This window comes from Schistocerca nitens, chromosome 7, assembly GCF_023898315.1.
Source record: "Schistocerca nitens isolate TAMUIC-IGC-003100 chromosome 7, iqSchNite1.1, whole genome shotgun sequence".
NCBI lineage: Eukaryota > Metazoa > Arthropoda > Insecta > Orthoptera > Acrididae > Schistocerca > Schistocerca nitens.
The window spans coordinates 400,213,396-400,357,574 of NC_064620.1; the positions used below are offsets into that span (position 1 = coordinate 400,213,396).

Here is a 144,179-nt window from a genome sequence, read left to right on the forward strand (position 1 = left end):
TCTGCTGTGGTTTCGGGGGTATTTCAACCGAGTGTGGCTGTTCTGAGATGGAATAGTTAATGTTTGAAAGTGTCTATTATTAAAGAACATAAAGCTCGCGATGCACAAACTGATATGTATTTTCTACTAACACACAAATTCTGGGGCAGTTGTTACCTTCGCCTTACACCTCTAATTACAGTTATATCATTTATTGGTTGCCGATTTTAAGTACTTTGTTACACACAATGATGATGGTTAACATTCACAACAATCCTCACTGCAATCCATAGTTGTTGCTGGCCGACGCGATTGATGCGAAACACGTAATTCGGCAGTTGTCACTTTCTGTTTCATATCACTCGTGAATCGGTATCGATGAGGGTCCACCCCACGATGATCAGGGGGACGCGCTCATTTGTTATACTCCAGTTAATTTACCGTTTACTACTCAGTCGACTACCATTCTTGCCTGTCTCTCCAGTACTACTGCACGCTCGACACTAGTCTCACTGCCTCTTGCAGTGGTCGACAATTGGCTCCTGTGTGCTATCGACCTGGGTGTCGGGTACTAGCATCTATGTTCGTGGGATTACGGATCCCTTACATACCCGGCCTGAAAACCTTTGTAGCCACAGGCGAAAAAGAATAATAGAAAAAAAAATCACATAGTATATAAATGAAAATAAGAAACATAAGTTCTGGTTCACATTCTGAAAGTTACATCATATCACAAATAATACCCTCTTGACTCCGGTAACAAACTGCTCCTAGAGAAACATCACACATCGTCAATCTATCTCAATTGTCATAGGATGGTAAACATTTTTACAAAGTTTGTCTTACATTCAATTACTAAAAATCTTCCCTTTCAAAGGTTTGTATGGGCCGTTAACTACATATTTGTTATCAGTTAATCTTTTATAACTTGCTACAGCAAAGACAGGAAAACAAACTAGTTGAATTCCAGCTACCCGTTCGGTATGTCGGCCTTTCAGCGGGGTTCCTGCCATTCATACTAGTAGCATACTAACTTATAACTCACTTGGTCAAGAAACACTGAAGTTACACAAGAAATTAACAATTTATTCATTTAACATAAGCGAAATTCAAAACGAGAAAAAAAATATAGCATTTATACCTTGACTTATGCACTTATTTTACAATTCCTTATGATTGATTCAATAATCTTAAATGCTCCATTATTCCACTAAATATGTCTTATATAACAATTTGCACCATTATAACTAATGTGGTCACCCAATGAAAAAGTTTTAATTACTAATCATTCCATTTTGCGAAACACTTATACTGCCATATGTGAATTATTATCACTAATGTTGAGATGAGAGTTATATTTCCTGTTATATTGAGATTAATCCAGATCTGCTATATGGATACTTATTATTCATTACACAGTGGCAGAATTATGCTTCTGAAGCTCGACTTAAATACAACCATAATTGACTCTGATAGCTAATTGGATACAAGAATTACTCATTACTCATGAGTTACACTTTGTTTTATCAGCATACTTTAGATCAATATGTATACCTACAAATAACTACAAACATGTGTTGCTTGTGTGCTAAGTGACATACTTCAATACTTCAAACATTTCATACTCAATACACTCCATTACACATAACTCTCTCAACTTAGCAGCAACTTCAACTGCAAATGTATGTTCATCATCAACCTACATCAACTCTCCATATTCGCTGCAATAACTACATAAAAATACTACTCCAGGCTCCTTGGACTCTCTGTATATCATGTTTCACATGATTTATTCGAACAAGTATCTCATCATGTATTAGTTTCTTTATATGCCTTCCTATTTGCAAGCTGATACATTACTTCAATTCTCTTACAATTGCTTGACCTTTTCATGCCTCGTAAAACAACTCTATAAGCTTACACAAACTCTTGTCTGACCAATTAGTTGCCCACTACATTTTATAAACATTGGCTTTCTGATCTGGTTCTCATTTTATTACTTCTGGCTCTATTAATTTTGTGATGTACTGACACTAAACTGATTTTTAACTTATTAATTCTTTGACATCTCACACTTTACATCAACAGTAACTGCTTGTCCTTAGTATAAGTCAACTATAAATCTGCTACATGGTTCCTGACTGCATTATTTGGACTACCACTACCTATTGCAACTACTACATACTAACTACCTTAACCTAAGAATTGAGAAAGATGGTAGAGGAGTGAAACTTGAAACAAGGAATAAAATCTCACCCAGCTGGGAGTGTACAATTTGCCACTTGGTATACCAGCAAAAAAGTTGCTGGCTCCCTACACCTTGTTTAGTTTACGAGGTCTCTTATTTCTTCAATTCGTACCTTATGACCCCTTCGTCTATCTTCTCCCCTCTCATAGCTCCTGTCATCATCATATCATATGGCTGGCGTAAAACTGTCTACCATTGCCACGGTTCCAATGTCCATTACCCCCACCTCTATCTCTGTAATTTGGTGGGCCATTAAACTAACTTTGGTGGTAATTATTTCCACCTTGGTTCTGATCAGACATCGGGTTGTTTTCCTGTGCACGAGTAGTTTCTAATTGCTCCAGTACTTCCATTAAAGTATCTTTATCTTTAATCAGGCTTCCAGATAAGTTTTCTTGCATCCTATGACTAAACCTCCTTTTAATTGCTGATATCATTATGTCGTCATTCAATGGCTGCTCTACTATTACATTCAGGTCCCACAGATGCTCAGTAAATTCTCTCAAGGTACCTCTCCATACATTAAGGGACTTGTGATGCAGTAAAACTTCAAGCGTTGCACACTGGTGACTTTTGGACCAGTATTTCTTTAAAAACTACTCCTCAAATTGACTGTAGCTGGAAACTTCTTCTTTCTTCCTAACTCTCCAGGTAAGATCTTCACCTTCCATTCTGTCTATTTTATCTGTATCTCGTACGTATGCTGAGAAAACTCCTCGTAACCACTTAGTAAATATCATTGGATGCAATGCCCCCTTGGGTTTATATTTTTGCCCCATGTGGGTCTGGGCATACCTATTATCAGAATTTACTAATGTAACGAACTTACCCTCCCCTACCATAAAGGTGGCACTATTTATCTTCCTATCAATCTCTTCAGTTTTAGTTTCAAGCTGTTGGACTCCCTCCTGCAGCTGTTTGATCTCATTTGTGACTATATGTTTGTGGGGCGGCGGGTGGAACAATAGAATAAATGTTTTGTATTTATGCTGTATGCTGTTCTCAACACTGGCTCTCTAACTACATTATTGGCAGCCAGAAAGTGATTAGCAAAACACGAAGCCTGTAATTAGAATTCCTAGTGCCCACTTCATCTGAGAAATACATTTATAGCTACAGCTTATAGCTCTGTGGAATTAGGAGATTGTCTGGGATTCATAATCAAAAACCATTCTCTCTAAAATGTTCACTATATTCTGAAAGTCCCAGACCAAAAAGAATCCACACAATCCAACCACCAGAGCAGAGCGCTGATGCCACTGTAACTGTTCAAATTAAATGTTTAAGTGAATGCTCGCCATAATTTGATGATAACGTTCATCAAACGCCACGCTAATAATGGTAGAATGTCTGTCCTGCGGCGGCACGTGAAAATACGACATACACAAACTAAAGATAGTTCATTAACGTCATCCCAAAATTAACACTTCACTCGAAAACGATTTCATGGTTACACGTATCCCGAGTAACATATTACTGCCTCTGAGGCTGTTTATATCAACGATACCGACGCGACGCGACTCCCGGCACAGGTGGTGCGCTAATCAGCGTCTGGAGAGAACTGGGGCCTTCCTCTTCTCACACAGCGTCCTTACATATAAATCCGCAGTGCGGGAACGCCTGATCAAATCTGCTCTCCCGACTAGCCGCTGGGCTAGTAACGCACCACTTTAAGTTATCGAATAAATCATTGCTTCCTTTGCTGATGGCCGATGAAGCTCTCAATTTAAATGTGCAATCAACACACAGGTAAGTAATCATAATAAACGTCTGACGTGGCTAAGTCAAATATATTGGGCGAGAGAATTAATTTAATTACACTACACGCAGTAGACGAGCTCTGAACTTGCTCTTTGGAGATAAGCTACAGCTATAATTTTATAGTTATTCTGTTGAACCTTCTCACATTTTTATGATTATAGCGGATCTCCCTTCTACTTAAATTTGAACATCCTAGCTTTATTTATTTGCCTACTTAATCTATCTTGCTTCCTTAATTTCTAAGACAAAAACCAGAAAAACTTGAGTTTCAACTAAAATTTTAATTTGTGAGATCCAGAATACTGTTTCTACAAAATTATTATGCAAAATGAATCTAAATATAATTTTTTTAAGTTTCTTGCTCTTTTCTGTTGCGCCAATGATTTTTACAGAAAAACATCCAAATTTCGAAAATGGTTGAAGTTATTGAACTGATATCCGACACATATTGATTTTCTATTACTCCCGACATGCTAGAAACGTTTCAGGTTATTTACTTCATTTTAAAGTATTGCGCAATATTTATGACGTCAGAGCTAGTTACAGCGGACTTGGCTGGCACACAATGGAAAGACTGATGTGAATTTTATAAGGCGTGAGTAGGCTGCTTCCCCACATCACCCTCTACTTAATTTTTTTGAATGTAAATGAAGAAAAATTAATTAAAAAAGGGGAAGCAAGAGTACAGCTTAACTCCCTGTGAAAAATTAAAATTGAAATGTAAACATATAGGAATATTAAAAGAAAACTTATTACCTACTTCAGTTATTTAAATTGCTGGCATGTTCACTGCCTCTTAAGCAACATTATCGCTCAAAATTTAAGCAAAATCAATGAAACACTTTGCCATACATATTGCCTTAGACAAACACATTAAAGTATGTAAAATTATGAAAATCTTAAATCCATTAAATTGTCTGTAAATATTTATACATACCCATATTCAAAGAAAATAACAGTTATTCATGATACATAAACAGATAATTATATCTTAGCAGTATTTTCTAAACCTGAAAGAAAATTTCACAAATCATGACAATTTCATTTTTACACACGTGGTTTTAGCCGCTTTGGCTGGCGTTCTACACTTCCATTCACAAGGGTAGAGGAGGGGAAGTTGCTATGATTGGCGTCCTTCATGTTCACTCTAAATTACATGGGGAAAGGGGAGGTGTCACTGAGTTGTGTCCAAGTCACTCCACGCTTTCACACAGCTACCAGGCTGCCATTATCTGGTTTGTCCTGTAGAACAACAAAAAGAGTGCCTCAGACTGTGTTCACTTAATATCTAAGGGTAGGTGACAATGAAATGGGGATATATACATTTTATCTTTCAGTATGTTACTGGTACAAAGTTAACAGAACTTCTTCAATTTTACTCTCGCAGTTACTTAACTGTCATAAAATCGGTAAACAAATGGCTCGAAACGCCGTTAGTCACGTACTGGAGAAAATTTATACTCAACACATACAATCATAAATCCTATTTAAACTCAATTTATTATTTCTGGGCCGGAACACTGAACCAATGCTCGGTACATTCCTGACAATTCTGTATTTTATTTATTTAACTGACTCATCTTCGATTACCTTATTCTTAGAGATAGTATGAGTATATTTGATTAGCAGTTGTCTTCTCAGCCTCTTTGTACATGTGAGTAACTTGTGGTAATAGTACAGTTCTGAGTGTTCAAAACACACTACGTTTAGTTGACTACTAAGTCCACTTATTGGTCCTCTGCTGCTGTGTCAGTTCCACATCTGCAATTATGTACTTCATCGAAGTGTATTTATGCTGAGCTATAAATAATGTTTCATGTCTGCCATTATGTTACTCAATTATGTTGCTAGTGTATATACTTATTTAACACTCACTCTATTAACGTTTAATGCATAGGATAGCACATTTATTTCATATCTATAGTGTATTGCAGCTGATCAGTTTGCTCACGCTGCAATCCATTTCCACTTGATTGAATGCTGAAACCACAGGTAGTCTCTCTCGACCTACCACTAAAGTGCATTAAGTAATTATGGCCGAGCGTAATGCTTAATTCCTTAAACGTATAGGACACCATAAGCTGCTCTGTCTAATCTAACATAAGGGTACCTATGGTCGCATTCACGCCTCCAACTCATAACCTCAATACATGTAGGTGTGTCCTGTCACACACTACACCAAATAACGGCCAGCTCCAACCTTATAAATATTTCAAGGACGTGTCCTTCACGTCTCAACCACAAACACTGTTCAATTCTATTACACTGCCATTCCTTGCTACACAAGGTGAGTTCATTGTTACAACTTATCTGCATATTTTTCATAACACTAAGCAATCTCTTTTACTATTAATTAGTTAGCTCTACAGCATACAATAGGTTCCACTGCCACTTCAGATCCTGCTTGTACACGAATTTGTATATCTTTATAAATTACTGTTGGTGGACCATTTCCAAAAAAACAACAACTTTGTACTTATAATATTACCAGGGTTCTATACATACTTGTTACTCAAATACCTTTGTATCTTAATTACATCATACTTTTCTGTTGTTTATGTCACTGTTAGGTTTGTCACATTAGGTATTTTATTCACTAATCGGTGGATAGAATTGTTACAGAACTCATGGCTTGATAGCCATGACGGAAAATTTTTGTATTGCAAAGAAGGAGTCGAAACTTTGGTGGATAGGAAAGATGAAGATAGAGTGAGGCCTGAAATGGGAAAGAAGATCTCACCCAGCTGGGACTGTACATCTGCCACACTGTGCAGAGGTTACAGAACAGCCTCCTCCCTACAGAATTCATTCACTACCTATGAACTTCTTTAGGTCGATCACGTTCCTGAGACCGAATAGCTTTTTACTCTTAGGGTACTCTAGCCTATATGCATTGGCATGGGCCGAAGTGGCCGTGCGGTTAAAGGCGCTGCAGCCTGGAACCGCAAGACCGCTACGGTCGCAGGTTCGAATCCTGCCTCGGGCATGGATGTTTGTGATGTCCTTAGGTAAGTTAGGTTTAACTAGTTCTAAGTTCTAAGGGACTAATGACCTCAGCAGTTGAGTCCCATAGTGCTCAGAGCCATTTGAACCATTTGCATTGGCATGTGGTTTTCCTATGATCCTGAAAGGTCCTTGGTATACGAACATGAATTTCTTTGTTTCTGCATTTATTTTCTTTGATTTTTTCCTTGGTTTTGACAAGGACTAACTGACCTATTTCAAAACTGGTGGGTACTGCTTTTGCGACATGACGCTTCTTTCTTTCTAATGTTCTTTTCCTTATATTTGCCCTAGCCCTTAACTCCTTTTTGTCTGTGGATATTTGCGTTAGAATAGGGAATTCTACCATATCTGCAATCACATTGTGTGGTTCTTGGCCAAACATCAATTCGCAAGGCGCAAAACCAGTTGCATCATGCCTTAAGTTGTTAATTACATTCTCAAAATACTTCATGTGCTCTGCCCAACTTGAGTGTTACCGAGCACAATAAGTCCTGCAAAGCCTATCCAATTCTCTCATAATACGTTCACTCATATTTCCTTGGGGGAAATACGCAGATATTTTCAGATGTTTCACTCCGGCCTTATCCAGACATTCTTTAAATCTATTAGAAGTAAATTGAGGCCCATTGTCTGACAGAAAATTCTTCGGAACGCGAAGAAATCTTTTTCCAACTTTTCTACCAACGTTTTTGCATTTGCTCTTTTAATTGGGTATAGATTAACATATTTACTAAATCCATCCACGACAGCAAAAACATGGGTGCACCCACCTCTCGAAGCAGGAAGAGGCCCAAACAAATCAGAAGCCAGTAATTCTAGGGTTTCAGTTGGCTCTACTGAATGCATATCCCCTTGTATTCTGGTGTTAGCAGCACGGACTTTCTGGCACACTACACTAGATGCTAGACGCTTGGCAACACGGCGGTACATGTTGTCAAACACAACCTCCTCTTTTAATTTGGCAATGCACTTCATTGCACCGTAGTGCCCATACCTCAGGTGTACATAGTCGATGAGTAAGTCTACATGTTGTGAGGGAAAGCACAGCTTCCACTCTGGAACTCCCACATTTTTCCTTCTAAACAGAATACCTTTATGCAGACAATAGTATTGCGAAACCTTAGGATAGTTCGCATTTCCTAAACAGCTCTTCACTAATTTCAGCTGGTCATCTGCATTCTGCTCACGTCTGAAGTTCTTAATCACCCTCTTTAATGCGCTTTCTTCCTTTACTTCGTGCAACGCAAACATTCGTACTTCACTTAAGTCAGTTGCAATAATTCCCGCGTCATCACATAGCTCCACACTTATACATAACCCATCAGCTACCAGATTGTCTTTCTCTTGAATATATCTAACCTCAAGGTCAAACTGCTGGAGATACAATGACCATCTTACCAAACGAGCATTCCTCAACTTACACGTCTTTAAAAAGGTCAACGCCTTATGGTCACTCTAAGCAATTATCTTGTGACCTAATAGATACTGCTCAAATTTCTGTACCCCAAATACACTCCTGGAAATTGAAATAAGAGCACCATGAATTCATGGTCCCAGGAAGGGGAAACTTTATTGACACATTCCTGGGGTCAGATACATCACATGATCACACTGACAGAACCACAGGCACATAGACACAGGCAACAGAGCATGCACAATGTCGGCACTAGTACAGTGTATATCCACCTTTCGCAGCAATGCAGGCTGCTATTCTCCCATGGAGACGATCGTAGAGATGCTGGATGTAGTCCTGTGGAACGGCTTGCCATGCCATTTCCACCTGGCGCCTCAGTTGGACCAGCGTTCGTGCTGGACGTGCAGACCGCGTTAGACGACGCTTCATCCAGTCCCAAACATGCTCAATGGGGGACAGATCCGGAGATCTTGCTGGCCAGGGTAGTTGACTTACACCTTCTAGAGCACGTTGGGTGGCACGGGATACATGCGGACGTGCATTGTCCTGTTGGAACAGCAAGTTCCCTTGCCGGTCTAGGAATGGTAGAACGATGGGTTCGATGACGGTTTGGATGTACCGTGCACTATTCAGTGTCCCCTCGACGATTACCAGTGGTGTACGGCCAGTGTAGGAGATCGCTCCCCACACCATGATGCCGGGTGTTGCCCTGTGTGCCTCGGTCGTATGCAGTCCTGATTGTGGCGCTCACCTGCACGGCGCCAAACACGCATACGACCATCATTGGCACCAAGGCAGAAGCGACTCTCATCGCTGAAGACGACACGTCTCCATTTGTCCCTCCATTCACGCCTGTCGCGACACCACTGGAGGCGGGCTGCACGATGTTGGGGCGTGAGCGGAAGACGGCCTAACGGTGTGCGGGACCGTAGCCCAGCTTCATGGAGACGGTTGCGAATGGTCCTCGCCGATACCCCAGGAGCAACAGTGTCCCTAATTTGCTGGGAAGTGGCGGTGCGGTCCCCTACGGCACTGCGTAGGATCCTACGGTCTTGGCGTGCATCCGTGCGTCGCTGCGGTCCGGTCCCAGGTCGACGGGCACGTGCACCTTCCGCCGACCACTGGCGACAACATCGATGTACTGTGGAGACCTCACGCCCCACGTGTTGAGCAATTCGGCGGTACGTCCACCCGGCCTCCCGCATGCCCACTATACGCCCTCGCTCAAAGTCCGTCAACTGCACATACGGTTCACGTCCACGCTGTCGCGGCATGCTACCAGTGTTAAAGACTGCGATGGAGCTCCGTATGCCACGGCAAACTGGCTGACACTGACGGCGGCGGTGCACAAATGCTGCGCAGCTAGCGCCATTCGACGGCCAACACCGCGGTTCCTGGTGTGTCCGCTGTGCCGTGCGTGTGATCATTGCTTGTACAGCCCTCTCGCAGTGTCCGGAGCAAGTATGGTGGGTCTGACACACCGGTGTCAATGTGTTCTTTTTTCCATTTCCAGGAGTGTACAATTTCCAATGCTTCCAGTTCTGAGATGCCATAATTTCTCTCTGCTGCCTGTGAAGATTGACTTGCGAAAGCTATAGTCTTGTGCACATCTTGTTCGTTCTCTATTTGTACTTGGAGTATCTCCTCAGCTATACCATAGCCACTCGCATCAACAGACATACAGAATGGTTTTTCAAAGTCGGGATGATGTAAAATAGGACTATTAATTAAAGATTGTTTAAGCACTTCGAACGCCTGTTGGCATTCTGCTGTCCAAACCCAAGTGGTATTCTTTTTCAGCAGGAGGTGAAGACAGGGTGCATTAAAAGCTTGATCACTAACAAAACGGCTATAGAAGCCGAAAAGACCGAACATCGATCTCAACTACTTCTTGTTTCTGGGAGCCTCAAATTTTTCAATGTCTGCTAGCTTGCCTGGGTCAGGCAGAATACCTTTTCCACTTATCATATATCCCAAGAAACATATTTCATCTTTAACACACTCTGTCTTTTCAATCTTTAGTTTCATGCCACCTCTCTCAATAGCCTCTAACACTTGCTCTAATAAAACTATGTGTTCTTCCCAGGTAGGAGTTGCTACTAACAGATCATCTACGTAGACTTATTTTATTACTTAAGGCTGGTCCTAAAACATGGCACATCACACGTACGAAGGTACAAACAAAGTCCGAAAGGTACCACACAGTATTGGTAACAAAGTCCTTCGAACAAGAAAGCTGTGTACTTCCTTGAACTTTCCGCCAGTGGCAAATTCCAATATCCACACGTGATGTCCATAGAGGTTAAGAATTTTACTCCCCGGAAATTTTGCAATAACTCGTCTATGTTCTGCGGTCTATCACTTTCCCTAACCACTAATTCATTCAAACATCGAGCGTCCAGGACCAATCTGACACTCCTTTCTCTTTTTCGTACAACAAGAGGATTATTGTACTCACTGACCGCTTTTTCAATCACATTCCACTCTAGCATTCTCTGTATCTCCTTTCGAACTGCTTCCTTCCTAGTTACATGTATTTGGTAAGGCTTCCTGAAAAACACTTGGCCAGGTTTCACCTTTAATTGACATTGAAAACCTTTGACCACACCAGGTCGATTTGAAAATACCTTATGATGCCTTTTTAAAACCTGTCTTAGTTCTTCCTTCTGATTAGCTGTAATTTTATCGATTTCCTGCAATTTAGCTTCTATTTTGTCCAAAATAATTGCTTCTTCTTCTTCTTCTTCTGTGTTTAGCTTACTTTTACTAAGATTAACACCTTCATCCCAATATCTCCTATTTTTCCGAACTCGTATGGGCAGCTCCCAAGTTTCATCTTTAGTTACTACATGTTTATCAATAAAAGGTACCGTAATTACTCCGGTTATCGGCAAGACCAATTTTAACCGGCTTCTTTCAAAGTCAACAACACTCTGATATTTCGAAAAGAAATCTATGCCAATTAAAACCCCAATACTGAGATTGTTTACAATTAAGCATGGATGATCAATTAAATTACCATTAATATCAAAGGGCAGTAAAGTTTCTTGCTTTACCGATTTTGACACCTTGCCAGTAGCACCCATTATTCTTAGTCCTGATACCCTCATTACTGTAAGCTTGTCTTTACCAGGTAATGCATCAAAGAAGGACTGAGGTATCGCACTCACCTCACTTCCACTGTCTAAGAGACAAAGTACATTGATATCCAACATATTCACTATTATTATAGGGTGGCTTATTCTAGGTTGTACAGGTGGTTCCTCAGACTCATCCAATACTTCCTTTTGGATTTGTCTCCAACTAAAGTGATCGACATTGTCTTCATTACACTTAGGTCAAAGTGTGTAGGGGTTTCCTGAACTACATTTTCAGCTGCCTTTTCCAGTCGGTCTATTAATTTCAAATCGAAACACCGCATGACTTCATTACATTTGCTGGCCGCGGTGGCCATTCGGTTCTAGGCGCTGCAGTCCGGAACCGCGGGACTGCTACAGTCGCAGGTTCGAATCCTGCCTCGGGCATGGATGTGTGTGATGTCCTTAGGTTAGTTAGGTTAAAGTAGTTCTAAGTTCTAGGGGACTGATGACCTAAGACGTTAAGTCCCATAGTGCTCAGAGCCATTTGAACAATTTTTTTCATTACATTTAGTTTGCTGAACATGACCCAAATTACTGTAGTCTGAGCGATTCTTCGCCTCCAGACCAAGCATAACACTAGTTACAGCTAAACCACTTTCACTATTATCGTCGTGTTCCTTCTCCAGTGACAACTGGTCACAGCTACTGGGTTCATCGACCCCCAACAGGCTATCCTCTACATTCTCACTTACCTCCTGTCCTAAATCTATTAGTACAGTATCAACATCCTGCACAGGCACTTTAGATAAGAGCACATCATCCTCATCTACATATAAGCATGAATTTCTTCTGCTTCTTCACCTGACAATTCAATATTTTGTAGCTCTTCTCTACCGTTGCACTGCTGCGCCTTCTCTTTCTCTTCCCACTTAGAAAGCGTCTCTAACACGGTATCTATCAAATACTGTGAGTGATCTAATATTTCTGTTGTATCCTTAGATGCTACCGACACTTCATCCACATGTTCGGTTTGAGTATTCTGATCTGTCTTACCAATTATTGTAATTACTGGCTTAGGAAAAGTAACCGCCTGGTGAGCGCCAGTATCCTCATAGACGGGAACTAGTTTTCCAGCCTCTGCCTACTACTGTTACCTTTATTTGCATTATAGTTAACTGGCACAGCATTGCTTTCAACACTGTTGTTTACTTGCACATTTTTGTTAGGAACAAAATTACTATCATTTGGATACCATTGTTGGTTCTGGTAATTATTTCTCCAATTCCTACCTTTCTTAGGATGGCGAACACCTACTGTTCTGATGTTTATATTGCCATTCTGCTCGTTCTTAAAATTACTACTAGTGTTATTAGCATTTCTGTTATTACGTGCTTGCTCCTCATTGGCAGTCACATGCTCTACACGTTCCAAATATTCATTAAAACGATCCAGATTGTCTCTAGGGTCAGATATAATTCTAGTTTCCCAATACCATGGCAGTTTGGCTTCAAGACCTAGTATTATCATTTCAGGTTTTAGCTTTTCGGCCAAATGTGACAAACGTGAGATCCATGACTTGGCAAACTCTTTAATAGATTTTTTGCCTGCATTGAAGCGTTTTCCACTCCAAAATTCTCCCAACACTTCATTTTGCTTATTGCTAGACCAATACTCATTAATGAAAGCTGTTTTTAATTCCACTAATGTTTTACACTTCAACATAACATCAGCTGATCAACGCATGGCGTCACCCGCTAGATGGCTTCTAATAAACGAGATTTTCTCTCGTTCAGACCAAGTTGGTGGAATCACATCTTCAAAATCGTTCCAGAATTCTAGCAGGTGGATATTTTTATCTGGATCGAACCGCAAGAACTCCCGACACCCGATAAAAGCGGCGTTTGCAGCTACAACTTGTTGCATACTACCATTACCAGAAGTTAGTGAAGCTTCTTTACTGTCAATGTTAACAATGTTAGCACTAATATTTCCTACTCTCATTTCAACATTATCTACTCTTTGCACAATATGAGTAGTATCAGTTTTGATTGCGTCTACTTCTGCTTGACATATGTTTACTTTTATATTAACATCTTTAAACCTATCTGAGCACAGTTCAGATTCCGCCTCGATCTTTTCTGTTAACTCGTGCTCCAGCTTTGCATTTTCCATTTGGAAGTATTTGCGAATCTCATCAACTTTGGATTTTACTGTTTTATACATTTCAGATAACTGTTGAGCAACCTTTTTCTTAATATCCTTATGGTTGTAATCAATTTTATAATTTAAACTGTCCAGATCCTCTTTCAACTTATTGCAGCCAGTCTTGAAGGAAGTTTCTAATTCAGCTTTATTGGATTCTAATTTATTGTCCATTGCCTCAAACAGTTTATTAAAATTGGTTTGGCTGGCCACAATCCTGTTATTTACCTCAATTATATCAGATTTTAACTCAGCTGTCATTTTAGCATTACTGGCTGACATTTTTGCGTTACTGGCAGCTATTGCTTGTAATATTAAATTTAAATCAATAGCCCCAGTATCTTTGGGTTGCGCACTAGCTGGCTTTTTATCACACTCAGGTGACGAAAAACTAGCTCCAACACTAGAATCATCAAAACTAAATGAAACTTCTAATTGATCAGTCATATCTAACTTCTTTTTAAACTGTACCATCTCTGGTGACTGTTTAATTTTTAATTCATCAGAGAAACTATCACCCAATAACTTAACACTTTCTGATTTCTGCTTTACTACAGGGGTCTCTACTATTGAATCGTTGCCCTTTTTCACACTACTGTCAGGAGACACTAGTTCGGATTTCACTTTAACATTACTATTTTCATGCATATTTACACTTGAACCGTTGTCTGGATTTACAGTTCCTTCAACAGACATAGGTCCTGATTTAGGTTTAACTTCTGTTTCTTTTTGCGGTTCCATCGCCGACAGTCTTTTAGTGCAGGTTAGCAAAAGTTTTAACAGCTTTTCACTTAACTTAGTTCCTTCTGCACGACGTATGGCGTTGCCGGCGCAGCGTACCAGGATTACTGATGTGACGCGGCACATTGAACTACAGACGGCACCTCGACAACTGCTGTGTTGTGGGCGTAGCCCGCAAAAGCAGACGTGACTCCGATCGCTCCGACAGATATCTGTGGTGCGGAGAGACTGACTTCTCGCGATGCCAGCAGTGCAGCTAGACTCAGCGCCAGCTCCATCAATCCAGATGCATTGTTAATCCAATTGCGTCGTCCACATGCACACGTAACACACTCTATCACTGTTCCATTGCTCAGCTGCGTCTCGTATTACACTTCCGAATCCGAATATTTAAAAATCACTTTCACTTTTATTCAGTTTGTTTTCCGGCCAATTAGCAACATATGTGGGGCGGCGGGTGGAATAGTAGAATAAATGTTTTGTATTTATGCTGTTTGCCGTTCTCAACACTGGCTCTCTAACTACAATATTGGCAACTAGAAAGTGATTAGCAAAACGTGAAGCCTGTAATTAGAATTCCTAGTGCCCACTTCATCTGAGAAATACATTTATAGCTACAGCTTATAGCTCTGTGGAATTAGGAGATTGTCTGGGATTCATAATCAAAAACCATTCTCTCTAAAATGTTCACTGTATTCTGAAAGTCCCAGACCAAAAAGAATCCACACAATCCAACCACCAGAGCAGTTCAGAGTCTAATGCGCTGATGCCACTGTAACTGTTCAAATTAATTGTTTAAGTGAATGCTCGCCATAATTTGATGATAATGTTCATCAAACGCCACGCTAATAATGATAGAATGTCTGTCCTGCGGCGGCACGTGAAAATACAACATACGCAAACTAAAGATAGTTCATTAACGTCATCCCAGAATTAGCACTTCACTCGAAAACGATTTCATGGTTACGCATATTCCGAGTAACTTATTACTGCCTCTGAGGCTGTTTATATCAACGATACCGACGTGACGCGACTCCCGGCACAGGTGGTGCGCTAATCAGCGTCTGAAGAGAACTGGGGCCTTACTGTTCTCACACAGCATTCTTACATATAAAGCCACGGTGCGGGAACCCCTGATGAAATCTGCTCTCCTGACTAGCCGCTGGGCTAGTAATGCACCACTTTAAGTTATTGAATAAATCATTGCTTCCTTTGCTGATGGCCGATGAAGCTCTCAATTTAAATGTGCAATCAGCACAAAGGTAAGTAATCATAATAAAAGTCTGACATGGCTAAGTCAAATATTTTGGGCGAGAGAATTAATTTAATTACACTACACGCAGTAGACAAGCTCTGAACTTGCTCTTTGGAGATACGCTATAGCTGTAGTTTTATAGTTATTCTGTTGAACCTTCTCACATTTTTATGATTATAGTGGATCTCCCTTCTACTTAAATTTAAACATCCTAGCTTTATTTATTTGCCTACTTAATCTATCTTGCTTCCTTAATTTCTAAGACAAAAACCAGAAAATCGTGAATTTCAAATAAAATTTTAATTTGTGATATCCAGAATACTGTTTCTACAAAATTATTATGCAAAATGAATCTAAATATAATTTTTTAAGTTTCTTGCTCTTTTCTGTTGCGCCAATGATTTTTACAGAAAAACATCCAAATTTCGAAAATGGTTGAAGTTATTGAACTGATATCCAACACATATTGATTTTCTATTACTCCCGACATGCTAGAAACGTTTCAGGTTATTTACTTCATTTTAAAGTATTGCGCAATATTTATGATGTCAGAGCTAGTTACAGCGGACTAGGCTGGCACACAATGGAAAGACTGATGTGAATTTTATAAGGCATGAGTAGGCTGCTTCCCTACATGTTCCACAGCCACCTCCAGTTTCACTTGGCTATTTCCCAATTTACCAATATTAGCTTGACACTGCTGTTTTATTTTTACCACGTCTTCAATCCGTTGGTTTTGGTGTGTTTAAATTTGCAATCTTCCTACCAATTCAGTTTTGACACCCTCAACCTCTTCCTCAGCTTTTCCAATTATCTCTGCCTTCATATCGTTTATTTCTTCTTGGAGTTGATCTACCTTCACCTGCAGCTTGTCATCTCTCTCCTTAAGAGCTATTCTCATCTTTTCCTGGAATTCCTGCAGTCCGTTCCTTAAGGTTTCTTGGGACATCTCTGCTATAGTTTCCTTTCTTGATTTCTTCATTTCCTTTATTTCTTCGTTTTCTTTCCTCATCTCTTCATTTCCTTTCTTCAGTTCATCATTTCCTTTGGATATCTCTTCTAAATGCTTGTTGATTCCTTGGAGCATCTGTGATTCTCCATCCTCTAGACTCAGTTCCTTTCTAATTGGTTTTACAGGTGTCTCAGGGTAAGTGGTTGAATGACCCAATGGGCTATCCATTGACATTCCACTACCACCGATTCCTGACTCATCCTTTTCCTCCTTCCCTATCTCCATTTTTCTAACTACCTCCTTCACAACCATTTCTTTCAATTCAGGATCCATTTTCAACTATGCACTGACAAGAAAAATAAAATAATCTACTAGTAACCCAAACACTCACTAATTAGCTAAAAAATAAACAATACTTCACTGTATTAGGTTAATCCATGTTGACAAAAGAGACCTGTCCATTGAACACCATAAATTACAGAAGCCTACTCAGATCAAACATCAATGACTGCATTTAAAACAAACATACACACAACTTAAAAGACATATAAACATGTAATTTACAATAAATAATGCAAATGAGACACTATTCTGTGCTGTACAGTATCAAAACACACGCATATTAGCATACCATGCTTCAGAGGAAATTCGCAAAGAAATGTTAAAAAGTTTTGTTTTTATATTTTCTGCAATTGACAAACTTAATTTGAAGCTCCTTCTGCGCTCTGAAGATAGTGCAATACTAATTAGTCTCGCGCCAGCAAATCGTCCTCACTCACCCCTCGACGCTCGTCAAAGTCGCGATGTTTCGACGTTTGAAGTCGCGTTACTGGTCGTGTTGGCGTTAGCTCCTCCGGCGCGACGGCTGTCAGGCAAAGCGTCTTTGTAGTTGGTGTGGTGCCGTGTGCACTGCTTACGTTCGCGACGAATCGCGCTGACGTAGTCTTGTAGTTCGGTGGTTGGCAACGGGATGGAGCTGCTATCACGTATTTCGCTGATCGGCGGGTATGTGGCGCAGACGTCGTATACTTCGGGGGTTCGCCACTAGATGCCGAGCTCCGCGTCGTCGTTGATTCTACTTCAGCCACTTGGCTCCGCTCTACTCACCGGTCAGTGTGGTACACCTCCACTATGCAAATCCTTGTTATCGCGGCGTGTGGAACTGCTTCACTGCTTCAACTGCTTTGGCTAGCCGCTCACAGTCTGGGTGGCGTCATCCAACAATTACGCCACAGTCAACACTCGCAAACGAGGAACAGTTTATGGGTCCACATCAAATTAAGAGATTTACACCGTGCAAAAGATAATTTCTGATACAAAGTCACTTGAGAACATGCTCCTGATACTTTCGTTACGGAAGTTTGGCTGGTTCACTCGAGATTATGTGCATACGCGCCTTTTCTTTAAATATGAATTTTACAGTAATTCACGTAGGATTTCGCGTCCATACTTCAATACATTGTTTATTAACACTGCTTTTGTCACTTAAACTCGTAAAAACAAATTGTTTACTGTATCTCAGTCACTTTTGTACTGTATTGTCTAAAAATGTGCTTCATTCCCGCGATTTTTAATTTCACCATAAATGTATGTTACAGTTTCTAGTTTGAATACTATAATTTTAATCACGTAACGACTATACCGGATTACTCTTGCACTAAAATCGTCCGATAATTGCAATGTCTTTCCACTGAAACCAAAAATGGTGCTTAGTAAACCATTGTTCGGATCCGAAGATTGCACTGTCCTAGGCACGGGAGCCAAGATGAAACACCCACGTTATGGTCCTTTATTGGGTTTTGTGTGATTTACCGAAGCCACCAAACAGTTAATTATTATATTTATATGACTGTGTGCTTAATGGATGAAAGGCCATTGGTTTTTCTGCTGTGGTTTCGGGGGAATTTCAACCGAGTGTGGCTGTTCTGAGACGTAATAGTTAATGATTGAAAGTTTGTCTATTGTTAAAGACCATAAAGTTTGCGATGTACAAACTGATATGTATTTTCTACTAACACACAAATTCTGAGGCAGTTGCTACCTTCGCCTTACATCTCTAATTACGGTTATATCTTTTATTGGTTGCCGATTTTAAGTACTTTGTCACACACAACGATGATGGTTAACATTCACAACAATCCTCACTGCAATCCATAGTAGTTGTTGGCCGACGCGGTTGATGCGAAACACGTAATTCGGCAGTTGTCACTTTGGTTTCATATCACTCGTGAATCGGTATCGATGAGGGTCCACACCACGATGATCAGGGGGACGCGCTCATTTGTCATACTCCAGTGAATTTACCGTTTACTACTCACTCGACCACCATTCTTGCCCGTCTCTCCAGTAATACTGCACACTCGACACTAGTCTCACTGCCTCTTGCAGTGCTCGACAATCGACTCCTGTCTGCTATCGACGTGGGTGTCGGATACTAGCATCTATGTTCGCGCGATCTCGGATCCCTTATATGCTGGGTGCGTGCTTGATACCAGTGCAAACGCATTGTTCTGCATAAACGACTAGTATGCAAGCTGTTTCCTCAATTGTCTCCTCCCGAAGTGTTCGGTGTTTAAGATATTCTCCTTAAACACAAGCAGGTGACAATACCTAAGATACGAGGTTTACGACCAATGTGTATAGAAACCTTTTTTCTTTATCTGATGCCTATTGTATCCTCAGCAAATGTTAGAACCATTTTTGTGGACACTGATAGTTTGCCTACGTTCGTCCGAATGTTTATTAAATATGTGAAACTGAAGTAAACTGATCAACCGAACTTTGTGATTTTTGTTAACAAGGTTTCCCCTTTATTTATTAGACATGTATACATATTTATGTATTATACATATCAAAAACATACATCACCTATGTGCGTCTGAGTTCATATTCGACCAATGTTTATAAAGTAAATCGGTCAAGTACTTTTCCAGAAATTTGATAACAATGTTACACAACGACTTGTATTAATATGACAGTATCAGCTGACCAACCAGGCATTACCCTGTTATTCATTTTGCCAATTTTCTATTAGAAACGAAAACAAAAGGTGACTATGTAGTGTAACATTTAAAAAATTTCATTTCCATGTATTCATGAAAACACCTTTCAAATTATGAAAGAATCGTGCAAAGAAATATGCGTCACGTGCAAATGTACAAGTGTAGTATCCCGGAAAGTATCTGAACGCTGGGCGCATTTGCTTCGCGTGTTTGTAACGAGATTTTATAAAAGTCTTCATGGAAACGCATCTTCATAGATCTGTAGACGGCTACTGTTTTCGCCCACAACCGTTTGCACTTCGTAGTTGGAAGCTGTCAAAAAAGCTACCAGACAACTTCGTTCGTGATGCGGCACTTTTCTCTCGCATCTCAGTCTTTATATTTCTTGAGCTATGTGTCCTACAATGATATATTTCTGTAGATACATTCAGCGGCATATGTGGAAATTGTCTGCCAAATGTGTTACGAATAGAGTTAATGGGAAAGAAGTAATAAATTTCAACACCAAGCATGATGCGGCAGTTTTTCAAGCACCTCAGTGTGTATGACATATTTCCTGAACTGTGGTAGGTTGCTGGTTCCTATCCCACAGCGAAAGTTGCATCACGTTAAGAGATATGTGTACTGTGTTTGGTTGGAATCCGTGGAGTGGTTTAGGAGGAGATGTCGGACATACGCACACGCACATGTACACACGTACATACACACACGGACATACATCCATTTTTATAATATGCATGGATAGATAATAAGCTTGTACGTCCCAGAGGGGATTACACGGCCAATTAAAATTTAGAATCTATGTTAGGATTACTCGTATTTCCTTCATTTAATTAGAAAGATTTCTACTGAGACATTTTGGAAATCTTAATAGTCGTGTTGTGCGCCAGGTCAAATGGTTACTCGAGAACATGGTGTGCAGTACTTCTGTTATCCTTTTCTTATTTCGTCATGTAAAGGAAGCCATATTTGTTACTCCATTCGAAGACGTAATCTCCGTATACAGTTATTTCCGAAGTGGGTAACCCTGCATTTATCTGTAATTAGACAGGTCTATCACGCCTGCCACGTAAGCAGTATGTCATCAGTCTCATTAGGGAGTTCCAGATTACACCTTACTTCTGTTTTCTTGGAACAGATTAATTGATCCTTTCGCGTCAGCAAGATGCGTGGGAAGCATCCCGGAACACCGACTCTCTCACGAGCGTATATATATGGAAGCTAGAGAAGAGGAGAATCTTTCAGTGTGAACATAGCGTCAGAATAGCGTGTGCTCAAATAGCGTTCACTTAGGATCACTAGCACATCTCTCGCTTCTTTTTTGTAAACGGCGATTATCTGTACCGTACTTCGCAGTGAGCATTCAGCTATTAATATGAAGTGTAATAGGTGATTGGAAAATATTTCGTATCTGATGATCAAGATAGTTGAGGAGTATGTAACACCTAATCGTTCGCTTCACAGATCGCAGGAGCCATCACACCATTCAGAGTTCGTATTCACTATTCTCACGAGTTGCTGGACGTGTGCTTCTGTTTTTCAGTCCCACATTTATTTTCAATGAATATACTTGTACTGTTTTTGTACTCCAGTTATATCGTGTTTCCACGCTTTTTCGCTTGGTCTAAGAGACGGTTTCCAGTGAAAAACACAAGTGATATTTCCACTGATCTCGTGTTTTATAATACCTGTACTTGAATGCAAGATTAATAAGTGCGTCTAGAAACAACCTAGGCAGTTCTTTCACATTTCGAGGTAAACAGGTTGCAACTATGTTTACAAATGTAAACATTGTTTGATGAACGATTCGAAGGAGACCTAATTTTCTCAGAAAGCTTCCATCAAGCTGATGTATGGTTATTCATAAAATATAAAATTTGGTTAGAGATCTTGTGAATTTACTCTTACAGTTGAAACCACGAAAAGGAATCCTTGACCCTGTAGGAGACCCTCATTGCACTTTCTCAGTTATCAGTAAGCAATTTATTAGAGGATTCCCCAATCTGTGCACAAGTGTAGTGTTATATACCTGCTCTGCTGGCTACTATTTCAATTCCGTGACAACTATAAAAACTTCGACCTTTTGTGACTGATATAGCTTCCTATGTAGAGGTAATGCCACCGATGAATGTAGAGTGGAAAATCTGCTTCAGCGTGTCGGTAAGCAGGAGCTGTCTTCTGGAGGCGATATGTAAGAAGCTTGAAATAGTGTGGCAGAAAATATTAGACGGTGCAGTCAACAGCAAGCTATCGTTGTTGGAGTAACTTTTGGTACAAGGCTGTACCTACCAGTCGCAGGTAAATTCTGTAGTGTGATTGAGCAGAAACAAGAAGACAGACTTTCTGCAATTGAATTTATGGCAGAGTGATTTTAATGCCACCATATAATGCAACCACAGTTTCTCATTAAAGTTATCCCGGGGAGCTTTAAAAGAACGACTAATTTAAAACTAACAAGTTATTCCAATATTTTAGGTGAGGCATTGAATTGCCAATTTCAATGAAATTTATGAAATATTTGTGATCAGTATGAAACGACAAAATTGTCACTGCGTATGAGAAAGAAGCAACGAGTGAGAGAGGCTCTGTAAAGACGTAAAATAACACCTATCGAGATACAAAAGGTAGTTTAACTAGAGATTAGGAACTAGATAACTAGCTACGTACTCAGTGACCACGCCAAGCTCCTAAGATTATCAGCACTGAGCCTTTGTTGGTAAAACTAGAAGGTAGAATACAATGTTCAAGCTCTCCTTTATTTTATATTGCATGTTAGACATCCTTATATAAAACTTCGTGGCCGTGATTCAGTTACTTGTGAGTAAATGAATATCGCATTTCATTCGTGTCTAATATCACCTGGTTATCAAATGTGCAGTTAACGACTACTGCTACTTTTGTGTATGTAAATTCTTAGTTTCATATCTGTGTAAAGTATGTCTCGGTAAATCAGGCAGATGACGTCTGCAGCTCTGTAGCATCGCATGACAAAGATTTACGAGAGGTTGCTAGTTCCGACGTCTTTAATTCAGTTTGTTGTTCTTGACTGGTGGAACATTAGGTTAGAAGGTAACTGAAGGTTAACCGCATTGATACCACTGTCAGCAAACTGCAGCAAGTCATACTACAGAAGGGTATGGTGGAGTGAGTAGATCTCGACGCAGCCGAGAAGCCGTCTGCACGGGACTTGCACCTGTGTCTGTGTGCTCTGCACGAGACTGGAGTAGCAGGTGCTGAATATGACGTCACAGCAGGTGCAATGGGCGGGATGGCCGGTGCTTGTGGTGCTGGCGGCGCTGTTCTGGCCGCTGTGGCGGTGGTGGTGGGGGCGGCAGCGGCTGCGGCAGCTGGCGGCGCGCATCCCGGGGCCCGAACCATGGCCTCTGGTGGGCAACGCGCCGCTCTTCTGCAGGAATCCCCAGCGCGCCTTCCAGACGGTGCTGGCGCTCATAGAGCAATACGGACCCACCGTCCGTGTCTGGATCGGCTCCAAACTCTACATCGTCGTCACTGACCCTCAGGTAAGCGTAGTCGCTGGAACTATGGGCCACACCGAAAGATCTTAATGCTCGATAGGGCCAAATTCCTTTTCTCGACGACAAATGTGTCTTATTCTGTCAATATTTCACCCGGATATCAGAAGTATGTGGTAGTCAACAACTCTTGTCCGAGAAAGGTGGGCCGGCCAGGGTGGCCGAGCGGTTCTAGGCGCTACAGTCAGGAACCGCGAGACCGCTACGATCGCAGGTTCGTATCCTGCCTCGGGCATTAATGTGTGTGATGTCCTTAGGTTAGTTAGGTTTAAGTAGTTCTAAGTGTAGGGGACTGATGACCTCAGATGTCAAGTCCCATAGTACTCAGAACCATTTGAACCATTTTGAACGGAACTGATTTACGCTGAAATAAAACAGTCCCAGTTTTGGTCACCAGCTGGAAATCTGTCGCTGTTAATTCAATGAAGTACGTACATAAATGTTTCCATTTGTAATGGATTAAGAATGGGACATGGGTAAAAAGATCAAACAAGTGAGAAAGGCCTATCTTGATTTTATTGTTGACCGCCATTTACACAGATTATTCAGTACGAGCACCAGAGACGTCGACGAGATGCAGCATCCTTAATAGGATGTGATGAACAATATTTTTTTTTCAATTGATGGTGGAAAGATATAGCAACCAGTGATAAATATATTGAACAGAGAGTCTAGGCTGCAAAATACGCTTCATTATTTTATATTTTTCCAATAACGTATTCCGCCTTGTTTAAGGTATCTGCAGATTGGCTGGCACAAAAGATACGTTCATACAACCGTTGTCAATATTTTAAGCACATTGCGTGGTGTCCTGAGGGAAAATAATGTTGAGTACTCGGGAAACCACGTTCAAAATGCATAAAACAGACAAGTGCAACTGCCTACTAAGGTCTTTTGTGCATTTTAAAACGTGACTTCCAATGCACTCAACACTATTTTGTATCAGGACATCACGTAATTTGCTTAAAACATTGATGACGGTTATTTCCTGCTAAGACATTTGTATGGGTGCCAGCCTATATCTTCAGCACCCGTTATGCCAGTATATATGAAGATACCTTTGTAAGAGGTCTATGACTAAGGGATTTATTGCTAGCGCACTCGAGCGGATGTAACTTCGATGGATTGCTCACGAGCTGCCTGCGATATTTAAGCTACAATAGAATCGCAGACCAAAGAGCAGTGTTGACTGCAGTAAGAATTGTGTAGTAGTAGTAGTAGCTCACAGTCGGGCGGTTGGGTCAGGCTGCTCGTAGAGACCAGTTGTCGAGTTGTATAGCTCACAAAGAGCACTTGTGTCCTGGAATACGGAGAATGCAGTCCAGTAGTGGTGTTTTGTAGCTGAGAGTAGCGGTAGAGTTATGGAATTACCAAGGCCATTCGTGGAGCACGATGGTGGTGCCTGAGCGATGTAGTATAAGGTAAAAGCAAAATATTATTGTTCTTTATTGCCCCGCGCATACGTAAATTACCACAACTGATTTTTGTACTATTGTTATATCAAAGTCCCAAGTAAATGTTTTCAAAAATCTTTCAATAATCATCTTTCTCATAGAGATAAAAAAAATTGTAAGAGGTCCGTGACTAAGAAATTTCTTGCTAGCGCACTCTAGCAGATGTAACTTCGATGAATCAGACCGCGTAGCGCTGTACACGGATCCATTTTATTACAAAAAGCCAGGTGCGAAAACATGTTTTTCAGGGGTCATATATAGTACTCTGTTGATCAGACATGTCAGGTGTTTTTGGCAGCCCTTGGCCTAGCGAGTATTTGTTTACCAATACAGGGTCAAAATTTAAACATTATACACCTCCTTAAAGGCAGACAAAAATAAAGTAAATCTGTTTCTTCTTTTGCACTAGGTGTAATTTATGATGGATCCTATGCGGTTTATAGAAGCATCACTTATTCGTGGGTTGTTCCTGATAAAACCGGAAAACCATGATTTTTACTACGAAAATTACCAACTGCGAGGAAGGCCACTTTACAATTTGTATTCGTAGCGTAAAGACAAAACTTTTATTATGTTCTCATAAGATTACATTCTTCGGGAACTTCGAAAATTTTTTTTGATATCATTATCGCATGCGGAGAGCCAGAGGTTCAAAGTTACTGTACATACGCACCTAAAATGTGCAATGACGTAAAGAACACATGGAAAGGGTTTAGAGCCATTGCAGATGTTCCGAGGTCAAAAGTTTTTAGGTGCATTTTTCACCAACAAAACTTTATGACGAACCTTTTCATTACAATGGGCACTTTATTCCTATACATATATGCCCAAAGTGGTACTGCAGTCACAAAAATGAGCTGTAAAAGATCTCAACAAGACTGAAAATAACTTACAATGATTGTTAAAATTATGTAAAATGAAAAGTCTTTACATTCAGTAAAATGTTTGTTATAACAGTTTTACTCTTTTAAGGTAAGTCAAAATCCGGTATTTTTCAACGAATTGCTATCGCGGGGCAAAGTATCCAGAAAAAATGTAAAGTGAACGATTTCATGTTAATCTGATGTATTTCACACACTTATTTGTTGTTTATGTGTGTCGAAATATATAAATATGTCGAAGTATATAACTGAATTGTCAAAACTTAACTAACCTATAGAATTTGCTACAAGCGAGCAGCACACCTTGTGTAGCAGCGGAAAGAGGTAACCAGCGGAAAGATATTCTTGTTGGATCACGAAAAAAAAAATGCTCTTCTTTAACAGTGGGGGAACCAAAGACCTCAATCCTCATTCCGCTTTCCTCAGTAAAAATTAAGGGATGCGAACATATCTACGGTTTTTGTTGAAAAAGAGTAACAGTGACGGAGGAAGAGAGAGGACGCAGTGCTAGTGGGATAGAAGGGAGGACCTAGTGATGGGAAGGAGAGAGTAGTAGTGTAGGAGAAAGAGAAATGGATAAAGGGAATTGCAGTGGGCGCCAAAGGTAGAGCAGACAGTGAAACTAAAAAGTACATGAGTAGAGGCCATATAGGCCTATAGGCCTGGAGGGGTCTGGCCTTCCCAGACAGGCGAACTTTAACTCGACGGTATAAGGGAGGGCACATTTTTGACCTAAATTTTAAACTCGTGTTTATAGAGGCCAAAATAAGCTGAACCTTCCAGCATTTTTGAGCTACCGAGGGACGATGGAGACAGTGACAGTGGGAAAGAATGACAAAAGGGAAGCGCGGCTGCTACGGTCACAGGTTCGAATCCTGCCTCGGGCATGGATGTGTGTGATGTCCTTAGGTTAGTTAGGTTTAAGTAGTTCTAAGTTCTAGGGGACTGATGACCAGAGATGTTAAGTCCCATAGTGCTCAGAGCCATTTGAACCATTTTTGAACAAAAGAGAAAGTATAAGAGAGATTGGAGACCGTGGATGTGCGATGTTCTATAAATGAATGGCAGAAAACGGAAACAGTGTGAGACATGTACAGACGAAAAGAGCCAGTGAGGTGCTGAGTATGAATGCGTAACTACAATCAGAGACTGGGTAAAACGATGTAGAATACTGTCCGTCAACAGAGTGCGAATATATTCGCATGGCAAGATATTTTTGGTGAGGAAAGCGACATGAGGATTGAGGTAGCTGGTTACCCATTTACCTGTCAGGGCCTTTCAAATGGAAAAATATTCACCTCTCCTGTGCTCCGACAGGAGCATTTTTCCGCTTGTCGCCAGCGACTGACTTCGGCAGGATGTGGCTGACATGAAGAAACTTGTTGACTCCTTGCCGATATGAGATCGTTGTCATCGCTAGAGTCGGTATTACTCAGTACTAGATCAGTGTCTCCCGGCAGTGACTGACATTTTCCTCTCGTGTTTACGTTATGTATCGGGTACTTATAATTAAAATAGTCGCCCACGAAGGTCCAGTATGAGCTGTAATTATCGCGTGACAGCGAAACTTCGTAGACATGCTAATGCGTTAATGTGGGACCGATAAGTTCCAATTGTGTCCATCGGTGAAATTCTGGTGCTGTGCAATGTTTTTGTGACGTTATGACATCCGCGCTGTCATTTAAGCCGTTAAGTGAGTGAACAGCGTGGCCATTGAGAAGAGACACCGATGCGCTGTTCGTGAAACAGTTTTATGTGAACGACTGCAATGACAGTGTTACATTGAGGGAGTATCGGCGTCTGAAAGCCCTGAGCGGAGGCCCGTCTTCATTAAAAGGGTTAAATGGTTTAAATACGATAGTAATAACTTTCCAAAACACGCGTGAGGTTGGTGTGGCAGGGCAATATTCTATGGAGGCACATTTTGCAGTAAATTCTGAACCGATCAGTTCCAATTGTGTCCATCGCTGCAATTATGGCGCTATACACTGTTTTTATGACGTTAGGGCATCCTCACGGTCATTTGACAAGACATAACGTGAGTGAACATGAGAACTGCCGAATTTGGGGTACTGTTAATCTGAACATTGTGCACGAAAAGTAATAACATTCATCGTTTATGAATGCTTAATTCATAAGCATCTTTATTCTCGATCCGTTCTTTTTTGAAGAAAATACTCCCAGAGGGCCTGGCATGTGCATAGTGACGTCTAAGCGTTACTGCGATCTCCTTGTACAGCTCGTGAATCCTGCTTTGGAAGAGTTCACTTGTGTGGAACCAATTTCTTTGTGGAAGTTGGGGCAGCACCTCATGTTGCTCTTCGGGTGAAAGATCTGCTTACGGCAATCTTTCATGAACGTGTTATTTCCAGAGTTTTTCGGACGCATAGCCTACAAGACTTATCTGAATCCATGTGACTCTCGGCTCTGGAGATACCTAAAAGAATGCTTTTACCAGTAACACGTTCGGCCTATACCTGCTCTGAAGTAAAGTATACAGGAACATGTTGCTCAGATTCCATCGGAACTGCTGCGGGCAACTATTGATCATTTTTGAATAGATAAACCGGCTTGGCCCCAAAATAGCCTTTATTATTTTATGTTTTGGCAGTAATGCATTTTGCCTTGTTTAAGGTGTAAGAGGTCCATGATTAAGGAATTTATTCGTGGCGCACTCGAGCAGATGTAACTTCGATGGATTACTCACGCGCTGCCGGCGATAATTAAGCTACAATAGGATCGCAGGCAGCGCGTGTGCAGTTCATCGAAGTTACATCTTCTCGAGTGCGCTAGCAAGAAATTTCTTAGTCACGGACCTCTTACAATTTTTTTTATCTCTACGAGAAAGATTATTGAAAGATTTTTGAAAACATTTACTTGGGACTTGGATATAACAATAGTACACAAATCAGATGTGGTAATTTACGTATGCGCGGGGCAATAAAGAACAATGATATTTTGCTTTTACCTTATACTACATCGCTCAGGCACCACCATCGTGCTCCACGAATGGCCTTGGTAATTCCATAACTCTACTGCTACTCTCAAGCTACAAAACACCACTACTGGACTGCACTCTCCGTATTCCAGGACACAAGTGCTCTTTTTGAGCTATACAACTCGACAACTGGTCTCTGACCCAACCGCCCGACTGTGAGCTACTACTACTACTACTACTACTACTACACAATTCTTACTGCAGTCAACACTGCTCTTTGGTCTGCGATTCTATTGTAGCTTAAATATCGCAGGCAGCTCGTGAGCAATCCATCGAAGTTACATCCGCTCGAGTGCGCTAGCAATAAATCCCTTAGTCATAGACCTCTTACAAAGGTATCTTCATATATACTGGCATAACGGGTGTTGAACATACAGGCTGGCACCCATACAAATGTCTTAGCAGGAAAAAACCGTCATCAATGTTTTAAGCAAATTACGTGATGTCCTGATACAAAATAGTGTTGAGTGCATTGGAAGTCACGTTTTAAAATGCACAAAAGACCTTAGTAGGCAGTTGCACTTGTGTGTTTTATGCATTTTGAACGTGGTTTCCCGAGTGCTCAACATTATTTTCCCTCAAGACACCACGCAATGTGCTTAAAATATTGACAACGGTGTTTGCCAGTTAAGAGATTTGTATGAACGTATCTTTTGTGCCAGCCAATCTGCAGATACCTTAAACAAGGCGGAATACGTTATTGGAAAAATATAAAATAATGAAGCGTATTTTGCAGCCTAGACTCTCTGTTCAATATATTTATCACTGGTTGCTATATCTTTCCACCATCAATTGAAAAAAAAATATTGTTCGTCACATCCTATTAAGGATGCTGCATCTCGTCGACGTCTCCGGTGCTCGTACTGAATAAGCTGTGTAAATGGCGGTCAACAATATTTTATGGATATTGACATATATTTCACTCACTGTTCGAATTAGTCCCATATAATTTCAAATATCGGGTGGTTTAGATGGCCATCCAAAGTGCTATTGAGTGCATGAGTATTCGTCATTTCAGCATTTATCATCTACTAGCCAATTTTCGTTTGTTTTACTGACTAAACACATGTACCTTGTAGCATATCTGTATTTACCCGATCAAATATTCTCTCGATAGCTGCACCTCCATCGAATCTGGCTGAGAAATGAGAGGTTGAAAATAGGCTAGTGTCAATAATAGTCTACACCAGATTTGCAGTTCAAACACTTTTTAGCATTTCAAACACTTATTTTTCCCTTAGATGTTGAATGAACCATTATTTATCGCCAGTTCGAGTCTAATTTACTTAAATTATGCACAGACAAACCGACAGCCACATACTACACTCGACTGATGACCTATAATGTGCTTCTTCATGTGCAGTGACCTTACACTGAAGTATCTGTACACAAAAGTTTAATTGTGGTGGATAAATATTTAACGCAGCCACATAATTGTACTCTTGTGACACTGTGTTTCAGATCCAAATTTCAAATAGGTACAAACACTACGCCCTCACCTAATTAATACTGCTCACAGCCTAATCTGGCTCACAGCAAGTATGATAGAAGTTTGACACAGTTCATAATAATAATTACACACTCTCTGTCCAAATAATCATTCAGTACAGTCCCTGGATTATCAAACAAACTCCCACAAACAAAATTTCGATAAAAGTCCGGTACACTTTGACTTGAAATTTGTGCTACATTGTCTGCTGTACATTTCCTCGTTTTGGAGGACATAGGTCTTTCTCCTCTCAAACTCACCACAGTCTGACCTAAAATGGCTCCCGACAAGCTACTTTTATATGTTTACGACAGTTAAAATTAAAGTTAGCTGTTGTTGCTTACTACACTACTGGCCATTAAAATTGCTACACCACGAAGATGACGTGCTACAGACGCGAAATTTAACCGACAAGAAGAAGATTCTGTGACATGCAAATGATTAGCTTTTCAGAGCATTTACACAAGGTTGGCACCGGTGGAAATACCTACAACGTGTGGCCGGCCGCGGTGGTCTCGCGGTTCTAGGCGCGCAGTCCGGAACCGTGCGACTGCTACGGTCGCAGGTTCGAATCCTGCCTCGGGCATGGCTGTGTGTGATGTCCTTAGGTTGGTTAGGTTTAAGTAGTTCTAAGTTCTAGGGGACTGATGACCACAGCAGTTGAGTCCCATAGTGCTCAGAGCCATTTGAACCATTTTTTGAACCTACAACGTGCTGACATGAGGAAAGTTCCCAACCGATCTCTCATACACTAACAGTAGTTGACCGGCGGTGCCTGGTAAAACGTTGTGATGCCTCGTGAAAGGAGGAGAATTGCATACCATCACGCTTCCGACTTTGATGAAAGTCGGATTGTAGCCTGTCGCGATTACGGTTTATCTTATCGCGACATTGCTGCTCGCTATTGTTGAGATCGAATGACTGTTAGCAGAATATGGAATCGGTGGGTTCAGGAGGGTAATACGGAACGCCGTGCTGAATCCCAACGGCCTCGTATCACTAGCAGTCGAGATGACAGGCACCTTATCCGCATGGCTGTAACGGATCGTGCAGCCACATCTCGATCCCGGAGTCAACAGGTGGGGACGTTTGCAAGACAACAACCATCTGCACCAACAGTTCGACGACGTTTGCAGCAGCATGGACTATCAGCTCTGAGACCATGGTTGCGGTTACCCTTGACGATGCATCACAGTCAGGGGCGCCTGCAATAGTGTACTCAACGACGAACCTGGGTGCACAAATGGCAAAACGTCATTTTTTGGGATGAATCCAGGTTCTGTTTACAGCATCATGATGGTCGAATCCGTGTTTGGAGACATCGCGGTGAACGCGATGAATCAATAAGCCACAAATGAAACTTTTCTGTTTCTTGACGATGTTTCACTATACGTGTCTAAATGTTTCTTACAAATTTAAACTAAATCGGAAAGGTAGACTTTGGGACTTTGATTATAATGTTTCTTCTTTACAGGATATGAATTAAAATACATGGCGAATAACTTAAAACTTGCACCGCAAATATTGCGCCAAATTAGAACGTCAGTGACGTTTTTGCTGACTTCTAGTGTGAGTCGCTTACGAGATATCGTTTTTAAAAGTTCCCACATCGACATTTGTAAAATACGCGTGGTAGCGTACACTGAACAACAAAATACGTGTGTAAACTAGTTTTGTGGATACTCATTAGTAAAGACACTACTGACCATCACAAGGTGTGTTAGAAATGAGCACCGGCAACGGCAATACACGCTTTCAGTGTGGTATGCAACAACTGCCGCACATGTGCTGGCTTTTCAACGGAGATGTCCGAGTAGGATGCAGTAATATGTCGTTGCATATCGTCGGGTGTAGTTGGTATGTGCCTGTAGACAGCGTCCCCCGCTTTCCCCGTAGAAAAGAGTCTATGCGCGTCAAATACGGAGAATGGGAGTATACTGCCTTAATGCCCATGTACAGATGTTAACACGATTCTCATAATAATTTCGATGCAGCTCTTGCTGGGGAGAGATGTGATATGAATAGAATCTAAGTCGAAGGAGAACCTGTAAGTGACTTGCGTGACCCATGCTACTTCCTCGTGGGATCAAGTGGAAGCTATCGTGCGGATCAGCTGCCACAGCAGCAATAACATTAATTTCCCCCACTTGTGTCCTCACTTATTTCCTTCTGTTACGTTGTCTAGGTGTCACAAAACTATTATCACGTACCTGATTGAATGGGTTGATAAATAATTGTCGAGACGGTTGACGTCTATTGGGGTATCTTGTCGCATACACCTAACAACTACTACATTCTTCCTACACCCTACAGCTCGAGCATGTAGGCATTTTCTGCATTGCTAAAACCCAAGGCCCATTCACGACGTACTGCTTGGACTATTACACACTAACTCGCTAGCAAGTCGCGATGCACTGAAGGCACACACAAGCACACTGGTAGGAAACATAACGTCGTACCTACCTACTACCCTGGTTGAATGGCACAAATAAGTGATGGAGTGGAAACTTTTCAAAATACGGTATCTCACAAACGACTCGCACTAATGCCACAACAAACACCACTGCCATTCTAATTTACTCTGTTAAGCTGTTAATGTCAATAAGTATTGTTGCATTTGGTATAGGGTGTGTTTGCACAAAAGTACACCTAACTATTATTACAGTCTGTTTATCGGCTAACAATAAGAGCCCCTGACCAACCCATTCTTTGAAAACTCCACATCTGTAGCACATTTCCGCAAATATTTGAGGTGCAATCCTTAGCTGATTCACTCTGTATACATATATTACAGAACTGGGTCCCAATACCCTCCATATTAGAAATCAACGTTGCGTCAAAATTTCAAAGCAATCTGTGAAGAACTTTCGGAGATTTGAGATTTTGAAGAAACGAACATTACGTTTGTACTAATATAGAAATTGTGAATGTTGCTACTAGCAAATATCCGAAATTTTTTACCAAATGTTTTGAAATCTATACGCAACATTGCATTTAAACAAACGTGTGTCTTTGTATACTTTTGTGTTAGCAGAAGAGCCAACACCGTGTTACGAGTGGAGGCCGAAATGCACGCGTTTTAGCTCACGCAGGCTGGCGTGAAGATGGAAGAACTATACTGACGTGAGGTCTGGAACATGACAAGGAATTAGAAATCAGAAAGAGGATGTAATTAGTTTGATACTTAACTTTAATCCATTAATGATGAACGTCGCTCTTGACGGTACATGATTCACAATGTTATCTGTTTCAGCATCCATTCTAATTACTGAAATATGGCGCCTTGCTAGGTCGTAGCAAATGACGTAGCTGAAGGCTATGCTAAACTGTCGTCTTTGCAAATGAGAGCGTATGTAGACAGTGAACCATCGCTAGCAAAGTCGGCTGTACCACTGGGGCGAGTGCTAGGGACTCTCTCTCGACTAGACCAGCCGTGTGGCGGCGCTCGGTTTGCAATCACTGATAGTGGCGACACACGGGTCCGACGTATACTAACGGACAGCGGCCGGTTTAAAGGCTACCACCTAGCAAGTGTGGTGTCTGGCGGTGACACCACATATACCTTTTCTGTAAGATATTTAATATGTAATTTTTAATAAATTTAATTATCATATACCTTAGAACGATGCAATTGTGGAATACAGTTTCAGAAACATCTTGCCACATCCAATATGTATTTTCAGTAAGATTCTTGTGTTGATGAAAACATTCTTTTGTTGCCATTTCGTATCTGACCGTTCAATTCCTTGAACAATTTTTGAAATTTTATTTCTGGTGGATGATAATTGTTTCATGATTATTTTTGCCATACAATCATACTTCCCGCATGAAACACTATTAATCCGGTACTTGTTTGGCATGGAATTCTAAAGCTAATGATGTGTGCGGTGTTCTGTATCTCATCTAATTTTCTACATATTTCGACTAATTTAACACTGAAGTTAGTTATTTAATCAATTGTAAGTTATTACTAGGGATTAACATCCTTTTTTGTTATTAACATGTAGTGACAACAACGAAATTAAATACTGTTTGTTAGTATTAGTCAACCAGTTAGAAATATTATGTAACAGGTTCTAATTTCTCAGCCAAAGTAATATATTCACTGACAGAGAATAGCTTCTTACAATTACTCTCTTACTGGAGCCAATGCTTATACTTCCTTCCTGGCTGTTCAAATATCTTGGTCATAAAAACGAGGACAGGCCATGAATAATGTGAATATTTGGAGAGATGTAGTAGACAGTAAATCTGTAGCCCAGTTCCATCAGATGCCCGAAGATCTTTCAGTTTCAAACTACTTGCCCTGTAGATTCATGCTAAATACAGAAGCCCACTGCCATCATTTCATGCTTCGTTACAGCTTTAGTACGTTGTTTTGTGAATACTTTTTTCTCTGAGTCTCCAGGCGATTATTCGTAAAAAACACTTTAGACAAAAATATTTGGATATATAACGAGGTTGAAACGTTCTAATGGTGTAACATTTTTTGTTATCATCAACGAGGCCTGGAAGACGAGTAATAATATTGTGCAGCCTTTTTCCCAAGATAATAACTACCTTTGACCTTATCTTCATCGTTTTCTTCTGCTTCCTGCTCTGATGATGTGTTGTGACCACTGTTAATAACAGCATCCTCCTCATCTCCACCATCGGAATCTGCTGCCCCCTCATCATGTTCAACCAACGCTTGTACTATGTCCCCTTCTGGCCTATAACAGTCCATGTATAACAATATTTACTGTTAGTTGTGTGATCAAACACCATATCACATGCAAAAAAAGCACAAAAATGCAATGAAATAGCTACCTTGATTCTCTCTTCTTATGGGACTACAATGGTGTGTTGGGGTTTCACATACCCCATCATTCTCGAACTTGTTTCAACAGCATCTCACGAAACCTTGTTCTCAACTAACGTTACAAAAATTCTCTTGTACCGCTGTATTGACATTCCGTAGCAGCTATATCGAACTACAAAGCATTATGATATGGAGTCTGGTAACTTCAAATGGCTCTGAGCACTATGGGACTCAACTTAGAACTACTTAAACCTGGCTGACCTAAGGACATCACACACATCCATGCCCGAGGCAGGATTCGAACCTGCGACCGTAGCGGTCGTGCGGTTCCAGACTGTAGCGCCTTTAACCGCTCGTCCACTCCAGCCGGCTGTCTGGTAACTAACTACAGAAAATCATCAGAAGGGGTGTACCATATCACTATACACCACTGCCGGGCTAATATCTTTCGTTTTTGTTCTAAAATTTATGGATAAACGAAAATATCCAAAAGTGGATGGCAACTTTGTGTTTCGCTACAGGACATCGCGTGCGTGCTGGGGAATTCTTCAGTGATTTCCCGTGACAGCTACATCAACAGACTAGCCAGCACTTTAATGGGCCAGTCCCTGATCACAGCCAGCGGAGAACTGTGGAAGGCGCACCGCAAGATCGTCGCACCAGCCTTCAGCTCCAACGTCCTGCAGGTATGCTCCAACCATCACATGCATCCGTTCGTTTAACTTTACCAACTGAACGAATTTTTTCTAGAGACATTTTGTTTCCTCGAACCTCGTATATCTGAATACAGTTATAGAGTTGGTACGGGTGGCTGGTGGAAGTGATGAAGACAGCTCTCCTCACTCGCGGAGTACAAGCAGAGCTCACAATTTGCAGACTACTATCCTGAGTAAAGCGGGGCCTTTGGTTTGGAGCCGAATAGAGGGGTCTCAACCAACGGCTCCATCGATTTTGCAACGGTCTTGACTGCAGATTTCTGAAACTGCGTTATGGGATGGACACTTGTAGGACTACACTTGATACGTTGTTGGTGCTCTACACACATGTAGCAGAGTACCTGTAGAGCGCACGTGGTGTTTTTATAACAATAAACTGTCGGACTATTCATAACAAAGCTCTCGAAGTTATTGCCCTCCGGGGCAGTTGTCACGCTCAAATTAATTTCGGAACCGAGTTGTGGTTGAAACCCGAAGGAGAAAGGTTCAAATAGTTAATGAAGCACGGAGTGAATATCGAAAAGATACATCAGACCCGGCGGGAGGGAGAACGTTCATTGCAAAGCAAAACAATTCTGACTATCGAAGTTGAAATTGAGTCAGACTGTGAAGTTATATGGACGTTTGTAACATTCTACGCGAAGATAATTGTCGGATGTTTTTACCAGCCACCAGATTCCGCCTTGAGAGTTTCAGAATCATCAAAGGAAACTATACGCTCAGCAGCACGAAAATACCGATATCATGCTATAATAATTTGAGGCGACTTTAACCTACCGAGCATAGACTGAAAAGTCTATGGACTCAGTGCTGGTGGTACGGACCGGTAGTGTTGTGCTTAAGTAGTTTTAATATGTTTTTCGAAAACTGTCTTGAGCAGCTAGATCCAAAGTCCACACTCAGTGAAAATATTTTACACTCTGGTTCAAAACAGAGCTCGCGAATGACTATAGGCAAAAGTTAGTAGAAATTCTTGTGCCTGTAAAAAGATCGATTCGTGAAGCATACACTTGCAAGGATTTGTTCAAAACGCTTTTCCAGAGATGCCGCAGAATGTTCCCCCTCAAACACGTTAGAGCCTGTACAAATGCACGTGATGGGGCTCCAGCAAATTTCAGTCACGTTCTTTGAGGTGCACGGGTAATATGTGAAATCATATATAGATTGTTACGACAGGGCCAGTTACACACTCAGCACGTTACCTTGGCATTGCGTGGATTACTAAGATTATTATCTATGACACTACCGACAATATTCGATCTGTACAGCAGACAGTCTTAATGGACTGATGCACCATCAATGTTCCACAGAAGCCCTCGAAACAATTCGACACCATTCTGGGGAGTTCGAGAACGTGTAAACCGATTAAATTCATAGGTTTGTAGATCTAAGAGGAGGAAGATCTGAATGTTGATTGTGCTTTTCTGATCCAAAAATTGTAAGACATTCATTAATAATTGGAAAACGATGGAAGATAAGACTTTTTTATTCGTTGTGTCCAACCAAGGAATGAGATTGAATTCCCAGTAACTACTCATTCGTTCACGGTGTTCCTTTCTACAATTGTTGCTTCATCGTGAACTATATGTCGAGAAAGCGTAGACTTCTTCGTAAACGCCTTTTAGCAAGATAAGATATCGTCACTTCCCAGAGGACCTCATGACTTTTCGTTACGACTCCTCGAAATGACGTTCGGTTTAAACTTTCGCATTCCAGTGTGGTGTTTGGTTCTTTGTATTTTTTCAAGAGTACACAGTTTCTTGGCTGTGACAACGTATCAGTTTCCTTATAGCCCATTTTTGATATTGTGACATCTAGTAAGAGAGATTTACTGCCCTCCTCCCAACCTCACAGCACTCTTAGTTAAAAATAGTAAAAGTTCACAATACTAGGAGAGTATTTAAAATCTTTACTTAAATTCTATTGCACGGAAATGGCACACTTTGCCACCACTAGCCGACAAGTACCTGCTCTGGGGGAAAAGCAGTCAAGTTATAGAGCACTAGAGGAATGATACTCGAAACCGACTGCTGTATTGCAATACGACGTCATTTATTCGAAACATTCTACCAGTTTCGATGCCAAAAAGCGTCATCTTCAGCCCCCAAGTGTAATCTGTCATCAGCTTACGAATCACACTGACAAAGACCAACGGAGTCTTGAAATGGAACAGTACACCTTATTAAGCCAGTTACGCCAGCATGTGCAGTTGAGTGCATCAGGCTGAAATCATCTGGATTTCGTATCTTTGCAGCAGTAACAAGTCCACCAACAGTCAGACGACAATTCAGTTACCATTATTCAAGTACTTCACGTCCGGCTGCTGTCCCACAATCGTCGATGAATTACCAGAGAAGCTGTATAGCTATACAGTGTCCACACAGACAGCACTTGCCGGGATATCATGGAGTAAAGGCCTTTTGCTGGACAACTATAGAGGCAAGACTTGCTGTCGCACAGAAAACGTGTCTGCATCCGAGTACCTACCCCCATGAACCATGGACCTTGCCGTTGGTGGGAAGGCTTGCGTGCCTCAGCGATACAGATGGCCGTACCGTAGGTGCAACCACAACGGAGGGGTATCTGTTGAGAGGCCAGACAAACATGTGGTTCCTGAAGAGGGGCAGCAGCCTTTTCAGTAGTTGCAGGGGCAACAGTCTGGATGATTGACTGATCTGGCCTTGCAACACTAACCAAAACGGCCTTGCTGTGCTGGTACTGCGAGCGGCTGAAAGCAAGGGGAAACTACAGCCGTAATTTTTCCCGAGGGCATGCAGCTTTACTGTATGGTTAAATGATGATGGCGTACTATTGGGTAAAATATTCCGGAGGTAAAATAGTCCCCCATTCGGATCTCAGGGCGGAGACTACTCAAGAGGACGTCGTTATCAGAAGAAAGAAAACTGGCGTTCTACGGATCGGAGCGTGGAATGTCAGATCCCTTAATCTGGCAGACAGGTTAGAAAATTTAAAAAGGGAAATCTATAGGTTGAAGTTAGATATAGTGGGAATTAGTGAAGCTCGGTGGCAGGAGGAACAAGACTTTTGGTCAGGTGAATACAGGGTTATAAATACAAAATCAAATAGGGGTAATGCAGAAGTAGGTTTAATAATGAATAAAAAAATAGGAGTGCGGGTAAGCTACTACCAACAGCATAGTGAACGCATTATTGTGGCCAAGAAAGACACGAAGCCCATGCCTACTACAGTAGTACAAGGTTATATGCCAACTAGCTCTGCAGTTGATGAAGAAATTGGAATGTATGATAAGATAAAAGAAATTATTCAGGTAGTTAAGGGAGACGAAAACTTAATAGTCATGGGTGACTGCAATTCGAGAGTAGGAAAAGGGAGAGAAGGAAACATAGTGGGTGAATATGGATTGGGGGAGAGAAATGAAAGAGGAAGCCGTCTGGTAGAATTTTGCACAGAGCATAACTTAATCATAGCTAACACTTGGTTCAACAATCATAAAAGAAATTTTGTATACATGGAAGAATCCTTCACATACTAGAAGGTATCAGATTATGCAATGGTAAGACAGAGATTTAGGAACCAGGTTTTAAATTGTAAGACATTTCCAAGGGCAGATGTGGACTCTGACCACAATCTATTGGTTATGAACTGTAGATTAAAACTGAAGAAACTGCAAAAACGTGCTAATTTAAGGAGATGGGACCTTGATAAACTGACTAAACCAGAGGTTGTAAAGAGTTTCAGGGAGAGCATAAGGGAACAATTGACAGGAATGGGGGAAAGAAATACAGTAGAAGAAGAATGGGTAGCTCTGAGGGATGAAGTAGTGAAGGCAGCAGACGATCAAGTAAGTAAAAAGACGAGGGCTGGTAGAAATCCGTGGGTAACAGAAGAAATATTGAATTTAATTGATGAAAGGGGAAAATACAAAAACGCAGTAAATGAAGCAGGCAAAAAGGAATACAAACGTCTGAAAAATGAGATCGACAGGAAGTGCAAAATGACTAAGCAGGGATGGCTAGAGGACAAATGTAAGGATGTACAGGCTTATCTCACTAGGGGTAAGATAGATACTGCCTTCAGGTAAATTGAAGAGACCTTTGGAGAGAAGACAACCACTTTTATGAATATCAAGAGCTCAGATGGAAACCCAGTTCTAAGCAAAGAAGGGAAGGCAGAAAGGTGGAAGGAGTATATAGAGGATTTATACAAGGGCGATGTACTTGAGGACAATATTATGGAAATGGAAGAGGATGTAGATGAAGACGAAATGGGAGATAATATACTGCGTGAAGAGTTTGACAGAGCACTGAAAGACCTAAGTCGAAATAAGGCCCCGGGAGTAGACAACATTCCATTAGATCTACTGACGGCCTTGGGAGAGCCAGTCCTGACAAAACTCTACCATCCTGTGAGGAAGATGTATGAGACAGGTAAAATGCCCTCAGACTTCAAGAAGAATATAATAGTTCCAATCCCAAAGAAAGCAGGTGTTGACAGATGTGAAAATTACCGAACTATCAGTTTATTAAGTAACAGCTGCAAAATACTAACGCGAATTCTTTACAGACGATGGAAAAACTGGTAGAGGCGGACCTCGGGGAGGATCAGTTTGGATTCCGTAAAAATGTTGAAACACGTGAGCCAATACTAACCTTACGACTTATCTTAGAAGAAAGATTAAGAAAAGGCAAACCTACGTTTCTAGCATTTTTAGACTTAGAGAAAGCTTTTGACAATGTTAACTGGAATACTCTCTTTCAAATTCTGAAGGTGGCAGGGGTAAAATACAGGGAGCGAAAGGCTATTTACAATTTGTACAGAAACCAGATGGCAGTTATAAGAGTCGAGGGACATGAAAGGGAAGCAGTGGTTGGGAAGGGAGTGAGACAGGGTTGTAGCCTATCCGCAATGTTATTCAATCTGTATATTGAGCAAGCAGTAAAGGAAACAAAAGAAAAATACGGAGTAGGTATTAAAATCCATGGAGAAGAAATAAAAACTTTGAGGTTCGCCGATGACATTGTAATTCTGTCATAGACAGCAAAGGACTTGGAAGAGCAGTTGAACGGAATGGACAGTGTCTTGAAAGGAGGATATAAGATGAACATCAACAAAAGCAAAACGAGGATAATGGAACGTAGTCGAATTAAGTCGGGTGAGGCTGAGGGAATTAGATTAGGAAATGAGACACTTAAAGTAGTAAAGGTGTTTTGTTATTTGGGGAGTAAAATAACTGATGATGGTCGAAGTAGAGAGGATATAAAATGTAGATTGGCAATGGCAAGGAAAGCGTTTCTGAAGAAGAGAAATTTTTTAACATCGAGTATAGATATAAGTGTCAGGAAGTCCTTTCTAAAAGTATTTGTATGGAGTGTAGCCATGTATGGAAGTGAAACATGGACGATAAATAGATTGGACAAGAAGAGAATAGAAGCTTTCGAAATGTGGTGCTACAGAAGAATGCTGAAGATTAGATGGGTAGATCACATAACTAATGAGGAGGTATTGAATAGAATTGGGGAGAAGAGTTTGTGGCACAACTTGACAAGAAGAAGGGACCGGTTGGTAGGACATGTGCTGAGGCATCAAGGGATCACAATTTTAGTACTGGAGGGCAGCGTGGAGGGTAAAAATCGTAGAGGGTGACCAAGAGATGAATACACTAAGCAGATTCAGAAGTATGTAGGTTGCAGTAGGTACTGGGAGATGAAGAAGCTTGCACAGGATAGAGTAGCACGGAGAGCTGCATCAAACCAGTCTCAGGACTGAAGACAACAACAACAACAACATCCGAGTACAGAGAACAGAAAGAGAGCTGACCTCTGAGTAGCCAGTTTCTACAGACCTGTCGTCTGTATGAGGTGAGTCTGGTAAGAGGTGCCATCATTGCGATCGGCACTTTCGTAGGTACGCGGTATTTTGTTCAGTCCACTGAGGAGCCAGCTATATCGTTTTAATACTTCGCAGCCAGCTAGTTGGCTTTTAGTATGCTCTTTGGCAATCTCACTAGTCTTCGAGCCTGTTTTTGCGTTTTGTTCCTGTAATTTACAAATACTTACAGTCACTGTCCGTATTCGTGTTTTATCTGCATAATTTAGCATTTACCGTGTCCACTCACCTGTGCGAAGGCTATCGTTCACCATTAAAAACATCTTGTCCAAGATTTGAATGTTCATTTATTCATATAAGTGGGTAAATTAGTGTGATTCACTTTATGCAGGATCGGCCAGTAATTTGGCTCGTGGGCCATGCCCCGACACGAGTGCCAAAGCGCTCAACATCGCTTCTCATTTCCCCAAACGGCACGCCACGCAGCCTGAGAGCGATACTGCTTGGCTTTATGCTTCACAATTTGTAACTACAAAGATGACAAACGAAACAAATTTTCAGTATTATTTAACTAGTTTTGGAGCGCTCTAACCACAATATAATTGTTATCTGGTACAAACTATTAGTATATGGGCAGATGCAGACAATTTCACAGAGTTCCTAGCTCAAATTGCCACGTAATCGTATCTTCGTTAGTTTCACAATTGAAAAAGGTGCTTCACATGCATAAAATAAACTAAACTCCGCCCAAACAGGCCATGAAAGCCCAACGGTGCCGACCGACCGCCGTGTCGTCCTCACCCCATTGGCGTCACTCGATGCGGATATGGAAAGGGGTGTGGTCAGTATGCTACTCTCCCGGCCGTAGAAAGTATGCAACAACTGTCGCTAATGCGAATTGAGTATTGTAATCCGGATCTTTTGTCATTCCCACTCATTTAAAAAAAATTGCGACAATAGGTCGCTAGACTACCTCTTTTTGTGCAATCATTCACTAGAACTGTGAATGCCTTTCACTCCACGAAGGTTAAACAGCTCTCACAGCTCGATTCTGCCGAACTCAGAGAGTTGTGCCGACCGAAAAATGGCGCACTGCAGTGCTCTGTGGTACGTCACACTTTCCTGTGCACTTCCGAGAGGGACGGAGCAAAGCCGTGTCACGGGCCCGGCCATGGACCCCACGCGGCCTGCGCATGCTGCAGGTGTGAAGTTTGGCGTGCCCTGCTTTACGACCGTTGTAATGACCACTTGTTTCCGATATAGATTAGATGATCCTTCCTCCCATAAATTAGTCCATGTACATGATGTGGTACCCACACTGACATGTTTGACTGGAACCCTGTTAAATTCCATTCAGTAAGACATTTCTGTTGCGCGCAGTTATTATTTCCAACAATTAACTTGCATGATCATATGACGTGCTTTCTTTATCTGTAGCTCGCCAGAGCTCAGTTTTAATCATAACAGATCATGTTACTTTATTACAGTGCAATCAGTTTCGGTGACTCAACACACTATCCTCAGGCTTTCTTTCTGTCGGTGTTGTCGCCTCTTGTTCTTACCCGGGCGTAGTTGGTGACGCCTTCAGAGACACATCTTTAGGTGAAGTTGATGGCTGATGCTAAATTCATTAGCTCTATCTTGTTAGTAATATATCCTAAAGACTGTCCCATTATCCGGGAAGGTATATCAAGTATTTGTTGGGACATGGAAAAAAACTTGATGTTTATTACTAAGTAATGCGACAGTCGTGCAGATTTATAAGTAACAAGATCAAGTTAATGAAGATAGCATCAGCCATCAACTACAACAAAAGATGTCGCTATGAAGGCGTCACTGCCAACTATGCCCGAGTGAGAATAAGAGTTGACAACTCCGTCCGACAGAGAGGCTGAAGATGGTTTGTTGAGTCACAGAAACTGGTTTCCATACGATAAAATCACATCAAAACAACGGCTGCAAGAATTTCATTTTATTACTTAAGTGAACAGCCGAAGTGCCGCAGACCATCGGTCAAAAGGATCGACATACGAAAACTTTCAGAATGAGATTTTTACTCTGCAGCGGGATGTCCGCTGATATGAAACTTCCTGGCCGATTAACGCTGTCTGCCGGACCGAGACTCGAACTCGGGACTTTTGCCTTTCGCGGGCAAGTGCTCTGCCAACTGAGCTAAACGGTTCAAATGGCTCTGAGCACTATGGGACGTAACATCTGAGGTTATCAGTCCCCTAGAACTTAGAACTACTTAAACCTAACTAGCGTAAGGACATCACACACATTCATGCCCGAGGCAGGATTCGAACCTGCGACCGTAGCGGTTGCGCGGTTCCAAACTGAAGCGCCTAGAACCGCTCAGCCACACCGGCCGGCAACTGAGCTACCCAAGCACGACTCACGCCCCGCCCCCACAGCTTTAATTCAGCCAGTACCTCGTCTCCTACCTTCCAAACTTTACAGAAGCTCTCCCGCGAACCTTGCAGAACTAGAACTCCTGAAAAATGGATATTGCGGAGACATGGCTTAGCCACAGCCTTGGGGATGTTTCCAGAACGAGATTTTCACTCTGCAGCGGGGTGTGCGCTTTCTTGCAGGAATGCTAGTTATGCAAGGTTCGCAGGAGAGCTTCTGTAAAGTTTGGAAGGTAGGAGACGAGGTACTGGCTGAATTAAAGCTGTGGGGGCGGGGCGTGAGTCGTGCTTGGGTAGCTCAGTTGGTAGAGCACTTGCCCGCGAAAGGCAAAGGTCCCGAGTTCGAGTCTCGGTCCGGCACACAATTTTAATCTGCCAGGAAGTTATACGAAAACTTGATCATCATCGGCTTCATCATAACAGAATAACCGGCACCTCAACCTAAGCCGAAAAAGGATTAAAGAAATCAATTAAAACTGTAGAGCTTGTAGTAGAGAAAATGGACCTTACTGTGCCTTTAATGGCCCTGTAACGTACCAGTGATCAATGGACGTGCGGAAGGTGAGTGGAATGGTAAGACGCGCTTGTGCAGGACATGGTGCCCGAGCTGTCGCGTCAGGCTGAGCAGCTGTCGGCGACGCTGGCCGACCTGGCGGACGGCTCGACGCTGGACGTGTTCCCGTACGTGGCGGTGGCCGTGCTGGAGGCGGTGTGCCGCACCACGATGGGGGCGGCGCCGGCGCCGGCGGGCGAGCGCCGCTACGTGCAGCTGCTGGCGCGCAGCGTCGCCATCGTCGAGGAGAAGTTCTGCAAGCCCTGGCTGTGGGCCTGCGGCTGGCTCTACCGCCGGACCGCGCTCTACCGCGACGAGGCGCGCACACTCGCCGAGCTCAACGCCTTCTCGCAGGAGGTCATCGCCCAGCGCGCCTGCCGCCGGCAGGAGGCTGCGGGCGGGGACAGTCGAGACAAGCAGGTGCCTAGCACAACGTGACCCCTGTTAACATTGGTAATTACACCTAGCCGACAAAAGTCATGGGATACCTCCTAACATCGTGTCGTTCCTCCATACGCCCGGCACATCACAGCAAAGCCGTCAATAATTGCCGGTGCAAGATTCTGTGAATGAACTGATCTCTCGACTACGTCCCAAAAATGCTCTAAGGGTGATCACATCATTCACTCGAATTGTCCAAACAGTTGTTAAAACCAATCTTGAACAATTGTGCCCTGGTAACATTTTCGGGAACATGAAATCCGTGAAAGGCTGTTACTTGCCTCCAAGTAGCCGAACATATCCATTTCCAGTCAGTCATCGGTTGAATGATATCTTGCGAACCATGGATGAAGGGTATCAGACGGATGTCATATTTCTTGACTTCCGGAAAGCGTTTGACTCGGTGCCCCACTGCAGACTCCTAACTAAGGTACGAGCATATGGAATTGGTTCCGAAAGATGTGAGTGGCTCGAAGACTTCTTAAGTAATAGAACCCAGTACGTTGTCCTCGATGGTGAGTGTTCATCGGAGGTGAGCGTATCATCTGGAGTGCCCCAGGGAAGTGTTGTAGGTCCGCTGTTGTTTTCTATCTACATAAATGATCTTTTGGAGAGGGTGGATAGCAATTTGAGGCTGCCTGCTGATGATGCTGTCGTGTACGGGAAGGTGTCGTCGTTGAGTGACTGTAGGAGGATTCAAGATGACTTGGTGTAAAGAATGGCAGCTAACTCTAAATATAGATAAATGTAAATTAATGCAGATGAATAGGAAAAAGAATCCCGTAATGTTTGAATACTCCATTAGTAGTGTAGCGCTTGACACAGTCACGTCGATTAAATATTTGGGCGTAACATTGCAGAGCGATATGAAGTGGGACATGCATGTAATGGCAGTTGTGGGAAAGGCGGATAGTCGCCTTCGTTTCATTGGTAGAATTTTGGGAAGATGTGGTTCATCTGTAAAGGAGACCGCTTATAAAACACTAGTACGACATATTCTTGAGTACTGCTCGAGCGTTTGGGATCTCTATCAGGTCGGATTGATGGAGGACATAGAAGCAATTCAGAGGCGGGCTGCTAGATTTGTTACTGGTAGGTTTGATCATCACGCGAGTGTTTCGGAAATGCTTCAGGAATTCGGCTGGGAGTCTCTGGAGGAAAGGAGGCGTTCTTTTCGTGAATCGCTACTGAGGAAATTTAGAGAACCAGCATTTGAGGCTGACTGCAGTACAATTTTACTGCCGCCAACTTATATTTCGCGGAAAGACCACACAGATAAGATAAGAGAGATTAGGGCTCGTACAGGGGCATATAGGCAGTCATTTTTCCCTCGTTCTGTTTGGGAGTGGAACAGGGAGAGAAGATGCTAGTTGTGGTACGAGGTACCCTCCGCCACGCATCGTATGGTGTATTGCGGAATATGTATGTAGATGTAGATGTAGAATAATTGCGAAATTGTTGCCGGTCAGGATTCTGTGCATGAATTGATCTCCCGATTACGTCCCATAAATGCTCGATGGGTGATCACATCATTCACCCGAATTGTCCAAACAGTTGTTCAAACCAGTCGCGAACAATTGTGCCCTGGTAACATGTTCGGGAACATGAAATCCATTAAAGGCTGCTACTTGTCTACAAGTAGCCGAACATATCGATTTCCAGTCAGTGATCGGTTCAATTGGACCAGAAGATCCAGTCTATTTCTTCTAAATAAATCCCACACAAATATGGAGACACCACCAGATTGCACAATGGGGTCTGCGCCACACTCGAACTCCACCATCACCTTCTACCTACTGAAGTTGAGCCTCATCTGACCAGGCTTTGGATTTTCAGACATATACACTCCTGGAAATTGAAATAAGAACACCGTGAATTCATTGTCCCAGGAAGGGGAAACTTTATTGACACATTCCTGGGGTCAGATGCATCACATGATCACACTGACAGAACCACAGGCACATAGACACAGGCAACAGAGCATGCACAATGTCGGCACTAGTACAGTGTATATCCACCTTTCGCAGCAATGCAGGCTGCTATTCTCCCATGGAGACGATCGTAGAGATGCTGGATGTAGTCCTGTGGAACGGCTTGCCATGCCATTTACACGTGGCGCCTCAGTTGGACCAGCGTTCGTGCTGGACGTGCAGACCGCGTTAGACGACGCTTCATCCAGTCCCAAACATGCTCAATGGGGGACAGATCTGGAGATCTTGCTGGCCAGGGTAGTTGACTTACACCTTCTAGAGCACGTTGGGTGGCACGGGATACATGCGGACGTGCATTGTCCTGTTGGAATAGCAAGTTCCCTTACCGGTCTAGGAATGGTAGAACGATGGGTTCGATGACGGTTTGGATGTACCGTGCACTATTCAGTGTCCCCTCGACGATCACCAGTGGTGTACGGCCAGTGTAGGAGATCGCTCCCCACACCATGATGCCGGGTGTTGGCCCTGTGTGCCTCGGTCGTATGCAGTCCTGATTGTGGCGCTCACATACACGGCGCCAAACACGCATACGACCATCATTGGCACCAAGGCAGAAGCGACTCTCATCGCTGAAGACGACACGTCTCCATTCGTCCCTCCATTCACGCCTGTCGCGACACCACTGGAGGCGGGCTGCACGATGTTGGGGCGTGAGCGGAAGACGGCCTAACGGTGTGCGGGACCGTAGCCCAGCTTCATGGAGACGGTTGCGAATAGTCCTCGCCGATACCCCAGGAGCAACAGTGTCCCTAATTTGCTGGGAAGTGGTGGTGCGGTCCCCTACGGCACTGCGTAGGATCCTACGGTCTTGGCGTGCATCCGTGCGTCGCTGCGGTCCGGTCCCAGGTCGACGGGCACGTGCACATTCCGCCGACCACTGGCGACAACATCGATGTACTGTGGAGACCTCACGCCCCACGTGTTGAGCAATTCGGCGGTACGTCCACCCGGCCTCCCGCATGCCCACTATACGCCCTCGCTCAAAGTCCGTCAACTGCACATACGGTTCACGTCCACGCTGTCGCGGCACGCTACCAGTGTTAAAGACTGCGATGGAGCTCCGTATGCCACGGCAAACTGGCTGACACTGACGGCGGCGGTGCACAAATGCTGCGCAGCTAGCGCCATTCGACGGCCAACACCGCGGTTCCTGGTGTGTCCGCTGTGCCGTGCGTGTGATCATTGCTTGTACAGCCCTCTCGCAGTGTCCGGTGCAAGTATGGTGGGTCTGACACACCGGTGTCAAGGTGTTCTTTTTTCCATTTCCAGGAGTGTATGATCGAACCGATATGGTAAAGAGTCTAGCGTTTATTAAAGGCACTCACCTTGGTCGTCGGTTGCCATAGTCCTTTAACGCCAAATTTCAACGTCCTAATCCAATCGGCTTCGTTCGACATACGATCCCATTCAATTCTGCGGTTATTGCATGCTGAAGTGCTTGCCTGTTCGCTGAGACAACTCTACGCAAACGCTGCTGCTCTTGGTCGTTAAGTGTAGGCTGACGGCCACTTCGTTGTCCGTGATGAGAGGTAATGCCTGAAACTTGGGATTCTTGGCACACTCTTGACACTTTAGATCTCGGAATTCTGAATCCCCTAACAATTTCTGAAATGCAACGTCCCAAGTTCTCGCTCCAACTACCATTCCGCATTCGAAGTCTGTTAGTTCCTGCCGTGCGGCCAAAACCATGTTAGAAAGCTTTTCACACAAAACAAATCATCACAATCAAATGACAACTCCACCAATGCGCCGCCCTGTTACACCCTGTGTATGTGATATTACCGCTATCTGTATATGTGCTTGTCCCTATCCCATGACTTTTGCCACATCGCCGGCCGATGTGGCCGAGCGGTTCTAGGCGCTTCAGTCTGGAACCGCGCGACCGTTACGGTCGCAGGTTCGAATCCTGCCTCGGGCATGGATGTGTGTGATGTCCTTAGGTTACTTAGGTTTAAGTAGTTCTATGTTCTGGGGGACTGATCACCTCAGATGTTAAGTCCCATAGTGCTCAGAGCCATTTGAACCTTTTTTTTTGCCACATCAAAGCATATGCATGTATTTGATACAGCCTACTCCATAACGTCAGTAACAGCAATGGCAGCAGCCGATATTGATACACTGCTGCATAAATGCCTCCACACAACTCCGCGGACTGAGAACATCCAACGTATCGGTAATGCATACCATCTAATTGCCTTTCACCTACCAGTCATTACGTCGTCGTGTTGGTCTTCTCCTGTCTGCATAATTTTCGACAATATTGATACAGGGATAACATTTACTATTTTAATAAAAAGATAATAGTCGGCAGGTGCTGGCTTAAGTGGTCACTGCAACAAATATCTACTAATACCACTATTGCTGGCCCCTGTTTTGATCACAAGCGTGCTAGATTATTCCTACACGTCTCTTAAAGGCATGAAGATGGAATAATCAAATGCTGAAACTGGTTGCCCAATAAAATAAGGTTGAAAATTGACATGCTCTATCGAGTCCCGCAACCATCGCCTAAAAGATGGACATACAGAGACTGGAGACTGCTTGAGGTGGACAGAGGAGAATATGGATAGGATGAGGGGAGGAGGAAATGAGGAGAGGGGGGGAGGAGCGGGAGAGGTCTGAGGCAGGTGGAAGATATAGGTAGGTAGTGGGAAGGTGGAAAATCAAGAGGGGGAGATGGAGATCGAAAGACAGGGAGGGAGGAGAATATGGTCAGAGAGAAGGAGGTGGAAGGTATGGTCAGAATGAGGCAGTGGACGGAAAGGATAAAGAGAGGGGAGGAGGAGATGAGTAGAAAGAGAAAGTGAGGAGGAGGAGATAGACGGAGGTGAGAGGGTGAGGTGGACAGAGAGATAGAGGAAGAAATTGACACGGAGAGGAAGGAGGAGGTGTGCTCAATACATATATCAAATGCATAAATGGGAAAAACTACAGGGAAAAGGAACAGTTCTAGCACTGGTCTGCCCTTACTGTAACCGAAACTGTGTGGATAAACTTATGACTTATAGTATATTTTCCAGAGTTAGCCTGAAGGGTAGCCCACGTAGATCGGTGTGCGGCCCGACCGGCAGCAGAAGACATTCCTGGCAGTTAAAGGCCGCAGTTCACAGCCTAATCCTACCAGCTGCCAACAATAAATCCGACGCGGTTCGTGAGTTCACTAGCAACATCGGCAAACAACAGGAATATGAATCAGAGAAGACAGAAAGCATAAGACCTCCCTCTAAAAAACGTAGTAGAACGTAGATCGAAAATAAAGAAGTACATAGAATTACCCCAATAACAACTCTCACAGCTTCGTCGGCAGACCCGTATTAATGACCATACTGATAATGTCGCACAGCATAGTTATCTGGCGTACGTTTACAAAGGCAGTACTAAGTGAAATACTAATTAGGGTGACTGAACTATTCGATTTTATTTCAAGTAACTTACGACATTGTCAAAACTGTTGGAGGTTGTGGCTGTTACAGCTCTTAAATCCCACGCATGACCCCTATTTCTGAATTTTTCTGATCAATGTTTTTCATATTAGGAAATTATTTCTGTGATTGACAGTTTCAATTATGCTAAATCTATGTACAATTAATTCATTAATTTATTAAGATATTTTATTTTTCCGAAATGGTGAAGTAGGGTAAATGTATCAATTTGAGGTAAGGGACCATAATCCGGAAACGACCGAGTCGAAGGCTATCAGCGAAAATCAACTCAAGTTCCGTTTTGGCCTCACACGGCGCTCAAACTAATGGCCCCTACTTTTGAAACCTGGTCATGACGTACATAATTCCCACTGAATACTACCCAATTTATTTCCCCTGTTGATGGACTGCTAACAGCGCACTTCACTTTATGTTAGAGAGACTGAAAATCCTAAGCCATTGGTACAGTAATGCACAAGCTTCACAAGCTGCTAACTTCACAATAGTTGTTCAAAATTGCGTCCTCCAGGCTCAATACCGGCATGGCATCGCCGCACAGAGTTCTGTCGTATCCATTCTAATATTCCCGGTGTCCTCTGCACAATGTCACAGGCAGCGAGATTTCTTGTCAGGTGATCCTCTTTAGTGTCGGTAGGCGTCTCGTACGTAAGACAGTTCACGTGGCACCACAAGAAGAAATCATTTGTGGCGAGATCAGGTGAACGTGCTGGGCACGAAACAGTACCTCCTCCGCCTATCTATTTTTCAGGGAACGTCTGATCCAGGTGTTCAAGACCCATCACTGCAAAGTGAGATGAGGCTTCATATTATTAGACACATATCCTTTGACGAATAATGTAAGGCATATGATCCAGGAAAGTGGATAGTATATCTCTAATACAAACTGTGTACCCTTGTGAATTTTAGCGGAGAGACGAAGAAGCGGGCCTAGTAATCAATCATTTATTAAGCCTGCCCTTATTTTGTGACCGGTAATCTGTGCTTATGCCTCTTCACAACTGTATCGTAGGTACTCTCATCGGTCGAACATGACAGTGGTGCCTATCTACCACTGCCGCAGGTGAAACAGGCTTTATCCATGAAAAGTACTTTCGCAAGAAAGTGAGGATCGATTGTAAGGCGGTGCCGGAACCATTGACTAAACGCGACACCGGGTGCGAAGTCAGCAAAACTCAAAGCAAGCAGTTTCTTTGATTGGTAGGGATATAGCTGCATTTCCCGTAATTCTCGCTACATAGCACTCTGTGGAATAATCCATTTCAGGTGCAGCTGATCGAGTGCTGATTTCAAGCGCCTTATCCACTGAACCAAGCACTGCACCTTTGTGTGGAGTCCGTGTAGCTCGTCGTCCTCCTCGGTCGTTGTACTGTATTAACAACTGCACTTAATCGCTGGAACAGTCTTGGAAATATGGTGTGAGCAGGATGTATTATACGCGGATATTTTGTCCTGTACAACCATTCCGGTTTCGTGCTGCTAGATTTACTTGCCCATATACGAAAATCACGTCTGCCAAGTTCCGCCGCTAGATACAGCTGCATTTGGTTACAGCTGATCAACGTTAGCAGGCCTACTTCAACTTGTAGACATGTACGCCAGTCTCGCACATTACAGATATTGCACACCACGATTGCTCCTGTCAGTTCACAGTACGCCATCTGCAGTAGATTAGCTGAGTTATTATCCCAACCTGTACACCAATGTGTTAATAGGGATTGCCTACCCTACAGTCTTAACAACAACAGTACTGGTACATTTATTGCATTGTCAGATGAGCTATCAGGAAGATTTTCGCTATAACTTTCGATTCACTCGTTTCGAGACCAGTGTTCCTCACCTCAGACTGATACATATACAATTTTCAATCATCCCTGAAAGTCCTAATTTAATCACGCAATCACTCTGTATATTTTGTTTATTGTTATTAAACTCGTACGTAAACGTGGTACGGTAAAAGTGGGGATGCTGATGTGTGTAAGCGCACGCGCGCGTGTGTGTATGTGTGTGAGTGACAGAGAGAGAGAGAGAGAGAGAGAGAAAGAGAGAGAGACAGAGAGAGAGAGATAGAGAGGGGGGGTGGTGAGAAGAGCAGCGGAAGGGAGACGTAACAATCTACTGTGATTTAAAGAGGAGCGAAACTCTGTTTCGAATGGTTTTGAATTGAAGTCCACATGTCACTGTCGTAACTGAACGCTTACAGTGATTGGAAGTTCTAGTTTTCAGGTACATCGCAAGATTATATTTGAGAAAGTTTTTAGGATTATCAAAACGGCTGCGTGTCCACTTCCATACTTTTCTTGTTGTTTCTCTTTCCAACAGCTGTTGTCTTCATCTGCTCTAAAGACAAAAACTCATCAACTGGTTCCTTAATTACATCGGTAAATTTTACAAATTCTTGATGTGTTCATTGCACATAATTTTTTAAGTACTGCAATTGATTTTCAAACTAACTTTCAAATCTTCTTTCATCAATTTCTCCATTTGATGGTGAAACATTGTTAGATGCACATAGAGATTTCCAGACGAGGAAATAATGTATTGAAATACTACGGTGTATGAACTAATTGTGTTTTGATTACTTCTCGATACAATATTAATATTGTCGTGGTTAAGTGTAAATTACAATGTGCTCTAATTCCAAAATTGTCATCTGCGAGAACGTTAATATTTTGAAAATCTAACAGGACGCAAAGCTATTAATTGACACTCCGAATTCAGAGGTAAAGAGACCTTGACAATTTATTACTTGGTGGATACGACACTACACAACACTGTGAACCTAGAGTGTTGGAACCATACTGACGATCTAAGTACGAAGAGGGACATTTATGCACAATTCTCGCAGCATCTAAATCTTCAACCAGTTCTAGGGCCACTGAATATCTTGATAGGTCGTTACGAATGTTCGTATTCAGCGATTACATTTTATATTGTCTCCAATTATCAGAGGATCTTGCCCACCCGGTTGGTCGTGCGGTCTAACGCACGGCTTTCCGGGCGGGAAGGAGCGCCTGGTCCCCGGCACGAATACGCCCGGCGGATTTGTGTCGAGGTCCGGTGAACCGGTTTTCCATCTGCTCGGCAAATGCGGGCTGGTTCCCCTTATTCCGCCTCAGTTACACTATGTCGGCGATTGCTGCGCAAACAAGTTCTCCACGCACGCGTACACCACCATTACTCTACCACGCAAACATAGGAGTTACACTCGTCTGGTGTGAGACGTTCCCTGGGGGGCCCACCGGGGGCCGAACCGCACAATAACCCTGTGTTCGATGTGGGGCGACGGAGGGGTGAAGTGGACTGCGGTAGTTGTCGTGGGGTTGTGGACCACTGCGGCTGCGGCGGGGACGGAGCCTCTCCGTCGTTTCTAGATCCCCAGTTAACATACATACATATATACATCAGAGAATCTTAGTCCATTTACGTGTAGTTGTTGGAGTAGAAATATTCCCTACAAGCCAGTAGTTACAAAATCACCTTCCAGAGCTCCAGTGAAGGGAAGAACCAGTTGTCGAGTGTACTTAGAACAACTAGAATGAAAAACTGAATGGACAGGAAAGTAAATCAACAGCAGTAAAAGCAGTGAAGTGCTTTATGTAAACAAATCGTGTTTTCAAAACCAAACCCCCAATACGTCAGAAAACATGTCACCGACCCAACCATACGGTAAGTATGGACTCAGTGTCAATGATAGCCACTTCTACCCACTTTCGAGATCAAATCAGCCCAGGTTCTTAGACAGCCACCTTGGAAATTATGGTGAGTTAGTGGCGGTTGTGTGGAGTGAGAATTGTGCAGAGCCCGCATCTCGTGGTCGTGCGGTAGCGTTCTCGCTTCCCACGCCCGGGTTCCCGGGTTCGATTCCCGGCGGGGTCAGGGATTTTCTCTGCCTCGTGATGGCTGGGTGTTGTGTGCTGTCCTTAGGTTAGTTAGGTTTAAGTAGTTCTAAGTTCTAGGGGACTTATGACCACAGCAGTTGAGTCCCATAGTGCTCAGAGCCATTTGAACCAATTGTGCAGAGATGGCATGTGTTGATATTTCTGCAGAGCCCAAGACACTTCAGGTAGTTTTTTGCTTTCATATTCCTTCGCCAAGTCACAATCAATCGTCACCTTTCCAATCTATCCACCACCTCTGGCTAAGCTACAGATCACTATGTCAGCACAATAAGGTTCTCTGCCTTCGTATTCGTTCAGATGGTGGCTTATACCAACAAGAGCCCAGACTCCGCAAAAATGGCTATCGGAAGAAGTGTGTTCCACATCCCACTTACGGTATTTCGAAGGATTTCTTCCTCCGTGTTTGACGAGTGGCTGCTGAGGACAGTTAATGTCTTACCTCCACCTCTGATTTATTATGCCCTTCTCAGATTGTATTGTATTGTATTGTATGTTAACCGGGGACCTAGAAACGATGGAGAGGTTCCGCCCTCGCCGAAGCCGCAGTGGGCTACAACCCCACGACGACTACCGCAGTCCACGTCACCCCTCTGCCGCCCCACACCGAACCCAGGGTTATTGTGCGGTTCGGCCCCCAGTGGCCCCCCAGGGAACGTCTCACACCAGACGAGTGTAACCCCTATGTTTGCGTGGTAGAGTAATGGTGGTGTACGCTTACGTGGAGAACTTGTTTGCGCAGCAATCGCCGACATAGTGTCACTGAGGCGGAATAAAGGGAACCAGCCCGCATTCGCCGAGGCATAAGGAAAACCGCCTAAAAACCATCCACAGACTGGCCAGTTCACCGGACCTCGACACAAATCCGCCGGTCGGATTCGTGCCTGGGAACAGGCGCTCCTCCCCGCCCGGGTCCCTTCTCAGATACTTTTGTCCTAAAACAGAACCGCACCAATGAGGTGTTGACCGTTGGCAGGTGGTGCTGGACTACCTGCTGGCGGCCACGGAGTCTGGCGGCCGCCTCAGCGAGACTGAGCTGCAGGACGAGGTGAACACGCTGCTGTCGGCGGGCTACGAGACCACGGCCACCACCATCTGCTTCGCGCTGCTGCTGCTCGGGATGTACCCGCGCGTGCAGGACAACTTGGTCGCAGAGCTGGACGCCGTCTTCGGAGACGACCCGCAGCGAACCCCCACAGCGGCTGACCTGCGGCGCCTGCATTATCTCGACGCTGTCATTAAAGTGAGCTACTTGCACCGCTACCTAACTGTACCCACTGTAACTGTCTCCACTGTGGCATTTGCATAAAGCAAATCTCCCCATCTTCTCTTCTATTTAATGTTTGCTGTTTAGTAGCTCACACAATTTTGTAGTTTCTGTGAGCAGCGGGCAGTGTCGTACGCACGAACACTTTTCGAATTTTCGCCACTATCCAGTCCTATAATAGAAGTGAGATATATTTTCTTATTCCATTTTGGCATCATAGAAATCACTTTATGTGCGGTGCAGTGTAATACTGAAATCACAAAAATTACTCCAGGAAAGGTAATGTCTTTCCTAATGTGAAAATGTGTTTCAATATACAACATGGCCATATATATTGATACTTGTCGATGCTGTATCTAATAGTTTTGTGTTACTTTCTTATTCTACTGCATACCACTAATTAGCAAGTGAAGTCAAATTTATAAGAAGTAGTTTCAAAAATCTGTTACAAATCAATCAAATTTTTTTAAATAGAAGCTAGTGGCTACTAACACAAAATACTGTTCTCAAGACAGGGAAAATTGTTAAGATATTAGAGCATCTCATTTCATTTCCCTTTAATACGTGATCAGTGGAAGACCTTCTTCTGTTTCAAGGCACAAAATGATGTATGACGGATGAAGTAAGTTTTAACCGTCCACACGTTACGTGACTAGCTTTAAAAGTATGTAGAATTTTTCTCTGTCAGACTCTCTAACTAAAGAAATAGCAACATCCTCCAAATAGCTATAATATATTATGAAGTTTTTGTGGTCTTCAGTACAGAGACTGGTTTGGTGCAGCTCTTAATTGTACTTTATTCTGTGCGATCCTATTCATCTCAGAATAACTGTTGTAACCTACATCTTACTGAATCTGCTTACTGTAAACGTCTCTTGACCTCCCTCTACGAATTTTACCCCCTATAATTCCCTAATACTTATCTGGTTATCCCTTGGTGTCTCGGAATGTGTCCCATCAACCTATCCCTTCTCTTAGTCAAGATGTGCCATAAATCTCTTGTTTTATCAGTTCTATTCAAAATTTCCTCATTAATTACGTGATCGACTCACCTTATATTCAGAATTCCTGTGTAGCACCACATTTCGGTAACCTCTGTTTTCCGTTATTTTTTATAAAAAGTGTTTATCGTCCATGCCTCACTTTCATACATGGCTACACTCCAGGCAATTACCTTCGGAAAATATTTCCTAATATTTAAATCTATTTTCGATATTAACAAATTATTTTGTTTCAGAAATACTTTTCTTGCCATTGTCAGTCTACATTTTATATCTTCTCTACTTCCACTATCATCAGTTATTTTGCTTCCCAAATAGCAAAACTCATTTACTACTGTAAGTATCTGGTTCTCTAATCTGACTCTCTTACCATCACCTGTTTCAATTCGACTGCATTCCATTATCCTTGTTTGCTTTTGTTGATGCTAATCTTATGTCTTCCTTTCAAGACACTGCAAATAACTGTCAGCTGCTCTTCCAAGTCCACTGCTGTCTCTGACAGAGTTAGCAATGTCAGCGGCAAACCTCAAAGTTTTTATTTCCTCTCCCTGTACTTTAATTCTTACTTCAAATTTTTCTTTAGTTTCCTTTACTGTTTGTTCTGTGTACATATTGAATAACATCGGGAGAGGCTACAATCCTGTCTCAATCCCTTCTCATCCGTGCTTTCCTTTCACGTCCCTCGACTCTTATAACTGCCGTCTGGTTTCTGTACACATTGTAAATAGCCTTTCGCTCCTTGTATTTTACTCCTGCTACTTTTAGAATTTCAAAGACAGTATTTTAGTCAACACTAAAAAGCTTTCTCTAAGTCTACGAATCCTGTAAAACTCTGTTTGGCCGGCCGGGGTGGACGAGCGATTCTAGGCGCTACAGTCTGGAACCGCGCGACCGCTATGGTCGCAGGTTCGAATCCTGCCTCGAGCATGGATGTGTGTGATGTCCTTAGGTTAGTTAGTTTTAAGTAGTTCTAATTTCTAGAGAACTGATGACCTCAAAAGTCCCTTAGTGCGCAGAGCCATTTTTGAAAAGTTTGTTTGCCTTTCCACAAGCCATCTTCTAAGATCAGTCGTAGGGTCAATAATGCATCGCGTGTTCCAAAATTTCTCTGGAATCCAAACTGATCTTTCTCGAGGTCAGCTTCTACCAGTTTTTCTATTCTTCTGTAAAGAATTAGAGTTTTTACTTTGCAGCCATGACTTATTAAACTGACAGTTCGGTAAGTTTCACACCTGTCAGAAACTACTGTCTTTGGAATTGGAATTACAACATCCTTCTGGAAATCTGAGGGTATTTCGCCTGTCTCGTAAATGTTGCACAGCAGGTGTAAGAGTTTTGTCAAGCGTGGCTCATCGAAGGCTATTACTAGTTCTGGCGGAATATCTTCTACTACCTGGGGCCTTGTTTTGACTTAGATCTTTCTGAGCTTTATTAGATTCTTCTCGCATTGTCTTATCTGCCATCTCATCTTGATCTACGTTTACTTTCCTTTCTATAAGATTGCTTTCAAGCTCATCTCCCTTGTAAAAACCCTCTACATACTCCCACCTTTCGGCTTTCCGTTCTTTGATTAGCAGTGGTTTACCATATGAGCTCTTGATATTCATAAAGCTGGTTCTCTTTTCCCCAAAGGCCTCTATAATTTTCCTCTAAGCTATGTCTGTCTTTCTCCTAGAGAAATATGCTTCTAAATCCTTACATTTTTCCTCTAGGCATTCCTGTTTAGCAATTTTGTACATCTGCTGATCCCATTTTTTAAACTTTTATATTCACTTTCGCATGCTTCATTTGCTGAATGTTTTAAAATGTTATCCTTGCACTAATAAAATTCAGTATCTCTTGTATTATCCATAGATTTCTATGAGGTTTTGTATTTTTACCTATTTGATCTTCTGCTGCTTTCACTACGTCACCTCTTCAACCTGCGTATTCGTCTTCTGCTCTACTCCTCTCCTCTGTCATAATCAACCGTTGTCTTACGCTCCCACTGAAACTCTCAGGAGACTCTGGTTCTTTCATTTTATCCACGCCTCATCTCTTTAATTTCCTTGCTTTTTCCAGTTTCTTACGTTTTAATCTATCGTTCGTAACCATTAAATTGTGCTCAGAATCAATATCCGCTCCTGGAAATGTCTTACAATTTAAAATCCGTTTCCTAAATCTCTGTCTAACCATTATATAATCTATCTGAAACCTTATTATCATAAAACAAGTCTTAGCGATAACTAGATTATGCTTTGTGAAAAATTCTACCAGGCGGCTTCCTCTTTTATTCCTTTCCCCCAGTCCATATTCACCTACTATTTTTCCATCTCTTCCTTTTCCTACAATCGAATTCCAGTCCCCCATCACATTTAGAGTTTCGTGTCCTTTAACTATCTTTTTTTTCTCATCATACGTTTCCTCAATCTCTTCATAATCTGCGGTGCTAGCTGACATGTAAACTTGTACTACTATGACAGGCATAGCTTCGTGTCTGTTTTGGATACAATAATGCGTTCACTATACTGTTCATAGTAGCTTACTCGCATCCCACTCCTGCATTACCCCTATTTGACTTTTTATTTACAACCCTGTAGTTAGCTGACCAAAAGTCCCGTTCTTCACTTATCCCCACTATACCTAAATTCAACCTATCCATTTCCCTTTTTAGTTTTCTATCCTTCCTGTCCGATTAAGGCATCCATCATCCCACGCTGTGATCTATAGAACGCCAGTTTTGTTTCTTCTGATGACGACATCCTCCTGAGTAGTCCTCTTCCAGAGATACCAATGGGGAACTATTTTACCTACGGAATATTTTACTCAAGAAGATGCCATCATCATTTAACCATACAGTAGAGCTGCAAGTCGTCGGAAAAATTGCGGCTGTAGTTTCCACTTACTTTTAGCCTATAGGAGCACCATGGCACAAGGCCAGGTCAGTCAACCATCTAAATTTTTGCCCCTGCAACTACTGAAAACGCTGCTGTCCGTTTTCAGGAACCACACGTTTGTCTAGCCTTTCGACAGATACCCCTGTTGTGGTTTCACGTACGGTACGGCTACCTGTATCACTAAGGCACGAAAGCCACCTTACCGACCACGGTTCAGGGGAGGAGGGGGGGAAATATACTACACAGTACTTAAATGTGTAGAAGTTATATTACTTTCAGGCGCTACAAAAAACCCAACCACATGTCTTGCAACAACAAAAACAGTAGAAAATGGCGAAATCTGCTTATGACAGTTTGTAATGTACATTCCTTCGCGTGATTAAAAAATCAGTCGCGGGATTGAAACACCAATCAAGGAACTGCTATCGCTGTGTGTTCCTACCTACACTATCCTCTGGGTACAGCACTCTCCCCTGGTTTATTTTCAGTTTTGGTTCATTTTCTATGTTGTTATTTCAGCAATCATGTCCTCTTTGTATAGCGTAATGGTTTTATTCCATGAAACAGCTGACAGTTTATTACTTTGTTTTACCTTGTTTGTCGCCAGGGGCGGCAACGGCGGGGTTATTGGTACGATTCGTACATGATACTGCAAGGATTCTAATACGGATACCTTCCAGCTGTATCACGTCTAACAACCTATCACTCCCAACAGTGGCTCTGTCTAATTTTGGTTATCTAGCTGGATGCTAGACATTGTGTTAATGTCTACATTGTGAAGATGGAAGATTGTAAGGAAATCGTTTCTCATAAATCCCACTATCACACACGTCTCGTACTTGCGGACTCTTAAATGTCTTATTATAATGGTTTTGATATTTATACTATGATCATTTTTTGCAGTTACATTTGGCACATGACATTGTGAAAAATAGTAGAAACTACGATACAGTATAAAATTGTTACACACACAGGGAATTTAGTTATCTTAAGTGGACCCTATTGTATGTGCAAACTTAATGATAAATTTATTCCGAATCATGTCGCGTACCTAATTACTCTAGAACATCTTTACTCCTACTGCTTCCATTATATCTGCTGCTCTCAACAGCTATTTCCTTCCCTGCTGCTACTCTTACAGTCCGTCCTCTCTGCTCTCCAAGCTGCCTCTTTTACAATTGATACTGTCTTAATCGACACTCTCACAGAGGCTACCCTCACAATGGATGCTTTAATAACAAGTATTTTCTGTACTGTTGTTCTCATGACGGGTACACTGTCAACCACTACTCTCAGGACTCCCACGGTCAAATTGGATCATAATTTGTCAATGACTTTTCTCAAAACCGACATTTTCACAAGCACTACTCTCAGAACTACTATTTTTAGCTGTCAGCAATCACATCCACAACCGTCTCTGTCGCAACTCACAGTTGCTACCCTCTCAACGACAACTCTCAAAACTTGTTACAAACACATCTGCTTTACGAACATATACTACGTTATCGTCTGCATTATTGTTGATAGAAAATTTTATTTGTGTGACCGTGATTGATGAAGCATTTCTTTAAACAGAAATTCCTTGGTTTCGGGGTCGTAATTTTGTTCACGAGTGCTCCTGGTTCCCTCTGCTGACACCCCCGAAACAAATCATACAGTTGCTCAGAGGATCAAAGAAAACTTCATTATAATCTCAAATAGGAACCCAACTCATACTGTTACATTCGGTGGTGATGTCAATGAACATTCGATCTGTTGACGAAAATACAGTTTCAAAGCCTGTTTTACATATAAATCTTCGTCGAAAATTGTACTGCACGCTTTCTCGGAAGACTGTTTTTAGCAATTAGTTCAGGAGCCCACTCGTAATGTAAATGATTACGAAAGCATACTTGACCTCTTTGTAGCAAACAATGTTAAACAGATAGGGAGCGTCATTATTGATACAGGAATTAATGACTAAAACTTTGTTGTAAAGAGACTGTATACCGTGACATCCAAATCAACCAAAAATAAGAGCAAAATATGACTATTTAGAAATTCACTTCACGACTTCCTAAGAGACATTTTCCTATCCGTCCTAACTATGTAAGCATGGACAAGATATGGGTTCAGTTGAAAGAAATAACGTCGACAGCAGTTGAGAGACATCTATATCAAATAAATAAATAAGAGACGGATCTGAACCCCAGACGTACAAAGAACAGATCAGAACAGTGTTACAGAAGCGACCAGAAAAGCATACCCATTCTAAAAGAACGCAAAATCCAGAAGGTGACCGGAGTTTTACAGATGTTAGAAATTCAGCGCGTAATTAAATGCAAGGTGCTCTTAATAGTTTCGAACCCGAAAATCTGTCTCGCAAAGTAGCAGAAAATAAAAAAAAGAAAATTTAGTCGCATGTAAATACCTCCACGGCATGATAGCCATGTTAATGTTACCGATGACAGTGCTACTAAAGAACAGTTACTAAATGCAAACTTCCGAAATTCGTTCACCAAAAAAGACGAAGTTGTTGTTGTTGTTGTGGTCTTCAGTCCTGAGACTGGTTTGATGCAGCTCTCCATGCTAATCTATCCTGTGCAAGCTTCTTCATCTCCCAGTACTTACTGCTACCTACATCCTTTTCAATCTACTTACTGTATTCATCTCTTGGTCTCCCTCTACGATTTTTACCCTCCACGCTGCCCTCCAATGCTAAATTTGTGATCCCTTGATGCCTCAAAGCATGTCCTACCAACCGGTCCCTTCTTCTAGTCAAGTTGTGCCACAAATTTCTTTTCTCCGCAATTCTATTGAATACCTCCTCATTAGTTATGTGATCTACCCATCTAATCTTCAGCATTCTTCTGTAGCACCACATTCCGAAGCTTCTATTCTCTTCTTGCCCAAACTATTTATCGTCCATGTTTCACTTCCATACATGGCTACACTCCATACAAGTACTTTCAGAAACGACTTCCTGACACTTACATCTATACTCGATGTTAACAAATTTCTCTTCTTCAGAAACGCTTTCCTTGCCCCTGCCAGTCTACATTTTATATCCTCTCTACTTCGACCATCATCAGTTATTTTACTCCCCAAATAGCAAAACTCCTTTACTACTTTAAGTGTCTCATTTCCTAATATAATTCCCTCAGCATCACCCGATTTAATTCGACTACATTCCATTATCCTCGTTTTGCTTTTGTTGATGTTCATCTTATATCCTCCCTTCAAAACACTGTCCATTCCGTTCAACTGCTCTTTCAAGTCCTTTGCTGTCTCTGACAGAATTACAATGTCATCGGCGAACCTCAAAGTTTTTATTTCTTCTCCGTGAATTTTAATACCTACTCCGAATTTTTCTTTTGTTTCATTTACTGCTTGCTCAATATACAGATTGAATAACATTGGGGACAGGCTACAACCCTGTCTCACTCCCTTTCCAACCATTCCTTCCCTTTCATGTCCCTCGACTCTTATAACTGCCATCTGGTTTTTGTACAAATTGTAAATGGCCTTTCGCTCCCTGTATTTTACCCCTGCCACCTTCAGAATTTGAAAGAGAGTATTCCAGTTAACATTGTCAAAAGCTTTCTCTAAGTCTACTAATGCTAGAAACGTAGGTATGCCTTTTCTTAATCTTTCTTCTAAGATAAGTCGTAAGGTTAGTATTGCTTCACGTGTTCCAACGTTTCTACGGAATCCAAACTGATCCTCCCCGAGGTCCGCCTCTACCAATTTTTCCATTCGTCTGTAAAGAATTCGTGTTAGTATTTTGCAGCTGTTACTTATTAAACTGATAGTTCGGTAATTTTCACATCTGTCAACACCTGCTTTCTTTGGGATTGGAATTATTATACTCTTCTTGAAGTCTGAGGGCATTTTACCTGTCTCATACATCTTCCTCACAGGATGGTAGAGTTTTGTCAGGACTGGCTCTCCCAAGGCCGTCAGTAGATCTAATGGAATGTTGTCTACTCCCGGGGCCTTGTTTCGACTCAGGTCTTTCAGTGCTCTGTCAAACTCTTCACGCAATATCTTATCTCCCATTTCGTCTTCATCTACATCCTCTTCCATTTCCATAATACTGTCCTCAAGTACATCGCCCTTGTATAAACCCCCTATATACTCCTTCCACCTTTCTGCCTTCCCTTCTTTGCTTAGAACTGGGTTTCCATCTGAGCTCTTGATATTCATATAAGTGGTTGTCTTCTCTCCAAAGGTCTCTTTAATTTTCCTGTAGGCAGTATCTATCTTACCCCTAGTGAGATAAGCCGGTACATCCTTACATTTGTCCTCTAGCCATCCCTGCTTAGCCATTTTGCACTTCCTGTCGATCTCATTTTTCAGACGTTTGTATTCCTTTTTGTCTGCTTCATTTACTGCATTTTTATATTTTCTCCTTTCATCAATTAAATTCAATATTTCTTCTGTTACCCAAGGATTTCTATTAGCCGTCGTCTTTTTACTTACTTGATCGTCTGCTGCCTTCACTGCTTCATCCCTCAGAGCCACCCATTCTTCTTCTACTGTATTTCTTTCCCCCATTCCCGTCAATTGTTCCCTTATGCTCTCCCTGAAACTCTTTACAACCTCTGGTTTAGTCAGTTTATCCAGGTCCCATCTCCTTAAATTAGCACCTTTTTGTAGTTTCTTCAGTTTTAATCTACAGTTCATAACCAATGGATTGTGGTCAGAGTCCACATCTGCCCCTGGAAATGTCTTACAATTTAAAACCTGGTTCCTAAATCTCTGTCTTACCATTATGTAATCTATCTGATACCTTTTAGTATCTGAAGGATTCTTCCATGCATACAACCTTCTTTTATGATTCTTGAACCAAGTGTTAGCTATGATTAAGTTATGCTCTGTGCAAAATACTACCAGACGGCTTCCTCTTTCATTTCTTCCCCCCAATCCATATTCAGCTAGTAAGTTTCCTTCTCTCCCTTTTCCTACTGACGAATTCCAGTCACCCATGACTATTAAATTTTCGTCTCCCTTCACTACCTGAATAATTTCTTTTATCTCATCATACAGTTCATCAATTTCTTCATCATCTGCAGAGTTAGTTGGCATATAAACTTGTACTGCTGTAGTTGGCGTGGGCTTTGTGTCTATCTTGGCCACAATAATGAGTTCACTATGCTGTTTGTAGTAGCTTACCCGCACGCCTATTTTTTTTATTCATTATTAAACCTACTCCTGCATTACCCCTATTTGATTTTGTATTTATAACCCTGTATTCACCTGACCAAAAGTCTTGTTCCTCCTGCCACCGAACTTCACTATTTCCCACTATATCTAACTTTAACCTATCTATTTCCCTTTTTAAATTTTCATTTAATCATACAGTAAAGCTGCATGCCCTCGGGAAAAATTACGGCTGTAGTTTCCCCTTGCTTTCAGTCGTTCACAGTACCAGCACAGCAAGGCCGTTTTGGTTAGTGTTGCAAGGCCAGATCAGTCAATCATCCAGACCGTTGCCCCTGCAACTACTGAAAAGGCTGCTGCCCCTCTTCAGGAACCATACGTTTGTCTGGCCTCTCAACAGATAGCTCTCCGTTGTGGTTGCACCTACGGTACCTCCATCTGTATCGCTGAGGCATTCAAGCCTCCCCACCAGCGGCAAGGTCCATGGTTCATGGGGGGGAAAGACTGCAGCAAACACGAGTAACTTAAAATTACACATCCTTGGTGTAGTGAACCAGTTCAAATCATGCACTAAAGATAAATTTTCTGGTCCAAACTGCACACCAGTTACGTTCGTTTCAGAGTATGCACCACACTTAGCAATCATATACAACTGCTAGCTCGACGAAAGATCCTTACCGATGCCTAAAGATTAGGAAGTTGCACTGGTTACATCAGTTCTCAAAAATGGAAACAGGAGTAATCCGCTGAATAACAGACACATATAACTGATATCGATTTGCAGTAGGGTTCTGAAACATACACTGTGTCCGAACATGATCTGATCTGAGACCTACTATACTATGCACATCGGATGCAAAGTGCGAAGGAGAAGCAGAGTTCTTGTTTTTCGAAATAAATACATCAAATCAGAAACTGCTAATTGGAGTAATCTATAAACCTCCAAACGTCGGTGCTATGTCCTCCTTTCAGTGTGCCCTGTCCTCGCTCGTGACACTGTATGAACACATAATCATTATGGGCGACACAAACATCGACTTACAGTTAAAATCTCCCTCTGCAGAAAAACTAAGGAGACTGTTCCACTCCAATGATATGAGTTTAACACCGCTGGACCCAACTCATCACACGCCACACAGCCATACACTCATAGATATAATGGCAACAAAGCGACCAGATAAAATAATTCGCGCCAATCAGACATCCGCTCCAGGACTCTCTGCTCATGACGTGATATTCTTAAATTACTCAGTGCATACTACCAAAGAAAAATCTCACCTGGTAACCTACAGAAACCTAAAAAATGTTAACCATGACGCTCTTCAAAAGGATTGCTCAGACATCCCTTGGTATGATATAAGCAATGAACCGACTTTAGACGGAAAAATTCGGGAATTATGTCGCAAAATCATTGCACTGTATGATAAACATGCTCCTCAACGCACTGTCAAGGTAAAGAGAGCTCCCGCTCCGTGGCTCACCACTGCATTACGCCAGTTAATGAATAAACGTGATGCTGCACATAGGGCCTTCAAGCGTAACCCAACTCCCGAGGCGTACGAAGCTTATAGGAAACTCCGAAATAGAACCAAGCAGAGCGTGAGGAATGCCAAAATCAGACATGCCCGCTCTGTCGTATGCGGCATATCAAAACCTGCTGCACTGTGGAAAAAGCTGCGCAGTTTGGGTATAGGGAAGCGAAGATCTGACGCTGTTTATCAAGCGTCTGCAGAAGAATTAAACGATTTCTTCTCAACAGCTGTAAACTGCCACGCAGCGACAAATTACCAGCCCCAAGATATCAATCTCTCGAGAGACAAGTTTTTCCTAAAACATGTCACTACCGGCACAGTACACAAGGCAATTATGAGAATCTCTTCCGAGGCAGTAGGAAATGATGGAGTGAGCATTGGCATGATCCAGAACGTCGTAGACACTATTACTCCAGTTATCACAGACATCTTCAACCTGTCTCTTGTCAGTAGTACATATCCTACTGAGTGGAAGCAAAGTTTAGTTCAACCTATACCCAAGACTGACAACCCTAAGTCGCCAGGTGACTACAGGCCGATCAGCATACTACCTGCAATATCTAAAGCCCTAGAATACATCGTCCATGAACAGCTGACGGATTACCTCAAAACTCATAACATCCATGACAAATATCAGTCAGGCTTTCGAAAGCACCATAGTACAGCAACTGCACTAATCAAAGTAACTGATGACATTAAACATGCTATGGACAGACGTGAAGCTACCATCCTAACACTGCTTGACTTTAGCAAGGCTTTTGATACAGTTGACTTTGATATATTACTAATTAAAATGAAGCAGCTGAATTTCTCAAACAGCGCAATACACTGGTTCGACAGCTACCTCAAAAACAGAAGTCAACAAGTCATTTGTGGGTCGGAAAAGTCATCATGGAAAAACGTGCGCTCTGGAGTTCCCCAAGGCTCCGTCCTTGGTCCATTACTCTTCTCACTGTACATTAATGATATTTCTTCAGTGATTCACTCCTGCAACTACCATCTATATGCCGACGACATCCAACTGTACATAAGTGCAAGCCCCAAGAACATTGCTGACGCAGTAGCGAGTATGAACGCGGATCTTTGCTCTGTTTCTCGATGGGCACAGAATCTAGGTCTGAAACTGAACCCCAAGAAATCCCAGGTCATACTTATATCTCATCCAAAGTTAATCAGTCGGCACTTTCACGAAACAGTCCCTCAAATACACCTCAATGGTACCCAACTACCATACCAAAAAACAGTAAAAGACCTTGGAATAATCTTGGATGAACACCTAAACTGGGAAGAACAAACAGTTACAGCTTGCCGGAAATCGCTCTCCTCCCTACATGCAATTCAGAAATTTAGAAAAATATTTCCAACCCATGTTAAACAAAAATTAGTCCAAACACTAGTCTTGCCTAATCTTTACTACTGTGATGTAGTTCAACACGGCACAAATAGTGAAAATTCGAGACGCCTCGAGCTAGTGATGAACGCTTGCGTTAGATACGTATGCAATATACGGTTGTATGATCATATCAGTCCTTCATACTCCCAGCTAGGTTGGATACGCCCACATAAGGCACGCGATCTCCACACGATGTGCTTACTTCATCGATTTCTTAGCCACTGGTGCCCCCAATACTTATCTTCTCACATTAAACACCTATCATCATTCCACAACCGCAATACCAGATCGGATACGTCTAGCATCTTGGCTGTACCTTTACATAACACAAAATCTTTCTCCATGTCATTCTCCATCTCAGCCATACGACTATGGAACGCGCTCCCCTGTGATCTGCGTCTTATCCGGAACCACTCAACATTCAAGAGTGAACTCAAGACTTACATATTAGGGACGGTTTAGCCACCATTGTTGGGCCCCTCTCATCTCTTTCTTTCTCCTCTCCATCATAGCTTCGAATTTTACCATTCTATTTCTCTTCCTCTAACCTATCTACCTCTTCTATATCTCTTTCACCCCATTCTATCGTCTTATGTCTCTGCTTGATGAGAATAACTCACAAGCTGCAAGAATATAACGAGAAAATTCCCAACTAGCAATAGGACTGACATTCATAACAGAAAAATATGTTTACTTTCATATACATAGTCATTATTATTATTATTATTACTATTATTATTATTCTTGATTGTTATAATTAATTTTTGATTGTTATAATTATCATTGTACTACGTTTATAATCTCTATTTTTTTTTCTTAACATTAATACTGTATAACATGTAATATGTCCTTAATGCTCTGTAGAAACTGAAATTTGTTGAATCTGAGTATGCCTGGTTAGGTGTAAGAGAGGGCCTGAAGGCCCTAATCTTGCCAGGTAAAATAAATGCATAAATAAATAAAAATAAATGATGAGCTACCTGGAAGAAAACGATCTATTGACACAGTCAGCATGGATTCATAAAATAAAATTCTTGTGCCACATAATAGCTCTGTATTTCTTGCTCTGTATTCTCATGAAGTAATGAATTCGCATTTGCGAATAATGAACTACCATCAGCTGTATAATGGAAAGACGACACGGAAAATTTGTGACAGGGGCGGATTACCCACTTACCACGAGCGATTCTGTATATCTAGGTTCCCAGAATCTTTTTGACGCCGTTTCTCACAAGCGATTCCCAATCACATTGGACGCCCGTGGAGTGCTGTCTCAGTTGTGGGACTGGATTAGTGATTTCCTGTCAGAAAGATCACAGTCCATAGCAACTGGCGGAGGGTGATCGTGAAAAACAGAAGTGATATCCTCAAGGAAGTGTTATACCCCCTGTGCTGTTCGTAATCTATATGAACAATATGGGCGATATTTATTGTCTAGTAAAGTCGTCAGAAGATCACAACCAGTTGCAAAATGATTTAAACACAATATATGTACGGCGCGAAAATTCGAACGATCACATAGTTGATATACATGAAATGAAACCGCATTTGCGAATAATGAACTGCCATCACCTGTATAATGGAATGACGACAATGCAAATTTGTGGCAGGTGTGGTTTACCCACTTATCACGAGCGATCACCTTAACATTCTTAAAATTAGGCTATCCGTTCACGACTCAAAACCAGACCAAACTTCAATATTTCATCACCCATGTGTCTATACAACATGCACTCATACATCCACTATGTGTATTCCTGTACAGGGAAGACATTTTAATTGAAAGTTGCTTTCCTGGTCTCGGCGGATAAGTACGATATTGCGGTACCTGTGTTCTCCAGAAGTACGATGCAGTGTTCCTACTGACATGCATGCATATCTGAAGGAAAATTGTATCGCACTTATGAACAGCACAGGCACAGTAAGACATTTAATGTTGTGGAGAATGCAAACCAAAGACTACTTTTAATTGGGAGAACACTTAGAACATGCAATAAATCTATGAACAGCCTACACTATGCTCTGTCAGTGGTAGAGCATTGCTGTGCGGTATGGAATCCTTACCAGATAGGACTGACCGAGGACATCGAAAATGTTCAGAGAAGGGCAGCTCGTTTTGTATTATCGCGAACTAGAGAAGATAGTGTCACGGATATGCTACGCGAGTTGTAACGGCAATCAGACATTTTCCGTTACGGCGAAATCTTTGCACAGTATTTGAATCACCTACTTTGTCCTCTGAATGCGAAAATATTTTATTGGTGCCCACCCACATAGGGTGAAATAATGATCTTAGTAAAGGAAGATAAATCAGAGCATACACGGAAAGTTTAAATTGTTCGTTTTTTCAGCGTTCAGCTCAGAATGGAACGGTGGAGAAACAGTATAAAGGTGGTTCAGTGAACCCTCTATCAGTCACTAGGCCGCGCGGGATTAGCCGAGCGGTTTGGGTCGCTGCAGTCATGGACTGTGCGGCTGGTCCCGGCGGAGGTTCGAGTCCTCCCTCGGACATGGGTGTGTGTGTTTGTCCTTAGGACAATTTAGGTTAAGTAGTGTGTGAGCTTAGGGACTGATGATCTTAGCAGTGAAGTCCCACAAGATTTAAAAAAAAAATCTGTCACTTGAAAGTGGATTTCTGAGTAGTGATGTAGATCTACGTAGATGCACATTTACGTAATCGGCAAAGCTGTGATGGCGGAACCTGACCTCATCACTAACGATGAGAAAGGGGACTGGTTTTCGAACAACATTCCTACTCACACAGCCGTCTCAGAGCGCTAGTTTTTGACCCTTTCTCCGCGTAAAACCATGTTTGGGCTGTGACCCATCTCTGCAGATGAGTATAACAACTTCTCCAACAGTGAATTCACCGAACTAACAAATGTCATCTTGTATAACAAAGAGTACTTGGGACCTGATCTGTATGTTTTATAAAAAGGACACAGCTAACATTCCAGATTAAAAGAAAAGAATACGTTTCTCGTAATGGCACCTGTATTACATTGGAAACACCATCACAGTGAGACTGCAATTCAGTGAGCTGCAATGCTCTGACAATATTTACTTTTAGTCGAAAGAGTGGCTCATCAGAAAGTTGTGAGAGGAATTGATGGAATGAGAAAGACGGCCTTCACGTAAAGACAGAGAGCGGCTGCATTCGTGTACAGCTGTCAATGCAAACAGATAAGCAACAGCGTGAAATAATAGTAGAAATCAATGTGGGACGTACGGCGAACGTATCTGTTGGGACAGTACGGCTAAATTTGGCGTTAACTGGTTATGGCATAAGACGACCTACCCGAATGCTTTTGCTAACAGTACATCACCTTTAAACCCTCTCCTGCCCTCGTGAACGTATCGCATGGACCCTTGAAAACGGTGGTCTAGTAAGACGAGTCCCGATTTAGGTTGGTAAGAACTTATGGCAGGATTAGAGTGTGGCACAGACCCCTCGAAGCCATGGACCCAAGTTCTCAAAAAGGCATTTGTGCCATCTGTTGTGGTTCCACAATAGCGTGGGCTGTGTTCACTTGGAATGGACTGGGTCTTCTGCTCCAACTAAACCAATGATTGACTGGAAATGTTTATGTTCCGCTGCCTAAAGACTATTTGGTGCCATTCGTGAACACTGTGTTTCAAAACATGTGGTCGGGCCACAGTTGTTTGCGATTGGTTTCAACAGTATTCTGGACAATTAGAGCGAATGATCTGGTCATCCAGATTGCCTGCCATGAATCCCATCGAACATTTGTGGGACATAATCGAGAGGTCAATTCGTGCACAACCCTTTCATAAATACAGACAGCTATTGAGGCAGCATTGCACAGTATTTCTGCAGGGGACTTTCAGCGACATGTTGGGTCCAGACAACTTCGATTTGCTGCCCTACGCCTGGCTAACTAAGGTGGTCCGACAGGATATTGGGAGGTAACGCATGACTTTCGTCACCTTAGGGTATAAGACGGAGATTACCCAGTATTCATGTGGGGTTGAGAAACGTAGAGCATTACTAAATGAGAAAAGGAAAAACTATTATAGGTAGGGGTGTAAATGTGGAAAACCAGTTTGTTTTTGCTGTATAAAAGAAATGTTTACTTCTCTTTCAGCTTCAGTACTTAGACAAAGCTAATTCATAATGTTTTAGCAATGAATTTAATATTATGAAACACAAAAACTAAATATGTTAAAAATTGAAAAACATTTTCTGCTTGCACAACAACTCATTAATTTTTCAAGAAGTGCGGGTAATGTGGAAACGCCTTAAATTTGTGGGAAACTGAATACTTCAAATGAAAACTATTACAAATTTTAGGAACCATTTTATTTTATATTAAATTTAAATTGCACAAAAATATTTTTAAACGCAACTACAATAGAAAAATGCTTCATAAGTGAAGTTCACTTGCAAAAATCGCATATGTAAATATCTCCTTCATTTCAGGAACACAAAGAGTGACTCCACTCCTCACACACTACACACTTAATCCACAATTCTCCCAGAACGTCTTTGGAAACTGCACCTCCACAAGAAATACAAATGGCATCTTCCTCAGTAGGTTTTTCTTCCCCAACTGGGAGATCCAAATCTGACTTGCCTGAAGAGACAGTTCGTGCATTTGGCTCTTCATCTGAATCCTCAGGTAACTTAAGGAGTGTTTACTGTACTCAGCTTCCAAAATACCAAAAAACTTGTCTACAGCTTCTTTGTTGAACCCATACTCAGCTTCCAAAATACCAAAAAACTTGTCTACAGCTTCTTTGTTGAACCCATTTGCTCTCGAGAATGAGGTCCCCATTGGTTTGTTGATTGTGAGTTTATTTCTGTGTCGTCTAAGAAAAAGGTCAAACAAAGCTCTACCTGCAGCATTTGAAGTAAAAGGATGATTAATATTATTTCTTTCCGCTAGCTGATATGCCATTGTCTTGACATCTAATCTGGTAACCTTTGTCTTGACATCTAATCTGTTAAGGCCATAGAAACGATTATCCATTTCAATGAGATACTGTACCAACTGTTTCTCAATAGCATCAGGTAGTACAGGCTTACGTCCAAGTCTCAAAGAAACACATTCTTCAGGTGACATATCATTATGACATATCATTATGCACAAACCTTTGAAGTGTCGTCTGAGGTACACTGAAAGTTTTTACTGCTCTTCTTAACCCCATATACTTTTCCCTTAAGGCTATTATAGCATTAATCATGTTTCCAGCATCCCACGTCTTCACAATAGCTCTTGGTTTCCGATCAGGTAGCTTTCGTGGCATCTAGAAACAGACGCAAAACGTATTTGATGTAATGTATTTGATGTTGGTACTGTGGAAATGTTTCCACAATGCCATCGTATGTATGCTTCCACATTACCTACACAACGGCCATTTTAAATTTCAGTACATTACATTAAGCAACTATCCATTTCAGGTTGACAAACGACTGCTAAAGCCTTCTATGCACCTCCCTTTATAAGCTATCAGACGTAAAGAAAAGATAACTACAAAGTATGTAGATAAATGTAACACCAAAACATACCTAGAAAAAGGTTTAGATAATGCACGAACGTAAACTGCATCATTGTCACGGCGTCTGTTGCTCAACTGACTGCTAACCCTCTACCGTGACGAAAAGGAACTATTGCAACAATTTCTGGTTGCCCCGCTACAGAGCAGCACTCTGCAGGCCAGATACCAGACGTTTACACATTACCCACACGCTTCCACATTTACACCCCGAGCTCTAATATTTGAAACAAGAGTAATGGAGAAGATATGGGTACCCATCTTAGATAAAAGAGAATGAAGATGGAGATAGAACGAGGAAATCTAGCTTCTAATGCAACAACCAACAATACTTCAGAAGCCGAAGACCAAAAGAATAAAGTGTGTGTGCCATAGAGCCCGTGTGGTAGAAGAAAGGCAGACGAAGAAAGCACTTGCCGGGAAACCAAACACCAGACTCCCCACGGGACAACCAAGGCAGCGCAAGGTGAATGACTAGACGTACGTGCTGGCAGCCCCGGTGACTGAAGACACCTGCAGGAGTGGAGCAAAATACTGAAAGGAATGGAGGCATTTATGTAGTCTGCGGGACCTGTGGTCTATTAAAGCGCTTGTTGGAAGGCGTGCTGAAAAGTAATGCCTCCGAATTTTTTAGTGAAAAATCTTCAAGCTCTTTAAGTGAAAGAAACGTTATTAACACTCTGCATTTTTATTCCTCACGTCCACATATTTTCAGCCTCTGCCACTAACGGGCTCCTAATAGTAGCATGTAACATGGCGGTGTGTAATGTAAATAATTCACTGGGTGAGGAACAGAGTACTCTAATGTTTCGAAATCCAAGAGTTCGTCCACACATGTAGCACTCTCTCCTTCATCACGACGGTGCCACTACTGCTGTGACATCTGCAACAATCCGACGCCTCGGGTTCACTGTCATCGATCATCCACCGATACAGCCCCAACGTGCCCCATCCGATTTTGGTTCAAACGGTTCAAATGGCTCTGAGCGCTATGGGACTTAACTTCTGAGATAATCAGTCCCCTAGAACTTAGAACTACTTAAACCTAACTAACGTAAGGACATCACACACATCCCTGTCCGAGGCAGGATTCGAACCTGAGACCGCAGCAATCCCGCGGTTCCGGACAGCAGTGCCTAAAACCGCACGACCACCGCGGCCGGCCATCCGATTTTCATCAGTTTCCAAAACTTAAAGAACATCTTCGAGAAATTCACTTTGATAGTGAAGAACTGTTGCAAGCAGAAGTGAGGTTGTGGCTCCGTGAACAAAGTTTAACATTCTACAGTAAAGGTATCAACAAAGTGGGATCCCGTTGGGAGAAATGTGTTGATCGCCAGTGTAATTATGCTGAGAAATAAATGTGTAGACAAGAAAAATAAATATGTAGAATAGTAATAAAGTTCGTTTTATTTAAAAAGCTTTAAAAGTTTTCACATAAAAAATTGGAGACAATGCTTTTTAGCATGCGTTTTTAATTATCTGCTACAAACCGAGACAGTGTGGGGATATAATTTGGTTGGTAAAAAGAAAAGATTTGCTGTCTTATTGAAGAGGAACTATTAAAATACTAGTTCGTAAGAATTTAAATCTTAGTGCTTGAGTCCGACCTAATTTCGTAACCGAGTGTTCCGGTAGTGTTTAAGGGGAGGTTTACTATCTTTTGGTTTCAAAAATCGGTTTAAATTGCATTTTTCGATCCATAAAATTGTTTAGAATCCACCCCCGAAACGGATTTTTCCGAATACGGAACGGAAATGTTTGTTATTCGTGGTTGAACAAAAAAATGCACCTGCCTGGTTCAAATGGCTCTGAGCACTATGGGACTTAATTTCTGAGATAATCAGTCCCCTAGAACTTAGAACTACTTAAAGCTAACTAACCTAAGGACGTCACACACATCCATGCCCGAAGCAGGATTCGAACCTGCGACAGTAGCAGTCGCGCGATTCCAGGCTGGAACGCCTAGAACCGCTCGGCCACACAGGCCGGCGACACCTGCCTGAAACAGGCCTTTTATACGCACCAGTTTTTTTTTGTTTCGGAGGACCAGTTATTGTACCGGTGCTTGGGAGGAAACACACAAAATTCAAATTAGAGTTTGTACGCGTGTGTTTAAAGTTAGCCCCAAAGAACTTCCATTATGGTGCGAAGACTGTGTAGACTGCGACTTTCCTGGCAGTGAGCAGCTTCGACGAAGGGTATTCAGCCATTCCGAAGTCCATGATAACGATGGACGTCATCCTGGGACTATTCGACGCTGTTTGCCAAGCATTCGGTCGACCACCGGAATCAAGCGGCCGAAAACCGCTTGTCACCGGCCGTACAAGCGGCTCTGGAGCAGCGCAGGATGGCCCAGATCGAGCAGAACGGCCTCTATGAGGAAGAGGAAAAACTAGTTTACGGACCCCGAATAGCAGATTGAAATTACATTGCATAATATTATATTTACATGTAGTCAAAACTTCAAAAGCGTTTTTGTCGAGATGACTTTTTTTTTTGGCGCGGTATGGTAACTTCAAATCTAATGAACCGATTGGCATGATTCTTTGTTTCAGACAAAGGTAACTAAATTGTCTAGGAGTTGTATCACTTCTATTCCGATCCATCAACTAGAAATATTTTTACTTGGCCGATGAAGTCGAAGAGTCGATGAAAAAAAAACCTATTTTCTTCAAATGGCCGTCAATTTGTTTCCTATGGTCCAAATAACTTAATCCAGGTATAACTCCTACACAATATTATATACTTCGCTAACGTCAACTCAATTTTGATTTCAGACGAGTCGCTTGACCTGTGACATACCGCGAGTGAAAGTCTACATCGAAATTTTGTTTCGTTCCGACGGCACTTCCGCCTTTGTTTTCCGACATTTCCGGTCGAAATAATTTCAGTTTGTACAGGAAATATCAGTAAACATTTTGACCAAATTTGATATAGATACCTATAACGCATCCTGTGAAAAAAATTCTCAAAGAACATGCTTTTTTCGCGACAAAGATAGTAAAGTTCCCCTTAAGCCTCTTTCACTGATCCAGTCGGAGAGGATGCGAAGTGCCTCTCCTTGGATTTGTGGTTTCCACTCACTGTTTCCCGATGCAAAATTGGTCACTCCGGTGCTGGCACATCCGCGTGACCTCCGCCCTCTGCGCGGCAGGAGACGCTGCGGCTGTTCCCGCCGGCGCCGATCATCCACCGCGAGGTGGAGACGTCGGAGCTGAAGATCGGCGGCTGCACGCTGCCGGTGGGCGCCTCGGTGCTGGTGCTGAGCTACTCGGCGCACCGCCACCCCGACCACTTCGACAGCCCGCAGCACTTCTGCCCGGAGCGCTTCTCGGAGCCGCGCGCGCGGCCGCGCCACCCGTACGCGTACGTGCCGTTCGGCGCGGGCCCGCGCATCTGCGTGGGGCGCGCCTACGGCCTGCTGCTGGCCAAGGCGGCCGTGGCGGCCGTGCTGCGCCGCCTGCGCGTCGAGTCGCGCCTCAGCTGGCAGGACCTGCGCGGCCTCGCCCACGGCATCGTGCTCAAGCTCGAGGCCGGCTTCCCCGTCGAGCTGTTCCCGCGCTACCCCGCCTACTACCGCCCGGAGGCGCCGGCGCCGCCCGTCTGCGGCCTCCTCCACAGGCGTCTCTCCGCGGCTCACATCTCGGCCACGATACCTCAAGGTATGGAGGTGCAGAGTCTCGACCAGTCAACTCCCGATACCCTAATCAGGAGAGCTATCTTGTCTAAACCAGCTTCAGACGTCTGATTGCCTTACAAATGAGTGATTTGCTGCGGGAAAGACGGCAATTCGTAGTAGATGATGGAAAATCACCTTGCAGAACAGAAGTGATAGCCGACATTCCCCAAGTAAGTGATATAGGCCTTCTGCTGTTCCTAACCTACAGGGAGATTCAAAAGTAACCGTACAAGCTTCGTGGGTGTAATGTATGCATCGAAATAAGCCTGAACTGTTAAAGAAATTTTTTTTCTGAAATTGCATTATTTCCGAGTTACGACGCGTGTTATCAGTTGTGCTAAGCATTACAAAATGGGTCTTGAGAACATCCTGGAAAGATCCAACCATACACTATGTGATCAAAAGTATCTACCACCACCGGCCGCGGTGGCCATGCGGTTCTAGCCGCGGGACTGCTACGGACGCAGGGTCGAATCCTGTCTCAGGCATGGATGTGTTTGATGTGCTTAGGTTAGTTAGGTTTAAGTAGTTCTAAGTTCTAGGGGACTGATGACCTCAGCAGTTAAGTCCCATAGTGCTCAGAGCCATTTGAACCATTTTTTTATCCAACACCCCCAAAAATATACGTTTTTTATATTAGGTGTATTGTGCTGGCACCTACTGCCAGGTACTCCATATCAGCGACCTGACTAGTCATTAGACATTGTGAAAGAAGAAACTCACGGACTTCGAACGCGATCAGATGACTGGGTGTCACTTGTGTCATACTATGTGTCGTGGCGTGGCAAGACAGCCAAGCCACTCGGAGGTAGCCGAAAGGCACGCGTTAAGCTCACGCAGATTGGCGTGAGGTCTGGAACAAGGTAAAGTAATTATCCTAAAAAGAAAAGAACGTAGTTCTTGGAATACTTAACTTTAATCCAGAACTGGAGAACATCGCTCTTGTTAGACATTATTACACTGAATATAAACTGGTAATGGCGCCTTGCTGGGTCGTAGCAAATGACGTAGCTGAAGGCTAAGCTAACTATCGTCTCGGCAAATGAGAGCGTATTGGTCAGTGTAGCTTCGCTAGCAAAGTCGGCTGTACAACTGGGGCGAGTGCTAGTAAGTCTCTCTAGACCTGGCGTGCGGTGGCGCTCGGTCTGCAATCACTGACAGTGGCTACACGCGGGTCCGGCGTATACTAATGGACCGCGGCCGATTTAAAAGCTACCACCTAGCAAGTGTGGTGTCTGGCGGTGACACCACATTCCTCCCCCGCAAATCGGCGTACGGTTGTGTTATAAGGCTTCCGCCCGCCGTGGGGAGGACCCCATGTTGACGTATGCGATGAGGTGGGGAGCCTAACAACAGGCGAGGCTGTGCCACCCGCACCCGGCCATTCGATCCGAGGGGAGCTAGGAAACGCCTGAAAACCTAGTCCAGGGTGCCCGCCAACATGCGGTGTATGCGCCCGTAAAGAGACAGGAGGGGCCGAAGATTCGTCCTCCATCGGGGCGGGGCAGCCGACGGGCGAAGACGACATCTGGTCTGGAGCGGGCACGAGGTCTATGTCGGAGGACAGCTGGTCACGGGAAGCGATCAGCGGCGCGTGACCCAGGGAGGCGCTTGGCGGCTGCAGCGAAGCGTCCACTGCGGGCGTCGCCGGCGGGAGAACAGGCGGCGGCGGCGGCGCGTCGCCATGGGGCAAAATGGAAGGCAGCGTCGGTAACACCTGGGGATGAGGCGAGCCAGTAGATGGGTCCCCAGGGCGCTGACCGGACGGCACCGTCGCTGAAAGCAGACGGGGAGCGGCAGAACCCGTGCGACGACAGAGGCGCAGCTGATTGAGATGCCGAAGCACATCACCAGAGGCCCCCAAAACCAGATACCTAGCGCGGCCGAGGCAGCGAAGAATGCGCCCTGCGAGCCAACGCCGTGAACCGCGATAGTTGCGATAATATACAACGTCTCCTGGAGCAAAAGCAGGTGGCTGCCGCTGCACAGGAACCTGATGCGGCGGATGTAGCAAAGACATCAAGGTTCGATGAGGACGACCGTGGAGCAACTCAGCCGGCGAGCGACCATCTCGGGGCTGAGAGCGATACGAGGACAAAATGAGCAATAACGCGTCCTCCTGAGAATGCGACGATTTCAACTTCAACATCTGTGACTTGAAAGTCCGGACCAATCGTTCAGCGGCACCGTTTCACTGCGGCGAAAACTGCGCGGATATCAGATGTTGAATACCATTGGCCTTGCAGAATGACTGAAATTCTGCGGACATGAATTGTGGGCCATTGTCGGAAACAATAGTCTGTGGAAGACCTTCAATGCAAAAGATAGAAGATAACCCTTGGATGGTGGCAGATGACGTCGTGGAAGACATCCAGACAACAAAAGGAAAATTACTGAAAGAATCGACGACAACCAACCATCGAGCATTCCGGAATGGACCAGCAAAATCGATGTGTAAGCGTTGCCAAGGGGAAGTGGCTTTCGGCCATGCAAAGAATTTCCGCGGTGGTGCGGATTGTTTTTCGGCACACGCCATGCAAGAAGAGCACATATTCGTAATCGCAGCATCGATTCCGAACCAAGTACAGTGCTGACGAGCAAGTTGTTTCGTGCGCACTAGACCTCAATGTCCTTGGTGGAGAAGCTGTAAGACAGAGGTCGGTAACGAACGAGAGACCACGACCCGGGACTGATCATTATCAGAACGCAACAGCAAAACACCACGTCGAACAAAAAGTCTCTCCTTGTGAGCAAAAAATCGGCGAACCAACGGATCCTCGACCTGTGACTTTGACAAGGGCCATTGACTAGCAACAAAACGCAAAACGGTAGCAAGGACAGGGGCAGCAGCTGCGTCCGTAGCCACATGACGAAAATCAATCGGAAACGATTCGACCACGTCATCGGTTTCCGCATCAATGAACATGCAAGCAAGTTCGGAAGAATTGAACGCTCTATCCTCAGCAACAGGCAAACGGGATAACGCATCGGCGTTTCCGTGCTTAGCAGTGGACCGATACAAGATATCGTAGCGGTACTGCGAGAGGAAAATAGACCAGCGAATGAATTTCTGCGCTGTACGTGGAGGTACAGGCTTGTTCGGGTGAAAAAGCGATGTCAAAGGTTTGTGGTCTGTGATGACGGTAAAGTGACGACCATACAAGAAATCATGAAACTTAGTAACACCAAATACGAGAGCCAAAGCTTCCTTCTCCATCTGTGAATAATTTCTTTGCGCAGACGAGAGCAATTTGGACGCAAAGGCAATAGGGCGATCATGCGATCCATCTTTGTGCGCAAGCACAGCACGGATCCCGAAATCCGACGCATCTACCATCAACAAAAGGGGTTTCTGGGGATCGAATGGCGTAAGGCAAGTGGGGGAAAGCAACGCCGATTTCAACTGGCGAAAGGCGCGTTCGCATTCCGTCGTCCAGACGAACGGAACACCTTTACGGCGTAAGCGATGAAGCGGAGCTGAAATGGAAGAGGCCTGGCGCACATATTTGTAGTAATTTATTTTTCCCAGCACACTCTGTAGCTGCTTCAAATTCTGCGGCGAAGGCAAGTCCTGTATGGCACGAAGGTGCTCTGGACTCCGATGTATGCCTTGGGCATTTATTACATGTCCCAGATAGGGTAAGTCACGAGCAAAAAACACGTATTTGTCCTTCTGCAAGCGAAGACCATTTTGTCGCAAGACTTGAAATAATGTTCTGAGATTGGCTAAATGTTCTTCTTCCGTCTTTCCGGAGATCACAATATCGTCCAGATAGTTTGCTGCAGTAGGGACCGACGCACAAACAGTTTGCAGATATTGCTGAAACAATGCAGGGGCGGATGCACACCCGAATGGCAGTCTTTTGAAGCGGTACAAACCAAGATGCGTGTTAACCACCAAGACGCGCTGGATTCGTCGTCCACTGGTATTTGCAAGTACGGATCTGCTAGGTCCAACTCGAAAAATATGTACCCGGGCACAGTTTGTCAAAAAGATCTTCCGGGAGGGGTAAAGGAAAAGTTGCAATCACTAGTTGTGGATTCACTGTAGCCTTGAAGTCCACACAAAGTCTCAATTTTCCGGAAGGTTTTGGCAAAATTACTAAGGGTGATGCCCAGAGAGAAGCCTGCACACGTTCAATCACACCTTGCGGTTCCAAATCGTGTAATGTTGTTGCGACCTCATCACACAATGCGTGGGGAACATTGCGCGCTCTGAAAAATTTCGGTTGCGCATTTACTTTCAGTTCCAAATGTGCTTTATAGTTCTTAGCGCAACCTAGGCCCGGTGCAAAAATGTCTGCAAATTCTTCACATAGACGAGAAACACTGGCTGAAGGCACAGTCGGGTTCACTGAGAGGACCTGATTAACTACAGACAAGTTAAACAACTGAAGTAAATCTAAACCAAACAAGTTTACTGCAGAAGAAGAACGAAGGACGTAAAAAGACAAGTTTTGTTTGTCCCTTGTATGTTGCAAGAAGGCTGCACTGTCCTAACACAGGGATATTCTGACCGGAATAACTATTTAACGTAACATTTGTGGCACGCAACGGAGGTGTGCCCAGTTGTTTGTACGAGTCTTTATTGATCAATGAAACTGCAGCTCCGGTATCGAGCTGGAATGGTATGACCTTGCCATGAATGTCCAAATCAACAAAAAGTTTATTGTCCTGCTGACGACAAGAGCGACTGTCTCGTGCAACGTGAACTGACACTGGTACAGAATCACTTGCGACTTGACGGGATTTCCGTCGATGTCGATGCACACTTTTTGTGGGACGAACACAGTCACTGTTAGAGAGAGTGGCACTGGGCGGAGTGGAATGAACTGCATGAATGTCCATGGGCGAAGGTTCACAAACCTGAGTGTTCTTGGTTCGATTCCGATTCCGGCGTGAAGCAAAGGGCCTGGAATGGATGTGAGTGTCCAATCTGAGCTTTTTCTGGCAAACACTCTGAACACGTCCTTTTTTATTACAGAAAAAGCAAATAGCTTGGCGGGACAGGCAGTTTTCACGCGAATGTCTAGTAGCACACCGCGGGCATGATTTGAGCACTGCATTTGCGCGCTTGTGCGGCACATGTAGCGGAGAGTTTGGCGGCAGCTGCGCGGATGGGCGCGAGGGCTGTTTACTGTTCCGTGCAGCGCGCCCGGCGGGCCGTTTAACGTGACACACGGCTGGCAAAGTTTCAAATGATTCCTGAGAAAAGTCAAGTGTGTCTTGCCTATCCAATATGTCCATCACTTGTTGAAGGTAGGGATTGACTAGTTTCAAAATCTGTTCCCGTATACGAACATCAGAAACGTTCTGTGCAATCGCATCACGTACCATTGTATCTGAATAAGGGAGTCCACATTCACACTCAGAAGCACAATCCCTAGTAAGGCCTTGCAGTGTGGCAACCCTCTACCGATTAGTTTGACCTGCCGTACGTTTTGTACGAAAGAAAGTATACCTCTTTGCAACTACATTGACTGATTCTTTGAAATATGCATCTAATACAGACAAAATTTCGTTGTAGGACAGAGTTGCTACGTCGCGTCGGGGAAATAATTTCAGTATCACTCGGTACGTGTGCACCCCGACGGATGCTAACAAAAAAGGCTGCCGCTCATTACCTTGAATTCTGTAGGCGGCGAGATGGAATCCAAATTGGCGTGACCACTCTGTCCAGCTTTCCAGTGCCGCATCAAAAGGACGAAAAGGTGGTGCAACAGCATGTTGTGGCTGCGAGAGCGGTGGAGCGGCGGCGGCCGCATCGGTTTGCATTGCACGTTGACCCTGGACGAGCTGTCCAAGGGCATCCAATAAGGCCAGCGTCTGCTGATTCTGCAAGCGATAAAATTCGGACAGTACATCTGGAGATTGTGGCGAAGCCGTGACACAATGAAATCAGTCTATCAACAAACACAAAATCCTCGGCGCCAACTGTAGTGGCGTGGCAAGACAGCCAAGCCACTCGGAGGTAGCCGAAAGGCACGTGTTAAGCTCACGCAGATTGGCGTGAGGTCTGGAACAAGGTAAAGTAATTATCCTAAAAAGAAAAGAACGTAGTTCTTGGAATACTTAACTTTAATCCACAATTGGAGAACATCGCTCTTGTTAGACATTATTACACTGAATATAAACTGGTAATGGCGCCTTGCTAGGTCGTAGCAAATGACGTAGCTGAAGGCTAAGCTGACTATCGTCTCGGCAAATGAGAGCGTATTGGTCAGTGTAGCTTCGCTAGCAAAGTCGGCTGTACAACTGGGGCGAGTGCTAGTAAGTCTCTCTAGACCTGGCGTGTGGTGGCGCTCGGTCTGCAATCACTGACAGTGGTGACACGCGGGTCCGGCGTATACTAATGGACCGCGGCCGATTTAAAAGCTACCACCTAGCAAGTGTAGTGTCTTGCGGTGACACCACACTATGTACGCGAGATTTCCACACTCCTAAATCTTCCGAGGTCCACTGTATCCGATGTGATAGTGAAATGGAAACGTGAAGGGACGCGTACAGCACAAAAGCATACAGGCTGACCTCTTCTGTTGACGGACAGAGACAACCACAATTGAAGAGGGTCGTAATGTGTAATAGACAGACATTTATAGAGAGCATCACATAGGGATTCCAAACTGCATCAAGATCAATTGCAAGTACTATGACGCTTAGGCGGGAAGTGAGAAAACTAGGGTTTCATGGTCGAGCAGCTGCTCATAAGCCACCCATCAAGCCGGTAAATGCCAAACGACGCTTCGCTTGCTGTAAGGAGCGTAAACATTGGACGATTGAACCGTGCAAAAACCTTGTGTGGTGTGACGAATCACGGTACATAATGTGGCGATCCGATGGCTGTGTGTGGGTATGGCGAGTGCTCGGTAAACGTCACCTGCCAGCGTGTGTAGTTCCAACAGTAAAATTCGGAGGCGGTAGTGTTATGGTGAGGTCGTGTTTTTCCTGGAGGGGGCATGCACCCCTTGTTGGCATTATCACAGCGCAGGCCTACATTGATGTTTTAAGCACCTTCTTGCTTCCCACTGTTGAAGAGCAATTCAGGGATGGCAATTACATTTTTCAACACGGTGGAGGACCTCTTCATATTGCACGGCCTGTGGCGGAGTGGTTACAGGGCAATAACAACCCTGTAATAGGCTGGTCTGCACAGAGTTCTGACCTGAATCCTACAGAACACCTTTGGGATGTTTTGGAAAACCGACTTCGTGCCAGGACACGCCGACCGACATCGATACCTCTCCTTAGTGCAGCAGTCTGTGAAGAATGGGCTGCCATTCCCCAAGAAACGTTCCAGCACCTGATTAAACGTATGTCTGCGAGAGTGCAAGCTGTCATCAAGCCTAAGGGTGGGCCAACACTATATTGAATTCCAGCGTTACCCATGACGGGTGCTACCAACTTGTAAGTCATTTTCAGCCAGGTGTCCGGATACTTTTGATCACATAGTGAAGTACACGCTACGCAAGTGACACCGCAGTGACACTTCATTCAACTGTGTGTCGCCTGTTGCCGACAGAGCAATTCCACGCTTTTTACCTGCAGAAAGTACAGGAACTGGCACCTACAGACTATCCTAGACATCAGACTTTCTGTCGGTGGTTACCCGAGCGCGACTGTGCGGTCCTCGGGTACCTTTTACGGATGAGAGCCTCTTTATCCGTGCGGGCATCGTGAAAGCTCATAAAATGCACGTCTACCTGTATGAAAATCCTCGTGTACCTGCAATAAGAGGATATCAAAATCATTTTGCAGTGATCATCTGGTGTGCTATAATGGACAATCGGTTAACTCGGTTCGCATGTTATTCCACAGTGCCTTGACTGGCAGAGTGTATCGATAGTTTTTGGACATGAATTTGGTGGTCTCCTTCATAATGACCCACTTGCTACACGAACCTACTTGTGTATGCACAACGATGCGTCTCCATATTTCAGTCGGGAGGCAAGAGAGTATCTCATTGTTACTTACCCATACACTTGGATTGGTCGCGCAAGACCAATTTCTGGCGCCGTCAAATCTCCGGATATAAGTCCCCTGGACTTTTAACTTCCGGGCAGTCTGAAGGAGCTTGTGTTCGGTGATGCAACTGAAAATACAGCGCAACTACAGCAGCAAACTCAAAATGGCTGTGCAATTATTCAGAGTGAGGCTCCAACATTCCTAGAGCGGTAAGATGCCTAGCACGAAACTGTCTTCCCCTACATAGACATCATTTTGAACATGTCCTGGGATAAAAGTACAGTATATAGCTGCAATGAATTTCGGGTCCCTTCGTTTCGCTGCATTCTGATAAAAATTATTTTTGTGTTTTTGTTTAACTTGTAATTCCTTCTAAACTGCATAACTCTGAAATGAACCAATTTCAGAAAAAAACTTTATTTTACATTTGACTCTTATTTTGATGCATACATTACACCGTTGAAATATGTGCAGTTGCTTTTGTATCAACCTTTATAAAGACTATTTAAGATACAAATTGAGCACCCATCTCAGATTGTTTGAATATGATGCTGTCATTTACCATGTAGTGAAGTCATCATAAGATCAAAATCAACAGCAAATTGGTTTAGACAAGGTATCTGTATGGTGCGAAAAGTGCCAATTGACCATAAATAACGGAAAGTGTGAGGACATCTACATAAGTACTAAAAGAAACACGTTAAATCTAAAGGCTGTCAATTCATTTACGAGTATATAAGTGGGAATTGCAATTACGAACAGTTCGATTCCATGGAAATGACTGTTGGACTAAGTTTGAACGTGGAACATGTGTCGCTGTAGTTACATTCCGTCTACATGACTATTTACAACGCACTGATAACAGCTGCACTGCCACTTGAAATACAGATTCTTTTTTTATATCAAAGCTGACCTTCTTTCTGTCCTCCATCTTCTATACTGCCGCCTGCACAGAGAGACACGCATTTCACGACTGAAATAAAATGAGAGAGACCTGGGCTCGCATTGATACTCTTAAACTCCTCCCACGTCCAGACACACTCCGATTCTTTAAAGAATCGAACTCCCATGTATGAAATAGCTTGAAACGACTAATTACTTTGCAAATTAGTAGATGTGTTAAACATTTGTCACTAAGCATGTAAAACGTTTCTGGTTGATGACGCAAATGCGTAATTGTATTGGTTTTATTAGTTTCAAATTATTTCCTCATAGACGTATTTTCTCCATACGATTGAGTCGTTCAGTGATACAATTTTGCAGGTACATTCAGTAGTATATGTGAATACTGTGCGCCAAATGTGGTGCGAATAAAGTTAGTAGTGAAGAAGTAATAAATCAAAACCTCACACTAAATGTTGTCGCTTTACTGCATGAATGGCGGAAATGTTGTGAGCGACTATCTTTTTCCTTTGACTGTTTTGTGTGGTGTTAGCGGGGGAAAGTTCCGAAAAAGTTTGAATTATGTGTAGATGTTCAAATAAGTTTCGATCTTGTAGCCGATTATCGTTTAATTCATTGCACGATTTTTCGACTGGGCACTTACCAGTCATCTTTAGATGAGCCATCGCAAACTGACGGAGATTCACTCCGTTCCGCAATACATATCGTGCTGGGAGAATTCCATGCACTCGTCAAAATCATGTTGACAGACGGACCACACTTTCCAGCTGCAGCGCCCCCGCTGGTGGAACCGCGAAACTCAGCCATCCTCTGCATGAACGCTCATCGCGGCCGTTGGCGCACTGTGTCGTCTTCAATTAGCACAGATCGAGGAGATGATGGAGTTCCATGCACTGTCCCACTGGTAGCCATTGTCGTGGTTCATCAGCTATTCCGCCAGGCTTATTTCAACGAATTCTTTAATAATGGACTCCCAAAAAGATGTGCTGTGGCCAGAATCATAGTTCTGTCACACTCCATTGAATGTCCAGTGAGAATACAATGTTCGGCAATAGCAGACTTGCTTGTTTGCAGAAGGTTCTTTCACATTGCGAGTGGACTGTCCTGTGTAAGCCATACTAACTGACAAAGTATTTTGTAAGTTCTGTGCTTGTGATATGATGCAGAACTTTTGGGGTATGTGGAGTTCGACTTGTTACATGTCAGATTGAAAATCCTTTTCACCTGAAATTTACAAGGATTCTTGCTATTTTAGACTAAATGTTGCACACAAAAGGAACAAAAGCTAACGACTTAGACAGCGTGTTCCCCTCTTTATCCATTTCCTCATCTTTTGTTTTAAATGACAGTGCCTTGTTAATCTGCTAGGAGGAATATCAATTATTTCTGAGCACTTTTTTTAGATGGCCGAGCTCTTTATACAGAACATCTTGATCTGAGGCAGTGTGAGCTCTACGTATGAGTACATAAGAACGCTCATAGTTTTCGAGGGGTGATGACAGCGTGACACTCTCAGATGCCAGTCAGCATGAGTGGGCTGGCAATAAACTGAATTCTCCAGACAGCCATCACTCTTTCGTGTAACCCAGACATCCAAGAAAGGTCGACAGCCATCTTTCTCTTTTTCCGTAGAGAACTTTATGTTATTATGAATGGAGCTTAGGTGGTGAAGAAACTCCATCAATTTATCAAGTACGGTCCACGTACCTCCAAAATACAGCTGATTTAAGGACAGGCGATTCAAGAGCTCCCTCCTCTAAATCCTCCACAAAAAGGTTGGCCACCAAGAGAGAGAGGGGGCTACCCATGATGACGCCGTCACTCTGTTCAAAATGTACTTGGTTGAACATAAAATAGGTTGAGGATAGAGGGTACCGAAACAAAGCAGTAGTGTCCACCTGAAACGTTTTGCCCATTAGTGCCAAGGAATCTTTAGGAGTGACCTTGGTAGAATATGATACCAAACGAAAAGTAACAAAACGCTCAGAACTGCTAAGACGGATAGCCGCAGCCTATTGATAAAGTCAGTCGAGTTATGGAAGTGATGTATTTGCTCAATAATGATGCCATCAAAGAAGCGAGACGTTTGGCTAAATCATAATTAGCAGCTCCTAGGTTGCATGCTGCCCACTGTTGGACATAGGATCTGTTGGAAGTCGGTAAGTACTTTCATTCCCAAATACTAGGCGAATGTAATATGGGCAATTTTCGCGGCGTCAGATACGTTGTCTCAAGAAATACACACTAATTTTAATACTTCACTTACTGCCCTAAACCACGTTTAACATAAGATTATATCTATTCAAATAGCTCTAAGCACTATGGGACTTAACATCTGAGGTCATCAGTACCCGAGACTTAGAACTACTTAAACCTAACTAACCTTAGGACATCACACACATCCAATCCCTTGGCAGGATTCGAACCTGCGACCGTAAAGATTATATCTGTTAATGGTTAGATTATGAAAACATCTCAAATTTCTAAATTCGATGGATAATTATAATATAAGATCAAAAAATTTCCATTGGGAGGCATTTTCTTCTTCTTTTTTTTTTTTTTTGTCTCTTCGGTCTTCTGGCTGGCCTGATGTGGCCCGCCACGAATTCTCCTCCAGTGTCACGTGCCTACTACCTCTTAACCTCCGAGTAGCAGTTGCACCCTACGTCCTCAGTTATTTGCTGGTTTTATTCCAATCTCTGTATAGCTTTAAAGCCTTTACGGTCTGCAGCTTCCCCTAATACCGTGGAATTGATTCCGTGATGTCTTAACACGTGTCTTCTCAACCTGCACTTATTCTTGCCAATGTTTCTATACAATCCTTCACTTCCCGATTCTGCAGAGAACGTCCTCATTCCTTACGTTGTCAGTCCACCTAATTTTCAACATTCCTCTGCAGCATCACATCTCAGAATCTTCTGTCCTGGTTTTCCCAGAAATTTCTTCCTCAAGTTAAGGCTTATGTTTGATGCTGGTAGACTTCTCTTGGCCAGGAATTCCCATTTTTCCGATGCTATTCTGCTCTTCATGTTCTCATTGCTCAAATGGTCATGGGTTATTTTGCTGCCTAGGTAACAGAATTTCTTAACTCTATTTACGTCATGATAACCGGTTTTGATATCAAGTTTCTCCACTTCTCACTTCTCCTGCTTCTTATTACTTTCGTCTTCCATCGACTTACTGTCAGTCCATAATGTTTACTCTTTACACCTTTTATTCCATTCAGCAGATGCATGATGACCAGTTTTGATGTCAATTTTCTCACGTTTCTCGTCTCTCCTGCTTATTATTACTTTTGTCTTCCTTCGACTTACTGTCAGCCCATGATGTTTACCTCTTTACATCTATTATTCCATCCAGCAGATGCTGTAACTCTTCACTGAGGACAGCAGCGTAATCAGCGAATCGTATCGTTGTATCATTTCACCTTGAATTTTAATTCCACTCTTGAATCTTCCTTTTATTTCCTCCATTGCTTTTCTCTGTATAGATTGAACAGTACGGGCAAATGACTACATTCCTGTCTTACCCATTTTTTACTCCGTGCACTTCACCATGGTCTTCCACTCTTATTGTTCCCTCTTGGCTATTCAACATACTGTATATTACCCGTCTTTTTCTATAGCCTATCCTAAGTTTCTCAGAATTTCGAAAATCCTGCACCATTTGGCAGAGTCGAACGCTTTGCTCAACATGACAAATTCTATGAAGTGCCTTCATTTTTCTTTAGTCTTGTCTCCATCATCAACCGCAACGTCAGAAGTGTTCTCTGGCACCTCGACCTTTCCTAAAGCTGAACTGATCGACATAAATACGTCCTCAGTCTTCTTTTATATTCATCTATATACTATTCTTGTCAGCAGCCTGGATAGAAGTGCAGTTAATCTGCTCGTGCAATAATTCTCGCACTTGTCGGCCTTTCGAATTATGAGGATAATATTTTTCCAAAGTCTGGTTGTATGTCGGCAGTCTCATGCGTTCTACCTACCAACGTGAGCAGTCGTTTTATTACCATTTCCTACAATGATCTTAAAGCTCTTATTTGACATCGTCAGGCCGGCCGAAGTGGCCGTGCGGTTAAAGGCGCTGCAGTCTGGAACCGCAAGACCGCTCCGGTCGCAGGTTCGAATCCTGCCTCGGGCATGGATGTTTGTGATGTCCTTAGGTTAGTTAGGTTTAACTAGTTCTAAGTTCTAGGGGACTAATGACCTCAGCAGTTGAGTCCCATAGTGCTCAGAGCCATTTGAACCATTTTTGACATCGTCAATACCATCTGCCTTATTTGATTTTAAATGACACAACAAGTTTACTGTTACCAGTCGCCGTTTTAAAACGGTGACTGGTAACAGTATACTTGTTGTATCATTTAATGTCAGTAACAGTCACAGTAAAGCCTAACCTAAAAATGTTCGCATTTAAAGTTATTTGATTTTTATATCGAGTCTTATTACTTCTGCAATCACGTTGCATGCGGCGTAGCTCAGCGTGTTTGGTCAAAGGTTTAGGTGCCCTCTTAATAGAAAAAAGAGTGAACGTCTTAACGATTAACTTGAAGGGGTAGCATCCTTGAATCATAATCAAAACGTCCTCAGTCGCGGGTTTTCATTAATAATTAGCATTTGGCAGCAGAGATCTTCCGGCATAAGGAGTCACCCTCATTCTGCCAACGGCATTGTCAAAGAGGGTGGAGGAGCGGACAGAGCTTAGGGGCATTCTATTGCCCTTGGGGTGGGAAACTGCCCCTAAAGGCGAATGAATCAGCAATGATCAACGGCATGAGAATGCAGAAGGGAATGGAAACCACTGCATTAATGACAAGTAACGTGTATCCACAGGACATGTGGCCTGTAATTAAAAAGTGTCATGATGATCGCTTCTTTGACAGAAGATTCTGGAATAGTCACCCAATCGGTCCTACGGGAGGGGACTGTCAAGGGGGAGGTGACCATGACAAAAAGACTGAATAGTCAACGAGTCGGGGCGTGTAATGTCAGAAACTTGAACGTAGTAGGGAAACTAGAAATGCAAAGGCTCAGTCTAGATACAGTAGGGGTCGGTGAAGTGAAATGGAAAAATGACAATGACTCCTGGTCAGATGAGGGTAAGATAATATCAACAGCTTCACGGGAGTAGCATTTGTTACGAACAGGAAGGTAGGGCAGAGAGTGTGTTACTATGAACAGTTCAGTGATAGGGTTCTTCTTATCAGAATCGACAGCAAACCAACAGCGACAACGTCGCAGCTGAAGATGAAGAGACAGAGAAAGTATATGAGGATATTGAAAGGGTAATACAATATGTAAAGGCAGATGAAAATTTAATAGTCATGGGGGACTGGATGCAGTTGTAGAGGAAGGAGTAGAAGGAAAGGTTACCGCAGAATATGGACTTGGAACAAGGAATGAGAGAGGAGAAACACTAATTGTGTTCTGTAATAAATATTAGCTAGTAATAGCGATATAATAGTTGATATAAAAGATATAGGGTATCCAGTATAAGAATCAGAATTTAAGAGAGCTCTGGAGGACTTCAGATCAAATAAGGCAAAAGGGACAAATAACATTCCAGTAGGATTTCTAAAATCATTGAGAGAAGTGGCAACAAGACGACTATTCACGTTGGTCTGTGGAATGTATGAGTGTGGCAATACACTGTCTGACTTTCGGAAAAATATCATCCTCACAATTCCGAAGACTGCAAGATCTGACAATTGTGAGAACTATCGCACAATTATCTTAATAACTCACGCATTCAAGTTGCTGACAAGAATAATATACAAAAGAATGGAAAAGAAAGTTGAGGGTGTGTTAGATGACGATCGATTTGGCTTAAGGAAAGGTAAACGCACATGAGATGCAATTCTGACGTTGGGATATAATGGAAGCAAGACTAATGAAAAATCAAGACACGTTCGTAGGATTTGTCGACCTATAAAAAGCGTTCGACAGTGTTAAATGGTGCAAGACGCTAGAAATCCTGAGAAAAATAGTGGTAAGCTATAGGGAGAGACGGGTAATATACAATACGTACAAGAACCAAGAACGAAGTGTACGGATTAAAAAGTGCGTAAGACAGGGATGTAGTCTTTCGGCCCTACTGTTTAAACTGTACATCGAAGAAGCAATGTTGTAAATAAAAGAAACCTTCAGGCGTGGTGAAATAATATCAGTTATACGATTCGCTGTTGACACTGCTATCCTGAGTGAAAGTGAAGAAGAACTGTATGATATGCTGAATGGAATGGACAGTCTAATGAGAACAGAATATGGGTTGAGAGTAGGTTGAAGTAAGGCGAAAGTATTGAGATGTAGCAGAAATGAGAGCAGTGAGAAACTAAACGTCAGGATTGATGGTCACAAGGCGGATTAAGTTAAGGAATTCTGCTACCTGAGCAAGGAGGATATCAAAAGCAGACTAGCACTGTCAAAAGGGCATTCCTGGCCAAGAGAAATCCACTAGCACCAAACATAGGCCTTAATCTGAGGCAGAAATTTCTGAGAATATACATTTGGAGCACGTGCATGGTAGTGAAAAAAGTACTGCGAGAAAACCGGAACAGAAGAGAATCGAAGAGTTTGAGATGTGGTGCTACAGACGAATGTTGAAAATTATTGGGCTGATAAGGTACGGCATGAGGGATTTCTGCACAGAATCGGAGAGGAAAGGAATGTGAAATCACTGACAAGGAGAAGGGACAGGACGACAGGTCATCTGTTAAGTCATCAGGAAATGACTTCGATGGTACTAGAGGGAGCTGTAGAGGGCAAAAATTGTAGAGAAAGACAGAGATTGGAATACAGCCAGCAGATAATTGGGGACGTAGGTTGCAGATCATACTCTGAGATGAAGAGGTTGGCACAAGGAGACGAATTCGAGGCTGACCTGTCAAACCATTCAAAGGACTGATGGCTTCTAAAAAAAAAAAAAAACCGTCATTAGGCAAGCCTTCCCATAGCTAGAGGCCTTAAAGTGCACTTTCCACCTATCTGCTCTCATCTCTGCATTTAAGTGAAATTACCATAGCACTTTTAACGTTACCACTCTTGGTTTTAGTTTCATCGATGGTTGTGTGGACGTTCACATACGCTGTGTCGCTCCCCCCGCCAGTAATTTCTTTTACAATTTCTTCACATTTTCCATGCAGCCATTTCGCCTTAGCTTCCCTGCACTTCCTATTTATTTCGTTCCAAAGTGAAGGTGTATTACTGTGTTCCCAAGTGTCCCTGAATATTCCCGTACTTCCTTTTTTCATCAATAATATGAAATTTTTCTGCTGTTTCCAATGGTTTCTTTATAGTTGCCATCTTTGTTCCTCCCCTTTTCTTTCCAACTTCCGTGATTGCCCTTTTTTGAGATTTCCATTCCTCTTCTACTTACTGCCTACTGACGGATTCTTTATCGCAGTATCTATGTGCTTAAAGAACTTCGAGTGTACCTCTTGATGCTTAATATTTCCGGATTCCAATTTTCACATTGATTCTTCCTGACTAGTCTCTTAAACTTCAGCCTACTCTTCATCACTACTAAATTGTTATCTGAGTCCATATGTACTCCTGGGTACACTGTACAGTCTAGTCTCTGCTTTGGGAAACTCTGGCCGACCATTTTGTAATCTATCTGATATCTCCCGAGATTTTCCAAGTATATGTTCTCCTTTTGTGATTCTTGTACAGAGTATTTGCTATTTCCAACTGAAATTTATTGCAGAACTCAATTAATCATTGTCCTCTCTCACTGCTAATACGAAGCCCACATTCTCCCATAAGCCTTTCTTCTACTGTTTCTCCTACAACCGCATTCCAATCCCCCCCGGCTATTAGAGTTTAATTTCTTGTCAGTATCCTCCTATACTTTCTCTATCTCTTTATCTTCTGCTTGCAACATGAGCATGTATACTTGAACTAATTTTGTCGGTTTCCTATCGATTGTTATCAGAACAACCCCATCATTGATATGTTCATAGTAACTCACTCTCTCTCCTACCATCAGATTCATATCAAATCTTAGTCCCATTACACCATTTTCCATTGCTGTACTCGTCTGACCAGAAACCCTTGTCTTCTTTTCATTTCGCTCTGTAACAATTTGTCATTTTGTGTAAAGTGCTGGTGGGTAACGCTATTTTGTGATCGCACGCAAGTGGATAACATATCTTACTGTCTTCTCAAGCCCAGGGTGGTAAACAGACATTCTACATAGGTACTAATTTTGGCCCTGTAATACCGCTAATGTTAGGTTCAGATCGTCTAAAATTAATTATAAATTCACCTGTGACATAACAAGAATGCACAAATTGATATAAATGATAGTTTGGGATTTTTTCTAAAATGACAACACAACCTCTCCCTTTTTCATTCTACATTTAATTTATCACTGCTTTCAGTGTTCAAGTGAAACATAACAAGCAAGTTCAATTACTTTCAACTCTCAACAAAATAGTTAACATTAGGCATTGAATATGTGATTATTAAATCTTTATCGCTATATATGAGAATGTTGCATCTAGCTAAAAAATTAAACCTTCATCAGTGAAATTTACATCTACGTTGTCGTAGCTGTCAATGGACTAAGTTGGTGGAGAATGACATTTTATCTTTTAAACTAATCAAACTCTCATGTACTCAATGGAGGGTACGTTAGTATTCAACTCTTGAAATTCTATATTCGAAGCGCATGGAGGTTGGAGTGAGCAAACTCTCGACTCAGCATCAGGAACTGTGGTGGCGTTGTCTCCATGCTGGGGACCTTGGCCTTGACTGAATCACTCAGTCTCAACTTTCCTGCGATCCGTAGAACGTTAAATTTTCCCTAGTCGAAATAATGGCTATTGCACACTCGCTAAGGAATGGAGCAACATGCACAATGCTTTGCCCACAAAAATTCCCACAGGAATATAAACTACCGCTTTACATCTGTCGCCACGATACGTGAAGCTTACCACCCTCACTTTGCAGACGTAAAGGTCTCAACATCTTCGCTATTTTTCCACACATAGGTGTGGCCCGCTGCGAGACGAGAGAGCTCTGTTAATTTAGTTCCCAGAAATGCTTTTATATGTCGTACCTCTCACCACTGTGTCTCTTCTATGTCACACAGTATGGCTTCAGCCAACTGCTTCCTTGTTATAGGTTATTTTTCTTGCCGGTTCGTAGCTAGCCTTGTTAATACTGGCTAGCCTCTTACCCACGGTCTTGGCTGTATTTGTTTAAAAGGTATTATATTGTTCTCAGCTTATTTCTTTCTGCACTGCAGATGGGCCTTCTTTTGTTAATGTTAATTGGGGTTCCCCAATGCCATTAGCCACGTGCACAGTCCACCTCCAAACTGCTTTCACTTTATCTCATTTACGCATGCCCCTGTCGTTATAAGGGTAGATATTGTTTTGTTATTCAGTACATGCAATTATTACAATTGCTTCCTGTTACCAATATAGAGTTATTTTCTGGAGATTTTATTCTGTATCTTAATTATGAAGCGCATGTATGGTCCGAAAAATGGGGCACCTTACAACTCAACTGACCCCCACTTATCTAGATTGAGCCTTAGCACTTTCTATCTTCCGTATCATGTTCAAGCTTCTGACATTCCATGCCCCGACTGGTAGAATATTATCCTTTTCTTGGTTATTCAATCTTTTTCTCATGTTCACTTATTCATTGGCAGTCCCGTCCCAGAGATCCGGTTGGGGAACTAGTCTGGTATCTTTTATCAGTGGAGATACCATTGTGATACTTTTTTAATTACAGGCCAGATGTCCTGTGGATACATGTGGCGTGTTCTTAATACAGCGGTTTCCATTGCTTTGTGCATTCTCATGACATTGTTCTCTGCGGATTCTTCCGCCTTCAGGTTCCGTTTCCCACCTCAAATGCAAAAGTGAGCCTTGAACCTCTATCCTCTCCTCCACCCTCGTTGTCAAGGCTGTTTGCTGAAAGTGGGGTGGGTTCTTAAGCCTGAAGTCTTTAGCTGCAATTGCTTATGATGTTTATTTAAGCAGTTGTGGATTTCGAGCATGGGACCGAAGACTGACCACAATGTCCCTGACACTCATTGAGGAAAAGGGAAAGAAGTCGAAGTATGTGGCAAACTGAACCAAAGACGAGTGTAGTCGTTCACTGCCGTAGAGCAGCAATTATGTTATTTTGTTTTATTTATATATTTTATTATTGTGTTACGTATAAACAAAGAAACAACGTGGATGACCTATGGGATGCCGTGCTAAGTTGGAGGGGGAGAATTAAATGACACTGCTAGTGCGTGATAGACATTGAAGATAAAAAGGAGAAACAAAATAATAATAGGCATGGCGTAAGTGATGCACTATTGTACGTGACGTCTTGTCACCCCCCGTCTCTTCTCGTTTCAGTCCATGTTATGCCACGTTCTTTGGTTAAAGTATATGATCAGTCATATCAACCTCTCTTGCTAGGTATGTTCCAGCTACTACGTGGATGGTGCAGGGCACCCCATAGGTAATTTTAAAAATTTGACTGTATTGTGATTGGTGAACAACAGTGTGGTACCGTTCATGGAGGTAACACCAAAAATCAAGAACATGTGTGGGTTCTTCAGGGTAGAGATACTTCACTGCCTGTCCATAGACACACAAAATTGCATTCATAAACAGCTGTTGGAAGGTCCTGTAAAACTCCAGTGAGAGCCCATCGGCTCCTGGAGATTTGTTAGCAGCACCTATAAAGATATCGTCGTGAAATTCATCAAGTCCTGCAATAAGTCCTTTGCCACGTACGATGGAACTGTACCATATAATAATCCGAAGATGGCGGCTATCATCACAGGATCTGCGCGCTGTGCCGCGTAAAGGCGCAAGTAATGCGCGTAGAAGGCTCCTACAATGTCCCATTGCACTTCAGCTAGCTGGCCGTCGTCCGTATCCAAGTTATGCACCCGTGTTCTCGTTCGCTTTTTATTCTGAAAATTAACGTGTCGCCTCGAAGGTAGATACAGAGGCAACCCTTCATGAGCTCTCACCAGATCGACGACTTTAGCCTTGGTAGGGTTGACCACTGGCTGGCGATCTGGTGAGGGTGGCATAGCGGTACGTTCTCATAGGATGGTGTAACAAAATTCGACATGTTTCGTCTCCATGTTGCTGCGTCTCTACCATACGTCTTTAGTGTTCACCGGAGATCAGGCTTGGCATATTTGATCTACCAAGTTAATACCAATACGAAGTGAGCGCGACAGCCGACAGTGTGGTGCCACGTGTCTCCGTTGCATCCCTGCATACCCGTCAGGCGAGGTGGTCGCTGTTCGGATTCCATTGGAGTCCACTCCTCCATACGCAGAGGGGATGAAAGGCAATAGCACAGATATATGCCATGGGGTAGATATATGCCAGTGAAGGTCGTAGGCCATATTTCCGCACCACGTATCGCCGCTGTAAGGGTATGTGTATCGTAGGACTAATATATCCTCCTCGCTTAGCTACTGGTAAAGTGGATGAATCCGGGAGCGTCACCATGTCGCCATTTGTCGACAGGATGAAGCTCCTGTACAATGGCCTCGAGTTCTGGGCAACGTGAATGGCGTGGCGGCTGCTTGGTAGAGCCCCTCAAACAGTTGAAGTCGCCACCTATCAGCATGTCATCCAGTCGACCGTGGTAGAGTTGCGCTGTATCCATCGTGAGAAAACGCGTCCTCACCTTCGTCCCGAGTCAGTTGGAGGGTACATGCTAACGAGCTGCACGGCGTTGGCCGTAACGGCCATTCCTCTCGCATTCAGGAGGTGTCGCACATCCAAGGAACGACTGTAGAAACGTGTTGTCACACCCAAACATAAAAAGGATACATTGGAGTTTGCTGAAAAACTTACGCCATAGAATGGAATAAAGCGGTCCACAGTGCTGGGGAGTGGTCTAATTTGGATGGGCCGGAGGGATTTCAAAAATATTTCAAATGGCCCTAAGCACTACGGGACTTAACATCTGAGGTCATCAGTCCTCTATGATATCACACACATCCATGCCCGAGGCAGGATTCGAATCTGCTACCGTAGAAGCAGCGGGGTTCCGGACTACAGCGCCTAGAACCGCTAGGCCACAGCGGGAGTGATTTCAATATTACTGGCAAGTCTGAGAACAGAGCACCAGGAAAGAATGAACAGAAAATTTTGTGGTCGAACTGCGATGATTCGGGCACTATGGGACGCTAAAGCTAATTTACGCATTCTAGGATGAATACTAGAATGAAGTTAAACATGCACATTGAAATGCTAGAGACAGAACTAATTAGATTGTATGAGGACATAGGGAACGAAAGGCTAATGTTTTAACAAGATAATGCCTGTATGCATATTTCAGCTACAACCGAAAAGTGGTTTGGGGATAAAGATATCAATGTCTTCGTCAAGCCTGTACGTAGCCTGGATATGATGCGCGGGTAGCACGTTGGAGAATACTTGCAAGGCGTGTTTTATCTCAATGGAAGGTAAATGAAAGCCTTGTGTGAACTGAAATGTGGAATACGTGAAGAGCGGGCAACAATTTCACTGCAGGAACTACAAACGTTAACAAAATCGATGCGGAAGAGAATTTTTGAGATAATTGGGAAGATTTTAATTATTTATCGTATGGCAATACAGACACTTAAGAAACGTTACTAATTGCAAAAAATAACAAAGTTTAAGGATTACAAACAAACATCAAGTCTATTAATATAATCGACTCCGGAGTTGCCAGCAGGAAGTCGTCGGGGCTCCCTTTATAGGCTCTTCTGGAACACTCTTCAACACTGTGGCTGATGGTCTGATTTTCTCCGCAGTCACACTGAGGGAATGGTATTTTACTCCATTTATACAGGGAGTAAGCACATGTGCTATGACGATACTGAATCCTATTTAGAGTGGACCACGTTTTGCGTGGTAGGTCAAAACCAGGTGGCTTTTGTACGATTCAAGGCATGTTGTAATCTTGCCATGCGTTTCATTTTTCAGACCATGCGTTTGTGATACTGAAACTTTCTTGTACACAGGTCCTTTCTGTTCTTGTTGGCGGGTTCCCAGATCGTAGCCTATTATTTAGGGGAGGGGGGTGTTTGGGGGAAGAGACAAAACAGTGAGGTCATCGGTCTCATCGGATTAGGGAAGAAAGTCGGCCGTGCCCTTTCAAAGGAACTATCCCGGCATTTGCCTGGAGCGATTCAGGGAAATAACGGAAAACCTAAATCAGGATGGCCGGACGTGGGACTGAACCATTTTCCTCCCGAATGAAGCCTGTTAGTGTTTGCAGCCTCAGTGTCTTGGTGTATTGGTAGGCTTCGATTTCCCATGACGTTTTTGTATTCACGTACAAGGACGTCAGTACGTCGCAGGTGTGGCGCCGGGATGTGCCTTAATATTGGGAGCCATTGCGTTGGAGTGGGTTTAATTACTCCAGAAATCATCCTTAGAGTGGGCTGTTTAGCCAAATCGGAGCGCAGTATTCGGCAGCCGAGAATACAATTGCTAAAGCAGAGGTGCGGAGAGTGGAGGCCGTTGCTGCCCAGGTAGTACCACAGAACTTTTGAATGATGTTGTTTCTTGTCTTTAAGAAGAATGGAGGTTTGATAAAGTACTAACAATGCAGCAACACAATAGGACAGTGAAAGTCTTTATACCAGTGTCCAAACAGGAAATGATGAAACACGTACGTATTCAGTAGCAGCGATGGTGAGGCATGACAGAATCTCTGACCAGAGAGTTATTTATCGTTGCTAGTCTGCGCTTGACCGCGCGAGAGTTGTTCAGTTGGAGAGTAGTAGCGCGTGCGAGATGATTCAGTTGCGAGAAAGTTGTTGTACGTAGCGAGTCGCGAGAGCATGTAGTAGCGCGCGAGAGACAGTCGCAGTTGTGTGTGAGGAGTCGGCGGGCGTCGAAATGGGGCTCTGGTCAAGATTCAGGACGAGGTATATTTTTTAAAGAAGGTAATGAAGCAGCATTGCGCACATCTGAGAATGTAATGTTTCTTAACTGTAATTAATTTCTTCAAGAATCGCCCCAATAATAATTTTGTTTTCAAACCAAGCATTTTAAGAAAACAATCATTTGAATTGAATGAAAGTTTCCCATGCATTTCCTTAAAGAAAAGTTTCACTTAAATTCAAAGTTGCACAGGGCCTAAGATCGACATTTCGGTCTGTTTGCGTTTTCATTGTCACTGAGATTTCATTTTTTATTGAATTGACTTTCATTTTTGTGGGAGCTCAACAACATTTGGGTCATTATTATTCAGTAATCTTGTGGGGACATAACTTTTGGCACATTTTCATTATCATAGATTTTTATTTTATTTTTTCTGGGAGGTTACACTTGTAATTAATTTGTTCAAGAATCGCCCCAATAATAATGTTGTTTTCAAACCAAGCATTTTAAGAAAACAATCATTTGAATTGAAAGAAAGTTTCCCATGCATTTTTTTAAAGAAAGTTTTACTTCAGTTCAAAGAATATTTGCGATGCATTTCCTCCAAGCTATGGCGAAAATAAGAGCAGATGCAGTTTTACTGAGGTAAGAATTTGAGTTTAATTATTTGACAGGGCCTAAGATCGACATTTCGGTCTATTTGCGTTTTCATTGTCACTGAGATTTCATTATCATTGAATTGTCTTTCATTTTTGTGGGGAGCTTACACTTGGCTCAGATTCCTATTTCTCATTTATTGTCATTGTCCTATAAATTATTTAATTGCTGGGAGGTTACACTTGGTAACCTCCCAGCAAAAATAAAAGAAAAATCTATGATAATGAAAATGTGCCAAAAGTTATTTCCCCACAAGATTACTGAATAATAATGACCCAAATGTTGTTGAGCTCCCACAAAAATGAAAGTCAATTAAAAAAAAAAATGAAATGTCAGTGACAATGAAAACGCAAATAGACCGAAATGTCGATCTTAGGCCATGTGCAACTTTGAATTTAAGTGATACTTTTCTTTAAGGAAATGCATGGGAAACTTTCTTTCAATTCAAATGATTGTTTTCTTAAAATGCTTGGTTTGAAAACAAAATTATTATTGGGGCGATTCTTGAAGAAATTAATTACAGTTAAGATACATTACATTCTCAGATGTGCGCAATACTGCTTCATTACCTTCTTTAAAAAATATACCTCGTCCTGAATCTTGACCAGAGCCCCATGTCGACGCCCGCCGACTCCTCACACACAACTGCGACTGTCTCTCGCGCGCTACTACATGCTCTCGCGACTCGCTACGTACAACAACTTTCTCGCAACTGAATCATCTCGCACGCGCTACTACTCTCCAACTGAACAACTCTCGCGCGGTCAAGCGCAGACTAGCAACGATAAATAACTCTCTGGTCAGAGATTCTGTCATGCTTCACCATCGCTGCTACTGAATACGTACGTGTTTCAATGAAAATTCCTTATTTTCTTGCTCCTGTTATGAAGCAACCTGTATAATACCGTCGAGATTTATGTCTTACTTCTGTCTACAACTTTCTTAATAAATTCGATAGAGTATTTTACAGACATCCTACTATTAGTATCGAAGGAACCTTCCTCTATACTGATTTCCACTTCTGCATAAATTTAAGCGTTGACTAGGTGGTCTCCGCTGAAATGTACTGGCTGTGAGACTGAGTGTCCTAGGGTGGTTCAGTGCGGCTTCCGCTGAGTCCTCCCGTGTTCGTGTGCCTCGCAGAGGAGGAGCCGCAGTACGACGAGACGGCGCCGCGGCGCGCCAGCTACAACTGGTGAGGGCGGGCGGACTATCGGCAAACAGATTACACGGGACGCGACAAGTGCTGCGGAGGCGGCTTGCGGCCTGCCGTGGACGCGGCCGCTGTCCGAAGGCGCTGCGCAGGCGGCTGACCACGGGCTCAGCATCACCCCTCCGCTGTGGGCGTCTGCAGCGACTCACAATGCCCAACACCCAGGCAGTTTCAGATACCGTCTCGACGGTAGAGTGAGATCGTTTCATGACGATCTCGTTGAATTTCCAAGTGTGTTCGTTATTATAGTTTTTTTACTATAGTTAATACTTGTTCCCATTTCCAGAAAGCTTAAATAACGTAGTGCGTTAAGAATAACCTTGTTAATTTTTTTTTCGGGTCATTAGTCTCTTGACTTGTTTGATGTGGCCCGCCACCAATTCCTCGCCTCTGCCAACCTCTTCATCCCGTAGGAGCATTTGCAACCTATGTCCACAATTATTTGGTGTATGTATTCCAGTCTCTTTCTTTCTCTATAGTTTTTCCCTCTACAGCTCCCTCTAGTGCCATGGAAGATTTCCCGTGATGTCTTAACGTATGTCCTACTATTCTGTCCCTTCTACTTGTCACGTTTGCAAAGTATTCCTTTCCTCGTTGGTTTTCTGGAGAACCATCCTATTTCCTTTCCTATCAGTCAAAATAATTTCCAACATTCTTCTATAGTACCACATCTCAGATACTTCAAAACTCTTTTTTCCCGGTTTTCCCACAGTTCATGTTTCACTACCGTACAATGCTGTGCTCCAAACGTTCACTCTCAGAAATTTCTTCTTAAAATTAAGGCCTATGTTTGTTAGTAGTAGACAAGTGCCATGGAAGTTGTCCCGTGATGTCTTAACGTATGTCCTACCATTCTGTCCCTTCTACTTGTCACGTTTGACAAGTATTCCTTTCCTCGTTGGTTCTCTGGAGAACCATTTCATTTCCTCTCTTATCAGTCGAAATAATTTCCAACATTCGTGTGTAGCACCACATCTCAGACACTTCAAATCGCTTTTTTTTCCAGGTTTCCCATAGTCCATGTTTCACTACCATTCAATGCTGTGCCTCAAAGGTACATTCTCAGAAATTTCTTCTTAAAATTAAGGCCTATGTTTGTTATTAGTAGTCTTCCCTAGGCCAAGAACGCCATTTTTGGTAGTGGTAATCTCTTTTTTATGTCCCCTTTCCTCCGTCCGTCATAGGTTATTTTGCTGCCAAGGTAATAGAATTCTTTAACTACATCTCCATCGCGGTCACCCATCCTAACGTCACATTTGTCGCTGTAAAATTCAGCAAAATGTACGAAATTCTCAGAAAAATTGGGGCAAATTATAGGCACGAACGGGTAATATACAGTATGTACAAGAAGCAAGACTGGGCGACCAAGAGCGAAGTGCTCGGATAAAAAACGGTGTAAGACAGAGATGTACTGTTTCGCCTGTACTGTTCGATCTGTACATCGAAGAAGCAATGATGGAAATAAAAGAAACGTTCAGGAGTGGAACTGAAATTCAATGTGAAAGGATATGTGATACGATTCGCAGATGATATTGCTATCTTGAGTGAAAATGAAGAAGCATTACATGATCTGCTGAATGGAATGAACAATAGGAGAGAATGTGGATTGAGGGTAAATCTAAGAAATACGAAAGGAATGACAAGAGCAGAAACGAGAATAGCGATAAACTTAACATCAGGATTGATGGTCAATAAGTTGATGAAGTTAAGGAATTTTGCTACCTAGGCAGCAAAATAACCAGTGACGAACGGAACAAGGAGTACATCGAAAGCAGACTAGCACTGGAAAAAAGGGCACTCGTGGGCAAGAGAAGTCTACTAGTCTCAAACATAGGCCTTAATCTGAGGAAGAAATTTCTGAGAACGTATGTTCGGAGCACAGCACTGTATGGTAGTGAAACATGGAATGTGGGGAAACCGGAGCAGACCATCGACCCATTCGAAATATGTTGCTACAGACGAATGTTAAAAATTAGGTGGACTGATAAGGTAAGGTATGAAGGTACTTCCTGCGCAGAATCGGAGAGGAAAGAAATATGTGGAAAACACTGACAAGGAAAAGGGAAAGGAGGATAGGACATGTGTCACGACATCAAGAAATTACTTTCACGGTAGTAAAGGAGCTGTAGAGGCCAGAAACTGTAGAGGAGAACAGCAAATAATTGAGGAAGTAGGATGCAAGCTCTTGGTGAGAATATTCTGCATATTGCTTTCCTTCCACATACCCATTCTATTTGTGTGTCATATATAAACTTAACTTTTTAAATATATTTTTTCATTTTCATAAAGTACATCGCTCGGAGCTATAGTTTTAGTACCATGTTCCTTGTATCCTGCTCAATGTTTGTCATCAGTAGGACTTGGCTGAAGAATGCTGTCATTAGATACGTTTATCCTCTTCTGAAACCTTCCTTACCTCGGCCTCATGGTGTGATCTTGCTCCCTTTACACCTTTTGTAATACTGTGTCTGCAATAACTATAATGTTTAACAGGTCACTGTTGTTTTGTTAACGCTCTTCGTGATATTCCTGTTTAGTTTCTTTGCCCTCTACCATAAGTAATTTGCTAATTGGCTATAACCTCATAAACCTCCATCTTATGTAGATAGTTTTCTTTGTTCTACAGATTTAACTAAAAGATATGTCGATTTTAAAAAAGTAACATAGCCTGTTCATCGATTGAAATAAAGCATATGATAGTGTAAACAGAAAATTTCTCACTCTAGGTTGATAAGACGAGACATAATCAATTGAGAAATTATACAGAGAAAGTACGTTGTAAATAAAATTCTAATTGAAACTGGGAATAGAATTTTCTGCAGTTTAGCAAATAAAAGGAGGAGCTAGACAAAATTGCCCTTTATCACCAAATCTATTTATTATATACTTTTTACACAATATCAAGAAGATTCTGATTAACTGTTCTCCCGATGTTCATCTTCAACGTAAGGGTAGCTTAGATGTAGTACAATATTCTATCATGAATACTGGATACGAATAGCAATATTCTATTCATCTCCAAAGTGCAACGTAAAACTTTGATAATTTTTCAGGTTAATCTAAAGAACTAAATGCAAATTGACAACCCTCAAAAGAATCATGCTTATCGGAGAAAGATTTGTAGGGCAGTTCAGTATGTAGCATACCTAGATATATCATACGAAATACAAAACTGTCGTAGGGCACATAGAATCATTACCGATATTTCCATTTAACGGAATTCCAGAAACGAACAAGATTACTAACATGATTAACACACTGCTACGATGACGAAACATTGACCTTTACTAATGAAGTAGCTTTTAGCAGCCAATGTTACAACAAATGCTAAACACGATATGGCGACAGGTGAGTCGGCCCTACAAGAGAAAGGACGAGTCGTAACAGACAGTTAGGACTGTTAGTCGAAAAGATAACAATGACTGCAATCAACAGTGCTTCTAAATATTTCTTTCTTCTGATCAGAAGAGCTATAGAATGAGAAAACCAGAGCAATTAAATTGCTTCCCCTTTCTCTTTTATTCTTGTTTATTTAGCCCCACAAATATTGCACGTGACAATGAAATAAATTAAACAAAACTAACTTCAAATTGTACGCCACAATGTGTATGGTATTCGTGAAAATGAAAGTAATCTCAGCGTATACAAATTAACACAATTTTGATCCATAGTTACGAACAATGTGCATTAAATGCGTTACTGGACTGAAATAGGACACAGACGATACCGTGATAAAGACTGAACGAAAATAGTGTAGTAATTAGAAAAAGGACGAATGAATGAAGTGTGTGATGCACAGTATAGATCTTTGTGCGTGGAAAAAGTAAACTGAGAGAATAGTTTGACAGCGGAGCAAAAACCTACATTTAGAAATCACATCTTCCAGGAATTGATTTAATTGTCCTTGAGGTATTATGAATTATAAGAAAAGATCTAATTTGGAAGAAAACAAAAAAAAATTGAAGAGATAATTTCTGCGGGTAGCCTTACTTTGGCTGTGCTACAAATACCCGTCCTTTTGTGAGTTAATCTTTTGTTGATTAATTGGATTATCTCTTACGTAAAAAAGATTCGTGTTTTAAATTAGACGCATTCACCTTTATTGCAGTCAAAAGTTTCAGATAAAGTTTTTCATCTCTAATTTTCAGCGCGACTTTCATGAAGTGAACAAACATAACGAACATGCCAGGAAACACAGTACAGTGGCATTAATGTATATCAGTTAATGTCATGTATGTCAAGAATGTATTAAGCAATCATATTGGGACAAGAGGCGTGTGCAATACAAGTTTAGCCAGGGAACCACCTACTGTAGTAAGGCACAATAGTAGTGTTACGGAAGAGCTTTATCCAAATTTCCGGCCATGCATCGAAATTTAGGTTTACGTGGTCTCACTAAATCAGTAAAGGCAATAGAATGGATTGTTACTTTGAGAAGGCATACACAGCATTATCCCAGTCCAAATAGAGGTTGTCTATCGTTTCTAGTGACACGATCATTGACGGAATGTCAGGCATTATCATCTTTCTTCAGTTCGGTTCAAGTACGTTTGCCCATGTAATATGAAGTAGGTACAGATTATTGATAACATCCCACCACCCGCTCTGAATACATCTAATGAATCGCAGTAGGTATGTAAGCTAACTTATTCTTGGAAATCGAGTGGTTTCATATAATGAAAACAAGTATGTAATATAATGTATTTTGCTCACCAGTGCTTGAGTGCCATGTCGCGCCTTTCGTGATTTTTGGATGTATAATCAATCAACCAAATTATGCAGGAAAACATCCGAAGTTTGGAGTCAACGAAACGACCAATGTTCACTTTTTTTATTTTAAAGCTGCTGTCAGTCCATTATTTGCACGCTCTTCTACTGTTAAAAAAACGTTTAGCTCTGTCCATTACAACAGTATTAGTTACCTGTCCATAAGCGCAGTAACTGCCACTGACAAAATAAATTACTACCACTCTAACGTCAAACAGAGTGGGAAAATGGAATGCATCGTTTTAATTATTTCTCCCGTTGCTCAGAATATGTATTCTTTGTTGACAAAGTTCCTGTAGTAAACAGCACCTTTTACAATTATTAAATACCACTTCTACTTGGAAATGTGAAACGTGACCTTCACAGTGTTGAAAAATAATGAAACCACAGCTCACGTCTCTAATAATTAGGTAACGCCATATGGTTTGCACAAAATATAGATAATATGCCACAAAAATTAACCAAACACCTATCTTTTGCTGCTGCTGCTACTATCAAAACAGCAAAAAAAAAAAAAAAAAAAAGAAAAACTTTTCTATATAATGCACCAGAATTTAGGAAACACAAGATGATCATTCATGTAGGAAACTTTTAGTTTGCAAAATGTAAAGGAACCAATGGCAACTTGTGCTTCTCCGTGATGTGTGCGACAATGATTCAACTAGAAGGGGATTGCACACAATAGGCAAGCGGCAAGACTATAGGAGAGATCAAAATGCTTCATTGTGTACTGCAACAATCAGTAATGTACGTACGATACTGTGGAATATTAGCATCAATAACACGCAAACAATAAGTTTCTCTCAGGTTCCTAACACTTTTAAGGGTTCACAAGCATATTTCATAAAAAACGTCTGCAAAATTAAAAGTCCTCAGTTTGGTTAAGACGTGATGTCTCAATGTCACAAAGTTTAGTTTTAGTTGTTGACTCAGGGAAATTGAAATATATCACTTTAGTTTCATTAATTTTTGTTCATTCCATTGTTTAGAATTACGTGACCACTTTATTTTAGTTAGCGGTAATACGTAGCATTTACAATTAACACTAATGGGAGAACTTCGGCGCCCATAGAAGTGCAGTATTAATTGTTCATATGTAATCGATAACTTAAGGAGATGTTCATGCGATAAAAATTACGCAAGATTCTTCAGTCATTGTTTCCATATTGAAAGGGGCGATACTCTTACGAATAATTTTCAAGAAAATGTATTTTCATCATACTGCAAATAAACTGCTGCTACTGTGAAATAACGATGTTAGGAAGCATTCCGCTAAGAGCTGGTAAAACTGCTATCCATCGAAACACAGACGGTCGCGCGGCCTCAGGACGCATTATAAGTACACCCTACATGCTAAGAACAAAGTACGATGTCATCACATTTTGCAGATATTAAAATTAATAAAGGAATGTCTAAAATAAGCTCACAGCGCTTGAAAGTTATAAGTATAACCATCGCTCCTAGTCAAAATTCACTATTTAGTGAATATTGTCTATACTATGGCGTGCGAAAGGTAACGCAGACGTGCTCCATTCATTTAGGACAAACTGCTGTTAGGTGAAAATTGCCTGCATCTAAAACAAAGAATAATACAAAAAAAAATGAGAGGACTCTGAAAATTTCTAAAGGGACCTGTGTTTCAATAAAAAAATTGACGCTACTAACATGATTATTCGCGGCACTATGCAGTTTACTATGTGGAATATATCAGGTGGTAGTGTCTCACCGGTGTGATGGGTGGGCGACCCGGTGTTGCACAAAGTAAGACTGGAGGACGCTTTCGTTATCTTTTGCTCGTCATACCATTGACGTATTCACTGAATAGTAAATTTTGACAAGGTCCGGTGGGTATACCTATGACCCTCTAACGTTGTGAATATACACTCCTGGAAATTGAAATAAGAACACCGTGAATTCATTGTCCCAGGAAGGGGAAACTTTATTGACACATTCCTGGGGTCAGATACATCACATGATCACACTGACAGAACCACAGGGACATAGACACAGGCAACAGAGCATGCACAATGTCGGCACTAGTACAGTGTATATCCACCTTTCGCAGCAGTGCAGGCTGCTATTCTCCCATGGAGACGATCGTAGAGATGCTGGATGTAGTCCTGTGGAACGGCTTGCCATGCCATTTCCACCTGGCGCCTCAGCTGGACCAGCGGTCGTGCTGGACGTGCAGACCGCGTGAGACGACGCTTCATCCAGTCCCAAACATGCTCAATGGGGGACAGATCCGGAGATCTTGCTGGCCAGGGTAGTTGACTTACACCTTCTAGAGCACGTTGGGTGGCACGGGATACATGCGGACGTGTATTTTCCTGTTGGAACAGCAAGTTCCCTTGCCGGTCTAGGAATGGTAGAACGATGGGTTCGATGACGGTTTGGATGTACCGTGCACTATTCAGTGTCCCCTCGACCATCACCAGTGGTGTACGGCCAGTGTAGGAGATCGCTCCCCACACCATGATGCCGGGTGTTGGCCCTGTGTGCCTCGGTCGTATGCAGTCCTGACTGTGGCGCTCACCTGCACGGCGCCAAACACGCATACGACCATCATTGGCACCAAGGCAGAAGCGACTCTCATCGCTGAAGACGACACGTCTCCATTCGTCCCTCCATTCACGCCTGTCGCGACACCACTGGAGGCGGGCTGCACGATGTTGGGGCGTGAGCGGAAGACGGCCTAACGGTGTGCGGGACCGTAGCCCAGCTTCATGGAGACGGTTGCGAATGGTCCTCGCCGATACCCCAGGAGCAACAGTGTCCCTAATTTGCTGGGAAGTGGCGGTGCGGTCCCCTACGGCACTGCGTAGGATCCTACGGTCTTGGCGTGCATCCGTGCGTCGCTGCGGTCTGACACACCGGTGTCAATGTGTTCTTTTTTCCATTTCCAGGAGTGTACTTTAGACATTCCTTTATTAATTTTAGTATCCACAAAATGTGGTGACACTGTACTTTGCTTTTTACCATTTATTTCGCACCTCAAGATTCGGCTTTAGGCCGCAAAACCGGTTGTGTTTCAGTGAACAATAATTTTATCAGCTGTTAGCGGAATTCTTCCTGACGTCATGCCTTTCAAGAGCTGCGGTTGCTCAGAATATAAAATAATTTGAGACTATGAAATCAGAAGACTGGAGTTTGTTCTAAATGTACCCAGCAATGTTAGTCAAGTTAAACGATTTAATTGGTCGCAATTTAGAACATATTTGCAACCTGGTTACTAACCCTTTGAGCACGAGCTGTTAGGATTCCGGTCCTTGTTCTTACACTACCATAAACATCGCGTACGCTGCTCTAGTCATGTCTTCATGATTTTTAAAACAATATCTCAGTACAACGTTCATTCGTACTTTCCTACATAAATCCGTAAGCATTCTCTCCTTTTTGATGTAAAATTAACAGTACGCTCAAATATCTGTCCAAATTAATTTGGACTAATTTTTCAAACATTACAATATCTTTGTCATAAGTATTTTTCTTCGACTCAATAGAAACGAACAACACTCTAGTTACGGAAAACTTTTTGCGAACGTGTACATTCGAAGCGAGAGTTCGAAAGAAAACAAAACGAAAATAGTCGCTCTATTTAGTTTCTTATGTCGTACTTACTCATCAAACATAAACGCATGCAGCTGCTAGGACTGTAAATTATGTAGACTGCACTGTTCCTTCCATTTGTAGCACGTATGAAAGATAGAGCACATGCAGTCTCCTGAGAGAAATGGCTTATTTTGTGAATTTTATCCGTAATAGCACGACGCTACATGCTGCACGGAATGCTATGTTCTTAAGCATTGGAAGCGATGTTCTGCTGCTGTAACGCGTTTCATATGCCATTAATGCAGAATTGTGTCAAATATACGATGTATACAAACAAACAAAAATGTTTTTTTTTTTGTAGTATTTACAGTTGTATCAACTACGATTTTAGATTTGCACCGGGGTATGTAAAGTTGTGTCGCTTTATATGGGCTTGCGTAACGTCTAATACATACAACGTATGTATTAATAAACTATGTAAGGTGGCTGTATGACTGCTCGACAAATTTTCGTTTAAAAAGATTGAAAAATTACGCTGCATCTGTTTTCGTTTACAGCTTGCAAAAACATTAATGCCGATCCTTCTGTCTAGGGTTTAAGATTCCATCATTACATTTCCACCCAAGTGATCCATGTTTCAAGTACGATTCCAAAAGAATTAGAGATCCGTGCTTATCCCACGAATTTCCCATAGCTCAGAAGGAACAGAAGGTCCAGCTACACTAATGTGACCACCGTCTCTGTTAAAACTCAGTGACCCCACTCAAAGACGGCAGGTGAGAGCACCAGAAATGGGAGGTACATAAAGTGTTTCGGGAGAGGGGCACGCGGAAAACAATGCAGTCGTCGTCGTAATGTGAAAATTGTGCGAATTGGCTTCGTGTCAAGGGCGGAAGCATTTCTGAAATAGACCACATCGTCTAGGAGTGTGCCATTAGACCAGACGTTATTGATCAGGACAGGAAAGTCTTTGGTAATACGACTATAAAATAATAAGGAATGAGGAACTGTGGCATAAGCTGAATTCGCTGACAGGTAAAATGTCAGTTTATGAACTGAAAACCTATGAGGCTGAAAGACAACCTGGAAGAGGCCATACATCATGACAACGATATGTAACCTGGAAGAATATCCACCTACAACAACTTTCTGGAAGCACTGAGGAGATGAGCATCGGGGAGGACCAGGAAAGATTTCCCGAGAACCTGACAGCCGTTTCCCAATCTCTTCACCATGGGTGGTACACCACTGCTGCCCCTATGGATCCTGAGTTGTACCTCAGCGTACTGGGGCCTAACTACCCAGACAATTGAGAATCTGTCTTGGTTCTGATATCAGGTACAATAGTGCCACTTAGTGTTACATAGTAGTGTAGTCGAGAATTAGAAATTACGGAATTTTTGAACCAGCAATGCAGCATAGTGTGGTGCACCAGTAGCATGTGCCTCCTGGATTCTAGGTAAACATATATCTGTGCATCAGATGGCCATACTGTAGTATGCAGAGTTTTTCTTCTCATTTTTAAAAATGCTTATTTTTTTCTTTTTATGTACCCAGAAATCCAGCATAGTGTAGTACATCAGTAGACTCATCCTTCTGGAATCCGGATGAAAAGATATCTGCGTACCAGATGGACAAATTGTAGTAAGCAGACGTGTCTCACTTTTAAGAAACTTGTTGTTTTCTTTTTTTTATGCAACTTAGATGCTTGATGCAGATATTTTTCTCCCTTAAATATCGTAATAATTTTACTGATACATTCGAAATTGCGTGAAAATACATTACGTGTTATATTAATGTATTAACGCCAACTTATGTGCACCATTTGGTCTGTTCTTGTATCTAGGTACCATACTAAAACAGAATAGCAAATAAATAAATATCAACATGATCATCACGTGACATCTCTCTCTCATCCTCTTCTCCCCTCTCCCCTCTCCCCTCTCCCTCTCTCCTTCTCCCTTTCGGTCCTCTCTCCCCCTCTCCTCCCTCTCCCCCTAAGCCAACTACCATGCACACTTAATGTTTATATCCTGAACTTACAGGTTAAACAGCACTAGTCACAAGTGAACGTGCGAAGTTCGATCGCTGTACCATAGATAAGGCGCAATTGACTATCAAATTAAATGTTTTCCTCATCTAAATTCTTCTATGTTTGTCAAGTTCACAATATTAATTCAGCGTCTCAAACATATGCAGAAATACGTCAGTCATTTTGGATCACTTAAATTGGGTCCTATGCAAAATGCATTACCTTTTTGTATGAGCTTTTACCCAGACATGTTTCCTATATCATATAGGCTATATGTCACCTTCGTTCTCAAGTAATGTAATTTCAGGTGAGCCATAGTAACAAATGAAACGAATTGCACATGTTGTACAGTAGTTCGTAGGCCTAAAACAGAAAGACCACCATAAACTTTGTATTATTTCAGAATAAACACAGTCTTGGTTCCCACATTATATTGAAGTAACTGGATATGTAACCCATGCTTCATAAAGCCACATAAAATGTAAAATGGACGCAACTGTAACTGGATATGTGATAGAACCGCCACAAAATCTTATAAAATGCAAGGTGGACCTTGCTCATTGATATTAAATAATGTCAAAACCAAGACTGTCATAATCTGAAAAATTCCAAACTGGTTACGGTAGTACCCTGCCACAATGGAATAGAATAATTTTAACATAAGATTTGTATGATATTTTACAGAAATAAATCGAGAGTCTCAGGTTTCGAAACATGTTTGGATCGATAGAAACTGAAATGAGTTGATTTTCGCATTAGGTGGAGCCTAAAAAACCACAATTTAATCCGAAAACTCAGGAAAATGTCAATAAGTTGTATCATAATCTTTACGAACTCACCCACATAAAAGAGCACAGTGATGGCTTTCAGGCGCTGTAAATGGTGTATAACTGGCTCCAGGTCGTCATGAGAACCACCACGGCTGGCGTTAGTTATGGAACTGAAGTTGTGTGTTCGCGTGGTATCAAGGCAGAGAAATGAGCCCTGTAGAGACCTGGCAGTCTGTTGGAAAAATGCTATTGTGTTTTAACGCGCCATGAAGACTAAGTGAGTGTAGTTGCTCGTTTTGTTGGTGTATCACCAGAGACTGCCCAACGACTGCCGGAGGTCCGACAACACGCAATTATGTGAAACTGTGTAAGAACTGTAGTTTTAAAAACCAAAGCCAACAAGGATTAGAGACAAGTGTCATACGCTGTCAACTACAGTCTGTTTCAATCCCGAGAGGAATAGCTGCTATCTATGAATGGAGGGAACACTGGAAAGGGAATGTATCCAATGGATATATGGAGCCGGGTACTTCATGTAGGGGTTCATACATAGTGGCATATAGAACTGTACGTCTGTAATTGGGGCGCTCAACACAGTAGTCGACAGGAGGCTCGCAGATTTTTACACATTAGAAATAACACAAAACGCAAAATGCTTCCACAGCCGAATATGGCGTTTATATTACAGTGTGTGAAATCTGTATTTCAGGTCAGAAGCAGACTATGACCTTATGTGGACATTTTTTGTGCCATGACTTGTGGCCTCTCATTCATGAACTAGCATCTTTATTTCATCACCAGCTGCACCCCGCTGTGTTACCTACAGCTAAACAGTTATTTACAAAAAGATGAATGGGTATGTATTTACTACCATCTCCTATTAGTTCGTCTCCTCCTTGCTCCCGCCCCCCCCCCCCAGTCTGTTAACCCCCCCTGCCCCCATTTCTCTTCACGTTATCACGTTCACCTCACCATAAGGCTGGTGGTTCTTACCCCACGATATCACTTTCAAGATCATAACTAACGTGAGTACCGCATTTGGTTGAAAGCATTCCAAGTGTTTAGGATGAGCTTTTACCTGTGCCTTTTCCTTCGTAAGCACATGTGAAATATATTTCACATACATTTAACATATTTAGCACTTCACTACACTTGTTCGTCTACGGAATTTCGACCTGCAGCTTTCTTAGTACAGCTCAGTGTTTATGACGTCGTATCTTCTGAACTATGTGTGGGACAATGATTCATTTTTGTAGGTACATTCAGCGACATACGGGGTGTGTCCGTAAGAGCGTGAAAAATTTACCACGACATAGAGGATGCTTCACTGAACAATTTGAGGTGGGGACCTAAGGTGGAAGAAGCCAGCTTAAGGAGATAACAGGAATAAAATCACATTATTGGCCACCTTTTTATTTACATAGCATAGAGGATGCTTCACTGAACAATTTGAGATGGGGACCTGGGGTGGGGGAAGCCAGCTTAAGGAGATAACACGAATAAAATCACATGATTGGCCACCTTTTTATTTACATTAGTTACAGTTAACTGCAAATACAATCATGTCACAATTAAGATACCATTCGCACTGTATCTTGCAAAGTGTGCTGAAACTGACGGCCAACAACTCCAAAGCAAGCATGACATCGGCGAACAACGTTCAGACGCACCGTGACTAATATCCCTGGCGTGTTCCGAATCACATCACAGGCGGCTAGAATTCTGGCAACTAATTCCATCTCCTTGCCCACTGCGGCGTCATACGTGACTCCAGATATCCCCATAGCATATAATCAAGGGGGTTAAGGTCAGGTGATCTCGCAGGCTATGGAATAGGATCTCCCCTTCCAATTCAGCGACAAGGAAATGCAGCACTGAGATGATTGCGGATAGTCACACTAAAGTGAGGTGGTGCGTCGTCATGTTGTATCCACATCCTCTCACGAATAGCCAAGGTACATTCTCCAGCAACTCAGGTAGAACTCTTTGCATGAACGTGAAGTACAGGTGTCAATTCAGACTTACCGGTAATCAGGCTAGTCCTCCTTGTTTTAATGCAGGAAATAAAGAATGAACATGTAAATAAACAGCACAGCATGTGTAAACCTGTACGCTTGTTAGTTGTAAATAAGCATGAAAACAGCAATGCTAGACAAAACGGCAGACATGTTTACTTCCACACCTCCTTAAGCTGGCTTCTTCGACCCCAGGTTCCGTACCTTAAATTGTTCAGTGGTGCATTCTCTGTGTACCGTTACATTTTTTTTTACTCTCTTGAAGAAACACCTTGCGTGTGGATACTGTCTGTGAAATGTGTTTAGAATACAGTCAGTAGTAAAGAAGTTATAAATTAAAACGTCATGTTGATGCAGCTTTTTTTGGTACATGAACAGCGAAAATTTAGTAAACGATTAACTTCTTTTGTTTCACCAATTAATGCGGTTGTCAGCGAGAAAAAGTTTAGTAAAGGTATTATGTGTGAAATATGTAGCTATTTGATAAGAGCTGTCATTCTCAAATAACGAATGAATAAATTACGGGTATTCGTGCTTCATAGTCTGCACTTGTTTTTCACCTCCATCACCGCTAATATGGCAGTTAGGTATATACAGGGTATACCAAAAAATACTGACAAGCTTAGAAGTTATAGGAACAGTGAAACGTAACAGCTAGCAAATTCTCACCCACTTTAAATTAAAATTATACATTGAGTCTTGTTATGATAATTGAAAAATGAGAAGTTTATTCATTAGGTCATGTCAAATACTATATCTTTGAAATTTTGTAAATGTATATTTCGTGAATTTACTGTGAAGAAGGCTGTTTCAAGTTTAAGTTGACCTGGTACCTGACCGCACTACGTTTTGAAACTGTCCAAATCAAATGGATTTCGTTAATTTGCTGTGCTAAAAAGAAGAATTAATGACGTTATTGCAAAACTTGTATATATAGACCCTGCAAGTTCACTGACTTAATCCAGTCTTTCGAGCTATTTCAAAGTGGCCACCATGCCAGTGAGTTTAGTAAAAATAAGAGGACGTTCTCTTTTGGACGGAGATTTTTGGAGGTTCGTGTGGAAGACTTGGTTCTTTGTTTGGTGTGGAGGTATAAGGCCGCAGAGTGTTGAGATGGCTTTTTTTTGTTCCGTTGTAACAAACTGAAGTTATGAATAAAACATTTTCTATCACTACCTTCAATATTTTATCATTAATTAAGTCCTTTATCATATTTTTATTAAAACAAGTGGACACGATATGACTGACATTTACTGGCAAGAGCAGACTATCATGTGCTTCGCCATCCAACGTAACACAATAATCTAAACCCACAATTGAAATCCTATCGTTATATTCCATCAAACTTTCACTTTTAATATCCACATAAATCATTCCATCTAATTCGTCACACAGCAAAGTATTAACGGCATCAGAAAAATCATTAGCATCATAATCGCATAAATTTTCAACATATCCATTATTATCCTCTGCACAGATATCATCATTAACGTCATCATCACTTAGACCATCTTCCATACTCTCTGATCCCGTATGAAGTACATGATTTTTTGACTCTACATCTCCAACTTCAGCACCAACAGGTTCACTTAGCATACCTACATCAGAATTATCCATTAGTCTCACTGAACCATTTTCATTAAAATTCGCATCATTAGCATCATTATATGTCACTTCATTCCTGTTAATACATTCAGCAAATAAATTTGTCAAAATATCTCTAATAAGCTCTAATTCCGAGTTCATCTTACTGTTGTCTTCTTATTTCATTACATCCAGTGTACTTTCCCAACATTATCTACTAAATTCTATTTGATTCATTGCATGTGGTTTGCTGGTATGTCCATTCCAGCACGTCCTATTAAAACTATTTCTGTTCCTTCTAAAACTTCTGTTAACGTGATTTCAGTAATTAATTCTCCTTGTCTCAATCCGACAGGTCCCTCCTTGAGGCAAATCTTAGTTTTCTGGGTGATACATTCTATATTCAGATTACTGTTATACTGACTACTCCTTCGCTCATGACCTCTGTCTTCAGTACGCTTCTCGTTTCCTGTGTTACCTCTCCTCTTATTATTTGTGTGCCTATCATTCCAGCAATTATCCATTTGTTTAACATTACTATCCTCATAATGGTTCCTATTATTCCTTTTCTGTTTTCACGGTAATCATTAGAAAAACTATCATTTCTGTAACATTCATTATCTATTGGTTTGTCTTTATGTTTGTCATTTCTGTCCCTCGCCGTGTCTAACTTATCTATATATCTTAAAAATTCGGCTATCGAATCGTCTGGTCCATAGACCAATCCCTGTTGCACTTCTTGCGGTTAACGTCTCTCAAGAGCACCTGTCTGGATCATTTCGTCTAATGGTTTGTCAAGATGTACTAATGTTTTAATTTGCTGTTCACAAAATGTTCTCATACGACCACTACTTTCCCTAAAGCTGGGTCCATTCAAGAATTCTGATTTTATTCTTGACCATTTAATATCTGACCATAACTTACTCACAAAATGTTTTTCAAACTCTGTAAAACTCATTTCAGAATGAATGATCTGATTCGCCCAGGATAAGGCCCCAACATCTAAAAAATTTTCGCCAATTTAATCTATAAGTAAGATATATTGAAAGTAAAATCATTTTAGTATTGACAAATAAAGTCTATAGGATGGATTTTGCAGTCTGCTGGAAAATTTTTAACGTTTGTGTTGCCTCAAACACTACCACCGCTACTGCAAAAGTTGTTAGTAATTAAAAATTTTTTTCTATTTCAGCAACCTTCCATCTTAGATGTTATTTAAACATGCACCTGCATCGCTTTTGACTTCAGAAACATTTTTCTTAACTGCTTTAGTTAATTCGTGTACCCTTTGGTTTAAGGCCGAGCTCACATTTTTGTTCACAGCATGCTGGGCGTTACTGCTATTTTTATTTTTATTAGTGTCACCTAATAAGCAATTTTCAATTTCAGATTTCTATTTTCAACTTCATCTAGCCTCATACTGAACTCTTTATGACCTGCTTCCGAATTAGTGACTTCATTTACAACAGTCTGAATTAATTGGTCAACGTCTTTACGAAAAACTTTAGGGCTTCCCCTTTCTCCTGTACATACTTTTCTAACTGATCTAGCTTTTTCCGTTATTTATCTAGTTTTGTATCTAAATTACTTGATTTCCTACTTAGTTTTTTTGAAGTGAGTTTGATTAAACTGGCAAGTCTGTCGACTATGCTGTCATCTTTACTGTTTCCTGTCTCACGTTCATACAACCATCGAAATGAGGAACTAGTGCTACTGTTTTTGTCTTCTTCAGCTTCTCCTTCTGACTCACTATCACTAAAATGGTCGTCATAAATACCATTGACACCATTAATTACTTGCTGTATTCTTGACACCTCCTCCTCCTCTCTCCTCTGCACAACATTTTCTGCATTTAAGTTTTCCGTGTATTTAACTATAAAAATAGATATAACTAATCTCCCAACTTAAAATCGCAAAATAACGATGTCTTTCTGAGTACAAATTGCTTCAAGTGACCTAACTTCACGGGCACTTCACGCATCGATAAAAAAAAAAATTGTTGAGACGGCTCAGCATAGATGCTCAATTGCAAGATGATGAAGGCTGCTGTACTCATGGTCGGGTTCTACATTGAATTTTTCCGAAACAGTTGTTCGTCTTCGTTCACAACCTTTTTTTTCCCAAATTTCATGCCAATTTTCTTTTGAATTGTCGAAATACATCTGAAACTTAAAAACTATCAGGGCCAGAGTTTTACGTCGATCCCAGCTCCTACACCAGATGAAAAGATTCTTTTTCCACTTTCAGCATCCTTGGTGCTGTGATTCGATCCGCTTCCACTTCTGTGTAAAAGATAATTGAAATTTCCTGGCGATACGACCGCTGGCCAGACAGTCAGTTATACGCCATTAATTTGTGCTACACATATTGTTTTTATAGTTTCCAAAATGTTTTATTCATAACTTCAGTATGTTGCTACGGAACAAAGAAAAGTCATCTCATCACTGTGCGGCCTTATACCTCCACAGCAAAAAATAACCAAGTCTTACACTCGAACCTCCAAAAATCTCCGTCCAAAAGAGAACGTCCTCTTATTTTTACTCTACTCATTGGTACGGTGGCCACTTTGAAATATCTTGGAAGACTGGCGTAAGTCAGTGAACTTACAGAGTGATAGTATTAGCAATGATAGTCAAATGCAAGATGTTTCAAGGAAGGTTTGTCAACATATGCACTCAGGCAGTGAAGTTAATGTTGATGCTAGTAAAAAGCCATTTAGATGTAACGTAGTTTTGGAAAGTTTGCAGACAGTAGAAAGTGATAAAGTCTCAGATAGAGAGGAAGGAATGAGTTTTAGGGAAATTGAGGAAGATCTTTTACACAGAATGAAAAAGATGAAAAACAGGATGAACCAGATAGCTCTTATGTTACTATACAGATTGATAGACAGGTAACGAACTGTCTTTAGGACACTAGGAGTCCCATTAATGTCATGTCGTAAAAATTGAGACGTAAATAAAGAACATTGGGAACTTTACTGAATTTCCTGTGAAAGATGTTAGAATAAAAAGAGTCACTGGTAAAAGGAGAAAATTAATCACCAGACAGGTTTTACTAGAGTTCAAGATCAATAACACTACCTGTAGTCAAGGATGCTTGGTAAGTGAGCAGTTAAATGAAAATCAAAAGCAAAAGCGAATTTTATTTGGAGCTACTTAAACCAGGAAGAGTTAAAGATTGTCGCTGTAGACTGAAATCAAAAGCTCATGAACCACTTTTTGTTGAGCTTTACGTCATCTCAATTTGTAAAAGAGAAGAAGTAGAAAGGGAGTTGGAATAAAAGCAAAGAAGGAAAATATTAGAAAGAAGCAGCACCCAGTACAACAATCCGTTAGTTGTAGTGTCGAAACGAGATAGCATGATAAGAATTGTACTCGATTCTAGGGATGTAAGTAAACATATTGAGAAGAGAAGAGTATTTTGTTGTGAATATAACTTTTTCTTGAAAGATGAAGTATTACATTAAGAATCGAAAACAATTGATTTTTTTAGAGGTATTTGTAGCTTTTACTCGTACCTGTCATAGAAGGTTTGCTCGAAAGGTTTTACTTGTTATCTACACTACATATACGATCTGATGCCTTATGATGATGGTACTACTTATATCTGGCACATATTTGACTAAAACATGTCATTGCAGTTCAAACAGGTCTCACTGCACCCAGAGACTGTTTATCACTTTATAGAGACAGTAATGTTTAGTTCCATTTATATGTGCATACTGACTAAAATAGTAATTATGATGATTAATATACTGAGATTATTGACCGAAATATTACTCATAACCAAGATAAAACAGGTACATAGATTTGAAGTATCCTTTTGCTGATGATAAGAGAAATTTTCCTAAAATGAAGCAAACCTTACAACTGCGTCAATTTCGATAAAGAAACAAGAAGTTGTGAAGTCGAGAGGACTTAGCCCATAATTGTATGGATGTGTAATTTAAGCAAACACAAATAAGAGAAATGTAACCACAACGTATGCATGAACATGAAATGAATTTGTGAAAGCCACATCATGTAAATATGTAGATTAATTTATCCACCATTGATTACCCTGCGACTGATTTCCTATGAGGGACAACAGAGAAGTGATTTTGAAGTTTAATTTTTCTGTAAATTATGAGATAGTACAATGTAATATTGACATGTTCAGTGAAACTTAGAAAGTTGCAAAATGTACATTAGGGAATTCATATCTGGATATGTGTAATAACTAGAGACTTTTTGCAGGCATACGATATCTCACTTGTGTCATGAACTTATAAGTGAAAGACTGATACAATAAGTCAAATGTTGGTAAAAAATGGAGGACTTACGCAACGAAATGAAATGTAATAGTAAACAGAAACTAGAAATTAATGTTAGGAGTTTGCCTCCTCCGACTTTTGATAATAATATGTGTAAAATTATGTTTATTAAGGATGGTTACTCAACCAGCAGTATGTCAACTGCAGTGTATGAGAAGAAACCTGCTTTTACAGCATCTGAGCTGGAATCATCACTTATATGTAATGTAAACTGCTACACTAGAACTGCCAATGTAATTTGTAAATGATCCGAATAATAGTGTGTGACCAGCATCACTTCGAACATTGTTTTGTATATGTCGTTTCGCAACATAAAGATTTATTAGTTATTACGTACATCACAACTTATAAGCTGTATTGCTATGAATAATTAATTTTATACCGACGGCATGTACTTATTGTTGTTGTTGTTGTGGTCTTCAGTCCTGAGACTGGTTTGATGCAGCTCTCCATGCTACTCTATCCTGTGCAAGCTTCTTCATCTCCCAGAACCTACTGCAACCTACATCCTTCTGAATATGCTTAGTGTATTCATCTCTTGGTCTCCCTCTACGATTTTTACCCTCCACGCTGCCCTCCAATGCTAAATTTGTGATCCCTTGATGCCTCAAAACATGTCCTACCAACCGATCCCTTCTTCTAGTCAAGTTGTGCCACAAACTTCTCTTCTCCCCAATCCTATTCAATACCTCCTCATTAGTTACGTGATCTACCCACCTTAACTTCAGCATTCTTCTGTAGCACCACATTTCGAAAGCTTCTATTCTCTTCTTGTCCATACTAGTTATCGTCCATGTTTCACTTCCATACATGGCTACACTCCATACAAATACTTCCTGACACTTAAATCTATACTCGATATTAACAAATTTCTCTTCTTCAGAAACGATTTCCTTGCCATTGCCAGTCTACATTTTATATCCTCTCTACTTCGACCATCATCAGTTATTTTACTCCCTAAATAGCAAAACTCCTTAGAACTTCTTAGAATACTGAAATGTTTAGTCACCTGAATGGCAGTAACAGATGTTACTTCTGTCCCAGTCAACAGTTGAGAGACTGTACATGTAAATACTTTGCGAAGCAACTGTGTCCTCTTATAGGAAAATACGTATGCACAAATAGTACATGTAACCACATTTAGTTATTTCCTTCTCTCCAATATTGTCTTACCTTGTTTCAGCCTCGTTTCATATTTGTTTACTAAAAATGTAAAAAGTTTACTTAGGTTTGTTTCGAAATACCAAGATTTTCCTCTGTCGATAAAAATTGGTTAATAATGGATAATACCAGTGATGAAATATTTACAGTTTTGTACACTTGTTTAGTTAGCAAATCTGTGAGAGGTTAAGGAACTTGAAATCCATCTTTGTCTTATAGTCAAGTCTTACAGAAACTGTTTGTGTCATTGGTACAATGATTATGGACTGTTGGAACGCACACACAACATTAACTTTGTAGTGTCATGTCCACTGCCGTAATGTAGACTTGTAACCACTACTACTCGAACAGGCTTCAGAAGCCTTGTCCAGTCTATGACTGTACAAGTCTTTGGTGGAAGGGGGGGGGGGGAGTGCGAAACATAGCAGCTAGCAGATTCTCACCCACTTTACATTAAGAGGATATGTTGAGTGTTGTTTTGATAATTCCAAACGGAGAAGTCTGATCACTAGGTCATGTGAAATATTGTATGTGCGAAATATTGTATATGCTTATTTCGTGAATTTACTTTGAAGAAGGCTTTCTCAAGTTTAAGTTGATCTGGTACCTGGTGGGACTGCATTTTGCGATTGACGCTATCTAAATTAAATGGATTTCGTTAATTTTCTGTGTTAAAAAGAGAAATGATTGACGTTATTGCAAGACATGTGTATATAGACCCTGTAAGGTCACTGACTTGCGCCAGTTTTTCGAGAGACTTCAAAGTGGGCACCGTGTCAATGACTTTAGTAAAAATAAGAGGACGTTCTCTTTTGGACGGAGATTTTTGGAGGTTCGATAGAAGACTTGGTTCTTTGTTCTTATAACGGCTACACAATGATGTGATGTCTTTTCTTTGTACCGTTCTAACGAACTGAAGATATGAATAAAAAATTTGGGACACTATAAAAACAATGTGTGTAGCACAAATTAATGGCATATAATTGACTGTCTGGCCAGTGGTCATATCACCAGAAAATCTCAATTATCTCTTACACAGAAGTGGAAGCAGAACGACTCACAGCGACAAGGATGCAGAAAGTGGAGCGAAACTTTTCAAGTTTTCTTACAACAAAACAAGAAAAAATCGTAGTAAACGTGGGCTCTACATATCTTTAGAGCTATTAGCACTTGTTCATCGACACTGTGGAATACATTTCTTCTATTGCTAGGTCTTTGCTTTCCATATTTTGGGAGGAGGTAGTATGGATCAAAACAAGAAGAAAAGTCCAGTAAACACGAGGTCTAAAATATATACTATAATACGAGTAGCTATGAGGACTTGTTGAATGACATGTTTTTCACACTAGTGAAGGTGAACCAGTGCTCATAGGTCTTAGGGCTTGTCTTTGAGAGCCCATGTTTACTACACTTTTTTCCTTGTTTTAGTATACGGAATCTTCCCTGATGATTATCGGTGTTTTTAGGACACCCTGGATAAGGTGTGTGGTAATTCAGGGTATAGGCTGTCTCCATAACAAATTACATCCGAATCTGTGCAGACCTCTCATCGTGAAGGATTAACAAAGATACAATTCTCTCTCTCTCTCTCTCTCTCTCTCCACATACACACACACACACACATACACGCACACTCTCTCTCTCTCTCTCTCTCTCTCTCTCACACACACACACACACACACACACACACAACATCGGTCTACATATTAACGACGAGTATACTGCGAGCATGTGGACGCTTCCGTCTTCCAGCGTGAAAAGAGTCATATTGATGCCACATCAGGGGCACGCCATTAATTAAATGAACGTTCACATCGAACTTTGACTGACCTGCTAATTCACCTAATCCTGATGAAATACAACAACCTGGAAAAGAGTGTGAAATTTAGCAAGAAATGTCTCCCCTTGGGTGGTAACTCTATGGACCGTGCTATTTATTACATTTTATACATAATTCGTAGCATCCCCAAAATATATGTTATGTATTGCACGCCAAGTGCCACCAGTGGTCATGATATTCGTTTTATGTTTTTGATTCAGCTGGATGTGACGCACCTGCAGAAATTTGTAAATGACTTCCACTTCGGATTGTGGCCATTAATAAGGTTAGATATGACGATACACAGCGTTGTTGGTGTGTGTGATGGGGTTAGGGGCGCTCAACGACGTGGATATTAGAGCATACAATATTAAAGTTACGTAACCTGTGGGCGACAAACTTATTGCTAGGTAAGTTTAGAATAGTTTGAGAAATGTGCTACGAAAACTTTGTAAACATTATAAACAGAAAGCTATGATTGTCTTAACATGTAGACATTACTTCACGAGCAAGTATCGTGAAATTACAATCCTGAGCTGCAATATGAGCTATATGTAGGGTGCAATAGCACAGAAATCAAAATAGATACACACATTAACATTCTAAAAATGCAACCCCTTTTTAAAGCATGTAAATTGTGAGAAACTGATATTAGATGCCAAGCAACATATGCGTAGCTCAGGAACGAGTGTCTGGGGTGAAGTGCTAATAGTAGATGAGTATATAGCAGTACTGAAAACTTCCTCTGCAACCAGAATTTTAACGGGTTACCTAAAGATCGTGAGCCAGTGCACTACCACGAATTTGCTACCTTTAGTACAGAGAGTGGTTTTTCGTGTAGAAATACGTAGGGCGTTCAATGAGTAATGCAACACACTTTTTTCTGAATGTATGTTGATTTTGTTCACATTTCAATACATCACATTATTTCCCACTTGTTTGTCTTCAAACCGGTATTTTCGAACATAATCTCCGTTCAATGGGACGGCCTTAGGCCACTTTACTGGGAGGGCCTGTAGTCCCGCATGTTACCACTCCAATGGTTGAAATCGGAACCAACGTCTGGCTGCGTCAGTAACCTGCTCATCCACGTACTGCTTCCCGTGGAGTGGATTTTTCATTGGACTAAACAGATGGAAGTCTGTTACGTCTTAGGAACTAACCGGGCAGAAGTACCCAACTGATGGACGAGTGTGTCAGCACCGTCTTCAGGTAAGTTCAGTTGTGATTGAGATCTTTCGATCACCCCGAATGAGAGTGTTCGCACATTCCAACATGACGAAAGTCGCAACTGTGTGCCAGCGGCCGGCTCGCGGAAGATGGGACAGGTTTGCGTGACATTGTTGACATGATGGCAGACGCTTCTCCCAACGAGTAACAACGATTTTGTTCACTTCCGAGTTTCCGTAGACATTCTGCAGCCGCCTTTGAATATCTGCTATGCTCTATTTCTCCGCCAAATGGACAGCTCTGTGCTTGGAAGGTACCACCGTTACAGACGCCATTTTGAAGTCTACGTATAGCTCCGCCATCCATCTGTGCTGAAACTCTAGATCATGAAGCGGGAATATTTCACAATGTTCTACAACAAATTCCGTATTTTTTTGCAACGAAAACTGGGCAAGGAAAAAAATTCTTTTACTAATACACTGATGCTCCAAAGAAACGGGTTTAGGCAGATATTTGTGAACAAGCAGAATACGGTTCTGCGATCGGCAACGCCTATATAAGACAAGTGTACGGTACAGTTGTTGGATCGATTATTGCTGCTACAATGGCAGATGATCAAGATTTAAATGAGCTTTAACGTGGTGTTATAGTTGGCGCACACCTTGGGACACAGAATCTCCTAGGTAGCGACAAAGTGGGGATTTTCCCGTACGACAATTTCACGAGTGTAACGTGAATATAAGGAATCAGGTAAAACATCAAATCTCCGACATCGCTGCGGCCGGAAAAAGATACTGCAAAAACGGGACCAACGACGACTGAAGAGAATCGTTCAACGTGACAGAAGTGCAATCCTTCCGCAAATTGCTGCAGATTTCAGTGCTGGGCAATCAACAAGTGTCAGCTTGAGAACCATTCAACGAAACATCATCGATATGGGCTCTAGGAGCAGAAGGCCCACTCGTGTACCCTTGCTGACTGCACGACACAAAGCTTTATGCCTTGCGTTGCCCATGAACACCGACTTTGGTCTGTTGATAACTAGAAACATATTGCCTGGTCGGACGAGACTCATTGCAAATTGTACTAAGTGCTAGGAGGTGTACGGGTATGTGGACAACCTCATGAATCCATGGACCGTGCATGTCAGCAAGGGGCTCAAGCTGGTGGATGGTCTGTAAAAGTGTGGGGAATGTGCAGTTCTAGTGATATGGGACCCCTGATACGTCTAGACAAGGCTCTGACAGGTAACACGTACGTAAGCATCCTATCTGATCACCTGCACCCATTCATGACCATTGTGCATTCCTACAGACTTGCGCAATTCCAGCGGGACAATGTGACACCCCAATCGTCCATAATTGCTTCAGTGTGGGTTCAGGAACACTATTCTGAGTTTAAACACTTCCACTGCCACGATACTCAGGACATCAACATTGTTGAGCATATCTGGGATTACTTGCAACGTGCTGTTCAGAGATCTCCACATCCTCGTACAGCAGGATTCATGGTGTCAGTTCCCTCCAGCACTAGTTTAGACATTATTCAAGTCCATGCCACATTGTATTGCGGCACTTCTGCGTGCTCTAGGAGGCCCTACACCATATTAGGCAGGTGTACCAGTTTCTTTGGCTCTCAATTGTAGAACGCCCCTCGTATTATAATTGCAGTAGCCAGCCGACCTGTGCTTCATACTCACGGAATGAATAATGTTGAGGCCACACAGCAAACCAGTGCATCGGGTTCCCTGTACTCTGGTGCGCTGACAGTGCTTTATTCCATCAGCACACCAGAGCTGTCACTCACGCGCCTTATCTTCCAGTAGTACCAGCTTAATCCTTTTAAAATTCCTTGTTTCGCACGCGAAAAAAAGAGAGAGTGCGTAGCAGTTTTAATGCGGAAATCATTCCGCAGCAGATTACGCTGTAAAGCCGGCCGGTTTACACCCCGTCCACCCCCCGGCGTCCCCTCGCTGAAACAAGCGAGAGCCGGGGATGTTCGGTTAGGTGCGCCACCTACCAGATGGCGGAGATAAAATTCCAATTTCCTGCCCGGTGGCGTAATTCCGCGAGAGGCCTCCGCGGCAGTGTTGGTGGGGGTAGGGGATGGAAGAGGGGGGAGGGCGTGTGTTTGTGGGGCTTTCGGCGCTCTTATCGCCGCGGCGCGGGCTGATGCATGGCGGGGGCATACGTCTGCGATAACGGCGCAGCCGGGCGCCGGCAGCGGCAGCCTGCTCGCGCAGACGGATGGCCGCGCGGAGCATGCGACTCGCTGCACCTGCTGCCTTACTGCTCACCTGTCAGGGGGCCACACATCCTCCAGATGGAGGGCCACGCGCCCTTTCCGCAACTCCACACGGGCCATGGAACAACTGTCTGCCCTGGCAGTGGTGGCTTGTCTGTGATAAATACACTACTGGCCATTATAATTGCTACACCACGAACATGTACTACAGACGCGAAATTTAGCCGACAAGAAGAAGATGCTGTGATATGCAAATGATTAGCTTTTCAGAGCATTCACACAAGGTTGACGCCGGTGGCGACACCTACAACGTGCTGACATGAGGAAAGTTTACAACCGATTTCTCATACACAAATAGCAGTTGACCGGCGTTGCCTGGTGAAACGTTGTTGTGATGCCTCGTGTAAGGAGGAGAAATGCGTACCATCACGTTTGCGACTTTGATAACGGTCGGATTGTAGCCTATCGCGATTGCGGTTTATCGTATCGCGACATCGCTGATCGCGTTGGTCGAGATCCAATGACTGTTAGCAGAATATGGAATCGGTGGTTTCAGGAGGGTAATACGGAACGCCGTGCTGGATCCCAAGTGCATCGTATCACTAGCAGTCGAGATGACAGGCATCATATCCGCATGGCTGTAACGGATCGTGCAGCCACGTCTCGATTCCTAACAGGTGGGGACGTTTGCAAGACTACAACCATCTGCACGAACAGTTCGACGACGTTTGCCGCAGCATGGACTATCAGCTCGGAGACCATGGCTGCGGTTACCCTTGACGCTGCATCACAAACAGCAGCCCCTGCGATGGTGTACTCAATGACGAACCTGGGTGCAAGAATGGCAAAACGTCATTTTTAGGATGAATCCAGGTTCTGTTTACATCATCATGATGGTCGGATCCCTGTTTGGCGACATCGCGGTGAACGGACATTGGAAGCGTGTATTCGTCATCGCCATACTGGCGTATCATCCGGCGTGATGGTATGGGGTGCCATTGGTTACACGTCTCGGTCAACTCTTGTTAGCATTGACGGCACTTTGAACAGTGGACGTTGCATTTCAGATGTGTTACAACCCGTGTCTCTACCCTTCATTCTATCCCTGCGAAATCCTACATTTCAGCAGGATAATGCACGACCGTATGTTGCAGGTCCTGTACGGGCCTTTCTGGACGCAAGAAATGTTCGACTGCTGCCCTCGCCAGCACTTTCTCCAAATCTCTCACCAATTGAAAACTTTTGGTCAATGGTGGCCGAGCAACTGGCTCGTCACAATACGCCAGTCACTACTCTCGATGAACTGTGGTATCGTGTTGAAGCTACATGGGCAGCTGTACCTGTACACGCAATCCAAGCTCTGTTTAACTCAATGCCCAGGCGTATCATGGCCGTTATTACGGCCATAGGTGGTTGTTCTGGTTACTGATGGTGGTTAGCACACTGGACTCGCATTCGGGAGGACGACGGTTCAATCCCGTCTCCGGCCATCCTGATTTAGGTTTTCCGTGATTTCCCTAAATCGTTTCAGGCAAATGCCGGGATGGTTCCTTTGAAAGGGCACGGCCGATTTCCTTCCCAATCCTTCCCTAACCCGAGCTTGCGCTCCGTCTCTAATGACCTCGTTGTCGACGGGACGTTAAACACTAACCACCACCACCTGGTTACTGATGTAATCACATGTCAGTTCTAGTATAATATATTTATCATCTGCATTTCTTCTTGGTGTAGCAATTTTAATGGCCAGTAGTATATGATGCTGTAACGATGACGCAGTGATCTCCTCACTTAAGGTAATACGAGGGATAGTCAGGAAATTTCAATAATCATCTCGAAAAAATGAAGCTGCGTTAATGTTCTGGTTTTAGCGTTCCATTCCTAAATCGGTAAAAACGGATACCTTATGGGATCAGTTTTTTGTCTCTCCGTCTCACTGTCTGTCTGAGCGATTATTACAAGTCCTTCTTCTCAGAAATGGGTAGAGGTATAAATTGGGAATTCATGACACGTCAATAGTCATTTGACGGAGTAAAGAAAACTTAAGCTTCGAAGTCAATACGATTAAATGACACGGCCATTTATAACACACACTTTAAGACTCGTAAACTCACTCGTCAAATTATATGTGGAATTTCCCTTTCGCCTATAATTATGAAATTTGGTAAGCTGTAAGCTTCCATAGCAAAAGTAAAGGAAATTTTCCAAAAATTGTTAATCGTATCTCACACAAGAAAATATGTTTTTCCTCGTATGTTATTCGGCTGTCTGTCAGTCCGGCTGTTAACATCCTTTTCTCAAGAAGAGCAGTAAACGTATGAAGCTGAAATTTATGTCACATATCAAGGTCTGTGGCCCTTGGCGACGCAATTCATGTCACATTTTTTATACTAGTAAATTCATTCATCAAAACCTAAAGGTTACTTTCCATAAACCTAGAATTATGAAATTAGTCAAGAGGAAAGGTTACACAATACAACCTAAGGAAAACATCCTAAAATAGCTCAATTGCACTCGTGTAACATCAAATAAACCTTTTTTCAGTTGTTATCCGAGTTTCTGTCTGTCCATAAGTCTATTAGGACAATTTTTCTTTATTTTCAGGAAATGAAGACGCATGTACTTAAAATATATATAACGTACTAAGGTCTATCGCCCATTGGGGGTGTAAAAAAGTTAAACTTCTAAATCAATATAATCAAAAGATACGGGTACTTACGATAATATTTTTGCATTCGCAAATTCACACAATAAAACCTACGGACTACTTCTCGTTAACCTAGAATCATGAAATGTGGGAAGAAGCAAGGTTTCACAGTAAAAGTAACGACAAAAATTGGGAAATCGTTAATTTGTAACTGTTGTTGTTGTGGTCTTCAGTCCTGAGACTGGTTTGATGCAGCTCTCCATGCTACTCTATCCTGTGCAACCTTCTTCATCTCCCAGCACCTACTGCAGCCTACATCCTTCTGAATCTGCTTAGTGTATTCATCTCTTGGTCTCCCTCTACGACTTTTACCCTCCACGCTGCCCTCCAATGCTAAATTTGTGATCCCTTGATGCCTCAAAACATGTCATACCAACCGATCCCTTCTTCTAGCCAAGTTATGCCACAAACTTCTCTTCTCCCCAATCCTATTCAATACCTCCTCATTACTTACGTGATCTACCCACCTCATCTTCAGTATTCTTCTGTAGCACCACATTTCGAAAGCTTCTATTCTCTTCTTGTCCATACTATTTATCGTCCATGTTTCACTTCCATACATGGCTACACTCCATACAAATACTTTCAGAAACGACTTCCTGACACTTAAATCTATACTCGATGTTAACAAATTTCTCTTCTTCAGAAACGATTTCCTTGCCATTGCCAGTCTACATTTTATATCCTCTCTACTTCGACCACCATCAGTTATTTTACTCCCTAAATAGCAAAACTCCTTTACTACTTTAAGTGTCTCATTTCCTAATCTAATTCCCTCAGCATCACCCGATTTAATTTGACTACATTCCATTATCCTCGTTTCGCTTTTGTTGATGTTCATCTTATATCCTCCTTTCAAGACACTGTCCATTCCGTTCAACTGCTCTTCCAAGTCCTTTGCTGTCTCTGACAGAATTACAATGACATCGGCAAACCTCAAAGTTTTTACTTCTTCTCCATGAATTTTAATACCTACTCCGAATTTTTCTTTTGTTTCCTTTACTGCTTGCTCAATATACAGATTGAATAACATCGGGGAGAGGCTACAACCCTGTCTCACCCCTTTCCCAACCACTGCTTCCCTTTCATGCCCCTCGACTCTTATCACTGCCATCTGGTTTCTGTACAAATTGTGAACAGCCTTTCGCTCCCTGTATTTTACCCCTGCCACCTTCAGAATTTGGAAGAGAGTATTCCAGTTAACATTGTCAAAAGCTTTCTCTAAGTCTACAAATGCTAGAAACGTAGGTTTTCCTTTTCTTAATCTTTCTTCTAAGATAAGTCGTAAGGTTAGTATTGCCTCACGTGTTCCAACATTTCTACGGAATCCAAACTGATCTTCCCCGAGGTCCGCTTCTACCAGTTTTTCCATTCGTCTGTAAAGAATTCGCGTTAGTATTTTGCAGCTGTGACTTATTAAACTGATAGTTCGGTAATTTTCACATCTGTCACACCTGCTTTCTTTGGGATTGGAATTATTATATTCTTCTTGAAGTCTGAGGGTATTTCGCCTGTCTCATACATCTTGCTCACCAGATGGTAGAGTTTTGTCATGACTGGCTCTCCCAAGGCCATCAGTAGTTCGAATGGAATGTTGTCTACTCCCGAGGCCTTGTTGCGACTCAGGTCTTTCAGTGCTCTGTCAAACTCTTCACGCAGTATCTTATCTCCCATTTCGTCTTCGTCTACATCCTCTTCCATTTCTACACTACTGCAAATGGAAAAAAGAACACATTGACACCGGTGTGTCAGACCCACCATACTTGCTCCGGACTTTACGAGAGGGCTGTACAAGCAATGATCACACGCACGGCACAGCGGACACACCAGGAACCGCGGTGTTGGCCGTCGAATGGCGCTAGCTGCGCAGCATTTGTGCACCGCCGCCGTCAGTGTCAGCCAGTTTGCCGTGGCATACGGAGCTCCATCGCAGTCTTTAACACTGGTAGCATGCCGCGACAGCGTGGACGTGAACCGTATGTGCAGTTGACGGACTTTGAGCGAGGGCGTATAGTGGGCATGCGGGAGGCCGGGTGGACGTACCGCCGAATTGCTCAACACGTGGGGCGTGAGGTCTCCACAGTACATCGATGTTGTCGCCAGTGGTCGGCGGAAGGTGCACGTGCCCGTCGACCTGGGACCGGACCGCAGCGACGCACGGATGCACGCCAAGACCGTAGGATCCTACGCAGTGCCGTAGGGGACCGAACCGCCACTTCCCAGCAAATTAGGGACACTGTTGCTCCTGGGGTATCGGCGAGGACCATTCGCAACCGTCTCCATGAATCTGGGCTACGGTCCCGCACACCGTTAGGCCGTCTTCCGCTCACGCCCCAACATCGTGCAGCCCGCCTCCAGTGTGGTCGCGACAGGCGTGAATGGAGGGACGAATGGAGACGTGTCGTCTTCAGCGATGAGAGTCGCTTCTGCCTTGGTGCCAATGATGGTCGTATGCGTGTTTGGCGCCGTGCAGGTGAGCGCCACAATCAGGACTGCATACGACCGAGGCACACAGGGCCAACACCCGGCATCATGGTGTGGGGAGCGATCTCCTACACTGGCCGTACACCACTGGTGATCGTCGAGGGGACACTGAATAGTGCACGGTACATCCAAACCGTCATCGAACCCATCGTTCTACCATTCCTAGACCGGCAAGGGAACTTGCTGTTCCAACAGGACAATGCACGTCCGCATGTATCCCGTGCCACCCAACGTGCTCTAGAAGGTGTAAGTCAACTACCCTGGCCAGCAAGATCTCCGGATCTGTCCCCCATTGAGCATGTTTGGGACTGGATGAAGCGTCGTCTCACGCGGTCTGCACGTCCAGCACGAACGCTGGTCCAACTGAGGCGCCAGGTGGAAATGGCATGGCAAGCCGTTCCACAGGACTACATCCAGCATCTCTACGATCGTCTCCATGGGAGAATAGCAGCCTGCATTGCTGCGAAAGGTGGATATACACTGTACTAGTGCCGACATTGTGCATGCTCTGTTGCCTGTGTCTATGTGCCTGTGGTTCTGTCAGTGTGATCATGTGATGTATCTGACCCCAGGAATGTGTCAATAAAGTTTCCCCTTCCTGGGACAATGAATTCACGTTGTTCTTATTTCAATTTCCAGGAGTGTATAATATTGTCCTCAAGTCCATCGCCCTTGTATAAACCCTCTATATACTCCTTCCATCTTTCTGCCTTCCCTTCTTTGCTTGGAACTGGGTTGCCATCCGAGCTCTTGATATTCATACAAGTGGTTCTCTTCTCTCCAAAGGTCTCTTTAATTTTCCTGTAGGCAGTATCTATCTTACCCCTAGTGAGACAAGCCTCTATATCCTTACATTTGTCCTCTAGCCATCCCTGCTTAGCCATTTTGCACTTCCTGTCGATCTCATTTTAGAGACGTTTGTATTCCTTTTTGCCTGCTTCATTCACTGCATTTTTATATTTTCTCCTTTCATCAATTAAATTCAATATATCTTCTGTTACCCAAGGATTTCTATTAGCCCTCGTCTTTTTACCTACTTGATCGTCTGCTGCCTTCACTACTTCATCCCTCAGAGCTACCCATTCTTCTTTTACTGTATTTTTTCCCCCATTCCTGTCAATTGTTCCCTTATGCTCTCCCTGAAACTCTCTACAACCTCTGGTTCTTTCAGTTTGTCCAGGTCCCATCTCCTTAAATTCCCACCTTTTTGCAGTTTCTTCAGTTCCAATCTGCAGTTCATAACCAAGACATTGTGGTCAGAATCCACATCTGCCCCTGGAAATGTCTTACAATTTAAAACCTGGTTCCTAAATCTCTGTCTTACCATTATATAATCTATCTGATACCTTCGAGTATCTCCAGGATTCTTCCAGGTATACAACCTTCTTCTATGATTCTTGAACCAAGTGTTATCTATGATTAAGTTATGCTCTGTGCAAAATTCTACAAGGCGGCTTCCTCTCTCATTTCTTCCCCCCAGTCCATATTCACCTGCTATGTTTCCTTCTCTCCCTTTTCCTACTGACGAATTCCAGTCACCCATGACTATTAAATTTTCGTCTCCCTTCACTACCTGAATAATTTCTTTTATCTCGTCATACATTTCTTCAATTTCTTCATCATCTGCAGAGCTAGTTGGCATATAAACTTGTACTACTGTAGTAGGCATGGGCTTTGTGTCTATCTTGGCCACAATCATGCGTTCACTATGCTGTTTGTAGTAGCTAACCCGCACTCCTATTTTTTATTCATTATTAAACCTACTCCTGCATTACCCCTATTTGATTTTGTATTTATAACCCTGTAATCACCTGACCAAAAGTCTTGTTCCTCCTGCCACCGAACTTCACTAATTCCCACTATATCTAACTTTAACCTATCCATTTCCCTTTTTAAATTTTCTAACCTACCTGCCCGATTAAGGGATCTGACATTCCACGCTGCGATCCGTTGAACGCCTGTCTTCTTTCTTCTGATAATGACGTCCCCTTCAGTAGTCACCGCCCGGAGATCCGAATGGGGGACTATTTTACCTCCGGAATATTTTACCCAAGAGGACACACAGTAAAGCTGCATGTCCTCGGGAAAAATTACGGCTGTAGTTTCCCCTTGCTTTCAGCCGTTCGCAGTACCAGCACAGCAAGGCCGTTTTGGTTAATGTTACAAGGCCAGATCAGTCAATCATCCAGACTGTTGCCCCTGCAACTACTGAAAAGGCTGCTGCCCCTCTTCAGGAACCACATGTTTGTCTGGCCTCTCAACAGATACCCCTCCGTTGTGGTTGCACCTACGGTACGGCCATCTGTATCGCTGAGGCACGCAAGCCTCCCCACCGACGGCAAGGTCCACGGTTCATGGGGGGAATTTGTAACTATACCACATAAAAATATTTCTTTTTTCATTTGTTATCCGAATTCAAAATTAAAATTAAAAGATTCTCGAAAGTCCTGTATCTCGTGGGACAGATATCTTGCCAGTATCAGTGTCAATAAAGAGGAAGGTCGTCGAGATTCTCAATTACCATGATGGATGAACTGTCTGTATACTTAATTAAGTTAGTACGGACCTCAGAGAGCGAATCCTACTCGTACCTGAACATTTGTTTGTTCGTTTGCAGGTACATGTCTGGAGTCACGGTACTCAATGATGTCCCACGTCACAGTAAACTAGAAAACTACTAGACGAGACGAAACGAAATGGCACAGTCCTTCCATAGCGTTTCATATCGGGCCGTAATTAATTCTCTGCATTTTGTAAGGTCTCTGTCCTGCTTGGAGATCGGACCAATAGGGCTACGTGAAACCAGCATCACTTATAATAGAACTGGTAATGACCCACGTTGTTGTTGTTGTGGTCTTCAGTCCTGAGACTGGTTTGATGCAGCTCTCCGTGCTACTCAGTCCTGTGAAAGCTTATTCATCTCCCAGTACTTACTGCAACCTACATCCTTCTGACTCTGCTTAGTGCATTCATCTCTTGGTCTCCCTATACAATTTTTACCCTCCACTCTGCCCTCCAGTGCTAAATTTGTGCCGGCCGCGGTGGTCTCGCGGTTCTAGGCGCGCAGTCCGGAACCGTGCGACTGCTACGGTCGCAGGTTCGAAACCTGCCTCGGGCATGGCTGTGTGTGATGTCCTTAGGTTAGTTAGGTTTAAGTAGTTCTAAGTTCTAGGGGACTGATGACCACAGCAGTTGAGTCCCATAGTGCTCAGAGCCATTTGAACCATTTTTTTGCTAAATTTGTGATCCCTTGATGTCTCAGAGCAAGTCCTACCAACCGGTCCCTTCTTCTTGTCAAGTTGTACCACAAACTCCTCCCCAATGCTATTCAATACCTCCTTATTAGCTATGTGATCTACCCATCTGATCTTCAGCATTCTGCTGTAGCACCACATTTCGAAAGCTTCTATTCTCCTCTTGTCCAAACTACTTATCCTGTCAATTGTTCCCTTATGCTCTCCCTGAAACTCTGTACAACCGCTGGTTTAGTCAGTTTACCCATTTCCATCTCCTTACATTCCCACCTTTTTGCAGTTTCTTCAGTTTTAATCTACAGTTCATAACCAATAGATTGTGGTCAGAGTCCACATCTGCCTCTGGAAATGTCTTACAATTTAAAAACTTGTTCCTAAATCGCTGTCTTACCATTATATAATCTATCTGATACCTTCTAGTATCTCGATGATTCTTCCATGTATACAACCTTCTTTTATGATTCTTAAACCAAGTGTTAGCTATGATTAAGTTATGGTCTGTGCAAAATTCTACCAGACTGCTTCCTCTTTAATTTTTTACCCCCAATCCATATTCCCCTACTATGTTTCCTTCTCTCCAGTTTCCTACTCTCGAATTCCAGTCACCCATGACTATTAAATTTTCGTCTCCCTTGACTACCTGAATAATTTATTTTATCTCATCATACATTTCATCAATTTCTTCATAATCTGCAGAGCTTGTTGGCATATAATCTTGTACTACGGTAGTAGGCGTGAGCTTCGTGTCTAACTTGGCCACAATAATGCGTTCACTATGCTGTTTGTAGTAGCTTACCCGCACTCCTATTTTTTTCATTATTAAACCTACTCCTGGTTTACCCCTATTTGAATTTGTGTTTATAACCCTGTATTCACCTGACCAAAAGTCTTGTTCCTCCTGCCAACGAACTTCATTAATTCCTACTATATCTAACTTTAACCTATCCATTTCCCTTTTTAAATTTTCTAACATGACCTACGTAATTCATTAATAGATGTATTCTAACTCGAAGCGAGGACTCATAGGTAAATGAGCGGAACACATACGTCAATCGCTCAACGAACAAATAGTAGCATAGTACTGTTACATTGAACACAAGTAGATGTGTTATTCCAGTACTAATTAATATGTGTAGCAACCAACCCCACTTACATTCAGTTGCGGTGCAGTGGGGATCTCAACCCCGTTTTTCAAGTTAGAACATTCAGACATGAAATACTGATGATAAATACTTGTGCAGAATTGCGCACGATGCCTCTCCCAGCATCAGCGTCGTGAGCTACCTTCTTGCTGAAAACGCATGCAGTATAGCGGCAATTGTAACGTTCAGAGTATCAGACAGTAAATGTCACTCGAGTATTAACAACTGGATCAGTTATCGAACATAAGAATGTAAATCGCAGTAAGCATCATTAATGGCGACACAGTCCAAGTTATGCTAGTGCACTTAACCACCAAATAAGTGACCAAGGAATTTTAAATAAGAGAAGTTACCTGATCTCCATTTTATGTAATTAACTGAAAAAGAAAATGAACAGGGTGACATACGACCTATTAGTGGCACATCTATATGAAGCAAATACTTTTTTCTTTTTTCTTTTTTGTCATGAGTCTTCTGACTAGTTTGATGCGGCCCTCCTGCAGTAACCTCTTCATCTCAGAGTAGTACCTGCAACCTACGCCCTCAATTATTTGATGAATGTATTACAGTCTCCGTCTTCCTGTACAGCTTTTGCCCTCTATAGGTCCCTCTAGTACCATGGAAGTCATTCCCTCGTGCCTTAACAGATGTCTTTTTCCTCTCCGATTCCGCGCAGAACGTCCCCATTCCTTACCTTATCAGTCCACCTAATTTTCAACATTCGTCTGTAAAACCATATCTCAAATGGTTCGATCCTCTTCCATTCCGGTTTTCCCACATTCCTTGTTTCACTATCACACAATGCTGTACTCCAGACGTACATTCTCGGAAATGTATTCCTCAAATTAAGGCCGATATATGATATTAGTTGACTTCTCTTGGCCAGAAATGCCCTTTTTGCCACTGCTAGTCTGCTTTTGATGTCCTTCGTCCTTCATTGTTTATTTCACTGACTAGGTAGCGAAATTCCGTAACTTCATCTACCTCGTGACCGTCAATCTTGATGTTAAGTTTCTCGCAGTTCTCATTTCTACTATTTCTCATTACCTTCGTCTGTCTTCGATTTACTCTCAATCCATACTCTGTACTCATTAGACTGTTCCTTCCGTTCAACAAATCATGAAATTTTTCACTTTCACTCAGGATAGGAATGTCATCAGTGAAATGTATCATTGATATCCTTTCACCTTGAATTTTAATTCCACTCCTGAACCTTTCTTTTATTTCCATCATTGCTTCCTCAATGTACAGATTCAACAGGAGGGGCGGAAGGCTACATCGTTGTCTTACACCCTTCTTAATACGAGCACTTCGTTCTTGATCGTCCACTCTTATTATTCCCTCTTGGTTGTTGTACATATTGTATATGACCAGTCTCTCCCTATAGCTTACCCCTACTTTTTTTCAGAACCTCGAACAGCTTGCACCATTTTATATTGTCGAACGCTTTTTCCAGGTCGACAAATCCTATGAAAGTGTCTTTATTTTTCTTTAGCCTTGCTTCCATTATTAGCCGTAACGTCGGAATTGCCTCTCTCGTCCCTTTACTTTTCCTAAAGCCAAACCGATCGTCACCTAGCGCATTCTCAATTTTCTTTTCCATTCTTCTGTACATTATTCTTGTAAGCAACTTCGATGCATGAGCTGTTAAGCTGATTGTGCGGTAATTCTCGCACTTGTCAGCTCTTGCCGTCTTCGGAATTGAGTGGATGATCCTTTTCCGAAAGTCAGATGGTATGTCGCCAGACTCATATATTCTACACACCAACGAAAATAGTAGTTTTGTTGCCACTTCCCCCAATGATTTTAGAAATCCTGATGGAATGTTATCTATCCCTTCTGCCTTATTTGACCGTAAGTCCTCCAAAGCTCTTTTAAATTCCGATTGTAATACTGGATCCCCTTTCTCTTCTAAATCGACTCCTGTTTCTTCTTCTATCACATCAGACAAATCTTCACCCTCATAGAGGCTTTCAATGTATTCTTTCCACCTATCTGCTCTCTCCTCTGCATTTAACAGTGGAATTCCCGTTGCACTCTTAATGTTACCACCGTTGCTTTTAATGTCACCAAGGGTTGTTTTGACTTTCCTGTATGCTGAGTCTGTCCTTCCGACAATCATATCTTTTTCGATGTCTTCACATTTTTCCTGCAGCCATTTCGTCTTAGCATCCCTGCACTTCCCATTTATTTCATTCCTCAGCGACGTGTATTTCTGTATTCCTGATTTTCCCGGAGCATGTTTGTACTTCCTCCTTTCATCAATCAACTGAAGTATTTCTTCTGTTACCCATGGTTTCTTCGCAGCTACCTTCTTTGTACCTATGTTTCCCTTCCCAACTTCTGTGATGGCCCTTTCTAGATATGTACATTCCTCTTCAACTGTACTGCCTACTGCGCTATTCCTTATTGCTGTATCTATAGCGTTAGAGAACTTCAAACGTATCTCGTCATTCCTTAGAACTTCCGCATCCCATTTCTTTGCGTATTGATTCTTCCTGACTAATGTCTTGAACTTCGGCCTACTCTTCATCGCTACTATATTGTGATCTGAGTCTATATCTGCTCCTGGGTACGCCTTACAATCCAGTATCTGATTTCGGAATCTCTGTCTGACCATGATGTAATTTCATTGAAATCTTCCCGTATCTCCCGGCCTTTTCCAAGTATACCTCCTCCTCTTGCGATTCTTGAACAGGGTATTCGCTATTACTAGCTGAACCTTGTTACACAACTCAATTAGTCTTTCTCCTCTTTCATTCCTCGTCCCAAGCCCATATTCTCCTGTAACCTTTTCTTCTACTCCTTCCCCTACAACTGCATTCAAGCCGCCCATGACTATTAGATTTTCGTCACCCTTTACATACTGCATTACCCTTTCAATATCCTCATACACTTTATCTATCTGTTAATCTTCAGCTTGCGACCTCGGCATGTATACCTGAACTATCGTTGTCGGTGTTGGTCTGCTGTCGATTCTGATTAGAACTACCCGGTCACTGAACTGCTCACAGTAACACACCCTCTGCCCTACCTTCCTATTCATAACGAATCCTACACCTGTTATACCATTTTCTGCTGCTGTTGATATTACCCGATACTCATCTGACCAGAAATCCTTGTCTTCCTTCCACTTCACTTCACTGACCCCTACTATATCTAGATTGAGCCTTTGCATTTCCTTTTTCAGATTTTCTAGTTTCCCTACCACGTTCAAGCTTCAGACATTCCACGCCCCGACTCGTACGTTGATTATTCAATCTTTTTCTCATGGTAACCTCCTCCTTGGCAGTCCCCTCCCGGAGATCCGAATGGGGGACTATTCTGGAATCTTTTGCCAATGGAGAGATCATCATGACACTTCTTCAATTACAGGCCACATGTCCTGTGGATACACGTTATGTGTTTTTAATGCAGTGGTTTCCATTGCCTTCTGCATCCTCATGTCGTTGATCATTGCTGATTCTTCCGCCTTTAGGGGCAATTTCCCACCCCTAGGACAAGAGAGTGCCCTGAACCTCTATCCGCTCCTCTGCCCTCTTTGACAAGGCCGTTAGCAGAATGAGGCTGACTTCTTATGCCGGAAGTCTTCGGCCGCCAATGCTGATTATTTATCAAAATTTAGGCAGTGGCGGGGTTCGATCTCGGGACCGAAGACGTTTTGATTATGAATGAAAGACGCTACCCCTAGACCACGAAATAAAACACTCCCACTTTAGCACAATCCAATCGAAGATAGGAGCCCCTTGCTTTGCATACACAGATTTGACCAATCAGAAAATTTAAAGTTAATTGGGAGAAAAGGAAAAAATGATTTAAGCTTCGCAGCCTCTTTCCCATGCGTTTACGCTGTGTATTTCGCTAACTACATGACTTGGATGGAATCACAGCCCTCCATAAAAAGATCGTTATCTCCCCTGTTGTGTCCATTTCGAACTTTTTCCAAAGACCGGCCACAAACTCCGTAAAAGGCTCGTGCCTTCTCAAATATATTTTGTAACAGAGCCTGGCCGTATGAGCGCCAGTGACCTGTCCCACAGTCGTCTCATTGTCTTCCTGCCAAACAAGGGCCCAACCCCTGCTTTATTGCCATTCTTAAATGCTCTGCCCATTGCAGCGGCGACCCCTCAGTGCTAGTCAGCCTACCTGGACGCGGCCGCCGGCCGACCGACGCTATCCAACGCGTCTGCACAAAGAGACAGCGGGACTCAGCAGTCCACAAATGTTTTCACCCAGGTTCCGCAGAAAAAACGCTCCCCTCGGTCCTTAGCCACCGTAAGCTTTTACTGCAGTCTTTTAAATCAGCACCCTATTCCTTTGAATGCAGGTAAAGGTTACTGATATTCCTTCACTAGAGCACACAGGCAAGAATGTTAACTACTGACCACCATTTCATCATGATGTATGAAGTCAGATTGTATCCAGGTGTACGAACCAAGTAATAAACTTCAATATCCCTAAGAACAAAAAACATGTTCAAATGTGTGTGTATTCTTATGAGACTTAACTACTAAGGTCATAAGTCCCTAAGCTTACACACTACTTAACCTAAATTATCCTAAGGACAAACACACTCACCAATGCCCGAGGGAGGACTCGAACCTCCCTAAGAACATTATGTAGCCTAACACTGTATTAGAATTGAGAGTGTGCTGATACCTCTCAACTTCCCTCAATTATTTTAGAAATTCTGGCGGAATGAAATCTATCCATTCGGCCTTATTTGATCTTACGTCCTCCAAAGCTCTTTTAAATTCTGATTCTAATACTGGATCCCCTATCTCTTCTAAATCGACTCCTGTTTCTTCTTCTTCTATTACATCAACAAATCTTCCCCCTCATAGAGGCCTTCAATGTATTCTTTGTACATATCTGCTCTCTCCTCTGCATTTAAGAGTGGAATTTCCGTTGCACTCTTAATGTTACCACCCTTCCTTTCAATGTCACGGAAGGTTGTTTTGACTTTCCTATGTACTGAGTCAGTCCTTCCGACATTCATTTCTCTTTCATATTTTTCGTGCACCCATTTCGTTTTACCTTCCCTGCACTTACTACTTATTTCATTCCTCAGCGTCTTGTATTTCTATATTCCTGAGTTTCCCAGAACATTTTTTACTTCCTCCTTTCATCAGTCAGTTGAAACATTTATTCTTTTACCCATGGTTTCTTAACAATTACCTTCTTTGTACCTATGTTTTCCTTCTCAACTTCTGTGATGGTTCCTTTTAGAGATGCTAATTCCTATTTAGCTATACTGCCTAGTGGCCGAGCGGTTCTAGGCGCTACAGTCTGGAACCGCGCGACCGCTACGGTCGCAGTTTCGAATCCTGCCTAGGGTATGGATGTGTGTGATGTCCTTAGGTTAGTTGGGTTTAAGTAGTTCTAAGTTCTAGGGGACTGATGACCTCAGAAGTTAAGTCCCATAGTGCTCAGAGCCGTTTTTTTTATACTGCCTACTGCGATATTACTTATTGCTGTATCCATAACCTTAGAGAACTTCCACTGTATCTCGTCATTTCTTGATACTTCTGTATCCCACTTCTTTGTGTATGGATTCTTCCTGACTAATGTCTTAAACTTCAGCCTACTCTTCATCACTTCTGTATTGTGATCTGAGACTATATCTGCTTCTGGGTATGCCTTACAATCCAGTATCTGATTTCGGAATCTCTGTCTGACCATGATGTAATCTAACTGAAATCTTCCCGTATCCCCCAACCTTTTCCCAGTATACCTCCTCCTCTTGTGATTCTTGAACAGAGTATTCGCTATTACTAGCTGAAACTTATTACGGAACTCGATTAGGCTTTCTCTTCTCTCATTTATTGGTCCAAGGCCCTATTCTCATGTAACCTTTTCTTCTACTCCTTCCCTACAACTTAATTCCCGTCTCCCATAACTATTACATTTTCGTTACCTTTTACGTACTGTATTACCCTTTCAGTATCCTCATATATTTTCTCTCTTTATCTTCAGCTTGCGACGCCGGCATGTATACCTGAACTATCATCGTCGGTGTTGGATTGCTGTCGATTCTGATAAGAACAACCCTATCACTGAACTGTCCACAGTAATACACTCTCTGTTCTACCTCCCTATTCATAAAGAATCCTACTCGGGTTATTTACCATTTTCTGCTGCTGTTGATATTACCGTATACTAATCTGTTCAGAAATCCTTGTCTTCCTTCCACTTCACTTCACTGACCCCTACTATATCTAGATCGAGCCTTTGCATTTCTCTTTCCAGTTTTTCTGATTTCCCTACCATGTTCAAGTTTCTAACATTCGACTATCGGATTCGTAGAACATTATCCTTCCATTGATTATTCAATGTTTTTCTCATGGTAACCTCCCCCTTGGCAATCCCCTCCCAGAGATACGAATCGGCGACTATTCTGGAATCTCTTGCCAATGGAGAGATCATCATGACACTTCTTCAATTACAGGCCACATGTCCTGTGAATACATGTTACTTTTCTTTAATGCAGTGGTTTCCATTGCCTTCTGCATCCTCATGCCGCTGATTCTACCGCCCATAGGGGCAGTTTCACACCCCTAGGAAAAGAGAGTGCCCTGAACCTCTGTTCACTCCTGCGCCATCTTTGACAAGACCGTTGGCAGAATGAGGGGTGACTTCTTACGCCGGAAGTCTTCGGTCACCAATGCTGATTATTAATCAAAATTGAAGGAGCTGAGGGATTCGGACCCGGGACCAACGGCAAATACTACTAAGTCAGATAAGCAGACAATAAAGGAACAAATTCGAGGCACGATATAAAATGTTTAATAAGTCAACAAGAACGAAAGGGCGACTGAGTTGACAGAAATAGTCTTTCTGATTGAAGAACTGATTTCGAGTTCTGTACAAGGCAACGTTTAATGAGTTAACCAGAATGAAGAAGTGACTAAGATAGTCTTCTGGTCGAAGAACTGAGTTCGGATTCTACAGGGTCATTTTTTCCATCGTGTACAAACTTCAGGGATTAATCAAGGAGACGATACGGAACAAAAAAGATCTAATAAACTCATGTCCTTAAATTGCATTATTCCCATTATAGACACCATTTATTCAATGTGGTAATAGAGACTGCAGTCACAGTTGCAGTATGTGTTGAAAATGGTTTCCACGTGCCTCAACGCACGCAACTACGCTCCGTAGCACGTTCTGAGTCACACGTTCAGATAGGTCAGGCTGCAACAGAACAGTGTCAAAGGCAGAATGACTATGCTATTCCGGTTTCTCCATATCTGGATTTGTCTCTGCTTACACGATACTTCTGAGATGGCCCTGCCCCATAACCAGAAATCACACGGTTTGAGATACACTGAATGAGCAGCCCATGCAACTGGAACCCCGTCCCGTCCATCGACCAGGGAAGACACGATTGAGAACGTTAACGGTGAATGGCCTGGAGCACCATCATTTAGCAGCCACAGAACCCTTGGAATCATAAATGGCATGTCTTCCAACAGCGAAGACGTCTAAATAGACTGGTTCCAAAATATGGTCGCCGATAATCCCGACCCACACATTCCGGCTGCACCGATACTGACGATTCGCTGTCACCATACCATGGGTATTCTGCATACTACCTCACAGATGACTGTTATGAAATTTGAAGATGCCACTTCATGTAAAGGCGACCTCATCTGTGAACAGGATGGATTACACAAATTCCAGAATTGTGGTTGCCTGGTGAAGAAATGAGTGACAAAACTCGATGCGGAAAGTCTGTTGCCAGTAAGTCCTGCACACGCTGTAAGTGGCTCTGAGCACTATGGGACTTAACATCTATGGTCATCAGTCCCCTAGAACTTAGAACTAGTTAAACCTAACTAACTTAAGGACAGCACACAACACCCAGTAATCACGAGGCAGAGAAAATCCCTGACCCCGCCGGGAATCGAACCCGGGAACCCGGGCGTGGGAAGCGAGAACGCAACCACACGACCACGAGCTGCGGACCACGCTGTAAGTGATAAGGATAGAAGGGTAGTAACAATCGTCATGGAAAATGTTCCACATGGTCGTCTGGCTTATCCTGTACTGGCGGGCCATCTGCCTGGTAAAAAAAAAAAAAAAATTCAAATGGCTCTGAGCACTAT

At 42.4% G+C, this 144,179-nt stretch overlaps 1 protein-coding gene across 1 annotated transcript; it reads left to right on the forward strand.

Annotated features, from left to right (window-relative positions):
- Window positions 1-20,900: 20,900 nt before the first annotated feature.
- On the forward strand, window positions 20,901-76,288 carry LOC126195659 (cytochrome P450 4g15-like; the record flags this gene model as incomplete). Its single annotated transcript, XM_049934284.1, has 4 exons — window positions 20,901-23,161; window positions 35,318-35,482; window positions 55,032-55,298; window positions 75,941-76,288. Coding segments are annotated over exons 1-4 (1,062 nt in total), but the record flags the coding sequence as incomplete, so codon positions are not given.
- Window positions 76,289-144,179: the final 67,891 nt, after the last annotated feature.